Source organism: Phalacrocorax carbo, chromosome Z (genome assembly GCF_963921805.1).
Source record: "Phalacrocorax carbo chromosome Z, bPhaCar2.1, whole genome shotgun sequence".
NCBI lineage: Eukaryota > Metazoa > Chordata > Aves > Suliformes > Phalacrocoracidae > Phalacrocorax > Phalacrocorax carbo.
In genome coordinates, this window is record NC_087548.1 from 397,495 (window position 1) to 519,390 (window position 121,896).

Genomic DNA, 121,896 nt, shown 5'->3' on the forward strand with positions numbered 1-121,896 from the left:
ACTGAGGATGAAACTTTACCCATGGTATTTGGCTACTGTCTTCCCACAATCTTAACACTAGCTATAAAGTTCACTGGTTTCTGTGATGTCTGGTGTCAAATGGTGCAACCCAGAACACCAGCTGATCATCTCTACCACGAGAAGGTTTCAGAACCCAGCTGTGCCAAAAATCAGGTCAGAGAATTACTGTCGTTAATCCTCCTAGCCAGGGTCAACCTGAGTTCCAAAATGATATTCTGGACACTTGATGCCTTCACGACGTAACAACTGTTCTGACGTTACCACAGCGTGTGACAGTGGGTTAACAATGCACTAGGACAGTCACAGGCAGAACTGTAAACTCCTTCCTACTAAACCTACCAACAGTGTCATGGTTTTAGAGCACTATTTAAAGTAACACCTCAAGAGAGACATCTTCTGCCTTACAGGACTCGTACAAAGCGGCAAAGACAGAAAACGAAGTGAACTGGCAGAGAAAGATGCTCGTATAGGACCATACAAATGTCTTACTGCTTATAAAGGTATGGATCTCCTTTGGTGGTTTGCCATGACACAGAAATACAAGGAGGATGCATGCCAGTGGCAGCTGGTGCCATGCTAAGCCCCAGCACTGTCTTCCATAGGTTGGAGAAGAGCACGGCCAGCCCAGTCAGCAAAGGCCAAGGATGTGACATTCAAAATGTCAAACCGAAGACCAAATGAATCGCAAACCATTAATTTAGGAGAGCTCTTTTCTTTATAAGCCTCTCATGCACCTCTATTCTTATCGCTTGCTAGATCACTCTCAGAAGTTTAATGCTGCATTAACAACAGCATTTAAATTACCCAACTCTGGTGGAGTGGGGAGGGAAAATGGAAGAAGTGGACTGGCCTTTCTGAAGCATATGAACTCTTCCTTTGCCAGAGAAGCCTGAGCTTATTTGAATCACCTTAAAAACCTTTCTTCCAAACCTACTGAACATCCAAAACCAAATAACAAGAACATAAGTAACTTAGCCTAGCAGATACTTCAAGCAAAAGAGAAGTATTATCCCTGAACAACTGCACTTCAGGAAAAAAAAACAAAACCACAAAACCCCAAGGCTTCAGTTCAGAAAGGGCATCACAAGCCAAAGAGAGCTTTAACAAATGCCTACGTTTAGTAATGTATTTTAATCCCACTGATTTCACAGGGATTTAAAAGATGACTTAATTTATACATGCTGAACCTTGAAAGTGCTTTACTGGATACGGGCCAAAGGAAAAGGCTGCCTCTCACAGTTTGTCCTTAAGAACCAGAATATTTCATTCGTAACATCAATGATTGAACAGTTAAAGCGGTTCCTAAAGGCGGTGATACAGCAGAAAATGCTTTCCATCACAATTCCCTTTTTAATTAGGGCTCAGAACAATAAAGTTTTCCTCCACAGACCCTACTGCCACAGGTATTTTGTGCAATGAATTGCACAGGTCTCTCTCCAATCTCTACAGTTCTGTGGTGCTCTCTTTACCATGTTCAAATATAGTTACAGGTCAAGCATCTCAGCTATAATCCTCAAAGCTTAATCAGTTCCTACCTGGGTTGACAGAGGCTGTACCATTGGACCACGTACTAAACTTGAGCACTGATCACGGTATGTTAGAGCTCTGTGGCAGCAGGAAATCCATGGAGCGCTGACCAGCTGTCCCACTGTCATGCACCAGCTGACTGCCCACCCTTAGCTTTAAATCACACCAGCAGACAGCTACTGGCACATCATCGCTGCTGCTCCTGGAAGCCCTTCCCATGCCGCAGCGGAGCGCACCTGCAAACAGACCAGCACATACAGTCAGCGAGTTCCCCTGCCTTTCTCTGGACAACTTCTAAGGTTTAATTGGATTCTTTCTCTACCCACATTTCTCACAGAAATCATCCAAATATTACTGAAACTCATCTGGATATCTTTGTGAAGCAATGGAGAAGGATCATTTAGGTTTAGCCGGCAGTACAGTTGGGATTTCAGAAGCTAGAAGTTCATATAAACTTGCAAAAAAACCCAACCAACCAAAACCACCTCTGACTTCTAAGGGCACAGTTTTGAGAAACCTGTACAGGCCCAGAGTATAGATACGTTTAGCTTGAGCTGAAGCTCATGATTCAGATTTCCCCTTCTTTTCTGTTAAGGAAACTATTTTATTATATGCATTGTTTTAATACAGTTTGGGAGTTTTTAAACTGGGAGGAGTAGAAGAATATAGCAACTACATATCCACAGATATATTGTTTTGTAGACAACAGTTTATTACACGGTAAGAAACAGAATAAGCTTTTATACAAACTAAAAACCTGCAACAAAGTATCAGCTAAATGTTACAGTACTAGACCATTTCTCAAAGTATAATTTTTGGTTTCTAAGTCAATTATACTCGATAGTTAATGCACAGGTACATCTCATTCGTCAATAAATATTTCACTATTTAATACTCTCCAAAGGAGAAAGTCATTTGCAAGAAGCTCATTTGCAGATTACTTCAAGCATGGCTGTAATTTTGGAAATAACTACATTAAAATCCACATACAGATATCTACCTTTCAGCACAGATGAATCTGAAGATCAACATATGTAGTTAATGATGCGTTAACGTTCCCATCTGAAACTTGTTATGACCATGTACAGCACCCCCCTCAGTGTCCAGCCCACACACTGCAAGGCTACCAAATCCCACCAGAAGGGTGGATCTCAACTGAAGATTTAAACTGGTTTTCCACCACGTCAATGAGATATTATTTTTTGCTACCTACTTAATGAAAAGCGCCATGATAATTTTTCTGAGGTAAAAAATTTTTTCACAACAGGGATCTTAATTAAAGCAATTGCTTATCGGTATCACCTGGGCAGGAAAGGCTGTTACCCACATCTGAGAATTCCCTTGAACTTTAATTACCTCTCACCCCGATATTCTCATGCTTTCAAAGCATTAAGACTTTCTAAGACCAAGTAAAACATCCGTGTTCTCACACTCATCCCCAGATACAAATAGGCAAGTCACAGATTCTTCAGTATTTTGGAACAAAACCAAACATTTTTTAAAAATGTCTTTTTTTGAACAAACTATTCAACCTGAATATGCAAAACAGTTTGGTGAGCAAAACTGCCCTTTCTCAAACACAGATCAAAACACTTTTGCAACATGTAAAAGGTTTGGCAGCTAACCCAAGCTAGATTTATCTGTTCCCTGAGGTCAATGAAGCAGTAAAGCACCGTATGAAAGTAGCTCATTTGCCTTTCAGTAGAGGATCAACTGTCTTCGGAAGGTACCTATGCCTTCACCTCTAAAGGTGAGATTCTGGGGTTTGGAGGCTAAAGGACCTAGGAGACTAGCTTACTTCTGGCACCTAGTCTATGGATAAACTCTACCTCTGAGCTCCGGAGCAAACGCACACACGTAGGGCTACATACAAAGTGTCAGGTTGTGACATGAAGGAGGTGTCCCTCACCTTGGGACACTTTTACAAGTTTGTGTGCTGGAATCTTTGTCTTAGATTTTCACAGTTTTAGGCTAGAACGTTAGCACATTAATTTGAATGAATATAAATTAGCTTGGCCTGGAAAACAATTGAGTAGGGTTTGTTTGTTTAAATCTCCACAGAAAAGCAATGGCTGGTGTCCAGGAACACCATCCTGGTACTTCAGCCTGAAGAACCCCGAAGTTTTCACTCATCTTGCCTGTTCATTTTTAGCCTTCAGCATGTCTTATTGTGTGCCTAACTATATGATACTTTGCTTGCTATGAACAGGCACTTTTTCCACACATCTCCATTTAGTGTTCTTGCAGAACATGGAAAGACCACCCTTCCAGAAATCAAACCAATAAAAGTCTAAGTCTTTAAGAGAAAGATTATCATAAGAGCAATCCACCACAGTATGAATCTGTGACTTTAATCCCTCCGACAGGGGATCTTGCAATCTAGTTCTCCTAACAAAAAACAGTGGTAATGCTAGTTTACTAGCTCAGTTCAGGCTTTGTTTTCCTTGCGCTGCTCTTTACCCATTCATCACTGGACATCTGACCATGGGAGAGGAGAAAGCAGTCAAAGCTTATCATTAGCTACATCCAAGGAACTGGAATGTCAGTCACTGATCCATACATACAAGGAAGGAAAGAAACTGAGGCTTGAAGGAGACATATTTGTAACACTGGAATATTAAAACATGGTAACTTCACTTCTGTAAAAGCTCCCTCTTGGCTCAGTTCATTTATGTTATGTGTCATCTTATATACTCAACAGGAAACTTACAACATATATGAACACAAACCTTATTTTAATGCAGTATGTAAAAAGAAATCCCTGGATATTGAACAATGGGAACTGAAAAATGGAAGAGAAAGGTATAATTATAATTGTGGGGCCAATGGATTTTTTAAAATCATGTTAAATCATAGAGGATATGGAAATTCATTTTCCGCTTAATTTTCTGAACACTTTTTCCTCTGACAGTGATTCATGTTTTTCTTGTTTTTGTATAGGATGAGCAATTCCTCTCTGAAAACAGAAGATTTAGGAAACATAATTTTAGAGTAAATTTTATAACTCCAGTTGGTGCTGCAGAAGCAGCTGGGAAGATCCAGGGCTTCACTATCTCAAGAGAAGCTTTGTCACCACAGCCAGGCTTTCATCCCCTAACAGAGATAGGCATCTTCCTCCCAGAAATGCAAGACTGCTCTGTTAGCTGCTTGACTGCCAGAGAATGGAATAGGAAACTGAGGAGTTCAGGTTTTCCCCTGTATCAAAGGTCAAATGGTAGGAGAAAAAAATAAAAACCATGCCTTTTTCATTCCTGAATCTATCAGTCCAGTTTCGTCGCTTTGGTTCTGAAATTTTTTCATGACCTTATTTCCAGTAGCACTTCTAGACTTCCAATCCCCTTGGTCCTGAAGCCCCCAAACTCCAGGAGACAGATAAGCAGTGTGGGAGGTCTCCTATTCAAGGGCGATACAGTGGTCTATTCTGAACAAAACACAGCTACTGCTGTTTAGAGAATCTGAGGTTGTCAGAGAGAAGGAATTCCAGTTCAACAGTATCATCAGTGGTCTCTACTGGTACATTACTTTTTTCCACAGGTGGTGGGTAATTCTGTACTTCATGTCTTGAAGCTAATATCCTTGAAGTCCCATTGCAAGAACATGCCTCTGGTTGTCTGATGCTGTCTGAGCAAATACGGTTTGGATGATAAATGCCTGGACAGGAACTTGGTTGGCAATGACCAGGGACGTAGTATTTAGTTGCTGCTGGACTTGACTCTATTTGATTATGAAAATGATTATTAGCCATGCAACAGGTCTGGAGACAATTATTATTTCTGAATCCATGATGAAGGCCTAATTTAGCAATAAGGGGCTTCCCAACATTAACTTCCTTTCTTTCATCCATTGTATCTTCTATTCCCGGATACTCATAGTGCAAGCAAACAGTGAAGATCAAGTGTTCCTGCAAAAGGAGGGGCGGAGGGGCAGGGAGATAAAGAAAAAAGGTTACACTTCCTCCCTAAAATAACAACATAGGAAACACTTAAAGAGGCACAGTCTATAGGAGAAGATGACTAACTTTTTCAGGAGCTAAAGACACTTATTGAGCAAGACTTGTTTACTGAGGACCTCCTTTGGTTAATACTTGCTCACGTGATAATCTTTATTTCTAGAAGCACTTATATTACACCAGCTGCCAAAAGCACTGAAGAAGAGTTACCAAGTGATGTCCTGCAGAGATGTTCATGACACAAAGATACAGAGATAAACTGCATCAATTCCCTGACTTTCATTTTTCTGCTAAGAAACTACAGTTGCTAAATTGTGCTGTTAGCCATTTTTTCCCCCTCCAAAGAACGTTACTTATTATGGAGACAATACAAAGCTACCTCAACAGAACTGCAAAGCAACGTGATTTATCTAAATTATCTGAATAAGCTTGTGAGGAATAATGTATATTAACCCTTAGTTTTTGCAGTGAACTTAGCCTAGTATAGAGGCAGTGTTTGGGAAGGTCCTTTGATACTAAATAGCTTCCGGTTTCCTCAGGAGTTCCTTTATTGGCCTCTTTAGGATCCACATCCAGGTCCTGTTGCAAGAAAAAAACAAGGGGAAAAAAAAGAAAACCTAATTGAAGGTATAGAATTTGTAGATCATAAAATAGCAGTATTTCTTTTTATAAAGTCAGTATTTTCTTAAGAAGAAAGAATACATCAATTTTGGATTACTTGCAAAAGCTGCTGAAGTCACTGTTAGTCACAGGCAAAAGGGGTTACATTCAAGTAGGTTACCCTCTTTTGCTGATGGTTCCTGTCAAACTTGCTGTGCTTGCTTCAGGATTGCTCTTTTTTACCTAACTTCTACTATGAAGTACAGTACTACAACACTAATTCTGTGGGCTAAAAATACATGTATTTATTGTGCACATTAACTTAAATATTTTATTCATAAAGCATCAGAAATGTCCTGTTTGTTCTATCTAAAAAGGTTTTCTGCCCCAAGTCCTCTTCCACAGACATCAGGAAAGAAGGGCTTTTCTCCCCAAGGAGCTTTCTGTTTTACTCATACCCTTCACTTCACTGTGATCAGCTGATTAACATCAATGGAACTGGACAGGATCGCCGTAAAACTGAAGCCTAAGAAATTTTGTCCTGCAAGGTAGATGTGTCCTCAGCTCACATAGGAGCTACTGACATTTAATGTCTTTAACGAAATAGAACCATAGAATCATTAAAGTTGGAAAAGACCTCTAGGATCATCAAGTCCAACAGTCAACCCAACACTACCATGTCTCTTAAACCATGCCCTGAAGTGCCATGTCTACACGTCTTTTAAATACCTCCAGGGGAGGTATTTAATACTTGATATTAGACAATGAAAATCAAAGGAGTCCTTGAAAAAGATAACCCCAGATTAATTTTAATGTATTTTTATATATATGAAAAATATGCATTAAAAAATAAAAGTAAATATGCGTGTCTGTACAAGCACACACATGTAAGCACCTGATCTCAACAGTTTAGACCCATTTTATTACAAAAGATGCAGTCTGACATGGACAGACCAGACAGTTTTCAACTTTGGTGGAGGGAGATCACCAAGACACCAAGAGGAAGCACTTACGAGTGCGAAGTCTGTAACGTAGGCTCTGCAAACTACTATTTCAGGTGGCTTCTTTACTATCCGCGTGTAGATTATCATGACATTGGAAAACTCGGCTGCAAACCCCAACTGAATCTGAACACCACATTTGAATTCAAGATACATACTTTCTGGAAGTTCTGCAAATAAATAACATACCATTACATTCTAAATAAAACTTAGCATATGTATTATTTTTTTTTAATTTTGTTTTTAAATTCAAAAGTTTTAAAAGGCATAGGCCTCTTCTTCCTGCTCTCCCCTCTATCACTTACATATCTACATTGAAGCAAAGCAGGTTAGAAGCTAACCAGGCAGCAACACTCTTTGCTAGTATCCAGCAGACACTGCCAGAGAGAGCTGACTCAACTTCTGCTTCCCAGGTTTCTTTCCAATCTCTGTGCAACTAGCAAGGCAACATTTACTCTAATTAGGATACAGCTTACTGACCCAAGAATTTGTTTACGTATCTGTAATCAAACCAATACGGTTAATATGGTATATATCCGATATAGAGGAGACACAGCTATAGCATTATAAGAACCTTTGAATTTGACAGCTGAACAAGTTTCAGGTTTGTTTTTCTCCTTTCACAGCTTATGCACACATTCACAAAACCTAGCCTGCAGCATTTTTCTTCTTTACATTTTGGATCCTTCTCAGTCCACAGGAATATACCTGAAAGTGCTCAAGGGTCAACGATATCATTCTGTGTCTGTCTCCTTTGTAATGATTTTTCTACTCCCACTGAAAGTGGATTATTTAACATTATCATTGACATACCTTTATACAAATATAAAGGTTTTTCTCTTCCCAAATTCCAAAAACATTCTCTTCTATGCATGGCTTCAAACAAATAAACCATAAGATAACATTATGTCCTTATAATTTTTGTTTTGCATTTAAAATCATTTAACAAAGAAGAATTAAGGGCTTGATTCCACAAATAAAAAGCTACATCTGTGGAAGAGTCTGTCTACATGACTAGTTGTCTTAAAAATGCCACCCCTGACCCTCTGCCCAATCTGTCAAAGCAATTTTAAAATGTACTCCCACATACTTAGGTGAAACAGATAAAAAGGTCTTAAGCCCCACTGCCTTCCTTAAAAGAAGTCTAGAAAACCTGGAACTGATCTCACCTTATTTTAGTTTTCTTAGTTGTGTATGTTGAAAACTCCTTTTCATCGTGCACTTTTACCATACAGTTCACCTGGCTATTTTAGGTGATGACTTTAGAATGAGATTAATGATGTCTTCAAAGTGTTATTGTTGGACACAAACATTACTGGGAGATTATCTCAGGGGGCAAACATCATGTATGTCTCCCCTACAGTGTTTGAGTAGTCTTAAATATACTTACTCAGGATGAAATCTGCATGTCAGATAGTTCATTATTATCTCATGTAAAGGTAAACCCCAACACAAAAATTTCCAAGATCTGAACATACTAATTAAAAAATTCAGACATGAACTTGAATTTCTTCCATTTCCGTTCAATATCACAACCCATAGGCAAGATATTATTAAGAAAGGTCATCCTCTTATTTTTCCCATAGTGCCAGTAGGATCATCTAAAAGTAGACTGTACTATACCATGAGCTTTGGCCCACTGTAGGTTCCGTGCCAGAGACTCTGCAGAAGATACAGTTTGTTGTATGGGATCAGTTAACGCCCTCTTCTCAGACAAACTGCTGCGGATCTCCAAAGCTTGCTTGCCTTTGGTAAGGTGACACTTGCCCATATCTAAAAATAAGACACATATAGTTTCTCTCAAAATCAATGCTGCTGAAATTCTAACTAAATTAAGTACATCACTGCAACGTTGTCCGGTTGCTACGGTTATGCCAGTTTCAGCACTTCCATAAAAACTTGTAGTTTCAGAAGTATTCATTGCTCAGCTATTCATTCACTTAAGGCTAAAACCGCATACCGGATGCCTGCAGAGAACCTTCAGGGTTTCACATGTGTCTTAGTCAACATGCTCACATGTCTTTCAAAGCCAGTTCAAGCAATACCACAGCTCAGATTCAGTAAGGTCCTAATTAAAGTGACTAATTCCAAGTATGTGAATAATACCATTGGAGGGGATTTCTAAAGAATTGGAGGCAAGTGGAGTATTTTAGGGGTCAATAAAGGGGCCAATACTGTTTATTTAACATCATCACTAATGACATAGATGAGAGGACAGAGTTCACTCTCAGCAGGTTTGCAGATGACCAAAAAGTGAGAGGAGTGGCTGATACACCAGAGGGTTGTGCTGCCATTCAGAGGGACCTGTACAGGCTGTAGAATTGGGCAGAGAGGAATCTCATGAAGTTCAACCATGGGAAACACTGAGTCCTCCACCTGGGCAGGAATAACCCCATGCACCAGTACAGAAAGGGGACTGACTTGCTGGAAAGCAGCTCTGCAGAGAAGGACCTTGGGGACCTGGCAGCCACCAAGCTGCCCATGAGCCAGCAATGCATTCTTGTGTCAAAGGCAGCCAACAGGAACAGCATTGCCAGCAGGCCAAGGGAGGTGATCCTTCTTCTCTGGTCAGCACTGGTGAGGCCGCATGTGGAGTGCTGGGCTCACCAGTACAAGAATCACACGTACATACTGGAGGGATTACAGTGAAGGGTCACAGAGATGAGAGGCCTGGAACACCTCTCATATGAGAGAAGTATGAGGGAACTGGAGCATCTTTTGTATGAGATAAGAGAGCTGAGATTGCTTAGGCGGAGAGAACTTGCGTCAGGGGACTTCTCATCGGTATTTATAAATACTTGACAAGGGAAAGTAAATTAGACAGAGCCAGACTCTTCTCAGTGACAGTACAAGAAGCAGATGCAAACTGCAACAGAGAAAATTCCATTTAACCACAAGAAACAACTTTTTACTCTAAGGGTGATCAAACACTGAAACAGGCTGTGCAGGGAGACTGTGGAGTGTCCATCCTTGGAGACATTCAAAGCCCACATGGACAAGGTCCTGAGCAAGCAGCTCTAGCTTACTCTGCTTTGAGCAACAGAGTTGGACCTGACAATTACCAGAGGTCCTTTCCAACTGTAATTGGTCTACCATTCAAACTTACTCCAATTTATCAGGGTCTCCCTATGTTCAGTTCAACTACATTTAAAGGTGACATTTTCAGGTAGTTTTCTACATTCAGAAAGTCACAACCTATGCCCTGCAAAGTGAATTTAAAAAAAACCTGGAAAAAATTCCATTTATGAGTTCATAAGAGAATGAAATAATGAAGGCTAATTACATGGAACACTTTTAACGTGAACACTCCTTTGGAACATTTTCAAGTGCCATCAGTGCACCAGCGTACTCACTAACACCCAATATCTGGCAATACTGACCACAATGGTTGTCACGTCGCCTGACAAATCAATCTTTCTCTCCACTCTGAGTTCAAGAATGACATAAGTAATAGGTCACATGTCAGAACATCTACAGCATGTGACATTAACCTGGCAGTACAGACGAAACAAAATACTACTGACTCTTACAGGACATTTGGGAAAGTGTAGGGAAAATGGGTGCCAGCAGAATTGTGACATGTTCTTCTGGGGAAGCTGCAAAGGTGGGGGGACGAGGAGGGAGAAATCTCAGAGAACAACCACCCACTTAAGAACACACCAAAGCAATGACAAAAAGGATGAGGGACAGAAAAGGGTGCAAATATTTTTTGCATATTTGTTCATTATAAAATTTGTAAACTTCTTATGCAAGTTGAAAGACTGATTGGTCTGTGACCATTGCAGAATGCAAGCAGGTGCCTGTTCCACTTCAGCTTTGAACAGGCTGACAATGGGAAGACATGGGATAAAAACTAAAGACGTAGTATATACATATACTACAGACATCGTATTGATGCTAGGACGAGTGGATTACAGGGTTCTCTCTTCACAAAACAGTAACAGTCAGAATGTCCCACAAGGCAAGAAAGATGAAGAAGGAGAGGGAAGATAATGGGGCCTGCTTCAAAACAAAGAGTTTCAGGAACGATGGCTTAATGAATTTGGCTCTAAACACAGCAGCTGCTGAGCATCCACAGCAGGAGCTCTATCAGAGCTTCTGCCAGGCTTTCAGGAAACACAGCTATAGCTAGCTGCAAATGAGAGGACAGCAAGTCCTCAAATTCCTCCTCTGTATGTAGATAATGGCAAAACTGAGTAGTACTGTAAGCAAATAAAAAGTACAAATGTGAATGCAAAAAGCACTCCGCTTGGCTGCACCTGGGAAAAGAAGAAAAACACATCGTCCCGTGGTGGGGAGGCAGGGGGAATCAACTTCAGACCTAGGCTTTGGAATAATCATTTTAGTTTTGCCATCTACAGATCCTATTTCTTCAGGATAATTCTGACATAATCTGAAATTTTATTTAACTTTTCACAGGAACTTCATGGGAAGTTGAACAGATAAGACAAAATAGAGAATGGTAGGCTTGTTTTATGGGATCTAGTCAAGCAGCACACCAACTATTACCAAAAAGACAGAAAATACGTATGAGAATATGCACCAGACAAACAAGCAAATGGTAGCAAACCATCATCACATTTCGATTTACATCCTGGGGTTATGCTGGATTTTTATTGCCATCAATTTGACATAAACTCCATGCTTATATTTCAGCTAGTCAACCAATGATCTCGTCCCTGTCCTCAATAAAGCACGGACAGAAGCTCTGCCGGTTTAATCTCTGCATTTTGTTTTCAACAGTATGACCTATTGACAGCAGAACTTCACTGCATTTAGGATCCTCTTGGACTTTTTTCTGCTTTTTGGATCCCTGTCGAAAGACAGCCTGGGCAAAATTCTGAGACCTGCAGTTGCACCAAGTACACTGGAAACCACAGCAGAACCTGGCTGATGATGTACATTACCTACAAAACCCAGAATCTTATACAGACAGCTCTTTGTTAATGGCCATATCTATTCTTCTGTTTTGAGCCAATGTTGCACAAAAGCAATACATTTTCCCTCAACAGTTTTCACTTTAGCACTTCTCCCATCAATTACAAAAGGCAATTACTGAACCAGGCATATTAAAACAGTGGATTGCCCTTTATAGTGCAGTCATACCCTTTGATAGAGAGGGAATAATTATCATCACTATAGCACTCTGAGGTAGGTAGGACTCAGTTAATTGTTTAAGTGAACATGGAAATGACAGGACTACCACTAGCAGCTGACACCAAGTGACATAAGAGTAATTCCTGTGGACAAACAATTCAAGGCTCCAGGCAGAAAGACACTCAGAACAAATATGGTTCACTAAAACAGAGAGTATAAAACTGATCACTAAGCTCTCAAATCCCTTCATGATATCATGATCTTTGTTAATGTGCTGCCTTGCTTCTTGATAAAAGCTGCTGTTTTATCAAAATGCAGCAAGAAAGAGCTTAAAGTAGTGTAACGCGTTCACCACGAGAAGAATGAAATCTCTAGTAACACAGGCTGAGTGGACTGTTAATGCAGTAAGCTGGAGTTCACCTTCTGCAACCTCATCAAGCAGTACAGTAATCTTCTTGTCTTCTAACAAACGGTCCTTCAAGAACTTCATGAAGATTCCATTGGCCAACCCTGACTGCTGAATTTCAAAAGCTTCTGCTCCTTGGCACCTATGAGATCACCAACATCAGACAAGGAAAAAAACCAGTGAAACATCTGCATGATTAAGATTAACATGAGGACAAAAGGAGTAAAGGTACGTAGGGAATGGAGGAAAGAAGCCATACAATATGAAAACCAGGTTGTGTCTAAGGCCAGCCTGCTCTTCATGTTCATTTGCAAGCAACTAATTCTGGGAAGATTTGACTTACAGTCAAGCCACAGACCAGAGCTGATGTCAAACTCTTTATACGAGGAGCTTAAATTTCTCATAAAAGACTTCATTAAAGCTCTTGACTACTTCTATTCAACAGCTTTTGCACTTGACTTGAAAACTGATAGAGGTTATTTAGCTTTCTGCTTAAGTAACATCTTCAAATAGTTTCAATTTCAGTTGTAACTTTTTTCTTTACACTTAAAATAAGAAACATGGGCCAATCTATATGCTACTCCTCCAATAATTAATTTATATATCTAACATGTTTTTTTCTAGAAATGTAACCTGCATTAACAGAGGAGACATATGACCGAGGAGGATACAGCATGTAGGTTATAGTTCAACTGCTCCACAGTACCTGACCTTCTTTACAAGCTCACAGTACAGTAAGTCCCATTAGGAACACACAGGACCTAACTCCCCCTTTCCCACTAGCACAAAGAAACAGAACATTATGGGTCTGAGGGTAAAATTTGCTTTTTTTTTCTCCGCTTTTCCATCTCTAATAAATAATACTTAGATGAGTAGAGCATTCCTACAAGTAACCATTAGAAAAAGATCAGGAGCACTGTCCTGCACTTTCTGGTTTGCTGAATGCAGTACTCTCACTGGTGTTACCCTATATCTGAATGGAACATTAAATACTTGGGAGGGGTTGGGAGGAGCTGCTGATACGCCAGCAGGCTGTGCTGCCGCCCAGCGAGCCCTGGCCAGGCTGGAGAGCTGGGCCCAGGGGAGCCTCATGGGATTCAGCCAGAGCCAGTGCCAGGTCCTGCCCCTGGGGAGGAACAGCCCCCCGCACCAGCACAGGCTGGGGGGGACCTGCTGGGGAGCGGCTCTGCTGAGAGGCAGCGAGGTGACCCTGAGCCAGCACCGGGCCCGTGGGGCCAAGGAGGCCAACGGTGTCCTGGGGGGCATGGAAAGGCGTGTGGCCAGCAGGGCGAGGGAGGTTCTCCTCCCCCTCTGCTCTGCCCCAGTGAGGCCACACCTGCAGTGCTGCATCCAGTTCTGGGCCCCCCAGTTCAAGAAGGACAGGGAACTGCTGGAGAGAGTCCAGTGGAGAGCTACGACGACAATCAGGGGACCAGAGCACCTCTCTTAAGAGGAAAGGCTGAGAGACCTGGGTTTGTTCAGCCCGGAGAAGAGAAGCCTGAGGGGGATCTCATCAATGCTTATAAATATCTGAAGGGTGGGTGTCAGGGGGATGGGGCCGGGCTCTTTTCAGCGGTGCCCAACGCCAGGCCAAGGGGCCACGGGCACAAGCTGGAACACGGGAAGTTCCCCCTGAACATGAGGACAAACCCCTTCCCTGTGCGGGTGCCAGAGCAGGGGCACAGGCTGCCCAGAGAGGCTGTGGGGTCCCTTCCCTGGAGACATTCACCCCCCGCCTGGACACAGTCCTGTGCCCCCTGCTCTGGGGGTGCCTGCTCACGCAGGGAGTTGGACGCGACGATCTCCAGAGGGCCCTTCCAACCCTCGCCATTCTGGGATTCTGTGATACCAGTAATCATTACATACGTATTTCCACAGTTAGACTGTTGAATGATTCCAAGAACAAAGTAAAAACAGTAGTATGAGGACAGAAATATGGATATAAATTACTGGTCCTTTAACACCACAGTTAGTATTTTTCTTTAAACAACTAGCTATACAATCTCAGTGGTCACTTATGCCATAGAGGTTTTGAAGCCAGATCAGGGGAAAATTTTCCTTACGTTGCATATCCAAAAACAATGTTGGCCGTAACCTTCAGGGCATCTAAAATAAGAATTGTGTCATCATATTCATTTCTGCAATAAATAGAAACACAAAAAATTAAAATAATAATTTGAAAACTAATAATTTTAACAAACACTACAGTTGTTCAACACCAAAACAGCATAGTTCAGAAACAGTAATTTTTTCTCTTTCCTACAATTCTGTAAGAATCCTGACTGCTGCTGAAAGACAAAAATCATCAACACTCTTCATGAAGACAATGTAAAGACACAGTCAGATATCACACATTACCCAGATGAGGGCATGCTGTATTAACCAATCTAGAGTTCAGCTACAACCTCTTCAAAAATTATTTCTGGTAACTTGCCATTTTAGATTCTAACAAAAACTATACGATTTTCCAAAAAAACCCCATGGTGTCTGCATAGATGTAGCAGTATTTTCTCTTTGGACACCAGATTGTGAAGCTGAATTGGGTCACTGGCATTTCATTAGCAGTGAAGTTTAAAGGCTCTACAGACACTAAAGCACTAGCAATTTTCTATTGCAAAACACTCCTTAGAGACCGAATTTCAGAAGTGCTGACTGAAGAGCTGATTTCAAGTGCAAGCTTAATCGGGCATAGTAGTCTCTTAACATGGAAAGAATATAGTTATTTTGTTTAGGAAAATCCAATAAACCAGCTAATTTTAAGCTCTAAATAAAGATACAACATCACTAGCATAAAAGCAGTCCACAAAATCCATGCCTCTGAAGAGTTCTAAAGTAAGCACTTCACTTGAGCTCTTCTGTCAAATCAACATGTCTTGGATCATATGGATTCTCCTTCCTCCCTGTAGTGACAAAGGTGGCTAATTATGCAAGGGGAAAGGGTCATTATTCTTCCTTAAGATGCGTAATTTAACTTTTATCTAACAAGACTGATGGTTTATAACTTTTTAAACAACAACAAAAGAAGAAATAAATGTCATTCAAAAGAAGAGGCAAGTATCTGCCCATGGAAACAGAAAGGCTAACCATCAGCTTCACATTTCCATCCAACACCAAAGGCAAAATAAGCTTATGAATGAATCCTATTGACTTTAAAAGCACTCAGGTGCAGGCTGTGAATTCTCAGAACGATGAACTTTCAAGTACAGTGAATTCTCAGCCTAGAACAAAGATTTCTTCTCAGTGTGAAGTCCATCTTTCTCTCAGTATCCCCTGCTATTCTCTCAAAGTGGCTGTTCAGTTTTATTTGTTAATTTTTAAAATAGGCTCAGTTTTAATCTGTTGCTGCAGTAAATAAACTGAACTTCACAGTTGGTTCCCAAAGCTAGAGTCATTATCCCCTCTCCCTCTATCTTGAAGCAAAACCATCCCTCAAACATGTAATATCAGTTCTCACTATTCATAAATTATGAGATTATACCTTTTCCGACACATATCCAGTAGGAATACGTTAAGTCCCGTCTCTTTTTCCTGCATTAGTTTGAGGATGTTCTGCACACACAGACAGTTTGCAGATCGGTAGGGATTTGGAGCATCAATAGGAACCATGAAACTGTTTCCATAGTTTTCGTAGCCATGTCCAGCATAGTACAACAAACCTGAGAGGTCAAAATATATGTGACTGAAAACACAGTTCAAGAGTACACTGGAACATTGCTATAAATTTTAGCGTGGTCAAAACCTTCACGCACTATGTGTCTGTGGGAGATTAAGACTGTTCAAGCTACTTCAAGCAGTTTTTTTTATATTGACGTGCCTTTGCTAATACAGGAAGGAAGGGGAGGTGGGGGGAACCACATTAACATCAACTTCATAATACACAGACACCACAAATGAAAAAAAACAAAACAAAAAAAGTCACGCAATACACACAGATATTTGCATCAAACACACAAAGTTACATACTCTTAAAATGCTCTTAGTAGAGTTATGACCTCTAACAGAAATAATCTGATGTGCATGATAGATAACTCACAGATATGAACAAGGAAACATGCCAACTGTAAATACAACATCTCCTCCGTGTGTGTAATTATAAAGCTTTGAGTAGCAGTGAGTCAAGGCAGATTTTATAGATAGAAAAAAATAATGCTGAACAGTTTGCATGGATTTTTTTCTTTTTTTTTTTTTTTTTTTAAATGAGAGATGCTGTCCTCTTTAGGATTATTCTCCTTTAAGGTTGGGGTCTTTTTTTTTTATTTACCATTAATAATTGGCAATTCTTAAAAGTACTTTAACTAGCAAAAAGACCAGAGAAATACCTTGCTTGCACTACGAGAACATTTTTGCAAGTTTTTAGTTTTGCTGTTCCCTCTGTACAGTCAGTTTCTCCATTTGTTTTTGGTTTTTTTTTGGGGGGGGGGCATAAGAAATATTTTTACATTTAGAGGGACAAAAATTATCCCATGACCACGTTTGGGAGGACTCCAGAGCACATTCCCATTACCAAACTACCAACAACTCATTTTTAATTGATTGCATCTACATCTCTCTACAGTTAGACTCATGACTCTCTTGGGTCTACTAAACAAACAAATTATTTGCATGCTTACCTAGACACAGAAGATTATCCTACAATCATCTCCCTTTGTCAATACACAACAGTCTACAATATTATAAGATTTAAAATCTTCAATAAAATATGCAATAGTTTTGTATAAAGAAAACACATCATGAATTAAAAAAGCTTTTCTTAACCCTGAAAAAGAGAGCTGCAACCTAGGGCTTAGAATTTATGTATATTAATAAAAATGTCAAATATTGAAGTCATATCAATCTGTAGTAAGATTAGATGATCTTAGCATTGATAACCTTCACTGCTATAAAATGAAGGTACCAGAAGCTTGCACAATTAAATGAAAATTTCTTATTGTTTGTTCCCAGTGTTAGTTTTGCTTATCTATGGCAAGTTCCATCTTCTAAAAAGTATTTTTATTTATCTATACAAAGTGGTCTACAGGTCAGATCTTCAGTTAGTATATAGTGCGAAAGCTGCAGAAAAGTCAACAGAGATATGACAGTTTATGCTAACTGGAGATAAGTCGTCTTATGCCATTCTTCACAACAATAGCTGTGAAAGTTATGTCACTGCAAAACTTGAATATTCAGAAAAAAACAAAACAAGCCTTACCCTAACATACTAAAATGATCTACATTTAAATCAGCTTGTGTAGGTGGGTACGCTAGATGATTTTACCTTCTCATTACAGAGAGCTACAACAAACGAAAATGTTTCTCTCACACAGTCCTGCACAGTTTGTAAAGGAATACCAAGATATAACTATAGTCCTTCAAACTAAACCTTCAAACTAAGCCTTCGGTTCTCTTTCACTTGTAAGCTCTCAAGTCATTAACAACTATGCCAAGACCTTGCAAACTGCTCCATTCAATCAACAGTGCTCAATTTCTTTTCATGGGAAACATGCATAGTCAAGATAAGCAGCCAGCAAGTGCATACAAGGTAGACTCCAGGACGCAAGGCTTCACTTAAACAAAGAGCCTAATGGTTATTTATCTGCCAGAGTCTTGGAAAGTGGCAACAGCTTTATTCAGTTAGAAGTTAGATTTCTAAAGGCCACAGAATTTTAAAAGTACGATTAAAAACCTGAACAAATAAAGGTACTATTAGGCTATTTATAAGATTCCAGTGGTTACCTGAGACTGGGTAGTTTCAAGAGAGTTAAAAATGAAGTTACGCGCCAAGCGCATGACTCCATGTCAGGTCCTAAGTTAAATGGAAACTTTTAAATTTCATTTCCACAGAGTTTGGATCTGGACCTAAATCAAGGTTATATTTGAGATTATATGTATCTGAGTGTATGTTAGGTAAGTAATTGGACTGACTGAAGGAGACAAGTCTCTAATGTAAAGCACGATTTACCAGAGTATTTCCTCAATGAACAGAAATATTTCAGAAATAACAGCTACATTTCTTTTATATCCTTGGCAGATGACTGTGCTATGCTTATTTGATGAGTACCTGCAACAGTTAACACGTTGAGCTCAAGATCAGAAATACATCTCTGCATACCAGGAATAAGTAAACATGTTTGGAGCGCCTCATTAGACACTTTGACACAACAATTTTAAGTAGGCTCAAGTTCCTCATAGACGTCAGCATTTAAGTGACAGCTACCTCTCTCTCTCTCTTACACTCGCATGTGCATTCTCCCCCTGGCCCTCCCCCTCCAAAACTATTTTTAGCCTTTAAAATATATGGGTCTATGCTTTTACCCTTTGTGGAATACAGTATTAATTGCACCCTACGCTTACAACATCATAAACTAAGACATTAGAGGAGACGATCCTCACCACTTTCTTTAGTATTCCTGCTCATAAGGAACACTATCTGAAATGCCAGTTTCCTGGCAGTAAGCAAGAATTACGCTGTTGTATTAGGCATCACGAGTATGTGTAACAAGGACTAAATCAGAAGTAGCTGCTACGCCTCTTCTATATGGTGCTATGCACACTAAAAATGCAGTAACTCATTATCTATTTGCACAATGACAGCATCTTTTATGTGCTTTAAGCCACTAATAGCCACTATCCAGAAAGAACAAAGTGTCCATTTAAATTGAAGTAGTTATTGCCAGACACTGCTGAAAGAATGCTCTGCTTATCTTTCAGAAATATCAACTTGCTGGAAAAATACAATTGCAAAAATATGCCTTAAAAGATCTTTCACATGGTGTGGGTGAGAAACTCATTAAAGCCTTTCAGTACTTTATTAAATTCACGTCAACAATTACAGAAAAAAATTGAGAAGGTGCAAGAATCTAAAAGCTTACTCAAATGTATAAGCACATCTATTTCCCAGAGAACAAAAAAAAAAAAGAAAACTGGTATCAGAAAGTCTACTAAACTTTACTGCCATAATTAGTCTTCATGTCATGCAAGTTTTGGCTCTGACATAAATGCCCAAATGTCAGATCAGCCAGTTATGCACAGACAGAGCATCAGGTAACACACCATTAAAGAAGTCATACTAAGAAATAATCTGACCTTGTGTTCCAAAGAAGAATCAAATAATGTTTTCTCGGGTGGATGTTACTATAGGACTTTTGCAATTTAAATAGGACAACTGGCAGAACCTTTTGGTTTCTGTTCTAAATAATTTCTGGAGTCAATTTATGCAATCTTAGGTTTTAGAAAAAATGACAAAAACAGTGGCAGCCAGCAGCAAACTCCTCAAAGCCCACAGAAGAACTTTTCCTACACTCCAAGACAAGTCATTCTAGGCCTTTTCCACACAAGACATGAGGTTTTTGCTCTGTGCAATTCTACCATGCCCTCCCCCACCTAGCACAGCCACCAGTTCTGTCTTGTGCTTTGTCCCTCAAAAATCAAGTTTATGCAAGACAATGAATCCCAATATATGAGGAATCATCTAAGAATCAATGCACATCAGTAGTAGCAATGCATACCAGACCCGACTGATTAGACATTATCCCAGCAGAAGGCGCTTCCTGTGCAGTATGTGGAGGAGAGCTTAAAATTACTATCAATATTCTATTACAGGTATCTTATAAGTGGATGTGTGCCTCAAAAAAGATAATTGTGTTAAACATACTTTTAGTATGCATATTTTGTCTAATTTGTTCTCCTATAATTTAAACCAATACTGATAAGATGCTGAAGTGCAATCATTGAAGTAACGCTGCAATTTAGAGGTGAGAGCCTTAGGTTTTTGTGGGGTGTTATTTTCATTTCAAAAGTTTAAGGGAAAAAAAAAAAAGAGCTGCTGCCTGCTTAAGCAGCACAGCCACTATTAGGCCTTCCATCTAATGCGCAAAGACGCATAGGAAGAATAAGTTTTATACTTTATATTCAGCCCTTCGACAGAGCTGTGAAACGAAAATTGTACCTGAGTCCTGCCCAAACAAGAATCTCAGTATTCAACTCAGTGAAAAGTCCTTTATTACTGACAACTGCAGAAGGTCAGAACCTGAAGTCCATAGCTCACCGATTTCCCAGTTAATGCTTTTCCTCATGGAAGGTATACCTTCACGAGAGGTATGCTTTGCTACCATGTCTCACTCTCCTGCCCCCCACCCCCACCACCAACACACCTGGTATCAGAGTGCAGCTCAGTGTCAAGGCAAACAAAATCACCCCTCTTCCTCTGTTCTTTACAGAGCTGGCGAGCGAGGACTAAGAGAGCAGAGCAGCCCCTCCCAGAGCACACCAGAAGGATGGAAATCCAGAAGTAAATAGAATTCTGCAGACATCCAGAAGAAAGACGGGATGAACAGCAAGCCCAGAACACATTCCATGCTGTACTTAGGGCTGCTCCCACCTCCCCAGCAGAAATGCAATCTAGCAGTCTAAGTATGCCAAGGCATTGGCCAGCCCATACCAAATCTTTAACTTGCAGGCATGGGAAGGAAGGAGGACACCGAATAGAAGTTCATAAAGAAAGTGTTTAAGATGTCTCCTAAAAGCAGCAAGGACTGCCGCCCAAGACTACATGATGTCTACTGCAGTTACAGTCTTCAACTACTCCACTACTAGCTTGTTTCTAGAGTACACTAATGCAGATGACACAGACTACTCTTGCTCTTGCTTAAAAGACTACTACAAACTAGTACTAATGACTTCTTAGTACAAATGCGGGTCTTCTCAGAGCATGTTGTCAAATATGCTATACAGATGCAGCAGCTTTTAGCAGACAAACACATCAGTACACACAAACAAAACAGTGCGTTGCAGTTTTAGGTGTGGTTAAAGAAAAATTCCAATCTTTTTATTTGTTCTAAAACAAAGAAACAATAACACTCTAACCGATGTCAAAGGATATGATGGCGAGTGTTTTTAACTTACTTTCCCATTCTACATACATGCTATCTACCATGACGTTTGTTTTGCTATCACATACAGTGAGCTGGCAGGGGTAAATGCCAGGTATCTGTGTACTTGACACATCACAATATTGACCTACTTCAGAAGGGGTATCACATGTTCTTACCATACACTCCTTTGTCCAGGAGAAGTAAAAATTCATCCACTGCATTTCGCATCTCAGACTCAGTAAGATCCAGCAAAGAAACAACTTTGAAATCCAGCTGTCTTAGCAAATTGGTCAATTCATAGACATCTACCATTGGAGCCTTGAGCTGAGGGTGATTCCAGTAGCTCATGTTTCCTATTAAGAGAGCTACCTTGTCTGTTGCTACAAAGACAAAGGAAAACAAAACCACAGCATGTTTATACGTTCCATGGGTTCAATACCTTTACATTTAATTTATTCTACAGTGAAAAGAGTATACAATCTCACTTCAGGCACAATATTCTATATGATTTTAAATGTCATCCCACATCAATAATACATCTCAACTCTTCTCGTCTGAAAAAGAAAAATAAAACAAGACCCAGCCATTTCAGCATGGTCTGACAGTTAACATATTTGAACTGTGATGCACCTTAGGCTGGATAATCTGTCAAGAAGCGAATCACTAAGGCAGTCTCCCATTTCTTTCATTCTTCTGAAAGCACACACTATTACTAAATTCCCCCACGCAAGAAGTTTAATAAACATGAAAATTTTTTATCACAAGTTGCCAAAGCTAAGGCCAGCATGCCTTCACAAAAAACTCAAGTTTACTTAATGCTTCTTAAAAAATAAAACAAAACGCCACCACACACAAAAGACCACTTTCACCTCTCCATCTCCAATGTCCTGCCTCTCTAAAACATGGTACGTTTAGGTGGAAACTTTTACAGGTCAGAAGTAAAAAGTCTATTTTCTGTTTGTTAACATTTCTTTTTACCATTGCTCTGGTTAAAATCAATTATACAGAGATGAGAAATTTACAAAATTCAGAGGGAAGTCTACTGATATTCTCAGTTTGAGATACATTCGCTTTGACTTTATTAAGTCAGAAGTAATTCTGTTGTAAGTAAACAAAGCAGCAATGAAAGGGAAAAAATAATCACATTGGCAGAAATGCTTCAGATACCACTAGCCTGATTTTTATCCTAAATTTGCACACTAAATTACAGAAAGGCACTTACTCAAAGCAAGGCATCTCCTCCCTGGTTTGTTACTTCTCTCCAAAAGCAATTATTGTCCCACAGCCCTGGTGGCAAGTGAGATTATGTGAATGCCCCAAACCTGCTTCACAGTCAGTACCCCTGCAGAGCTAGATCCAGAAGAGAATCTCTGTCCATAGCCTCAATGCCTAACATTTCACCTCCTTCAAACAAGATGTTTTAAACATTTTTGCAGCTGGGAAACCTCCAAGGTCTTGAACAGCGTAAATTATTTTAAAGAGCAGAGACTGCAAGCAACAGGCACACTGTCATTGAAAAACACTTTTAAAAGTACAAGCTTTCTAATTTAGAAAAGATGAACCAGGACTGGGGAGCATTTACACTCCCTCTCACACTGATGAGCCTGAAAGAGTGGTAAAATTTTGACAGAGGCAAGCAGCCTTTCTAACTGGTTTAGCATTGACAAGACAACGTGCCTGACCACAGTCAAGTCTACCATGCGAATTTAAGAATGCGATAAAAAAACCCCAGCAACCATTCTTCATAACACACATATGCTAACCATCTATATTTATACCTCAGCTCAGGATCAAAGCATCCACACACGGTGTATAGGAAGAGCTGAGCTTGCAGGGACAGCATACCCTTAGCAGACAGACTACCAGTCCTTTTTATCACATCATCCTAACAGCACTGCCTCCAACCGTTGAAGTATTCAAAGTAATGGAATAACACACTGCCTAAGGTCATGGACAGAGGAATTTCAAACAGCAAACTGAAACAGATGAGAAGCTGTAGACGCTCCACCGAGTCACTAAAAATACTGGTGCCCTCACCATAGTTTACTACTGAAAGGGCATGCAAGCGTTATAAAGAACTATAAAAATACACAGAAGTTTCCCTCCCCACAGCTATTTACACGCACTACAGTTATTTCACCAGCAGTGGCAGAAGAAGCAATATTCAGAAGAAGCAAAATCTATTTCCTAGATAGGAAATACATTCATTACAGCTACAAAACTACTTACCAACAGGTCTGTGATTTGATTGTTCTTGTAGGTCTGCTTGAAATAGATTAAAAGAGCAGATCGTCAGTAACTACAGTCATAGTCGCCATTGAACTGCATGTTCCATACAGCCACAGACTATTGGTACTGCTTTGCCTAATAAGTTACTAGTTTAACAAAAAAAGGTACTTTTTGTTTGTCTATTTTGGTGGGGTTTAGGGTGCTGTGGTGGTGTTGTTTACCTGATTTCCTTCACCGTCTTCCAGCAAACATAGCCTAATAGGATATGAATAGCTAGTTATATAAATTAAGAAATAATAGATGCTTACAGTATAATTTGGAATTGCACAAACTGCACATCAGCATCTTCAGTAACACCCAGAACAGTTCATCCTCTCCAAATGAAATGCAGACATGCAAGATGGGGGATGCTTAGCAGGGATGCCCATCTGTATATGGAAATTACTTTATTTTGTACTTCACAGAAGGATGGTAGAGCCAATACTCTGCTAAGAGGAACCGGTAAGCCAAAGTGGCATGCCTTGGATAACACACTATGTATCATGACAGTACCACTTCAGTGACTAGAACTAAGTCTTGTCAGAAGTAAACATACGTTTTATGTCTAACCCAGGAAATTATATGGGCTTTGCGATTTGAGATTTGGGAACACCATATAGGGGATAATACCTTATGGAGTACTATTCCAGATCTACATTTCTAGAATAAACATGAAATAGGCTTCAGGTCACATTAGCTCACTCCAACATGTATTTAAGATATATGCCAATTCAACATATCATGGGTGATAGCCAGACACCCTACATCTTTTTCACCTGAATCATCTGAAAAAGCAGCAACATACTAAAACTTAAGAGTCCAAAGAAAACACAGACAAGAAAGCAAAAGATAATTCCTTCTGTATTTGTATAAGTATACATGCGGTATAAAAGAGCAGCTTTGCGTGATTTTACAAAGGTAATAGCAAACCTATGATTCACTATATTCTTCAAGATAATTTATTAGTGCCAGAAAGCTGTGCTGCTCTTAACATATCTGCCCCTATTAAATCCCCAGTTATAAATACATCAAAATAATGTAAACTATATACTGTAACCCAGCTAGGCTTCAGTGATTTGTAACATAAAATGAATATGTGAAATTAAAGTTTTTCAAAACTTATCACTTACCTGATTTTTGAAGATCACTTAGGTCTTCTGTGAAGAAATACAGCAATAAAATTGTAGTTTAGACAAGAAGCAAACCCCACATTTTTATAAAGAAAAATATAAAGTGTCATGCCATTACTAATAGAAGCCGAACGTTAGAAAACAAACTACCTTTCCAAAAGGCATTTCTGTAAATCTAACCTTTCCTATGCTTATTCCACATGCAGAGAAGAGAAAGTTCTAAATCACTACACAAAGTTATACTAGACACAGCATTATAATATAGTAGATATCAAAACAAAGAGAGAAAAACATACTATGCCTCAATCCCACAACATGCAAGCACCTTGAATGAATAAGGAGCAAGATGCCAGAATCACCCATTAGAAAAACAGATGCTTGAAGGACTGCTGGAAAAGCAACATCCTGAGCAAGAAATCTTACTTTGTAAAGCCTTCTGTATTCAGAAAGACTTCAGATACAGTTTTCAAACATTCTAAGCTACTACAGGTTTCACCTAGTTATTCTAGGAGCACTGGAAACCATGGGAAAGAAAAATAATTTATCTGAAGCACCAGAGGTCTCTTAGAGCAGGCCCGCTCCAATCAGTGGAGCCCTAGGCAGACATCTTAAGCCACAAAAGCAGGCTCACATATCCAGGTGGAACACTGTAGTGACCCGAGGTGGTATTACTACTGTAGCTGTTAATGTGGCTTAGTAGCAGAATGACATTGCACCCAAGCAAACTGTAGTTTGGGTGTAGACCCCCCCAGACAATACAGTGGTTATCTTCTGCTTCAAAGGGTAGATGAGTTACAGGTAACTAGACGGCTTCTGCATAGCACTCCATCAGGTCATGCAGACACCTTGAAGCCAGAAAAGATGTGAAGGCTCAAAGCAATGATTGGTCTCAGCAGCTCTGCCATGGAAGTGGCTGACACTGAAATGCATGTCACTTTTATATTCCAGTGAGTGACAGTACACAACCCTGTCACAACGTTTAGCCCTTTTGTTAAAGGTTTAGGGGGAACACTGGCTCTGGTTAAACTTTGAGCAAGAAATGCTGCAGAGCAGTTTAATTCCAAGAAAATTCTATGATTCTATGAAAAAACAGGGTGGAGAGCCATTTATTGTACTCTGGAAATGCATTTTTTTTTTTTCATTGTTGGTAGGTAAGCTGGAGGGGGGGGGAGGTTGCTGCTGCTGTAAGCATTCCCTATGATGTAAATATTACAGTCTTTGAGATGCTCAGTAATCAAGGGATGGTATCAACAGTAAAGGTCACAATACACTTCTTCATCCCCATTGCAGCAAAGCAAAGGAGAACAGAAATCGTCCTAATAAGGCTGCTGGAAACACCTCTTGCAGACACAGAGCAGACAGCATAACTAGCTCTATCCAGCTCTCTAAGGTCACCCAGGTTCCTAAACATCTTCAGCTTTTCCTGCAAGGATGTTGCCTCCTGAGCCCAGCCAAAGAAACCGCAAGACCTTTACATTTCACTAGAAACTGTAAGCACAGAACACAAAATCCATGCAAAAATCAAACAACTCTGAATACTACAGAAGAAAGTAGCTTTGTTTTTGTCCTGCGTGCTCTAGATTGTGGTATTGAGGCAGAGAGAAGCACGTGCAGAAGGAACATTGCATCACACAACAGTGCTTTAAAGTAGACTGAAGTTCTTAACCCACACATGCTCTTCAGAAACATACTCAACAATCTGTCACCCCCATCATCAATTTTTAAAAACTGATTTACAACTAAAGGTTTACTTTACCTTCTGTGCACTCCACTGCCATAGCTTTCTTTCCTTGTGTTTTAAGGGGGAGGCAAATTGGAAGACAATTGCTCTCAGTTATGAGAGTTAGCACGTGAAGGGGAAGTCAAATGTCACTTCCTAGCTTCTCTGCAATCTCACTTATTTTATAGCAGTATAAATCAGCACTGACCACAACACTGTATAGTAATTATTACTAAAACTCAGCAGAACTAAACTAGAATATTTCTTAGGATAGGAAAGAGCTTCTCATAAAAATATGCAATAGTATTCCCAAATAGATCTGGAAGCTCTACAAACAGATATCTCCTCTTTAGTTTACTGCAAATATGTGCACACGCACTAAACCATGTTACATTTGTTTATCTTGCTTGCTATGAATAATCTCACCTCCCTTGATTGCTGAAGAACTCAGTGTAACACAGTTCATACAACCAACAAGGGTTAAACTGTTGTTTGTCAAAAACCATGAAGAAATCAGCTTGCAATCTGCTGACAAGACACGTATGTGCTAGAAATGCCAAAAAGCGGTAGCACTTCTATGCTGTTTACCATAAAAAACCCAAAGCTCTTTATTACTCATAAAGCTCTAAAATTCCTAAGGCATGTGTTTGGTTTAACACTGAACACTTCAAAAATAAATTCTAATAATAGGGAAGAAATTGATAAATCAGCTGACCTATATCAAACATGAAAACTTCTTACCTACAATGACTTCTATCTTCTTGCTGTCTTGATCTTCCCGGTCATTGAATACATGACACCAATATGTCCCTTGATGTTCCACATCCACATAAGTGACCTATGCAAGCATCATCACAGTCATCCCACCAGACCCCAAAAGAATACCTGGATCAGTTTCATTTAAGCCCACATGCAAGAAAGAGTAAAAACTAAAAGCAAAGCCTAAGCAAATCCAAAAGCTGCTGATACCCTCATTCTTCAGTAAGCTGGACAGCGTATGTGTTCTAGAAATCCTTTCAAGAATTGAAGAAAGAATGCAAATCCACCTCACAGGCTTGAGATGCACGAAGCACTGAATGAGTTGTATGAGCTGTTGCAGAGTGCTTTGCAGTGCAAGATAGAAAGAGAAGCTTTCATTTGTATTGATACTTAATCTTTTTTATGTCAGCATGTCACACTAATCCAAAATACCCTACAGCCTTACATCCCATGACTGCTACCTGAAACATGTTCAGGATTAAAATCACACACCCGAGAGCCTCAGAACAGTGTGAGCAAATAACAGAACAGGAGAACAACTTATAGGGAGCACTTCCCCAAGAGGTTTTTCAAGGCTATGAAGAAGTTATTTTTTTCAAGAAAGCTTTATGTGGTAAGTTAAAGGACACATTAGTCCCCCAGGGCTGGTGCTTTGCCATTAACTTACCATGTAGACATTTTTGCTCCCATTTGCCAAGGGAAATCCATTTCTGAACCACCGGTAATGAGGAATTGGGTTTCCAACAGCTCCACATTCCAATACCAAAGCATCCCCCACGGTCAGGTTTTGTGACTGAGGCTGAATACAAATACGCAACTTTTTTTCAGGCAAACTAATTAAGCTCCCTTTAAAAAAAAAAAAAAAGGAAGGAAAGAAAGAAAGAAGAAAAGAAAGGGTGAGACAATGTAACCACATATAGTCTAACAAGAATTGATGACATACGGACCATCTCCCTGTAACCCTGTAACTATAACAAATTTGGTCAAGGAAAAACTAGAGAAGAGATGCCCATAAACTTAATGTTTAATTGCAATGAAATTAAGTTACTTGTCCTTTAGGAGTATGCTAAAAATGAGTAGCAATGGATTCCCAGTTCTTCAGCTGAAAAGTAAAAAGGAATGAAGGAATACACCCCAGAACTGGGGAAGGGGGGGAAGGCAAAGCCCTCTTTGCATTATTTATTCCTGCCTGTAGGATACAAAGGCTCCAGATAAAGGTGTAAGTACAAAGAAGAGTGGCTACTGAAGAACAGGACTGAGGATCCAGCTTGTGTGCAAGTGTGGACACAGGAATAAGAATTTAAAACATAAAATCAGTTTGTTTTAGCATATCCTTATTCATCTCATTCTAAATTGAGCATCAAACCTTATGGTAAGTGTACTAAAAAAGCCAAAAGCTAATAACACTTAAACATCAGCCACTGACACGTGCCTATATAGAAGCGTCTTTGGGAGAGAAGCCTGTTCAGAAAACCCTAAATGCATTAAAGACTTGTCCAGCTGATGCAATGTAAATTTCTATATATGATAAAACTTATTGAAACAAAGTGAAATTCATTTTTAGAACATCCACTACACTCGGAAGAGTGCTCCACTGACAAGGTTTCTGATCTCTGCATACTGAACAGTTCGATTAACTGACACATAGTTCAGCAAGCCCAGACCCACTCGTAAAGGTCACACCAGTGATCTTCTATCTCAGCTTCAAGGCCACTCATCTTTACTTTTAGACTGCACATGTAGACAGCTTTTGTCATCAGAACTGTTCATGACTGACAATTAGGGGGTGATGACATTTTCCTATGCATAGTAAAATAAAGGAAGACAGCGATAGAGATATCTCTGATCTACTAGTGTCTGAGCTTCTTCATGCACTATAAACTTGTATTTCAGAAGTTTTACAAACAGATGTTTCATATTTATGATCAACGTTAACTACAGTTTTTAAAAGAAAGCTGTTTTTCCTAATGCAGACTTGATACTGGTAAAAAGACTGGCAGTTGCACAAGCAAATATTCTGTTCTACGACCACTGCTGTACGGCATTTCAAATACAGAGACTCTGGCTTACCATGTTCTCTATCAGCTGGGGTTTTTTTTTTCTTACAAAGAGCTTTGTTTTCTCTACCTGTTACCATAGGAAAGGTTTTTATATGTCAAAATAAACTTTACTCCCTTTCACTCAGCTTTTTACAGAACCTTCTTTCTCCCTCTCTCTCAATGTCCCAGTTTGGTATCAGGATCTTTCAACAAAATGTAAAGAATTAATTTCCCCTTAGGGCAGAAAGACAGAAATAAGGTAAGATGGAAAGGAACTGCTGATGTAGTCAAATTAAACAGCGTTAGTCTTTAAGACAAGGAACACAAAAGTTACAGACAGTGAAAGAGAACATAAGATTGAAAGATAACATGGTTTCTGTTTCTGGTGTGACTCCTTACCTGCTGTCTCATTTACAGGCTGTCCTTGGTACAGCCTGTTGTTGTATCAGTTACAGAATGCACTAACAAGCCTGTAGCAGTATCTTTCAGAATTGTGTCTGGCTGCCTCACTGACCTCAAGCTCACAAGACAGCTTGTGGAAGACAGCTTTTACAGAATGGAGAATGGTCAAGCTCTCAAACAGAAAGCAATAAAAAGAGAAGAGGAAAGAATATCTGAAAAAAGAAACCAGCCAAGGGAACAGGAAAAGGAAAAGAAAAAGAAGGGGGGGGGGGGGGGGGGGGAAGGCAGTCAGCAGCTGAAATAGAAGATTTCATAGCTAGTCAACATTTGCAGAAATGGTACTGTCAGTGTCATCTAGTTCAACTGGAACACCAGTAATCCCAAGCCAAGCGTTACAGGGAGAAGGCATTCATTCAGTGCAAGCACTGCATAACCCCTTTCAAGTTTCTCTGTACGCACCCTAAGAGGGAAAGCTACAGGAAGAAGCAATCCATCCTGCCCCTTACCCTTTTACCCATCACCAAGACTAAACACACTAAAATTCATTTCCACGGTGGTTCCTGGTTGGCCAAGACTCATGGAACATAAAGCAAGGCACAGGTCTGTGGATACCTGTGGCCCTTTAATCATCAAACTTTTGCCACAAGTGTGAAACAACATACTGCTGTTTTTCTCATATTTTTTCTTAAAGTAGTCATTACAAGCTTATTAATCTCAGTTTCCAGGTGTGATCAGCAAGAACTAAAACCACAGGTTTCTAACTTAACAGAACCTGAAGCAGGCGCAAAGGAAAAGCAGAATAAATAATCGCTTATATAAGGGACCGAGAATACTTCAGAGATTAAGATGTAAAAAGGTCACCTCAAAAGACATTGCAATAGCTTTTGATCTCTTACTGGAAGATAGAGAGAATCTATCTCTTCCTGACATGAATAATTTTTATATGTGGGATGCAAGTGGAAAACACCTTTGACTCGTGACGTAAGACAAAATAAGTACTCTTCAGTCTGAAAACAGTGGTGGATTTAGTGCCTGAGCCAATGCCTATTTAATGCAATTGACTATTCTGTAAAAAAAAACAACAAAAAAACATCCAAACAAAAGAACCCACAAAACCAAACAAAAACAGAAAAACCCAAACCAAAACAAAACACCCTCAACCCCTACACATACCAGAAGACAACACTACTCCAGCTACTTCAGAAACTAGAAATAAACGCACAGTATTAATAGACTAGATCAAAGTAGTAAATTTCCAAGATTTTCTTTACGTTCCACTAACAAATTCCAGTACGAGGTTGATACTGCTGAGTAGACAGCTATTTAATCTTATTTGCTTTCTGCTATTATTCCATTCTCCTCAGTCTTCTTCCACAGTTCCATCATGTATGCTGCAGATGGAGATTAACACATCACTGAAGCAGAGGTACATTCAAGCCAGTGCCATAAATTCATATGGACTTACACCGGTACAGTTGAATTACCATGTCTTTTATTATGCAGGTAACACACATTTGACTGTTAGCTGACCATTTATAAAACCCATGAAGATGCAATTCACACCAAAAAAACTCAATTTAACTCACATGTTTTTTCTTCTCTAAGTTTATTTCAGAAAACTGTTGGTGTGTCTTCACTATTATCTGGGTTAGTTATATGAAGTTGAAAAAGTTGCATTAGCAAACATACATTCTGCAACAGACATACCCATGGAGCCCCAGCCTCTCTCTCTTCTCCCCAGGCGTTCTGGCAAAGAAAAGAACGTGCTGGGTTATCTTTCCTGGCTGGTACACATGTAAGATTGTGATAGCCTATTATGATCTGAAAACGAGACTGGAAGGGAGATCTATCACTTTGCTACCTGCCAAACCTTATTCCAGACCTCAGTCCTGTTTCCTCAGAGTGCAGTTAACACTCTCTTCATTCCACAGTATTTAGGTTTTCTGAAGTGTCCAGGCTTCCAGCACACATGTGCTCTTCTTTAGTTTACTGCTCTGACCTTCTAGGTAAGGTAAGACTTCTTTCTAGGAAGGCAGAGAACTTCATTATATTCTCCCATACCAAAATCCCTTTCTTCTCAGACTGGCAGCACAAAGATGAAGAGGAAACAAACAGTCCCAAGTATTGGGCCAGAGCGCATCGGGCAAACATTCAGAATAGACTGTGTGTCCAGTCACTATCGAGTTACAACAAGAGGTAAACAGGTAAACAACAAGAGAGTTAAAGAATTGCTTCTCTGGTCCAAGAATCCTCTAAGACTTAAAAGGATCTGAGACTGTGTGTTTTCCATCTATCTATTCTTATCCACCACTGTGGAACTTCATTTCTCTTCTGCGTTTGCAACTAGCGCAAGAGCCCAATAACTGGATACTGCATTTTTAACACATCTTTGCAAGACATCTGTGCAATACAGCAATGGGGACCCAAATTACTCTAACAAGTGGGAAGACAGACTTTCAGAAGACAGTTTTTGCCACTCACCATGAGATGTACCCTGGAGATCACAAACTTCAAGTCGTGCCCACCGACTGAACGCAAAGGAAGACTCACTGTTCACTCGACAGATGTAAAAGCCAGAATCATTTACATTCACTGGATTCAAAATGAGCTCTGGAGAATTACCATGGGGAACCTGAATTACAGGTGAAACAAAAAATATATTTAAATTTAGATGGATTTAATCCAAGCCAGGATCTAACATTAGAATATTTATTTCAATGTCCATAACACCAGCCTCAACTCATTCATTTACTTGAAACTTTCCTATGAGATAGTCTTGTTCTAGGTATTCAGTAGCTCAGAGACTATTATGATTTAAAATATCATAAACTTACTGCATTTTTTAAAATAGTACTTAGAATAAAATAACATTAAGAAGAAAAGTGCATTCATCTTGTAGAAAAAAAATCAGGACCAGAAAGACGGGCATAAGTGTTGCCATTCAAATTCCAGTGACACCAGCTCACACACATTCCAGTATTTTATTGAAGAAGTCTGTGGCACCACCGAGTTCAGGCCTTCAACTGTTTGTTCTTAGGAAACCACTTCCCATCTGTCCAAGACCAAGTGTTTTGCATTTGTTCCAGCATGGCAGTTTCTCAGTAGCCTGTGTTAAACTTCTTAGTAGGCTATAGACAACTAAACTTACAGGTTCCTTACTGTCACATTCCAAGACAAGCCTCCAAGGATGAAGTGGTCTGACTATAGGAACCACCTTACTGTTTTAGCACTTTGATAGGTCATTATGCCGCATTTCTTAAACTTCTATTTTTGTTAGTATATATAGCACTCTCCTCTCCTTGAAATAAGAGTAACAGTCTTAAAAAAAAAAAAAAAAAGGCTCATCCAAAACCTATTATTTTCACCACTTTAAAAACCCCTGTATTCTGTATCAACTGTTACCTCTTTTTCCTGTTTGAACCACTGGTAATGCACGAATGGGTGTCCTGTTGCCCAACAGCACAGCTTGACGACCTGACCAGAATGCACGGCTTGAGAGTCTGGCTGTACAACAATCTTTATACCTTTATAAAAGAATTTACACATAGGAAAGTTATTAAGAAATACAATTCCACAATTTAAAATTGCATTTAAATTGTCCTTTGGGCAAAGAAAGTTTCTGTCATTAAATATACTTGAAAATAAATTTTTACTATGTACACATGCAGTTCCAATTAGTTGTATGACTTTAAGACATTCAAAACTGTCTTCCGTTACACAAAATCCATGCTTAAATTGATCAGTACTCTGCAGAGTTTACCAAAGATTTAAAGTAAATCATTCAGACATTTTAATTTGAAGATACTTCAATCCCTCTTGGTCTCTACTTCCAATGGTATTCCAAGTAATACTTCCAATGGCATTATAGATCCCTTCTGGGATAGGTATTCCCAGTTTTGAGAGTTTGCTCACTCCCAACAACTACTTTGATTTGTTAATCTTCAGATTAAGGTTAAGTACAGTCAGTTAATTCAACTACAACATAGTGCGTTTTTCTACTATTCCTCACGCAACCTTATCAGCTGAAACACTGGTTTCAGCTTTATGCCTTTGACTCCTGTAGAACACAGGACTGGGGTTTTCTTTTGCCAGTCTGCAAGGTAGAATCTTCCACTTCAAATTTTAACTGCCAGGAAATAGCTTGAGCAAAATCATGACACCGGTCTGATACGATCCAGTTGTTTTCTTAACCTAGACCATTCCAGAGATCTAGTTACAGCATGACAGCAAACACAGACCCACTCACTGGCGTACCAAGGTCATCAGAAGAGGGGAAGGGTAGGTGGGGAAGAGAGTCAACTGCAGAACAGGAAATGTAACCTCACATTGCTGTCAAAAAAATACATGGACCGAGGACCAAGGTGTTCAGCAATACTGAACTCATAAGCCATCAAAAGTCACTAGTTTAAAGCACTGTTTGCTATGGATGATAAAATGCATTTAACAACCCCAGTGGGACCACAAGCAATACCACACATTAATGACTAGCTGCTACAATACCAGTGTTGTGGGTTCACCCCAGTGGGCAGACAAGCACCACACAGTCCCCCACCCCCAGTGGGATGGGGAAGAAGAAAAGAAAGAACAGAAAGAAGAAAACTTGGGAGATCAAAATAAAATTAAGGAAGGAAATAAAATTGTTTAATAAGTGAAGGATGAGTGGAAGAATAGAGAGGAACACAAAACAAGTGATGCAAGACAACCACTCACCGCCTCCTGTGAGCAGACTGATGCACAGCCAGTTCCCAAGCAGAAAATGGCTAGGCCCTCCAAAACTCCCTCTTTTTCCCTTTTATTGCCGAGCATGATGTTACAGGGTATGGCATAGCTCTTTGGTTAGCTTGGGTCATGTGCCCCATTGTGTCCCTTCCTATTGTGCCCCTTCCCAGCCTATTGTACGCCCCCAATCTATTCACTGGGGAGCAGAGCAAGAAACAGAGAAGATTTTGATGCTGTGCAAACACTGTTCAGCAAAAACTAGAACATTGGTGTGTTACCAGTACTGATTTGGTCAAAAATCTAAAGCACACCACCATACAAGCTGCTGTGAAGAAAAATAACTCTATCCTAGCTAGGCTCTGTACAACTAGTTACAGAAAAAGCACAGAAATAGTGAATGGTACAGATGCACTTTATCACCATTTCATTACTCAGAAAAGAACAATCAGATCCAAAATAGGTATACATACTAAAAATTTCGCCTTTTAGAGTCTCCCTATTTTGGGAGAAAGTAGTTTCTTCTTTATAGTTTAATGAAAACACATTGCATCTGAAAGCGTAGTCCGGTACCGAAGCAGTATTCCATATTGCTGGGGGAATAATGTTACAGAATAGTACAGAGTAAACCAGAAGCTGTGCAAAAAAAAAGAAAAAGTTGCAAAGAGATCACAGACATCCCGGTGCAAGACTCAAGATTACCATTCGCTCCAAGCCTTCTTACTACACTCTGCCAGGAGTTCTCTTTTTGTCTGCTTTGTTTCCCCTCGTGTTTAACAGCTTAGTCACACATCAGAACTTTTTCCTAACGGAGAATGTTTGAGGAAAGAAACCATAACAATTTGATCAATGAGTTGAAACCTGAGCAGAAACCCATGTGGTCAGACTGAAACAGAGATTATATGACATTTGGAAATCATAATCTTTGTCTAGCAGGGAAGTGGGCTGTATTAACTTCCCCCACGCACAATCTTACAGTTGATTACACAGGCAGCTTCTCCAAAGTAGCTATAGGACTTGAAAATTCCCTGCCTTCCTTCCTCTAAAATAACGTCCCTCTGTACCCTAGCCCCAAAGATCGCTACCTCAGTTCCTCATTTAACACTTCCTCCACTGTTTTTCATAAAGGCAGTGCCTTAAGTACAGTTTTTGAGCATCACAATCATCTAACATTAAGCAAGACAAACAGGAATTACATTACTTCAATTTAAAGGACAGAAAAATTAAGGAGACTTGCTCTTTCCAAAGACTTCCACTTTTTTTTTAATCTCTCCTGATTTGCATCACTAACATCTCTTACGAAAGCAGTTAAGAAAAATTAATTCTCTGAAAGATTAGTATTTTGTACTCCCTGGAGTTATTACAAACAAGTTCTGAGAAATCTGAATCATAATTTCTTTGCAGTTTCCTTTATTTTCCTGCAATTCATTCAGCACTATACAGCTAATTCCTGCAAGCATCGCAGAATTTAATGGGTCAAAAAGAGAAACTTCTGGCTTATTTTTCTGAATGATTACAAAGATACACAAAAAACCTTGATTTGCCCTGGAAAATGCAAAGTTCAAGTTTTACCACTGAGGATGGCAAACTGACATTTATGGGGGCCAGACTTTGAAGCATGCAGTGCAAATTAAGTACTCATAATCTTAACTATAATCCAACTGTTGGGTTCTTAACTTACACACTGTTAAACCTTTTCAGTCATTTCTGGAAACCCAGCCTCAATTACTCAATTTGGATTGAAGTGCCTGAACTGCTGCACTAAGAGACCTGCCCTCAGAGGAAAAACACCTCTTTGCTCTTGTTTCAATCCCCACAACTCAGTGAGGCTGCACAAGGACTAGACTGCAATACCACAAGTTGCGTATTAAGCCTTTTTTTCCTTCTTAGACTGGAAGAAAGCTCTTTGCCTTTCATTCATTTCCAGCAAGTTCTCAACATCACAAGATTAAAAAAAAAAAGGAAGAAAAGGCACAGAGAGGTAACCGAAGGAACAAGATGCCTAGACTTTTTTACCACCAAGGAGAAGTTTTAAAGTTATTATCATTACTGTTTTGTGTCTTTATAGGAAGATGATCTATGGAGTTAATGCAATGTGATAGGCAAGCCTCTAAGCTCTGAGAAACAAAAAAGTTCTGGAACTTGGTTCTAGGAGTCTATGATTCTCCAAGAGATCCTTTGTATTGCTGCAAACAAAGTGATGTCCAAGCTTGTAACAATACACCTCTGCCATAAAGGTACTGAGGTAGTATCACTGCCAAAACACACCACGAAGCAGCATCAAAACTGTACACTTATTAACCAGTACACTCATAGGTTCACAAACGTCTTTTTAACTGCAGCAGCTAAGCTTGTAGAAAACACTCTAACAAACCAGTATGACAGCTATACAGGTCTTACATTAAACAATCCCATTCCTAAAGGAATTTGAGCAACACGTATGCTCTTTTTGGTAGATTAGAACAAATGGGCAGTTATGAATTTGTACTTCAACTTCAAGCATCAACCACCCCTGAACATTTAAATAAACCCACCGCAAATATCAAGGCCTACCACTTCTTGTTAAATAGTTTAAAATTCTTTCTGACATGAACTTTCTTCAAATACCCTTTGCTTTGGTCTATCTTGGTTCCAGTTTCTCAGTCTCTATGAAGCTACCCAGTCCTCCTTAGAGGAGGATTAATCCATTCCATCATAGACCATACTGTTCTACAAGGGATTAATTTATAACACCACCACCTCTGCAGTTCCAAGGGGTCTTAACAAAAGTCTACTTATTGGCTTGATATCCTCAATACAAGGATATCTGAGCTATCTATCCAGTTCCCTAACTGATACCACTATATCACAATTCTGCTGTGTAGCAAGTTTCTGTTTTACCCAGGATTTAGTCTTCATTACATATTTCAAAATGTAACTTGACTGACAGCCATACAAAAATCCTCAATTCAATGGTGGTGATACTTGAAATTATCACAGATCAAGCAAGCACAACGTTTTGGCTTTGTGCAGGCACTCTCATAGAAACATGAACCGGGACAATTCTTGTTTTCAGTACTCCCCCAGTAACCACCATATGGAGAACAATAAAAAGGAACAAGCATTAACAGTGCAGGACAGCATGCTACTGCCTATGCCTCCACCTCAGCTCTTGCCTCTATGAGTGCAATCCACTCACACTGATAGAACACCAATTCCCCCCTCCCTGCCAAGTCTACGGTGGTATGCTTCAGCTAGGCTAAGTTGTCATGTAACTCAATCACACCTTGTTCAACACACCATGGTCCTCCTAGTACAGGAAGAAGAAGCAGCCTTAACTAGATGAAACGGCTGCAAAGCATTACTATAATTTACTTGAAAAATTCCAGAGCTGTCTTGACAATGGTTCTCAGCCCATGGCTTCTCTTCTCACACTATCCAAAGAATAGGACAGCTATCACCATGGCAAGGAGCTTGCTAGTCTCATTTCCACTCCCCGCTCTGAAGAGAAGCTTTTGCAACTTCCTAGTAGGCTGAATCTCACCACATCCTGAAGAAGGAGGACATAAAAAAGGGTCCTGGTTTTGTACTATAGCAAGAAGCACTTCGTCTACATGGTCTTACCTGTGCATTCCCTTGTGTTGCCCCACTTCCTAGACTTCTTGTGAATAAGCAAGCTGAATGTGTTAACAGAAAATAATCTAGTTCTATCCTAAGTTAGTCTGTTTTTCTGTCCAATTAACAAGTTGGACTAAATCAAACATGCACCAGAACTGGCACTAATTGGACCCTTCCCCTTCAATTAGGGTAAGCTATGAAATGCAGTTAATGAAACCTGTAGCCCGAACAGATGGCTGGCAACACTACATGTCTTTCTAACTCAACCATTTCAGTTCTATAAGCATCTCCCAAAGGCATAGTTTGATAGAGAACCCAAGTCAGCAGAGAGAATGACAGCTCCTGTCATATCCATGCAGCCAAGTCCAAGTCTACAACAATACTGCATTAAGCTTGCTTATCTACTTGGCTTACGTTTAAGCTCAGAATCACATGAGCCAATTACTACGGTAATCATATGAATGCCAATTACTAGAATTCAAACTCTAAATATGTTTTTACTTCCTGTAGAAAAGAAATACTTCAGTGTTTCCAGTGTAAAACAGTTGCAGTGAAAGCACAAACCAGAACTGACCTGAATGGCTGAGACACTGGAGGGCCTCTGTATGCTCCAGGGCCTGCAAGAACTCCACAAGCTCCACCACAGTGCAACCCCGATCTCCCAGCAGTTTCAGGAGGCTCCAGCTGGGACTTCCTTCTGGCTCCAGCACTTTGAGGGAACACTGCTCTAAATCCAGAGGGCTACAAAATGATAGGAAAAAGTCATGCCATAGACCTTCTTACTACTTTTTCCTCAGAAAGGAGCTGAGTTAGAAATCACTTGCAGACAAACAAAAAGATTAAAAAAGAGATGGGAAATTCCTAGCTGATTTGGACATACTTGCAGTGTTTCCTTCAAGTTTCAGGAGTTCAGAGATTGTACAGTGACACCTCCACAGACAGAAAGTGGTACTAGTGAGCTGAATGCTACAAAACGAGATGCTTGTACCTAACAATTCTGACCAAATGTATTAAGGAATGTTCTAATTTTCACTTTTTAAAGTCTCAGCAGAAGAACAAGTACAGCACCTTTCATTTTCATGTGCCTAATTCAGAAGTGGCAAAGAGTGAGTCAGAATCTAACTTAAAAGTCCAGGAAGACTTAGATTTTTCAGAGCAGTTGCTAAAACTAGTGACTGCTGCAGCTTAACTAATACACACACGTACTGCTACAGTGCAGTTAACTGCTCCCATAAATTCACCTCCAGATATAAACATGAATAGTTTTAAATTCTGGTGTTAAAGTCTTGATGCACTTTCAATCACAGCAGATTAAAAGAACACAGATAATATGGAAATAAATACAGCTATGGAAAGGCAATGCAAGTTGATGTATTGCCACTAAAAAGACTCATCAATGTTTCACTGAATCACAGTGCCATGCAAGGCTGGAGGCAAGATATTTTCACTTATCAAGTAGGCCTTTGTAGCACTTTACTGGATAATACAGAGGAACAAACATAGCCACAGGCTTTACGGACGGGTCATATCGTAGTCCTCAGGTTCTATTTCCCTGTATTTATTTAATACAGTCATAACAGAGAAAGGACACATCCTCACAATGTACATTCAGTGCTGCACTTGAAATGCCTTGGTATTTTGAGATGTGACCCTCTAAAGAAAGATCTTTAAAACCCACAGGAAGTAAAACGATCAGGAAGCAATCTAGAGAATGTGACCTACAAAGAAGGAGTTCAAGAAAATGAATTTGTTTACGCTAATATAGACAAAGGGAGCTACAGGGACCGGTCAACAAACATTTACCATGTTCCCTGCCTAGGGCAAGCAGCTGGCTGCATTCGTGTTGAGGAAAGTCAGGTGAGGTACAAGGGGGATGCTTTCCAAATGCAAAGGCAGCAAAGCAGAAAGCCATACTACGTGCACCCTGCTACTTCTTCGCTGGCAGCCCTCGCGAGGGACTAAGCACACAACTCCCAGAGACGGGCGATGCGTCCTCGACCCCGTCTGCCCCAGCACAGGGGCTTCGGTTAGGGGCTGCTCCCCTCTGTGCAAACGAAGCACGGGCCCACGGGGAGGGACAGCGCTGCCTGCACGGGCCGGCCCACGCCGGGTTCAGGCAGGAGCGGCAAAAAGGCAACTGCAGCGTTCGGCGGCTCTTCGCTGCGGTGCCAAGTTACAAAGGGGCTGGCGAGCAAAGACGAACCCACGCCCGCTTCACCCCCGCCGCCGGCTTCAGGACGGTACCACAGCTCGGCCCCACTGCTCACCCTCCCGTGTGCTTTCGGCAACGGATGCGCCAGAGCGCGGCCTCCGGCGGCAGCCCTCCCGCGATGCTCCCCCGGACGGACCCCTTCCCTCGGCCCCGCGGTGGCCCCTCGCCCTCAGCCGCCGCCCGGCCGCTCCACCCGGGGCTGCGCCACCTGAGCCCGGGCTGCGCCGCCTCAGCCCGCGGCGTCCCCGCCGCCGGGGCCCCTCCCGCAGCCGAGGGCCGCGGGCCGCCCCGCATCCGCCGGAGCCCGCCGCCACAGGCCGCCCTCACCTCAGCCGGACCCTGCCGCGGCTCCCCGCTCGCTGCGCCAGGTCCCGCCAGCCCTTGCCGGGCGCTGCCCGGTCCAGCAGCTCGCTGAGCCTGCGGAGAAGCGGCTCGGCCAGGCGGCTGAGGGGCAGCGACCCCGACGTGCTGCGCACCGGCTCCGACATCGCCCCTCGCCTGCCCCGCCAGCGGCTGCGAGCCACGGCCCGCCCGGGGCGGTGCTCCCGCCCGGAAGGACGCGCCGAGCGCAGCCGCACGGTACAGCGCGGCCGAGCGCGGAACGGCTGGGCCCGGCGCGGCGCCGCTTCCCGCCCGCCCCTGAGGGCACCGGCGCCATGTCCGCGCCTAGAGCGCCTGTCCACCTTCGGGAGGGGAAGGCCTTCCCTCGGCCTGGGAGTGCGCGCTCCGGCGCTGCTGAGAGCGCGAGGGTACCGCTCAGTGTTTCCTTTTATCCATTTTGAAATGGGGAAGTTGAGTGTTTGACTTCGAGGCCGAGGCTTGCTGCCAGCGCAGGCAGCTGGCACTGAGAAGGCCAGACATGGCCGGAGAGCAGGGAGCAGTCCCCTGTGAGAGGGAGAGGAGCTGGGCGGGTGGATAAACCGGGCAAAAATCATACAATGGGGGCAGGGGGCTCGCCTTGAGGAGAAGCTGCAGCCAACACAGCCATGGACCCCTGTCTGTGACACGTCCCCCTCCAGCGTGCTGTCCATTCCCACACAAGTGCCCAGCTTAAGGGGTCGGACGCCTTACCTGCCTTTTGTTGAGAGAGAGGAGGTACTACGCAGAGGGTCTCCCAGGCAGGGATGTTTCCATGACTGCTGTCCATCACCACTAATGGACAGATGAGTGCAGCCATGACCTAACGGGAATACTCATCTCTGGAATTACAACTTGCTCAAAGTGGACTGAAAGTGCCTTGGAAAGTAATTTTGCTAACCCTTTTAATCAGTGATCAAGCATTCAGATGTGGCTGCCTCTATTTCTGCAGTATTCTTTCATGCTACTGCAAGCTTGCCTTGCCTTCGCAGTGAGCAAGCTGGAGGTCAGGTGGCTGCGGTAGCACAGCATTGAGACCAAACCAGCACGCACTGATGTTCGCTAGAGTCCGTTGTCTCATGGGTTGCACTGCTCTAATCAAAACAGGCTGACATCTGCTTGGAAATAACGTGTCTGCCTGCAGAGCGCAGTGTAGCATCTGTCCTGACTTCTGTGGGGTCCAGAATCTCCGAGAAATAAGCCATTTAGTTAGACTTAACTTGAAGAAATTGCATTGAGTGGCTTTTCCCTGCATCATTAACCCATAGTTTTCCTCTTCTAATTTCGGTGCAAAACCAATCTGCATGGCAAAATGGATACAGGTAAGACAGTGAATTTGACTTCCTGAGTGTATGTAGTTATACACAGCTGTGTATAGCTTAGCTGCTAGAAAATCAGGCAGGTGCCTTTCACCCACCTTTGGTTGGTGAAAACTTGGGTTTCAGCCTTTTCTAGATCTTGAGCCCGGAGCAGTTTGTGCAATTTATTCCAGTTCCTCCTGTGTGAGACTTGGCCTCTTGGGTACTGGGAGTGGGAATACTTAATTAGTTCAGGATTCACTTATTTGCCTTTGAGGAACATGAACCATTAGGTGAATTTTTGTGTAGTGGTTGTTAAAAGTTCACTATCCACCTTTGATTTCCTCAACCTACTTGTTAGGAATTGCAGATTTTTGCATGTTCAGCAGAACTTTTGTGTGCTTAACTTCAAGCAAGAAATTCCCAGCCAGCCTAGCAAAGCAGTTAAGCATGCTTAAGCATATGCTTTAAAAAACAACCCGGTACTTTATTATGAAAAGCTAAGGCCAACACTTCCTCCCTCTCAAGGCCATGAGGAAATTCCCGTGGACTTCTATGGAAGTAGGATGTACCCTCTCATCACTGCCAACTCTCTCACTCTGTCTGGCTGAGGTTTTCCCAGGAAGAGCCATCTGCTGCATGTAATGAAATAGTCTCTCTTAAAAGTCAAACTGTTCCGTGATTAGACTCACTATACTAAGGTCACACTAGCAAAACAACACTGAAGCTTTCAGCTAGCTTCTCAGCTCTGAAACAGCATGCATAAAATAAATGTCTTTGTCTTGTAACACAGAGTCAAAACACAGGCCTGGCCCACTGCTAGAACTTAAAGAAGGAGCACTCAAGGGTAAGTGCACATGTACGGTTTGAGAGGTCAAATTGTTTATACTTTTAAAATTACTTGTCTACTTTTTTTTCCTGTGTGCAGATAGAATGCGTATCATAAAAGATAAATGAAGAAAAGCAAGTTACTTTAGTCTTAATGCATGATACGAATATAGTGATTTATATGGTTATTGAACAGGAAATATGAATTGTTATTAGCTTCTGCTAAAGTATAGTAATTTTTGCTTGTCTTAATAGATTTTTTTTTAAAATGTTGCACTTAGAATTCTGCTAAATATGTCTGAAATTACACTCTGATACTATTTCCACTGAGTTTCAGCAAGACAAACAATACTGCAAAAGTCGTCTTCCTTTTCTAAAGAATGTGTAAGTGATGCTAGGTATCCTGGAATATGCATTTTATTCTTTCTAAACATATATTGCACGGCCTAATGCTCACTAGGTAAAAATTTCCTCCATTCCTGAGAAGAAAATCTGGTCACTTGGTAGCATTTAGATGATCATCAGGCTAGATGCATTAATTGCTCATGCTGACAGTGTCAGATGCTTGGTGAATGTTAAAAATAGATTAAGACAGATCAGCGTTAAGAGTTGTGCTGTGATTGCTTATTTTAATTACTCTAGATTAAGGTCTTTGTTAGAGATGTGCAGAGCCAGTCATTTATTCTCCTTACATTTAGCCGACAGATTATACCTGTGGTGCTGTTTACGAGTAGTACACTAATGTTAAAAGTTGTCAAAAAGCCTTGGATGTGGAAGTTGAAGAAACAAAATATATGACGGCATATTTGGGAAGGACATATTTTCCAGATATCTGCCTTTTGAACAGCCAAAACTTCACTGATGTTTTTCTTATCCAAACCTTGTTAATACAATAGATATATGATAATGGGTTTAGATAATACAGTATTTTGCTAGTTTTGATTCTGACATCACGTGCTCTTTGACAAGTATGCTGCTCTAAATGTTTGATTTGATTGCAGTGTCTTGAGGGATTTATAGAAGAATAATATGGTTATAGCTATTGTTTGTGTTCCACCATTAGGATTCCAGACAAGACTGAGTCAGGCAGAACTACTGTACGGTACAGAAACAAACAGAAAATGCAGTCATTGTAAATCTGCATGCATGGGTTCTCACTACTCTTACCCCATCGAATGTTAGACTCTATAGTAAGCAAACTGCAGTATAAATACTTAGTACATCCTTGTTGTGAATGGAGTTCACAAAGTTATGATTGAGTTCTAGAATTCCAGTTTCTGTTGTTGTGAAGGTTTTAACTTTTACAAGGTAACAACATTTAAGAATGTAGGCATGATCACCACACTTTTGGAAAATGTTTTTATGGCTGTTTAGCATAATCGCTTTGGGAAGCTTCTATAGATTAGCAGTGGAGGAAAGCAGATCAGAAATTTCATGTGGAATTTGATTCCAGCAGTACTGATGGATGCATGGAAAAAAAAGATTCACAGAAACATGCCAATGTTGGTGAAACTTTTTTAAAAAAAGCTTTTAATGAAAGATTTGATTTCTGTTAAAGGAAAAGTTTAAAAAGAAAACATGAAAATAAGCATTTGAATATGACAAAACATGCATGGCAACCTTTCTGGGAAACAAGAAGTTGTGCGTTTCCGATTGTAAATATAAATATATTGTGTGTATTTCCAAAAGGGAATATGATACTTCATTTAAGAAATCTAAATTGGTGTGTAATGTCTGAGCTTATTGCATAACAGGAAAAGTCTATGTTTTATTTTGTTTTGGAAGTAGAAAAATACTAAACTTTTGGAATTTGCTGCAAAATAAAAAAATCTCAGTTGAGAAATGCCCTGTATGAGGAATTGAAAAAATGTGTGTATTCCCAAAGGCAAAACAGTTGGCAGGCTGGGAACGGGGAGTGGATGGAATTACAGCTATTGATTTCTTAGAGGAACGTTGCAGCTCTACAAACCACATGCAACCTTTCTGCAAGAAATTTAGACATCTTTAAGAAGTATTTCCAGGGAGAATGGAAAGGGAATTAGCATTACCCTTGGAACATAACTGCCTTACAACAGTAAGATGTCACTGACAACTGCCTGACAGGATGTGTGTTATACATACAGTGCCATAGTTGGTCATTCTGGAAAGGATCTGTAAGATTGAGTGATTAGGTCTATGACGTCTTTGTATCTTTGCAGCCCAAGAGTCAGAGTCATAAAAACGCAAGCAACCCAAGAGTCAGGGTCATAAAACCACAAGCTTTGTTAGCAGTAATATTTCATTTTAAGGTACATTTGCTATGTCAAGTTATTTGCTCTGCAAGCTATTGCAGTAAATGCTATTCTTTCAGTTCTCATATATATATGCTAAGGAATGGCTATGACTTTCTGTCTGTGGTATGTGGCTTTTCATGCCTAATCTTAAACAGTACAGTTGTATTTGTTGACAGAAATGCATATAAAGTCCTGTTTGGCTGAGCATTATAGAAATCAATAATTACATATGCAAGCCTTGTGGCCAGCGCTTCACCCCAAACTTCCCTGTTCATGTCTTGACTAAATCACCTTTGTGTTCCTCAGTACTGCCTCAGTACTCGATCATGCAGAGCGAGGACCTAGCCGGGTTGCAGCAGGACTCCGTCATATCCCGTGTGCTTGTGTTTTCTGTGCCAAATACAGTATAAGAGAAGAATAGTGTGTATGCAGCACTCATTCCAACATGATGCCAGCGTGAGGCAGGGGCATGGATACAGACCCAGGTGATGGGAAGTTCCGCCTAGTCCCACCTTTTAGATACTGCTCCTTTTAGAGCTTCCGTGAGATCATGTGGTTAGTGGAGATTCCTTTCTGCCCTTCTGGTTGTTTCTGTTCTGCTTTTGCTGCTTGCTCTGCCTATAATCAATATAATATTTATATCATCCTGCTGTCCGTACCAGCTCACTTTCTGATTGGATCTGCATAGTATATGACCATTTCCACTCATCCTAAAAAAAGGTTTTCTGGTTATTGGCATTTTGGTTTGGAGATTTTTCATGTTTATCTTAACTGAAGTCTAATTATATCCACCAGCTTTCTTTGTGGTTAAGCTACCTGCCAATATAACACCTCTAAAAAGGGATGTATGAAAATGTATGTAGTATGCCTAGGCAAATGGAGAAGGAGCTATGGTTATATCCAAATTTAGGAGGATAGTCTAGGAGATAATAGTTGTTTTTACAAAGGGCAAACCCAGATCCCGAAGTTTGGCCTATGGAGTGGAGGTGATAGTAGGAAGCTGCTGGCATTTGGAGACTTTCTAAACAAGATCAGTCTGATAGAGAAGTGTTAAAAGAGTGGGTGAGCAGACTGTGTTATGCATGCATCCATATCCTCCTCATGTACACATATGAACGCAGGAGAAAGATTGTGCTTTCGGTATGTTCAAGTCTTTCTCCAAGCTCATTTAAAGTAGTGTAGGTCTGTCTTCTTATCACAGTGATGACATTCAGCTCTCTCTTTCCTACCAAACAAAGCCAGCCAGGCAAAACCAAATATCAGCGATGACAAAGAAATAAAGAACTTCCCAGTAAAGAGCCTGATCCTGATATAAAAGTTCCCTCTGCCCATGGAAACAGCTTCTAGTTCATAACTATTTCCCACTATTTCCCAAGTGCTGGGTTTTGCCCCTGGGACATGGCAGCCCTGGCTGTACAGGCAGCCTGGGGAACGAGAGGCTGGGGAGCAGCTCTGCAGAGGGACCTGGGGGTTCTGTTCAAAGGCAAGTTGAACCCAAGCCACCGGCGTGCCCTGGCAGCCAAGAGGGCCAACCGTGCCCTGGGGGACATTGAGCCCTGCATCGCAGCCGGGCGAGGGGGGGATTGTCCCGCTCTGCTCCGTGCTGGGGCGGCCTCACCCCGAGCGCTGTGGGCAGCGTTGGGCACCCACAGGACATTGAGGGTATAAAGGTACTGGAGAGTGTCCCGAGGAGGCCACGGGGCTGGGGAAGGGTTTAGAGGTGAAACCGTACGAGGAGCGGCTGGAGTCCCTGGGTTTGTTCAGCTGGAGCAGAGGAGGCCGAGGGCAGCCTCATGGCCTCTGCAGCTCCCTCCCGAGGGCAGGAGGAGGGGCAGGGCTGGTCTCTGCTCTCTGGTGCCCAACGCCAGGCCCCGAGGGAACGGCAGGGAGATGTGCCAGGGGAGGGTGAGGCTGGGCATTAGGGAAAGGTCCTTCCCCCCGAGGGTGGTGGGGCCCTGGCACAGGCTCCCCAGGGAGGCATCACGGCACCAGCCTGGTGATATTCGAGGAGCACTTGGACACGGCCCTCAGAGACACGGTGTGAATTTGGGGTGTCCTGTGCAGGGACGGGAGCTGGGCTCGATGGTCCTTGCGAGTCCCTTCCAACTCAGGACATTCCATGATAAATTTTTATTTGATGTAATTATAAATGTAGTTATCTGAATTTAATATAATAACACTTTACTATACCCAAATAAATATAATTATCTAAATAATGCTTCTTCCTAGGTAATATGAGATAAATTATTGAGACATTCACATGCATAATTTTGTTAATTAGTACATGTTCTTTGATAATAAAAGAATAATTTATTTGAAATATTACAGAGCTAAGGTTGGACTCTGCAACAGTTTTGTGCACAGCTTAAATACTTTTTCATGACATACAATTTAAAATCACCTTGCCTGTGAGATTTTATTTAATGTTCATATGTTACTTAATTTTGCATTCAAGTTCATTTCATAAAATTTTAGCAGACACTCTATGAAATTAATTTTTCTGAAAATTGTGACACTCACCAGTTTTTTGTCAATACTATGTGTCCTCAAGACGATGAGAGATTTGTGGGGAGCGGTGTAGAAGTCCTCCTTCGAAAGCTGCACAGGGAGTCTCTAAGATCTCCCAGAATGACTCTGCTCTGAACTGCAGTGCTTGAACTGTTGAATTGCTGGACTAATACTGGTGTGTCTGAGAGAGCTAGCACTTCATCTCTCGTCAAGCAGTGTTCAAAAACCACACCAGGGCTAAAGAAAATAATGAGCTTTGGCTTGAAAATCATGTAGCTTAAAAAAATACAAATAGATAAGCCTCTTCCTATTTTTCTTTCTATTTTAGGACATTTATTTTTCATGTTTTCAAGGTTTTTTCTTTATTGTCGTGGCTGGTGGTTTAGAGTTTTATGTATCTGGAAACCGAAAACAGAGATTTTCATATTCTTACCTGATGCACAAAACCTTCAGAAATACCTCCTCAGGTTTTTTAATTAATGGGGAGTGGACCATTGATTATAATCCTTTTGTAGAAAAAAACAGCAGGAAATACTCAATGATTCAACCACAAATTTTATATTATTCATAGGAATGGACTATAAAAAAACAATATCTGCATTGCAGATGGACGTACATGTTTATGGGTTTGAGCGTAGAAGCTCAGTGACAGTTAGTCCTTGGGATCTGCCAGACTTTGAGTGGCCCTGCAAGAGTGGACAATGGCAGGTGAGTTACTGAAGACAGGGTCTGTGTTATCTAAGGCTGTTACAAGCAAACGTTATTTATGTAGCTATCAATTTTTCTTGTGTTTTCAAGTATCCCAGACCCAGTGTCAACTTGGTATAAAGAAACCAAAATATTAGTTAATGGAAGGATATTTCTTAATATGAAACATAGGAGGATTATCAGTTTCTTCCCTCTTGCGTGTTTAGCTAAGATAACCCTGTGTGCGGGCTAATGCGGGTTCTTTCCCACTCCTTTGCGCTGACGTGGGTGTGAAGCGGGGCATTTGCAGAACACCTACAGCTGTACAGGAGTATTTATGCACTGATGCGGTGCTTTTAACATGCCTAGACAATGCTTTGGTTGTCAAACATGTTTACATGTATTAATTGTCCTGCAGTGCTATAAAAGGTTTAGGCATAGATCAGGTGCCCATTGTGCCAGGCTGCATGTGAATACGCAGAATGGTCCAGGACCTGGAAAGCTGCTGCCTTAATGATAAGGACAGAGACAATACATGGGTATAGACTGAAAGGCCCTGTGAAAGAGGGGGAGGAGCAAGTGCATATGAAAGACGGGAATAAATCCTATTGAATAAGGGTGTGGGCTGAGCAGGACTGTACAGAGAACAGAGATTACGTGATGAATAGATAGCAAATAAGAGAAAAAAACTTCAGCGAGGAAGTAAAGGGAATTTTTTCCACTGAATCTAGAAGAAATGAACCCTACAGAAAGACACAAGTTCCATCCTGGACTTGTAAAATGCATTAGGTTTCCGTAGAAATAAATTCTGTGAGTGTAAAATTGCTTACAAAGGAAGATTTCCATTTTGGTTATAATCAAATAAAGTAGAAAAAAATGTGATGCAAGAGAGGAAAATTAATGGCCACTTTTTAAGTTTAATCAAATCTGTCAGTTAAATTTTTTTCTGCTGACATTAGGATTAAGTCCACAGTTCCTTCTGAAATCATTAGAAGCAGCTTTGGGTCCAAAACCACCTGCAAAATGTCTATTACTAAAATTACACTCATTTAAACATTGTTCCTTCCATGTTAAAGTGTAATTTTTCAAAAATGTTTTGGTCACAACTGGAATAAATGATCAAATATTAAACATCTTTTATTTAAAAAATATGTTTCAAATTGGGAAAAATGGCAAATGTTTGGCATTTGAATGAAAATAAGTTTGAACCATCAAAATTTTTATTTATAATTGGAATTTCAGCCAACTTTTTTGCTATGAATAAGTTTTTCAAAATCAGTATGGAATATGACAAAGCATAAATTTTAAATAAAAAAGCATTTTTTTTCTTAAAATTTTCTTGAATTTGTTGTATTATATATTTTCCTCAGAGAAACGTTGAGTAGTTGTTGCAGCCATTTTGATGCCATTCTTTTGCATAATATTATTTGAAACAGATTGTTTTTCACAAACAGTTTGTTTATTTCTTGCCATAAAAGGATTTTGGTAAGTATCTACAAATGTCTTTACTGCCTGTTGCTGCCTTGTTAATCTGAGCATTCCAGGTTTTCATCAGTTCTATATTTCTCCTAAATCATACCCAACCACAGTTCTCAGTTTACCGTTTTCATGCTGCTGCCAGCTTTGTTTTCCCTTGTTCTTAGTTCCCAGGGCATTAAGTTTAGGCAACATCAGACCCCGGTGGTACGTGTGCAGTTCCCTTTGTGGGAGCGGAGGCAGACCTGAGAGATGGGTACAGGAGGGTGAAAGGGGAAGCCAACACGTCCAGGGATAGTGAAGGGGAAATTCAAACTGTAGCTGCTCAGCAGTGGTAATCTGAGGCTGAGGAACGGTCTGTCATGGAGGGCAAGAAAGCCCAACTGCAGAAGGGGTTAAGCTGGCTGGAAGCAGGGATGCCAGAGACGAACCATTCCCAGTAAGGGAGTGGAGTTTCCCTTGGTGATAAGAAACAGCCAGAGTGTGGTCTGGTATCCATCCTGCAATGTGAGCGCTCAGGGGGCACCTTTGGGCGCAGAGCTGGGTTGGGGGATGGACCCACAGCCGGGCAGAGATGCCCACGCAACCCCTCATGGGCTGGTGCTGGTGCTGGTGCCAGTGCGTGTAAGGAATGGGCTGCTGACGATCTTTGCAGACTCCTTGTAGAACTGCTTATGGCAGTAGGGCTCTGCCCAACACATTGCTCATTAAATATTGTCTGTTTTATTTAAGCACAAACATGTGTTTACCTCACCTCAAGGTGTACCATAAAAATTCCCCAACAATCACCACTGTTCTAATCAGTAGGAGATGGAAAACAGGTTTGCAGATCATTAGATAACCAAAATAGGCATCTTCCTTACCATTACCTGCTAAGACTTGGTGGTGGTAAGTTCTCCTGCATGGCTTTGCTTCACTGGCCTCCTGCCACTAGCTAGTACCCAGTTCAGCAAGTAGCATTGCTGGTTTCCAGAGCAAGCCTTGAGACCAGCAGCCAGAACACCCTTATACATTTAAATGTTCTCTTGTTGTCTTTTTACCAAATGTTCAAAACCCAGTTTGTTTGGAATTGAGTTTATTTTCAGGTTCCTAGTCAATAGCTGGTGGTCAGTTATCATGGTCTCCCATTCTTCTTTCCTCAGTGAATTTTGGTATGCATCTTCTATCACAAGATGTCTTGAGGAGCTGAGAGGGCATTATGGTAAAAGTTCTCTTTCCAATTGCTATCTAAATTCAATACTTGGAATTATGGTTTCATCTAATATCTTACATTTTCTCCCCAATTAAAAAAAAAAAAAGTCTCTATCTTGGGTGGAAAAACAGCATTTATTGCAGTTTTCCTCATGGAACATTATTTTGCTTTAATTTCCATTGTTGGATCTGACAAAATGCCCAGCAATCTAATCTAATTTTCATATCGAGAAACCTGACAGCTCTTTTCCCCTCAATGTCAAAATGCAGCTGAACTAAGATAATCATAACTATATAGTACAATTGCTTTAGTAAGGAGTATTCATGAGTCAATCTGCATTAAAAAGTGTTCCCAAGGCTCTTTTCAGCTGGGAAAATTACCATGCTTTTAAAATAACTTATACCCTCCAAAAAAGAGGGAAGAGGCATCTGGTCTTGTGAAAACAAAGATGAAAGCAGATTTGAAAGAATGCAACAGGGAACATTAGGCACATACATATTTAAGAGGAGATGGGTGAATGCTGGGGGGTAGTTCCCTGGCACTGTGATAAAATGGATGAGGAAAAGATTAATCTCTACTGCTCGATTTTTTTTTTTCTCGTAAATATTCATATTTTTTAGAATTGAAATGGAAAGCAAAATGTGATCAGAGATCTGAAAGGCTGAAGATAATGGGTTCCAATGCCTTTTTTCTCCAGGCTCTTTTTGGGTACATGGTCTAGATTGTAGTTCAAAGGCCTGCATGAAGCAAGTATAGAGTATTGGCCCAGGGCCCATTGACAGGTGTCCAGATTATTTAAAACCACTACAGTATGCACTAATATCCTCTCAATATCCTCTTCTTTTCATCTGCAGCAGGGAAGCCCACATTATGAGGGATTTTGAACTAGGCTGCTTCTCAGGCTCAAAGGTGGAGTCTGAGGAAGGCTGCACACCAGCTTCCTGCCCTGCACCTCCTGTGTGGATAACCCGAAACCTTCTCTATGTCAGCAGCGCTGTATACAGCAGTGCACATTTCCCCCTGTGAGTTTCCTGCTGCAAAGCATCTCTAGCCAAGCCACTGTGACCAGGCTGGCTTGTCCTACTTCAAAGCTGTTTTGTCATCTTTTGTGTCTTGTGGCAACTTCCCGTCTACAACTCTGAGCTGACAGTATACCTTCGTGGCACAGCAGGCTTGCTCTTCAGACCATCCTTTCCTCTTGGCCTCCACTTCCTTGTATGCTGGACCTTTGCCAATTTGCTCCAAGACGAAATTGACAAAATACGTTGCCTTTTTGCTGCCTTTTCACTACCTCCTTGCACTCACAAATCCTGAACTCTCTCTTCTCTTCTCCTCTCTCTGAGCCCTTCATGCACTCCAGAGGCTCTGCACAGACCTGGGTTGCCTGTTAGGAGGTGCCAAAGCCAGCAGCCTCATGGCAAGGCTGCTGCAGCTCCATGCCCATGACTCCAGCCAGTGAGGCTGAGCACGTGTACTCAGAAGGCACATACATGCATGTGTACGACACACGCCTATGTTGTGTGCTGGGAGAGGGTGCTGGTCTGGTTCCAAGTCAGCTGTTGTTCCTCTGCACCCTTTTGTGTGCATGGAATCAAGCTGTTTATCACACAACCTAAGATTGTCCCTTCTAGTATCTCTTCCTGCTTTTTTCCTCCCAGGTAACTGGAAAAGGCGTCTGTGGCAGGGTGTGCCCAAATGAAGTGAAAATTATCGTATCTGCTTCATGCTCTTTCCATGAGGGGCAGATTCGAAGCAAGCCCTTGCTATTTAGCCATTCAGCTCTAATCTAGCTCCCACATATTTTCTTACTGACTTTGATCAGTGTCTGCAGTGGACTGTGACATGAAGCTGGGTGTTGACAGGTCCAATGACTGCTCTGCTTGTGGCCCTGCAGAGAGCAGATGGAGCGCTATAAAGTGCTTGAAAGGGTCTTGGGAAAGGTTGCTGTGCTAGGGTGCCGGGGCTGGTCATCTTGCAGCCGGGAGAGGGACATTAGCTAAAAAGGTCACAATGGGAGAAACAACAGGGAGGAAAAGGAGAATGACTAGAGGTGTCTTTAAATGGCTTCACCAGATGAGCAGGATGGCAAGAAATTTTTTCCTGCTGTTCTTCATGTCATGCCAGTTCTGTGAATAAAAATAGGTCACTATTTTTCAGAGCTTTTAGACTGGCATCCTACATGAGTTCAAACTTACTTGAAGCTCAGCTCTGCTGCGCTACTTTCCCTGACGAGTGGATCCCTGGACTGTGGAAGAGTCCTGCTGTGATTAGTGTGGGTACTCTGTGGTGAAGAATGACTCAGAGTGCCTCAAGTAGTATACAAAAACATCGCAAGTATCTAAAATCCTAAGATTTGGGAATGCTTAGGAAACAGGGTTTTTTTACAAGAAGAGAGAAATGAATCCATATGTCTTTGAATTCAGCGAATGGAAGCCTTTTGGTGTATTTTGCTTTGGTTTTATGTAAATTTTGCATTGCCACACCATTTTGCTACTGCACAGCTGTTCAAAAGTAAGACTCAATACGAACAGGAAATTGAAGCTAACGAGCCTCATTTAATTTTTCTCTCACCACAGAAATTACAAATATCAAGACAAAATACAATAGAAATGCTTTAAACAGAAATAGCCATATAAAATCTAACCAGACTGATTGTTCCAGGTACTTCTACAAACAAATTTTTGGAATTTATGTCCCTATGATGCCAATTCAAGGAATAGACTACTGTTGTGCTAATGTGACTACCAAAATCAGCAGGTACTCAGTATCTGCAAAAATCACGCACATGTGAAAATTTACATTGCCTGCAGATTACTATTTACATTTAGAAATGTCTAAATGACATGTGCTAAAGCCTATTTTGTGCTGCTATGTGTATGTGCAGGCATGCTTAAAAATTGTTTTCCTAGCACAGGTCACTCCAGACAGTTACAGTGTCTTTCCAGTAAGTGTCATTGCATGGATAGCTGGGTTATAGTTACTGCTTTAATGTTTGATCTTGATTTTAAAATAATGATTTCTCTTTTTTGAAAATGCTTACAATTACGTGTCAGTTGACCACCTTTTAGAAAATATGTATATCCATTTTAGAAGTAATTTTAAACTTCAGATCTCTTTTCTTTGCAGATGCACAGAGCAAGATCTACACTTTGTTGAACAGTACCTGGAAACGGTTTGACAGCTAGAATGTCCTGCTGTTCAACTTTGGTTGAAGTGAAATCACATACAAAAACCAAAACTTCCCCAGAATTTGTTGTTGACCTAAATGACAGTGTGAAGAGACTTCAGGGTAAAATATGCAGAACGAGAAACATTTTGCGCATGCAAGAGTTACCCCTATGAGGGTGACCCCATGTTAATTTCACCAGATTCTAACTCTTCAAAAATCAGTGATTTATGGCTTGAGAAGCTCAGAAAAGTGGAAGTATTGTCCCTATTCTAGAAATCCCACAGATGCCTGCCTAACATGGAAGACAACACGGATGTAAAAAGTGTATTTAAAACCCAGGAAAATATTTTCTGCTTGAGGGATTTTTCAGAGAATGGTGATGACCTAATTAATTTTAACAGTACAGTCAGTGTCACTGCTGGAAAAGCAGAGAAATGCTGCATCAGACAGGTGCATTCCTGCCCTTCAAATGTAGTCACTTACCACACAGACAACTGTTGCCTTAACACGGAAGACTCTGTATCTGGTCAGTCTCTGGCAGATGTCCAGGTGTGTAAAAAGGCTGGGCTCAGTAGCAATCTAAACATGAATACCCTGGCCAGTGAGCAGGCAGATACTCCTGTAGTAAATGACAATTATTTTGTAAAAGATAATTCTGAAAATTCTGCCACTATTCTGGAGATTTATGCAGAGGAAATTCCAAGTGTAAGTGGTGACTTTTCTTATGATGACCTAGACTGTTTTGAATGTTCAGATGTGCTGACAGCGCATGAGAATGAAATCTGGAAAAAGAAGTTACAGTTTTTATTAGAAAGTGATGATGAAGATGATTTAAAACTGAGTAAGGATTGTGATGGGTGTGCTTACTTCCTCAGTGAAATGCCTTGTCTGTTCCAAGTGTCAGATAACACTACGCCTATGGATGCCACCATTGGCTTCTGTGGTCATCACTCAAAATTCAAAGGAGTAAATGTAAGGAGAGACCCCTCTATGTACAGCCAGTCAACGTTGCAGGCAGACATGACTCTCACTGTTGGACACCACCGAGATAAAAGTACCAGTCTGAAAGACAAAGAAAAGCGTAAAGTGCCTGTTGCATCTGCAGACGTTGAAAACGACCAACCCAGAACTGAAGAAGAAAATAATGGAAGTGGCTGCTCAGCTGCAGATTTCTCAACTGACAAATCAAAGAACAAGGATAATGTATGTGCCAAGGTGGACTCCTCTACTAGTGGCATAGGTGCTTCTTTGGCAAATCAGGCTTCAGAGACAATGACAGAAAACATTACGGATATTCACTTGCTGGGTGAAAGCTCATTGCTGCTAGAGGAGAGGGGAAGAAATTTGCCGGAGGAAAATGCAAGGCATGGTGTCTGTACCTTGACAGAAAGTCTAAGAAGAAACCTTTTAAAGTTGATAAACCCTAAAGAGCTTTGCAGATATGTAAGTAATATAGGACAGTCTTTTGTGACTGGAGCAGAGGTTAGGGAATCCAGTGCTCTGTTTCCCATTCAGGAAGGTGTCATTTCAACACAAATCCCTGAGGAGACAGAAAGCTTGCAAACGCAGGCTGGTTTGTGTCATACAGACGAGGCAGATAAAGACTGTCATTGGGAGAGGAAAAGGACTTGGGCCCTGTCTGAGCAAAATCAGATGCCAAAAGAAAACATCTCACCCAGGGTAAGTAAAGTGTTTATCATTTAATAGAAAGAGCTGCTCTACTGATTTGAATGCATTTTATTCCTGTTTGTCACCAAATAATGTAAAATTTAAATTACTTGAAAGATACTATTCATGTACTTCTGAATGACAGCTACGGCTGGGAAGGAAATCTGGTTTTGAAAAAGGCCCAAATAAACCATAAGCTGTTCTAATTATAGAGGGAGACTGATAATAGTAAGAGGCACTAATGGGACTCTGGACAGCTGGATAGGGAAATATGATATGTAGGCTATGGCACAGGTCTTATCAAAGTAATGTTTCTTTCAGCCCAGAAAGTTTCTCAACTACCTGTTGTGAGCAGGGAATGTTTTGATTTACTTTCTTTTCTGTTTATACTCAAAGAACAAAATTGTAATCCACTTACCATGCTGGAAATTTGAAACAAATCAACAGGGGCTTGCTCTGAATTTATAACAAGGAGGGGAATTTAATCCAGGGAGTTCATGTTACAGAGGTGAATGGAGCTTTGCTTTTTAAAAACAAAACAATGAAAGAGTCAGACATTCCAGCTGAAATGTAAAAAACAGTATAGTTGTGCAGACTGATATGATGCTCCACCAGTTTTCATAAGTGGGAGAATTGAATCATACTTTTTATTTCACATAGTAAAGACTGAAAATACATAAATATATATATGAGTATTAAATCATGAATAATCCTGTTATCACCAGCTTTACTGATTTGAAGGTGCATAGCTAATTGCACAGAAAAAAAAACATTTATAACAAATAAGCACAAACTTTTTCCAGTTCCACGTGCTTTTTTTTCGTCTATATTATTTAAGCAAAAATGTCTCCCAGTTCTGGGTAGTAGACTGACTTTAATGTCACCACTGGGGTGTCTTAAGCAGTCAAAAATCACTGAATTCTTCTGCCTGAAAAACATCTATTGGTTTCTTTGGTTTTATAGTACATAAAATTCAAATCACATTTTAGCAGCAGATAATGTTCTTTTGATGGGGAATACCCGTCTATTGAAATTAACCTACTGAGAGTTTCTTGACAGTGTGTATTACCATGGTTTGCAGGAGGCATTGTCGTAAACCCCTTGTAAATTGTAAATTTCAGAACCCTCTGAGCGAAGAGCAGCTATAATGTTACTGTAAGTGCCATGGCCAAATTTCAGATCGGCTAGTTAGACTCTTGCTACCTGCAGTCAGTATTCCTTCTGCGTGTGTGTCCGTGACCAAAACTTTACATTAGATAAAAATTAAGTAGGAAAGAAGTATCGGTCTACACAAAAGGGCTAGAGATGAGCACAAAGCAAACCCCTGGTTTTAAATGTGCATGAATGAAGATGAAATTTAGGTGGAAGTTCAAAATTATGTGGTCTTGAAAATGAGCCAAACAAAAGCATCCCACCTGGAAACTGCTCTTGATAGTACAAGGAGAATGTGGACAGCTTCTCACAGCTCCCATATAGTAACTCAGAAACTCCACAGCAATCTGCATGTGTAACCTAAGAAAGGCAAGAAAGAATCAGCCTTTTGATTGATTGACCTCCTATTGCTGTACATAGGTTTATGTAAAAGTGCATGGTGGTATTAGGTGGAGCCCCGCATTTGAGACAGCTCTGCCAGGAGCAAGGTGACCACAGCTGACCGCTTTTGAAGAGCATTGCATTTTCGCTCTCTGTGTGGTGAATCAGGTCTGCTGAGAGGTACATAGCAGCCAGAGAACCACAGCACTAATTACCCAAGGATTTACACTTCCCCTTAGTGCCAGGTTGCCTCTAACTGGAACAACCTTTGCAGTCTGTCTTGTGCAGCAACTGCTGCTCTGGGTGACTTCTCCTTCCATTAGACGGTCAGTGTGGGAGGCTCCTCTCATGGCCTCGTGGTCTAGCCCCAGGTGAAATTCTTTATTTATCTAATATTTCAAAGCTGTTTAATTAATAATAGGTCCTAAAAGCCAACTGTGCCAGCTGTATGATATTACATACTGTACAGAGAGCCAGGAGGCTTCAAGTTCGCAGTGTGTCATTCAAGAGCTGGTCTCTGTTTAGTGTTGAGCCAGCACCCTCCACACAAGGTGCGGGTGTCACTCCTGAATTACAGAGCCCATGTCTATGGCCTGTCAAATGCCAGCGATGTTGGTGAAGTCCTGCTGGAACTGGCAGGTTCAGAGGGATTCCAGGGCATAAGCAAAATACTTAACATTTACATTGACACCCCAGGAAGAATGGCATGTGGTGATTGTATATTTCTAGAACTTTTTTTTCTGCTGATTAGATCTACTGTTCATTCTGCCATTATTTTGTTTTTGCTCATGTCAGAAAAGCCTGTTCTCATAAAATTTGAGATACTTGGTTTGCTTTTCCTGAGTGATGACGGAGTTAAATCCAGTTAAATCCTGAGTGATGAACGGAGGTAAATCCCGTTGGTGGCCAATCATAAGCGGCGTTCCCCAGGGCTCGGTTTTGGGCCAGTCTTGTTTAATATCTTTATCAATGATCTGCATGAGGGGATTGAGTGTACCCTTAGTAAGTTTGCAGATGACACTAAATTTGGTAGGAGTGTAGATCGGCTTGAGGGTAGGAAGGCTCTGCAGAGGGACCTGGACAGGCTGGATCGATGGGCCAAGGCCAATTGTGTGAGGTTTAACAAGGCCGAGTGCCGGGTCCTGCCCTTGGGTCCCACCAACCCCAGGCAACGCCCCAGGCCTGGGGCAGAGGGGCTGGAGAGTGCCCGGCGGAGAAGGCCCTGGGGGTGCTGGCTGACAGCCGGCTGGGCATGAGCCAGCAGTGCCCGGGTGGCCAAGGAGGCCACCAGCCCCCGGGCTTGTGTCAGCACTGGGGTGGCCAGCAGGAGCCGGGCAGGGATGGGGCCCCTGTGCTCGGCCCTGGGGAGGCCCCACCTCGAATGCTGGGCTCAGGTTTGGGCCCCTCGGGACAAGAAGGGCCTGGAGGGGCTGGAGCATGTCCAGAGAAGGGCAATAAAGCTGGTCTTACGAGGAGTGACTGAGGGAACTGGGGTTATTTGGTCTGGAGAAGAGGAGGCTAAGGGGATACCTTACTGCTCTCTGCAACTACCTGAAAGGAAGAGGGTGTTGGTCTCTTCTCCCAAGTAACTAGTGATAGGACAAGAGGAAATGGCTTCAAGCTGCATCAGGGGAGGTTTAGATTGGATATTAGGAAAAAAGTCTTCACTGCAAGAGTGGTCAGGCATTGCCACAGGCTGCCCAGAGAGGTGGGGGAGTCACCATCCCTGTAGGGGTTCAAAAAAATATATAAACGTGGCCCTCTGGGACATGGTTTAGGGGACATGGTATTGCTGGGTTGGTGGTTGGACTTGATGATCTTCGAGATCTTTTCCAACCTTAATGATTCTATGATTCTATAAATTTATGCCACTTCTAGATAATTTTAAATTTTATTGTAGAAAAAGGAGAGAAGCAGAACTGACACAGAACTTCCAAGTAATCAGGTAATCTGGTTGTGCACAGAAAGTATTTCGTCTAGCACATCATTGTTAGATTCCAGGGTAGCCAAAATTGACAGGACTGCATAGGCCAATGGAGCTGTTCATCTCTTGGGCCACTGGCCATGTTCAATATGTTAAGATGCTGTTAACCTGCTGTTGTGTGGGATGTCTTAGAAGCTGCCATGTGTAATGGAGAACTGTGATTTGGAGCGTTTCATTGCTGGGAACTCTGAAGTTTAGAGCTCCCTGCTCTGCAGTTAGTACAGGAATGCAGGTGCTAGTCATGTGCACTGCACTCCAGCACTGTCATGATGGGAGAGGGTGTGTGCTGGGAGCAACATGCAGAAAGATGTCAGAAAAGGGTGGCAAGGTAAGAGAGGAGGAAAGAGTTGGGTTACACAACAAAGGAAGAGCAAAAGGCAACTGTTTGAAAGGGTGTAAGAATAGTTATGATGGGTAAGAACAGTTATGATGGGTTAACTCTGCCCATGAAGAGTTAGATTGAAACCCAGCAAATGCTTTCATGTAGGCCAATAAACAGCTGTTGAATGGGACCTGGTTTAATGGCTGGCTTTGAATACAAAATGGGTGAGGACCTCTGTTCCAAAACAGTAATGAAGAAGAATTACTGGGCATGCCCAATGCATCATTTTCAATCAGCTTATAGTTGTTTCATTTTTCATTCAAATGTTTTTAAAGTACACCTCTGCCTCTTGTTTCATTTGAGTGAATAGTTGCTGGAAAAAAATGAAGGTTGCTTATCTGAGCTCAAAACCTAGTGAATTATAATTTCTCATGAGGCATGTATTCTTGCTCCCCCTTGGTGCAACTTGCCACCACGTACAGTTCTTTTGCTGGAATTTTGAAAAAATGGTTTGCCTAAATCTGATTCCTACAGCAGAGGAACCTGGGATCCAAATCTGCTCCAGCTTGGAATCTTAGCAGAAATTAGGTCTCTCATCTGTCAAAGCTTTTCACTTGATTGGAAAGTTTTGCACTCTGTATGAAATACTTCAGTAGTCCTTGGGTGCAGAATAACTCTCTTTCAAGTGGTTAACATGCTTTGCTTCTGAATACGATATTCATATTATATGCTACAGATCTAAAAGGAGAGTTTGAGAGGCAACACCTCATCCTTTCTAATAGGCTAGAGCGATTGGTACATTTGCTTGAAAAGGTGGTCTTGTCTCAGACTTCTGCTCTGAGTCTGGCTGAGATGAGAGCTGAACGGTCCGAGCCTGAGTAGTGTGCTAAGGGGCAGGAGCTCTGCAGCAGAGCAAAAGGGTCCTAGTCTGAATAACTAGAGCTCACACAGGCTGTGATACCAACCCTGCCGGCAGATAACATCCCATTTTCTCACTTGTATTATAGTTGGCTCCAGTCTTTCCTGGGAGACACACAAAAACCCTGTCTGTCGGAAAATCCTCACCACTTCAGAGCATGAACCCATGACAGCTGTGCATGGTCAGCCTGTTACTCTGTGTTGCCAAAGGCAGAGAACATGCTTTCTGTCCTTTGAAATGCTATAGTTCTTATGTAACTTCCTCTTTTTCTGCCTCTTCAGCAGGAATAGCAGGATGCTAGCAGGGCGCGCCTGTCAGTAAGCATCTGCAGGATAAAATATAGCTCATGTCTTTCTGACATGTTTGACATGTCTTTCTGACGTATCTGAAGCCGTTGAAATAACTACAGGTATTTTAGCTAGTCCAAGGCAGGTGTGCCATTTAATGCAGAGTGTCATTTTATGAAAAAGCAATTTGAGTGGTATTGCACGAAACAGGGAAATAGAAGGAGCCACTAAGCTACTGCTGGAGAACAGTGTAAACTAAAAGCAGTTCCAAATGTGGTGGATTTGGGGGAGCTCTGATCCAGAGGCAGTGATATACTTACTGTCTGTATTCTGGGGATGGTTTGTTACAGTCCATTTGTACAAATAGAGGGATATAAATGTCACATGAAGACTTTATTTACAGTGGAGAATTACCTTCCTAAACTATTTTGTCTTTAAAAACAGTGAGAATCCATGAGGTAAAATTAATCATCTCTTTTCAGAGATGAACTTGCTTTCATTACAGAAATGGTTCAGCTGATCAGGGGAGAGTCTGATGTATAAATTATCCCTACGTTTTGTAGGTGAAAGAGAACCAGATTCGCCTTGACTGATTCCTACTGAGTTTATTTGCATGTGAATGTGACAATTTGTCACTCAGTCCAGAAACAAACTTTTTTGCCATTGGGTGAAGATGGTCCATTTCTCAGGTATGGCAAAGGGAGCAGAGAGTAGCAGCTAACTCAGATTGTACTGCAAAGATTCCTCTGGTGCTCTAGGTGTCTTTAAAAAAATCATGTGGAAAAGGGTCATTTCAGCTCCAGCTTTACTCATACCTTTTTATCACACAGGAGTAAGGTGATTTAGCTGCCTTTCTGTTCTTTGCTCTATCACAATCTAATGTATTGGCCTTTCTTTAGTGTTTTGTCATATTCTGAAGATCCCAGCTTTATATATTTATTTAGGAGATAACAAAATGGACAGGCACATCATAATTATCAAGAAATACCGATAAGTAAAGGTAGTGCCAATATCACTATTGACTCTAGCTAACAATGTAAGAGTTTCTGCAGAACAGAAGTATATTTTTAAAATTTTGCCTTAATTCCAAATCAAAGTACCTGTACTGGTGTTTCTGTTCAGCCTTCAGTCTATCAAAATATTTTGTTTGGAATGATATAATTTATTCTTTTAATAAGTCTCTGAACATTATTTACTGTGACATATGAGATGTCAAGAGGGGAAATTGTAGCTCTGTTACTGTATCATACCACAACCTCCATTGACCTTATTATTACCTGACATATTTAATTTTTTCCCCTCTATTATCTATATGTCTTGGTCAGCAGTGTAGCTTACCCCAATACCTTTCCCCTTGGAGCATATGTATGGTATTCCCAAGTGCATTACTTTGCTTTTTTCAAAATCTAATTTTGTTTTGTTTCCTGCTCAGATTCATATTTTGGGGGGCTTCTCTGTATATATATAAGGCATGTGTGGCTCACCTGTTGAGATGCAGTGGCTCCTCTGGCTTCCTTCTTTGAATGGAAACCCACGCTTTGTCTTGAAATGAGACTGGATTGTGCCTGCAGGGCACACTGGGTCCCAGGAACTGGGAGCTCTCCCAGGCTGCCTGGGTCTGTGTGGTCCTTGAGTTCCTTTATGCTGTTCCAGAAGCTGGCACTTGCAGTTTTCGCAAGCGTGCTTACTCTTTCTTCTTCCAGTTCAGTAATAACATTAAATAAAACAGCTTGCTTGGGCGCTTTATTCCCATGCCTCATACATTGAAAGCTCTCCTTAAGAATTGAGTATTTATTTAATTACACCCTCCTAGATATGGTACTAATTGTATTTTGTTCACGTTCTTGAACTGCCCCAACCTCCTTAGTATCCAATATCACTTGGCCTCTCTGCAGATGGTTTTATTAGATGGCCCGAACAATGACAATGAACAATGATGGAGGTAATTACCTAAACTTTCCCCTGAACACCAACAGTAATCCTTCACAGTCAGGCTTCCTGTGCTGTTTTTCCTGCTTTGTAAATGTGGATCTCTGAGTATCAATTCATCACCTTCCACAGGCTGAAGTATTTTATGTTAAAAATCATAAAACAAGCTAAAAATGAAAAACCACCACACTACAGGCTGCACCAGATCAAAGTTTACTTTTATATCATAAGTAACTGCTGTCTTTGACTTTGGGTCAGTTTCGGCCCAGGCACAAGTCTGGAACCACAGCACGTAGGATTGCGTCCTGTTGATGCACAGCCAGTCTATACAACATTTATTAGAATGCCCCCCAGGTATTTGCTATTGCTTGTTAATTCAGTGATATTTAAAGCCAATCACCGAACAGCCCACAGCTTGCAAGCTTAAGAGCCGGTCAGATCCAGAAATTATCTCTTTTAACTTCAGGGAAGTTGTCATTCCCACCAAAATGGGAACCCATAAAAACAAGACTGAATATGGGATATACCAATGCAAATACCAAAACAAGAGGTAGGGTGCAAGCCAACTAGGAAACATAAATGGATCTCTCTCTGTTGCCACAAGAGAGTCAATGGCTTTCAGAGACAGAGCTTTGTTTTCAGAAAATTATATTTCTGATCTAGTCCAGATTTAAACTTACGCATAGCTTGCATAGTAACTCAGCAATCTACAAATGGCAATAAAAGCATTAAAAGAAGGAGTAAAAAAAGTCATGTGTTGACCACTAAGTTGGATAACATAGTGGATTGAATATATCTCCAGAACTGAAAAGTAAACAGCCCAACTTGGGCTGAAGGGACTGATCAGTTTTGCCATAACATTTGAGGCCACAGATTGGGTGCTGTTCCTCTGTTCCTGGTGGCTTGAAGAGGTGACTTTAAATATGCAAGAGGTGTTTCAAGACTTGACTTGAAACATTCTGGGGGAAGCTCACTTCACCTGTAAAACATTTTGCAGGTCTGTAGGTCATCAGTGTGGTCATCTGTGTCTGCTAGATCTCCACAGAGACTGTCAGATGAAAACGTTCCTGATACCAGATTGCCATGAAGAAGTAGGAGCCGTTTACATTTCTTCTTCTTTTCTCCAGGTTCTCCCCTATTTCCTTCCATAACTCAGTGGTGACAAAAGTGCTCACTTACTCCTAAGGTCCTTCTTTGCTTTTCATTTAATTGTTTCTGTCAGGCTTTGGAACACAATGGGTCTTGTTAGCAGAGCAAAAAAAACAAGGAAAGGTCCTCTTTACATCATGATTTTACAATAGATTAAAAAGAAAGCCCTGGTTTTGAAGTGGCTGATTCCATTTTCCTTTTACGCAGCTATTACGTAACTGACTTACCTCCCTATTCACAGTAACCATGGTTTTATAATGAAGGTACATGGGCTGTATATTTCATGTATGAGTTTAAATACAGAATTGTTATTTCATCTTTCTGTTGTCATGCACCAGCCAGTTTGTTACACAGGCACAAATAAAAATGGCTTGTTCACGTAAGTCAATGCTCTAGTTTATTACCGTTCTTCTGTCACTCCTGAAGTCGAGCAGACTGTCCAGTAATTGGAGCAGTTGTTAAAATATATGGCATTAAAAGGTAGAAATCTTCTGTGAGAACAGGGAACAAAAAACCAAATCAAGATGATTAGTTCTAAGACTGTTTTAGCTGAAATAAATCTAATCTAAGAAAATATCAAAGTTAAAGCCAGCAAGGCTTCCTAAAACATGTTAAAAGGATTGGGATATAAACACTTTCAAATAAAAATAACATGGAGCTGGTTACCACATACCCTAGGAGCACATATGCCTGTTAAATATCAGTAAAAAAAAAATCAATCAATGTCTTCAAATGAGGCTTCAAATTGCATTCTGCTTTCAGACCTACTTTTGTCAAATGCAAGGTAAGGCTGTCCATTACAAGCCCTCTTGTCATTCTGTTTATTTTCCCGCCATCAAAACGTGTCTAGACTCTGCAGTGTTGCCTGTCTGTAAATGCTTGAGACAGACAGGTGCCAATATGGACAGACACACAGATTAGATAGATAAAAGGGTTCTTGAAATCATCAGCCCCCTTTCCAGCAGGTGTGAGAGAGCTGTCTATTTTCAGTTTCTTACCAGCGGCAGGTAGGGACTGGCTGATTGTACATCTAACATACTTAGCAAGAATTCCACAGGTTTTAGTAAAAGCTGTTATTGAGGCTGCTGTGGTTGTAAGGAATAGAAAAATAAACTCTGCTTTCCAGAGGTTTGTGGGGGAAGTGGAAGTGGCAGAAGGAGCACTAGGTTCAGACCAAATGCTCAGAACTGACTGAGAAGAGAACTGGAACTGACTGTGGAGACACGGCCAGGCCCACATCCCCCTTGACTTCAGAGAAGGTGTGCGTCTAAGCTCAGAGACCTAGAGGCCAGCATCTTCTCCTGCAGAGCAGACTTGAGCAGGAGACCACGGCACTGGGAATCCGAGGGGACAGCAGTTGTTGAGCTGAGGTTCCTAGGCTCAGGGTTTCTAGGTAAGTATGCACTGGCCAAGGATTTTTGAAGACAGTGTGGTGGCAACTGCATGGTGCTTGGGGTGGGAACAGCAGTTAAAGTCATTGACAAAAATTTTCTATATCTCTTCCTTCCCCATTGTCCACAGCACGTAGTCAGCTCCACATCCTACTCAAGCTGAATGGAGAAACAGGAAGGATGAAAGGAATTGCAGCTGAAGTGGGTGGCTTTTGCAGCAAAGGAAAGCAATATTTACTACAGCCGGTAATCCTTTTACCATGAACTTATGGAAACTAAGAACCTAGTGTCTGAGCAGCCCCTGCCTCTACCTGAGCACACAGCAACTCATGGGAAATCCTTCATTACATATCCTTCACTAAGTAATAATACGTGCTTCTTTTCAGAATCGCTTTTCTGAATTATGTGTCTGCCAGCACTCATTACGCATTTACAGCTCTGCTGTAACCCAGAGGACTCACCCATTATGTATCACAGTTGTTCATTTCAGCCATCCAGCACATCATTACAAGTTAACAAATAGCTGTGGAGGGAACTGGGACTCATGAGGAAAAAAAAAGTCCCAAAACAGATATGAAGTTGAGTTTGTGGCTGCATCAAAGTTAAAAAATGTAAAATGTCTGCAAATATTGGTGTTTTTTAAATTCAGTCTGATGTTTTTTAGCATTTCTAAATTTCCGTTGGGGGTAGGTGCAAAGCTTCAGAGAAACGCTAGAAAGATACGTGGTCGAATATACAAACTAATTCATGAGGTCTCTGTTGTTATGGCCCGTTAATGGCTATTTGAAAGTAAATTTTTTTTCAAAGGTTGACTGCTAAACTGCTCTCTGCTTTTACAGATTATTCTGGCAAATGAATGGTAACCAAAAGCGTAATTCATTTAGGAAAAAATGCGTTTTTGTCTAGTAAAAAATTGTAGGCTTCTCCATCTTTGGTTTGCTATGGGTGAAACATGCTCACCACCTCTGTGGAATTGATTTAGAGCTGAAGAGGACTAGAGAAACTCTTGGAGAACGAAAGCTTGGCAGGGACTCCGGAACAGGAATTTGAGAGTGAAAGCTCAATTCTGAGGGGAATGGTGAACAGTTTAACAGATTTTGTATGCCAGGCAGATGGCAGCACTTTCTTCATCCCATGCAAGCCCAAACATCAACCAGTTGTTCTCTTTAATAAGGTCTGCACTCCTTGCATAAATTCAGTTCAGTTTGGCTTAGTTTCATTGAGGAGTGAATTGTTTCTATGTAAAGCGAGGATTTGGAATATTTTGATATAGAAGAATAAAGGAGATGCAGGAGGAATATGGAATTTTATTTCCTGCCCCAATTTTTCCCACAGTGTCCATAGGGTTGCAGTGCATGTCTCATTGCTAAAGGAGGGCTGAATATGCCTTATATTGAGCAATTAATTACCAAGATCTGGAATGATCTCTGGCAGTCCCTTCTGAAGCGAGACTTGTCACCTCAAGGGGTCAGAGGTGACCAAAGATGGGTTTTGAAGATGGCTTAAAACTGACCCAGAGAGGTTCAATTCTTGGTAGGAGTCTTGTTCTGAAGTACCTAGCACGGCAGATGTGGGGTGCATTCTCTGAAACTTTTCAAGACTGATAGATATTAAGAAACCATCTTTGTGAAACTTAAGGTAACAATGATCATGATGGAACCAAAGGGGAAGGCAAGCTCCCAAAAAACTAATTGGGTATTTCCAGCAACTCATCAGTTTGGATTATATAATAATTACATAAGTATGGTGGGACACTCTGACTGTTAGCAAAAGACATAGACACGACTATTTTATTTTATTTTATTTATCTTATCTGTTTTAAACTAGCTGGACTGTATCAGCCCTTGGTCTTCATCTCGATTAAATTTTATATTTCTCAGGATTTGGATCCAGATGTGAAACTTACCAGGGTTCAGGGCTGTTATGGCCCAGGAGTTTGATTTCAATTCATTAGGTTGGTAGCTACAAGTCAGAAAATTGACTATTGACAAATAATAATAATAAGTTATGTACCTTTCAAGCCAGGGCTCTAATTCGGGCCTGTGCCAAGCAGCAATTCTAATTTTTAATTACGTTTCTCTTTTTTTTCTTCTTTGTAGAATCAAGGTGCTAATCTTAAAATCTTTACCCAGAATTGTGAGAGACTACGTATGGAGCCTGATATAGAAAAGGAAGGCATCTTCATGACTTGTGAGAGAGCAGGAACCATCCAGCCCGCTTCAGAAATGCTCTGTGCTGAAAAGACATTACAAGCAAAAAATGCAAAGTTACAGACCTATTCTCAACATCATGCTCCTTGTGATAAAAGAGAAGGTTGTCACCAACAAGTCTTCTGTGAACAAGGAATTAATATTATTAGTACTGGCAGCAAATCAAAGAATCATGTTTCACCTTTTCCTTTACGGGATGTGGACTCTGTTCCCGATAAACAAGAATGCTTATGTGCTGTTCTTTCTTCTGCAAAGCTATGTGATGAGCCAAGGGAGGGAGAGGAACGGTATAGTTTTGACTCACATGATAGCAACGACACAGATATTCTGTGCAGTCTGTCATGTGGTGCATCTCTGTTTGAAGCTAATACCAAGTCAGTCCTGGAATCTGGAGAACCTGAGTGCAAAGGAGGTGCTGATATATCTGCAGTGCATGACAAGCTGTGGAAACTTCTTCATGAAGATGACTCAGACTATCAAATCCCACTTGAAAACCGGGGGATCACAAGTTTAGAAATTAGGCCAAGAGATATCAAAGTCACAGAACTGAACTTTGTACAGACCTGTCTTGATCATCCTTTGCCAATAAATTTGATGGAAGAGCAGAAACCTATTACACAGCCAACTAGCAGACAACAAACAGAGAAAGAAGACTGCAATGTTTCTAATAGCCTACTTAAAACAGATGAAGCATGTAACAGTGCATCCATAGGAAACATTTGTCTTGCACAAGTGATAGAAACAGATGGTGTATGTCTAGATTCTAGCACTGGAAATAAAACAGAAATGCCATCCATTTGTGTTTCAGCAAATACTATCACCTTAAACACAGGGGAGTGCTTGGAGGAGAAGCCAAATCAAATGTTAACTGACAGTAATGGATCTACTCAAATGACTGTTGCTTGGGAAGGAAAGCTTACCACTAATAACACTTCCCAAACATGTGATGTAGTTTCTCCTCAAAGACTGAAGAATGCTCAGAGTAGTAATTTAGCATATGACAAAGAAAACCCAGCTTACATGTCAGATAAGTCGCATGGGACAACTGGACAATTACTTCACACCGAGCACAATGTATCCTTGATAAATGAGTCTGTAAGGGGTAAAGGGTGTAATTTTAGAGACTGTTATCCAGCAAGAAAAGAGCTGGCTTATTTCCCCAAAGAGAAAGACAGTGAAAATACCAATCAGTTTACACATGAAGAACACTCTTCTGTTAACACCCTACACAAAAGTTATGAAAAGAATTTACAAGAAAAAGGAAATCCCTCAGACTTGAATGCACAAAATGACACTAATTCTGACAGTTGTCATCTTTCAAAAAGTAATGATTGTCAAGAGTTTCAAGTTGTTTCTAATGCACAGAAATACAGTTACCAAACACAATTGCCTAATTTATTTAAGACTCCCGAAACCATAATATGTAAGACTCTACCCCAAAATATAGACCAACTGACAGAGATAGAAAAACAAGAAGTGGCATTCACTCCCCCTTCTGAGGATCCGTTTTTAAGAGGTTTTTATGTAGAAGTGCTCAGGTATGAACCATGTAAAGCAGGAGAACAGAGAGAGATTTGCATAGGTGATGAACAAAGGGCTGAAACTTCCTGTGACTCAGGAATTAGTCATGTTTCAGATAGACAGATTGCAGTTTCCCCTCATAACACATCAGAACAACATGCGTTTTTTGTTCACAGCACCTTCAAGTCTGATGAAGAGTTTAAAACAGATTCTTCAAAAAATCACACATATGCATCTGGAAGTGTAACATCAGCTAGTACCCCACTGCCTAGAAAGGCTCAAAATGAATACCACAGCATAGCAAATGAGGATTACAGAGGTATCAGTAGTCAGGTAGGTATCCAACAACTGACTGTAAAAGAAACATTGCCATTCATCACACCTGTAGGGCAGTCAGAGGGCCTTCTTACCAGTGTACCAGCAATGGGGTGTCCCAGCACAGGAAGTCAAGGAAGACCTGAATCCAGACAAACTGTAGTCAAAGGAGATGAAAACTGGAGTACGCTGGAAACTTTCTGCAAAGCATTGCAGGATCAGTTCCACAGGGTACCTGAAAAAAACGAGGAAGCAGTCTTGTATGAAAATAAACAAGAGATTCAAAGAGCTACTGAGTATAACCCAGATGAAGCTGAAGCTAAGTCTCGTTTGCACACCCTCATTGGTTCCAAGGCTCAGAGACAGGTTATGAATATTAGCACTAATCAGTCCTGTCCTGACTTGATCTCTTCCAGCAAGCTAACTGAGGTTGGTAATTCAATTAAGTCTACTAGGTATGGTAAAGATGAAGAAGCCGTGACATCAGAGAGCGTAGCAGGTTGTTTAGTTAATTTGCCACCAGTTGATTCAGGGAACAACCAGTATTTTCAAGAGCAACCACCGTGCAGCAGAACTCAGCCATTCTCCTTAGCGTTGACTGCATGTGATCCATTCCCAGTTAACACAGAAAGGCTAAAAAATAAAGAAGGGTCAAAATCCTGCCAATCGTCACCAACTGTTGCTGAGCCTGAGCTCATCAAATGTAAGCAAGACACAGCAAAGAGTGGGCATTTAGCTACTGGAGCTAAGAAGAAATTACCACCAGCAACACTGTCAAAAAAACCCCGACTGGAGGAGAGAGGAAATGTCAGCAAGGATCTTAGCTGTGTTAAAAGGTCTGTGAAGAGTGAGGGAGGCATGATTCATAAAGAAGATAGAAAAGAGCAAAGGAAACTAATTTCGAAAAAGGATAGCAAAGGTAAGAGAAAATTGATTTTCATTTCTGTCCTTTCCCATCATTCTGGCTACAGTATGAAATTCGAATTCGTTAAACACAGTGCAAGCCTCCTTTTGTCTAAGTCATATCAACTGAAGGTGTCCTGCCCTCACTGGCGTTTGTTTCCAGTTCTGTGAGCTTAGTAACTAGTGCTGTGCCTGTGCCACAGAGCTGAACCCTTCCTAATGTCCTTTTCCTAGCTGGCAAATGTCTTACATTGTGAACTTTTTAACCTGTTTGACATAATTACATCTTCATTTGTCTCATTGAGTTCAGGGATGTATAGTGTAACGGCACTACATAACCACACACCATCTAGCAACTGCAAGCCCAGCGCTTGCATGTTGTTATGTTCCCCGCAGGGCTGTGTTCCTAGTTATGCTCCTATGTTGTGGCTCCCAAATGCCATTTCCCTCTCTTGGTTACCAAATAGTTTTATTGCTAGCAAAGTACTGTTGTTGTTAGTAGAGTGCCACTGATAAACATAAGGCTTTGCAGTCCTATCTGATGACTGATGGCTAGTTCTGCATTCCTTTTCACTACTGTTGATCATAAATGACACCAATGAAATTAGCAATATTAAACTGACATAGAAAACATACAGCTGGAATGAGATTCAGGTTGCTTGTCAGAGTCTCTAGGAGGTTGCTAACCAGTAAAGCAAAATGCAGGCAGGAGGAGCAACAGTGTAACAGCTAGACAGGTGAGGTATTTGTGGTTTCTATGGGTACTTTGGAAGGACCAAGGTATTACTTTTCCTCTTGACATTACATTTCATAAAACAATTTAATAGGTCTGAACAGTGACTAAAGGTAAGCTACACAACTAAGAAGCTCTTCAGAGATTCTAATTGCAGTGTGGTCTGGTGAGAGTTCCACTTTTGCAATCACATTTAGAAAAAACCCAAACTTCTCTCTGAAGATGTGTCCTTTGGCAGAGAACCAAATGTGTGGGAGGAGAGACACATTCCTTCAAAGCAAAGCAAGCAAACTGCAGTTACTGAGGAATGCCTGATCTTTTTCCATGTACCTGAGGCTATGCTTGAAAATGTTTTAAACATTCAGGCTTGCATCAGATAAGACTGTATTTTCTCTAAGCTGCTTCTGATCTGCTTTAGTCTAGACTGAAGTGAATGTATGTTTGTACTTTAGAGAATTGTGTGGACGTTTGCCCAGCATTGTGGGAAGGTTGGTATGGTTAGCCTGGTATATACTCAGTGTTCTCTTTTGTCTTGTTTTCAGCTGCAGGAGGGATGATTTTGTAGTTAGGGGCAGGGAATCCGGAGCTGCTAGTTCTATTTACAGTTCTGTCACATACTGTCTGCGTCATTTTACAGCTGATTCAGCAAGATTCTTAGGCCTAAGGACTTAAGTGACTACACGTTAAACATAGCAGTGAATTCCAGGTGTCTGACCGAGTTGGATCCAGCATTCCTTCAACATTAGATGGGGAAAGTTAGACTGCTGGAATGGGATCCCTGAGGGAGATGTGTCATACCAGCTCATTCAGAGTGCAGCAGCTCAGAATTAACACAGTAGTGTTATCCTGAAAAGCAGGTTCGTTCGCCTGTTGTGCAAAACGCCAAACTACACACAGAGCGGAGGTATTTTATTTAATTCACTTTTATTTAATTCATTTTTGCAAAAGTGGTGCTAGGTGGTAACCCCACAAAGCTGACACCCTGCACCGAGAAACTATGAGGCATTTATACAGTTAAATGTGTCACTCACAGCTAATATTTACATGCCTCAACTAATAATTAGTTAATTTCTTTCTCGCTTTGATGTAAAGTTTCAGCTCACTTTTAATTTACCACTCATGCTCAGAGAGTAAGGGACTTATTAGAGGGGGGGAAGTTCCTGGCCTATGGGCCAGATTTTTAGTATTATAATGACATTAGTTTCCCTAATGGGCACTTCGTTTTAGTTCTTATCAACATCCCAATTAGTTGTTCTCCTTGACTATACATTTTATCACCAGTTCTCAGAGTCTTCTGAGGTGGGATGTTTGCTTTGATCAGTCTCTCAGCTCTCCTCAAGGATACAGTCGTAAAACAAGTGCTTCTCTATCTCTCAGTTCCCGTCTTGGGCTGTCTAACTCTGTTTTGCCAAGCTCACATAGTTCATTGTTATGGCTTAGTGGAAAATTCCAAAAATTCCATTTTCTTCAGGGTATCAGTAGGAGACATAACATCTTGCATTTTACATCCCTTACATCTAGCGGGAATATCTCACTTGAGTGCAAGGATGTGTCATGATCCCAAAACCTTTCCCTAAGTATATGTTGATTCCTTTTCCTTTCAAGTATCCTCCATCCTCCCGCTCATGCCATGCCCATGTGCAGAAGACACTGGAGTATTCCTTGAGCCAGAAGACAACTCTTAGCAGAGAACAAAGTTATCAGGACCTTCCCCAGGCTGGGGAGGGTGCTCTTTTTCTGTAATCTGAGTGATCCTTGGATCTGTTCTGCGCACGGTCAGTGTTTAGCAAAAGAACTGTGTCCTACGGCTGGAAAGGCAGGGACTTTCTTTAGAGGTGGGAAATTAATCATTTGAAACTGGAGACAGAAGCGAATGCCACTGACATCACCAAATGCAAATATCTAACGACTAAGTGTGGGTTCCTTCTTCCAGCTGTGTTTTAAAGGAAATGGTGCCATCACTGCATCTTGCAAAGAGTCTCATCCTGGCACTGTGTGTTAGGTATGTTCCAAGAACATCTTGGAGAATGAGCATCTCCTGGGATTTAAAGTCTTTTCTCTCGAAGGCTGTGATCAGTTAAAAAAATCTACTAGTTACAAGTAGTCAGTTAATACAAATTATCATTATATAACCATACAGTATGCTGTACCTTTGTGGTGTCTTTTTTTACTGATAAAACCAGCTGGTCCTTTAGTCAGAGGGAATGAGTTTTGATTAAGAAATTATTTTATGTTGATGCCTTTTCAGGCTAGAACTTCTCTTGGGTCCTCTTCCATAAATTCAAAATGTCTTTGATTGAAAACTTTTCCATTGACTGTGTGGGGCTCTGAATCAGTCTTTTAAAGCCTCTGTATTTTAAAACCTTGGTTTCTGCATCAGAAGAAGTCATAATTATTTACCAGTGTTGCCAGATTCATATTCTTAACACCTGCAAAACATTCTGGGATTCCTTTAAAATGCCAAAACAATATAATTATCTTTTAATCCTAAACTGTGGCTCCTCTGTTTCAAGCTCCCAAGCTGCTGAAGAAAATCCAAGCAGAGTTGTTCCCTGACTGCTCTGGAAATATTAAGCTATGCTGTCAATTTGGTAACATTCATGGTGACTCCACCATTACATGGACTAAAGATTCCAAGTTACTAGCTCGACTGCAGAGAAGGTGAGTGAACGTTTCTGAAGGACTGGTAGTTTCTGAATAGGTTTGGGGAAAATATGGCAATGATTCACTCTAGTGTGCGTTAAGACGATTAATATGGTAGGTGCAAAAAACAAGTTTTAATAGGGTAATTTAGAAGCATATCTTCACACAGTGCATTAATATTGGTCATAGTTTGCATTCCATCACCAGTAATTCCACTCAGCCAGTTCATAACCAGTCTCATCCAACTTTCAAGTACTGTGAAAGATCAAATGAAGTTTGAAACTCAGCACCCAGCCAAACAACATAGACATGCTTGGTTAATATGTGGGAGGCTGTCTGTCCTTGTGTGGTGGAAGTGAATTGCTGAAACAAGTAACATGTCATGTAGAGCTTGGTGTGATTGTTCCGCAGTAGCAATGCAGACTTGGGAATGAATGGATTGAGATCAGCCCTGCAGAGAAGGACGTGGGATACTGGTGGACAAAAATTTGGGTGTGAGCCAGCAACATGCATTTGCAGCCCAGAAAGCCAGTCGTATTCTGGGCTGCATCACAAGAACTGTGGCCAGCAGGTCAAGGGAAGTCATTGTTCTCCTCTACTCTGCTCATACAAGACTCCACCCAGAGCGCTGCACCCAGCTCTGGGTCCCCAGTACAGGAAAGACATGGAGCTTTTAGAGCAGGTCCAGGGGAAGCCACAAGAATAATCCGAGGGCTGGAACACCTCTCCAGTTGTTCAGCCTGGAGAAGAGACGGCTCCAGGGGGACCTTCTTGCATTTTTCCAGTGTTTAAAAGGGGGCTTATAAGAAAGATCAGTGAGACTTTTTACCAGGAACTGTAGTGACAGGATAAGGGACAGTGGTATTTTGTTCCATAGCAGTAATGACATTCTTAACTTATAGCTCTTGGAATCTGTTCATAATGTTTCAAAAATACAAAATTAACATTACCCAAAGCAAAAAAAAGAAAATATTTTTCCACCAGAATGCACAGTTCTGTGAAAATGAGAAAGTTTTGTAGGAAGGCATCTTCTAAGATGTTCTTTTAAGGGGAGAGAAAAAGTTGCATGAATTGGTTAAACTTCCCATGTCATTCTGATTCTTGTTCTTTTAACTGTACTGATTGTGATCATTGTATTACAATAGCCATTACAATATTAGTACATATCCTTATCTGCTACATAATTTTGCAGTATTTTAACAAATAAACAGTGCAGAGATAAAATTTTTCAGTTTTTGCAGTGATAAGTAAAATATGTGATAACGTAAAATATTTTAATTTTATCTTCATAGGATAAATATATTTCAAAATGTTGGAATGAAAGTGAAATATATAACAGAGATTTACAGTAAGAGAGATTCCTAACTGCAATTTTTACTTCAAAAATATTCAGTATAGTTCAGTGGAAATCTCCCTTCCATCACAATCAAAATCCAACTGATTGTTTGGTGTGTACCCAAGCACTGTTTCTTCTTTTGGAAATATACATCAGTCTACAGAAATACATCACCTGGGCTGTTTCGTACATCTTAGCTTTTACTTTCAATAGGGGGCATTTACAGGAAATTAGGCAACAAATCTTTAAATTTTTATTACCTGTCCACAAATGGAAACATGTGTATTGAAAAATACACATAGGTAATAATATTAATATATGCTAAGTAATTTAATTTCAAAACTATTGTTGGATAAATGCGTTCTCCAGTGTGCCAAAGTATCATGAAACTTCATGCTGCCAACAAAACTGCACACCTTAACTAATTCGCTTCACAAAAGCTTTAAAGCACAATAGCGAGGTCTCCATAATCCCTGCATAGGTGTTCTGGTTTGCTCATAAATACACCCAAGGACATCCACTGAGGTACGTGTGGTATATGGATCCACAGGGATCCATCCTGGGGCCGGTGCTCTTTAATTTCTTCATAAATGACTTGGATGCAGGAATGGAAGGAATACTAATTAAGTTTGCTGATGACACAAAATTAGGAGGAGCTGTTGACACTCCTGAGGGCAGAGAGGCCCTGCAGGGAGATCTGGACAAATTAGAGAGCCGGGCAATCACCAACCATACGGAGTTTTAACAAGGGCAAGTGCTGGGTTTTGCCCCTGGGACATGGCAGCCCTGGCTGTACAGGCAGCCTGGGGAATGAGAGGCTGGGGAGCAGCTCTGCAGAGGGACCTGGGGGTTCTGTTCAAAGGCAAGTTGAACCCAAGCCACCGGCGTGCCCTGGCAGCCAAGAGGGCCAACCGTGCCCTGGGGGACATCGAGCCCTGCATCTCAGCCGGGCGAGGGGGGGGATTGTCCCGCTCTGCCCCGCGCTGGGGCGGCCTCACCCCGAGGGCTGTGGGCAGCGTTGGGCGCCACAGGACATTGAGGGTATAAAGCTACTGGAGAGTGTCCCGAGGGGGCCGCGGGGCTGGGGAAGGGTTTAGAGGTGAAACCGTACGAGGAGCGGCTGGAGTCCCTGGGTTTGTTCAGCTGGAGCAGAGGAGGCCGAGGGCAGCCCTCATGGCGCTCTGCAGCTCCCTCCCAAGGGGAGGAGATGGGGCAGGGCTGGTCTCTGCTCTCTGGTGCCCAACGCCAGGCCCCGAGGGAACGGCAGGGAGATGTGCCAGGGGAGGGTTAGGCTGGGCATTAGGGGAAGGTCCTTCCCCCAGAGGGTGGTGGGGCCCTGGCACAGGCTCCCCAGGGAGGCATCACGGCACCAGCCTGGCGATATTCCAGAAGCCCTTGGACACGGCCCTCAGAGACACGGTGTGAATTTGGGGTGTGCTGTGCAGGGACAGGAGCTGGGCTCGATGGTCCTTGCGAGTCCCTTCCAACTCAGGACATTCTGTGCTTCTAAGATTCTATGTGAAAACCTTCATGGTCTAAGATGACTTTTCACTCAGGCATAGCACTGCTTCAGTGTGGTTTTATTGCTGCCAGAGCCAACTTGTGTCTTCAAGTACTCTAACTGCATTCACATGTCATTGCACCCCTGTTAATAAAATCGGCCTTTGATCCAACTGTGAAATTGCGTACACAGACATCAGAGAGTAAATACCCACCTTGAAAAAGGCAAAGCAACAGAGAAGGATGAGTGAGGATTCAGTATTGAGGAACAGCGTACAACATTTTGGGCTTTTGTATATTCGTGCTTTATATAATTGGCCATGATATTGATAGGAGTATTAGAATGCCTTTTGGTGTGATTTAATTCTTTTTAGATTTGATAGAGGTACTTTTCTCTCACAATGTAGTAGGATCATCTACTGTGAAACACATAATAGGCTGAATGCTTCTAAGTAGGGTGGAATAAAATATTTTGTCTGTTTGCGTCCTATTTGAATCAGTCTTTGCAGTGAGGGACAGAAATTCCAGGGGCAGGAGGAGAGATGCTTGAAATAATCAGGAAAGATCTTTTGAAAGTGTTAATGTGGAAAAATTAACATATTCTGTTCCAGTGCCCAGGATGACTCTCCTGTCTCTTTGGCAATAGCTAAAGCCAGTAACAAAGACCATGGAATGTATTATTGCTGCTTGAATAATGTGTATGGAAAGGTGACTGCTGAGTTTAATCTGACTTCTGAAGGTAAATCCCAGTTTATAATTTTAATTAATAATAATGACAATGGCAGTTTCCATTCATATTTTTTTAATGCTACAAAATCTGTTTCTTTGTTTCCTTGTAGTATTGGAACACCTCTCAAGTTTTCAGAACTGTGAAGGTAAGTACACGTATCTGCTTGAATGCGTGCTCAAATCTTTTGTTCCTTCTGATTTCTAACTAGAACAAAGGATGGAAAAATATAACCAGACTGAGACATTTTGACAGTTATCCCATGGGAAACTATGGGAATCCTTTGAAGACATTAAATCAGAACTGTGTTTTTGCTAGCTGTCTTTCCCTTTTTGCACTCACCTTTGCTGTACCATCAAAGATAAAATTCACTTTAATGGGATTTTTGTAGGTGAAATACCCTCATGTAGGATGGAATGGTTTGCGCAGGGTGATGGAGTAACTGCTGTGACAAACCATTGATCTGAACTTGGCTGTGTAACTTCTTGTTAGCTTGATGCACTAGCGCTTCACATTCAGTAAACAGTGAAATAGCATTGTCACCGAAATCGGGAATAAACCCCGTAACACCAGTGTAGTGTTAGAAGGCAGGCATTCTTTATTTGCGGCGCCGGATGCACGGGGGATCGCTCCTCCTAACGTGCATACCGTCAGATCTCTTTGTGCCAATTAAGTACATGCTTCATATACATATTCATTAGCTTTCTGATAAAATATATACATATTCAGACGTTATTTGTGCACGCCTATTGGTGTCTCCGGGTGGTCGTCAGGGGTCTCTGGATGAAGGACATACCCTTCCTCCCGGTGTTTGCTAGTTAACCCTTGTGTTCGCGCAAACTCAGTTCTGAGATTACGCACGTGCTGCCCATGAGGGGTGGTCTGTTCTGGTTTAGTGTTTGCTCTGCAGTTCCTTACCTTTATGGCTCTCTGTGTCTGCTTTTCTTAAGGCCAAATGTCATCGTGACTTTGTTTAGGCACTTCGAATCTTGAGGCCTCTTTGACTCCCTAAAGCAAAAAGGTTTAGTCATCGTGCAGGCTGTTCTTGTTTTGGCTACCTCCTTATCTTGGCTAAGTTTCGGCTCTGTGTCCCAGCCTTAGTTGAGCTACACTAGATTGTATTAGTAACTCCCAACCATTTATACCATGAATTTATATACCTAAAAGTGAGGCTTTAGTTTAATCCTTAAAACAGAGGTTTGGACCCTAAGCACTGGGAGTGAGGGTTTGGGGATCTAAAAACTAGGCTTTGAGCCTGATAGGAGAGGGGTTCTGACAGAAACACATTATCTATTGCATTAATGATTAAAGAATACACCGATTGTCCCCAGACTTAATGTTCAGTTGGATGATAGAGCAGCATCCATGTTTGGTTATCTTCATCACCCTGGTTACAGCATTGCATCGCATCGTACAGAGACACAGATGCACACAGAGTTCTGAAAGCTCTTTTGGCAGAATAACTTGCCACTGGTGTTTGAACACATGCTCTTTGCAAGTCACCTGCTATGTAACTTTACTCCAAGAGAAAGAGGGGCATGAGGATTTGGAATGCTTTCCCCATATGTTAACTTGTGTTTAATCACACTCAGCATATGTCTTGCTGTGCTTCAGCTAAAGATAGTGCATTGCAAATTGATTTATCTTTTCTGAACACACGGTACTAATCAAGTACTTCATTCAATCACTTGATTTTTCTCTCTTTTTCTAGAATAATAAAATTAAACATTTAGTTCCTAGTTAAAATGAAGACAGGGCTTTTCCTGTAACAGCACTGTATAACTTCTGGTCTCAGAGAATGTTAGGTGGAGTTAAGGAGCCTTCTAATTCTTGCTTAATATGTGCACTGTTTCCTCTGTGCTTCAAAGAAAGGCAATAGTGGACAGAGTCTAAACCAGAGATAACTACACAGGGGAGCTGGAAGGACTTCATTGCTGCGTAGTATACACCTTTTGTTCTCCTATTTATCTTTTCATTGATGTCCCTTGAAGTGCGGTGATTAGAGAGACTTGAAGTGCAGTTAGAATTTTTTAGTTTCTCTCTGTGCTTAACCTTAACCACACCTTTTTTCCCCTATATTTTTTCCCATTTGTATTCCAGTGATCATAAAAGGGTGAAATCCATAATCCTGCTTGATCTCAGCTGTAACAAACTTAGGTACACATTCTTATGCTACTGGTACCTTCAAAAACCACAGGTGGGGTCATAAGAGAAATATTATTTCACCAATTTCTCCTTGATATAAAGATGTCGAAAATTGATGTATTTGCTTTTTGATTGAAACTGACATGGTCATTTATAGAAATATGGCTCTTATTCAAAATATGAAGTAAAAGTTATTTCATAAATTTTCATAATGTTGAGATTGACTAATATTGAAATTGAATATTTATTTCATAAATATTCATAAAATATTTTTATGAAATAAAAATCTTGTTATTTCCTTTTACCTTTGCTAATGAACCTGTTTTTAAGCTGGTGTTTGCCAGATTGAAATGAAATAAGCACTTTAACATGCTGGTCTGCAGCACTGGAGCTGGTGTAGTGAATGTGGTTGGTACTAGGAAAGGCATGTTTCCAGCATGGTCATGTTGGATAAGGACTGAGCCCTCTTTCAGCTGAGTGCCTATACGAACATGTCGGCAGAATCTCTCCCTGAAAAAATTACAAGCTGAAAGCTGAAACAAGCTCTGGTTATACCTGCAACTTCTGTCTTTTCTGAAAAGACAGGGTAGCTTCAGAAGAACGTGCTCTGAGCACATTGGGCACAGAACTGTGTTCTGCTTTTAAATTCATATCTACATACACTGCTGCACATTAGCCTTATTACTGTCTCTGTCTTCCCAAAAAAGCAGGGCTGGCAGGATCTCTGTATTCCCTCAGTGCCTCTTTAGTTCTCAGTCAGCTTGACTTCCTTCACATTCATTTGAAGCTCCAGTTTACAACTCCCCGAACAGTTTTAAAAAACAGCTTTTGTGTTCTTTAGAATCCTGGAATCATTAAGGTTGGAAAAGTCCTCTAAGATTATCCAATGATCCATCAACCCAACAATACCATGCCTGCTAAACCATGTCCCAGAGGGCCACTTCTACACATTTTTTGAACACCTGCAGGGATGGTGACTCCCCCACCTCTCTGGGCAGCCTGTTCCAATGCCTGACCACTCTTGCAGTGAAGAAACTCTTCCTAATATCCAACCTAAACCTCCCCTGATGCAGCTTGGCGCCTGTTTTTTGTTTGCTACACTCCATATTCTCTCCTTATGAACCTGAACTGCCACCTTTCTCCATGCTGCTTTAAACGGTCAGGCAACAAGCTACGTTTAGAGGAGCAGGGTCCCAATCAATATTACCACAAGTGAGGTCAGATATTCTGTGTCCATTGAGCATTCTCTTTAATACTGAATGGAGATATGCATTTGTTCTCCCATGTCCACTGCTTTCCATGTGACTGCAGAAGGATGTTGTGCAGAACAAAGTGGCATTGTGTTTTAGGTGTGGAAGAAATTGAATTCATGCAGCTCATGTTCAGAGAAGATTTCATCAGTGACAGCTATTTTGGTGGGAACCTGCATGGAATAATCGCCACAGAAGAGCTTCACTTTGGTGAAGGCATGCACCGGAAAGCCTTCCGAAGTAAAGTGATGCAAGGCCTTGTGCCAGTGTTCAGTCCTGGCCACCCCTGCGTTCTCAAAGTGCACAATGCTATCACATATGGGACCAAGAGCAAGGATGATCTAGTTCAAAAGAACTACAAACTAGCACTGCAGGTAAGCTTCCCTTGTCCTTTGTAAGCAAGAAGTGTGGGGAAGCAGCTGTCTTGCAAATATTCAAACAGATTATCTGTTCAATATTTTGAATAATATTCCATAGGCATATCTGTTTGTAATATAGGAATGCTATGTCCAGAATACTGCAAGGGAGTATGCGAAGATATATGCAGCTGAAGCTGAACCCTTGGAAGGCTTTGGGGAAGTACCAGAGTGAGTATATATGTCTTTTTATATGCATATACATGCATGCTTGTATATATACTGTCCTGTGCAACAGCTGCCCACTGACTGCTAGGAGTAATTACTAAAGAAGAGGAGGAATCCTGAGAAAAGTGTTACAGCTGGAGTCAAGACCTAAATAATGTGGAGTATCAAGGTGGTGAGAGAGATTCCATTCCCATTAGAGAAGGATACTAATGAGTAAAGGCAGTAAATAGCAGGCAAAAGGCATGATTTTTGTATTAAATTAAAGGAAATTATTCATGTTAGTGAAGTAACACCAGTAGGTGATACTACTAGTATCATCTGGTAGCAGCAGTACAGGTAAGTCAGGCCTTCCAACTTTCCATTAAAACAAAAAAGAAATCTTGAGAGAAATCATGATCATTCTGAGGCTGGTATGAAGTCACTCCTTAGGCTAGTTTTCTGTGTAAAGAGAGGCTTAAGCCAGAAAGCTCAACTCTGATGCTAGCTTTTCCCAGAGTGATTTATTTCGTATCAAAAGTTTTCTATTTCCCGAATATGTGTACATCAGACCAATAGGTTGATATGGATTCACCTCGACCTCTGAGGCTGGGAGGTGGCACCTTGAAGATTTGGTAATAGATCTATTCACAGGATTTGCTGTTCCAGTGTCAGGCTGCTGTGTAGAGTTGAGTTTGCAATGGATGGTTGAAATTCCATCTGTCTTGTTTCAAGGACAAGATCTACATGCTTGATAGAAAGCTAAACCTCCATTTCTGTTTAAATGACACAAGATCTGCTCAGCAGCACTGATTCCCCGAAAAAAGGACCACTTAAGACACAGCCTCTGGAATGATTCCTTAACGCAACCTTTTCAGGATTAGAAATAGCGATGGAGATGGCAGTGAAATCTTTTAGGGAAAATATTTGTGCAAGTCAGTTTCTTTTCTGGAAGTATATTGCTTTTGGTGAAATTTGTGTTTGAGAGATTTCTCTAGGCACAGGATACAACCTCTAGTTTTGAAGAGAGAGAGAGCGAGCATGTATGCTATGAAAACTAGAAGTCTGGTGCAAATAGCAGGCACACAGAAGGTTCAGATCTGGTGCTTTATTCTAAACAATTGGCTGGAAGAGAGCAGCTAGGAGCAAAAAGAGATGATGTGCATATGCTTTTGGTTTGCTTTTTACTTTCAAAATTTTAAGGCTAGATTCTTTTCTTCTAGCCAGCCCTTGTCAGACCAAATTTGTATTTAAAAGAGGGTGTATTTCTTGCAACATTTTATAAAAGAAGTAGAGCAAGAGAAAAGTTGTCCATGTTTTCCAGAGTTAGCTTTAAAGCTACAGCTGTAGCCTATCTGTGCATGTTTGACTGTGAGAGAAAGCTGGGGAAAGGATAGGGAAAGCACTGCCCTATAACAGTCAGTGGCCTGGCAGCTAGACATTTGTAAAAGGGCAGGACGGGGAGAGGGAGAGATATTCTGTGGTCTTGCCGTTACTTATGATACTTCCTCAACGGAGTAGTACTAACATTTCTGTCAACCAGTGACCCATTTATTTTACTTTCAGTGTGCATTAATATGAAACTATGGAGCCTGACATACTAATAAAAGTTGTTCACTGCAATGATACTGCTAGAGTTAAGCTGATATCATACCTTGAATGAGCAGTTTAGAACTAAAAAAGTGCCTACAGCGATTGGTCTTTCGAAAAAGAATAACTACTGGTATAAAGGCCTTTGTACCAGTTTAACTGCATGTGCTATATTAACGGTAAAATATCACAACAACAAATAAATCGATGGTGTCAATAAAGCTTTATTGTGGACCAGGATTGGAAGACTTATACAGAAGTGCTCTGGTTATATGTGGTTCTCTGTCCCATGGCTGATTATTCTAGACCTCCTTTCAGTGTATATAGAGCACATATGTTCTTTCATGATTCTGCCATTTCCAGAATCCAGTACAAGCATGTCTGGAGCAACTATACCACTTCTTTGGCAGTGTTGCTCTAAGAGATAAGTCTGTTTGCAAGAAATCAAGTAACTAGAAACCTGTTTTGCAGTGACAGTCATTTCCCCCATTTGTTCTGAGATACTGCTAGGAGTTCTTGTGAGCTAACTGATAAAATACATTATGTTCTGTTACCAGCTCCAGCCGAATGGCTTTCCAGAATGACCTTATCTCTGAGCAGTATTAAATTCCACTCTAGTATACACTGATGTAACTTTTTGCTTAGTCTAAGGTTTTAATTTTGGATATTTATACTGTAGTATCAGAGTGCTGCCAAACAAGATTTCTGAGTTTTTCCAGCATAAGTACAAACAGAAGATGACTATCTGTGAGGTAGAACACTGCTTTCCAGACAGCAGGAGCTTTGGTAACCAATAAGTTCATGCTGCCAGCGAGACAGATGCTTCCTTCCAGACTATTGTCATTATCACTTCACATTCAGTCTTTCTGGGAAGACCATGAAACCCCAAGGAAAATTTTATTCGATATTGGATGTGAGTTTCTGGCATGGTGCATCTTTAGACATAAATAAACTTAGTCTGTACTCCTACAAACCTTTGTAAGTCTTTCTGGCTAAACTAGCTCAATTTCTAAATGAATAAAATGAGACAAATTTTGTCAAGTTTGCAATTTCCTGAAAACTTCATACAGAACTAGCTGAAGTTTTCTGACATGGATCTAAACTTTACCAAAGCCCAAGAATCTTCAGAGTCTAGATTTTCACTTGGGCCAGCTTGTCTTGAGAATCTGATCATCTTTCCAGAGGCTTGTTTCCTTTTACTTTTTTGATAAAGTGGCTGCTATTCTCATTATAGAAAGTGTTTGCCTATTTTGGATATTTGTCATGGTTTCAGCTGGGATAGAGTTAATTTTCTTCACTCTAGCTGGTATAGTGCTGTGCTTTGAAATTAGCATGGAAAAAAACCCCGTTGAGATAACACACAGATGTTTAGGCTGTTGCTGGGTAGCGCTTATACTAGTCAAGGACATGTCTGGCCTCCCATGCTCTGCTGGGTGCACAAGAAGCTGGGAGGGGAGGGGGCACAGCTAAGAGAGCTGATTCAAACTGACCAAAGGAATATTCCATATCATGTAACGTCATGCCCAGTGTGCGACCTGGGAGGGGCTGGCCGGGGGAGGGAGGTGGCAATCGCGGCTCGGGGACGGGCAGCGTCGGTCGGCGGGTGGTGAGCGGGTGTATCGTTCGTGTTTCTGTGGTTTTTTTTCCCTGTTTTCCCTTTCCTTCCTTTTCCCTTTTATTATATTAACATTATTGTCATTATTATCATAATCATTTATCATTATCATTTTATTGTAATCATTAAACTGTGCTTATCTCAACCCACAAGTTCTTTTGCTCGTCCGATTCTCTTCCCCATCCCACAGGGGTGGGGGTGGGGTGAGCGAGCGGCTGCGGGGTGTTCAGTTGCCAGCTGAGGCTGAACCACGACAATATTCCAGGTTTAGAAGTCTAGTTTGAGAAATCTTCCACTTACACTGGTCTTGGACAAAGCACTTTTCTGGAGTGGATCAAATCTGCAGGTGCTTAACACCTCAGAAAGATTGAATCACATATCAGTCAAAAAAAGCAGCAAAAGCAGTGATACTCCAAAATAAACAAGCGCCCTTTATTGTGCAGAGTTTAGGTTTTGGGACATAGTGGGACAACATTATAAAGTATGCTTTGAAAAAGCTTACTTTATGAGTAAATCATACAAAGAAATAAGTGCATAGAGGATAATGTGATTATTTCTAGAGCTACCTGGAAATCTGAATCTTATCCAGATGTCTCCTGGCTTGGTTTAGACTCAGTAGCTGTTCATTCACTCTCTGAGATCACTGGCCACTTTGTTTCCTACTCCTTCATTGACAGAACTCTCTGGATTTCATTATTTTTTATCCCTTGATTTCAGAATCATTCCTGTTTTTCTTGTTCATCGCCCTGCTAATAATATCCCCTATGCGACAGTGGAGGAGGAGCTGGTTGGGGAATTTGTTAAATACTCCGTCAGGGATGGCAAGGAAGTAAATTTCCTGAGAAGAGACTCAGAGGCTGGACAGAAGTGTTGCACTTTCCAGCACTGGGTGTATGAGAAGACCAGTGGGAGCTTGCTTGTCACTGACCTGCAAGGTGAGTTGTCTGAGTGGGGCAATGAAATGGCTTCCCCATCATACAGGCTGGTGACCTCTCACAGTCAATCCCCGTAAGTGCAGAACTTCCAGTGACTTATTTCTGAGTGAGGTTGTTCTTGGCTTTCAGCGTCCTGTTAGCAATGCTGAATGTGCTCCTTCCACAACTTTGTAATGGGCAGAGTCTTCAACAGATGCGTCAGACAGTACCCTGGCCCTGTGCCTCTTTTATACAGCATCTCATGCAGATCAGAATACACGATAGGAGAGAGAGAAAGGATATTTTATTTTCCATCACTTTTAAGTGCACTGTGTTTATTTGTATGGGTGTTACCCTAGGGAACAGGAAGACATTAGTTAATTGCCTACTGTGGTAGCAGGCACAAACATGTACTAACCTATACAGTATTAAAATGTTTATCTAATCAGCAGAGAAGAATTTTTACCTAGCTTATGTTCTTGTAAGAAAACAGTTTGGAAAAGAAAAAAATCTTGCACTCTTAACAGGAAAGTTGTTCTTCCACGTGTCCCCTTAGTAAATCAGGACACTCAGTATCATAGAATCATAGAATCATTAAGGTTGGAAAGACCTCTAAGATCATCCAGTCCAACCACCAACCCAACACCCCCAGGCCTCCTAAACCATGTCCCAAAGGGACACATCTACACGTTTTTGAACCCCTGCAGGGATGGTGACTCCCCCACCTCTCTGGGCAGCCTGTGGCAATGCCTGACCAGTCTGTCAGTGAAGACATTTTCCCTAATATCCAATCTAAACCTCCCCTGATGCAGCTTGAGGCCATTTCCTCTTGTCCTATTGCTTGTAACTTGGGAGAAGAGACCAACACCCACCTCACTACAGCCTCCTTTCAGGTAGTTGTAGAGGAGTCTGAGGATGAGAGGATATGAGTCAAGTCTGGCTTACTGTCTCACCTCCCAGAGGTTAATGAAATATCTTGTGAATTAAAAGAGTTAAATTGTTAATAACATCCTAGTGCCTCACTTTTTCTTGTATTTGAATACTTACCAACAGTCTCTGAACAGTGGAGTGCTCCACATTCGGGTCCTGGCTAGGTTTGAAGAAACATGTTTCTTCAAAAAAGAAGAATGGTGAAGAAATGCCTTCCTTGCAGTTGCTAAATGCTGTCCTTAAGCCTTATGCATGTGACTCCTTCTAACTGCTGAAATGCTGGGCCTGTACCCAATACAGTATGCATAGATGTATTTGAAACAAGGAAAGACAGACCCTTGTTAGAGAAAGCCAAAAAAAGGTGGAATCTTAGAAAATATCCCATATTCTTTAACAACAGAAGGCAGGGAAATTAGCAATGAGACATCTAAACAAGACCTCTGAAGTAATTTAAAGGGAGAAGAAAGAACAAAATCCTAGCCTGAGGGAGGCACAACAGCAGAAATGGTATCTGAGCCTCCGTATCAATTGCTGCCACGAAGGACAATATACCTGCTGCTGTTGAAGAGAAACATCCTTCCTCTCTGATAATCTTCTCATTTGGGTATCTAGGCTGCATTTTTCAGGCATACCAGTTGAGGTTTCTGAGGGCATTCTCCAAGCAAAATGGAGACCATAATTTTCCTGTACAGAAAAAATTGCACACTACAGAACTGGATTTTGCCTATGAACAAGTTGAAAAAGGGACAGGTTAAAAACCCCAAGTTTTTTGAAATACTGAATAAGAAAGGGATTTTGGATCTCTCACCCAAAAAGTAAAAGCAAGGTTGATTGACCTAGTGCTGTTTGATTAGCAAAACAAATATGCAGTTCTTACTGATAAACATTGTAGTCCAAGTTTGCAAAACATCAAAACCACAAAACCAGTAAATAAATATACACATCTCAGGGCAGGTGCATAAGCAAAGATTTTGTATGTTTCTTAAAATGCAGTCATCAAAGTGTAACCTCTCCTTCTCCCCCATTGTCTGTCTAGCACAGGAAACAAGTTATGCTCTATTTGTCATCTTGCTCTCTATCTGTAAACTACTGGTATGAGGCTGACTTTTAGAAATTGCTAGTGATATGGAGCACAAACATCCTATTTTTAACTGGGGTACTTAATTATTTGAAAAAATGGTGACAAATAATTAAAATTAAGAACATGAATCAATAAAAAAATATTTAATGCCTCTATATATGGTGCTCTTGAATCTGAAGGTATTCCTAGAAATTCTAGTGTAACATAAGCTTTCTGTTTCCTTGATGCCTTGTAGGTGTCGGAATGAAGTTAACCGACGTTGGCATAGCAACATTGGCCAAAGGGTGAGTGAAAAATTATTTCTCAACAGCGTGGTTTTGTTTTACATATCAATCTCTTCACAGTGTAAATATGTTGGGGGAGGATACACTGGAAATCTATTCTTGCTTTAGCTTTGGAAGCAAACAAACCTCATCTGACTCTTTTAACTTTTTCATATTTATGGGAACCTGCCCATAGGAAAACACATATATTTTGTTCTAAAAGGATGGGGCTACACTGTAGATTGGTCTTTGCTTTTCCTTCATGCTTCCTTTAAAATAGGCTTATTCAAAGGGTAGTTCAAGAGTGAAATCAAGGTCTCTGGTGACTTACAAGCAAATAAGGCACTTTGTGGTACATCAGCTGGAAGAAGGTAGGGCTGAAAATGCAGGGCCAATACTGACTCCAGCCTGGAGTACAAGGAAAGACCTGGTGTTTGTGCTGTCCAGAGCTTCTGACCATGGAGGAAGTATCTCGAACCCCAGCATGCTGTTGGAACCAGAGCTCCAGCTGGGCTTACACTCATTAGCACCTGCCCCAGCAAATGCAAATACAAGTGCATACCTGTCTAGCCCTATTACTAGATCCTGCTGCCAGTAGCCAAGGTGACCCTTCTCCACTCCTACTCTTCCACTGGAAGAAGAGAGGCTATCTACCACAGTACTGTGGGAACTAGCGAAGGAGATGTCCTGAAAGGGGCCAAAGTTTGTATTGCCCTTTTTGCAAGGAATTCACAGGGACTGCATAAGGGAACACAGCTGAAATCCCTCTTGCAGCTGGCAAAGTGCCAAAGCTTCAGAATATGTCTTCATGACACAAGCTTTAATAAAGACTCTTTGCTCAGTTTAAAACTCTATGAGTTAGTTTTTCTTCCTATAGCAGGCAGTGACCGTAAGCTTTTTGTGAGACCATGTTCTTGTCAGCTGCATGGGTGGAGGGAAGATGCCTGTTTATCTTTGTATAGGCTGCTTATCTGATAAAAAAGAAAATGTGTTAGGGGATTTGACGGTATCGCTTTCCCTTCTCTCTCAAAAGCAGTAACTCTGAGCTATATCAAAATATCTGTTTATAATATTCAGAGAGGCCTATTTCCTAGTAGTTTTGCAATAGCTTCAGGTGTTTTGGGGATGTATGTAAAGATATAGGCCTTTAATGTTCTAACTTTCTTCCACTTCTCTTAAGTGTCTGTAATTTAAAGCTTCTAGTTACCCCACAAGCCCAAAGAGCCATTGACAGAAATAGGCAGTGCAGGCACTCATTCAAATCAGCTGGCTGCTGGAAAGGGAAAGGGGATGGGGGTAAATACCTATAACCAATGCTTTAAATTCATATTCTTTTTTGAGAAACTGATATTAAAAAGCAAATCTAAACACATGTATTCAGTCTTTATGCTAAACTGGATCTTGTCTATGCACCCATGGTACAGAAAAAAAACCACCTCACTATGTCTTTTAAATTATTAAAAATTTGACCCCAGAATATTCTGGGAAAATCCTTAACATTTGCAAGCTGGCATCCTTTCAAAACTTATATTGATTTACTCTTCCAGCTGTGGATCCAAAGTGAAATCTGTTGAAATGAAGTTGCACTGTCCTGTTATAAGACAAAGAAGTCATAAAAACTTTATTGAGGCAACTCTGTTCTCCGGAATCAGAGTATTTATAGAAATGCTTTAATGGATGTTGTTGTCCAGCTCACTATGGGAATTTACTCCTATAAAAACACGTGTTGGACCTGGGAAGAGGAAGGTGAAGTGAGAAAATGAATATGCAGTGCAAGCTGTACTGAGGATGACCTCAGTCATATATAAGGGAATTTAATTTCTCTTCATGAACAACCTCTTAAAAATGTTCAGTATCATTTTGTTTGTCATTTAGCTAATGATATTGCTACAAGACACAGATTTTTCCTGGTCCTGTATTTTTCTTTCATGCTCCTTTCCCAGAAAGGGCACCTCTGCATTAATATCTGAAGTTCGATTTTTAATTCCACAAGCCTGGAAGTGGAAAACAAACAACTACACAGAATTTATCTGTATTACCGGCTGTTGCTGTTTTGGTAGTGTACAGCCATTCCAAAGAAAAATTGTCTGTCTACATGTTGGGGAGAACATATGTAGTCCTACTTCACTAAAAAAATACAGTATGATGCTGTTATGATTTTAACTCTATTGTTAGAGAAGATACAAAGCTGTTTTTTTGGTGTAATTGCCTGTAGAAATTCCCATAGTTTCAACCACCCCTTGCAGAGGTAGTGACCTCACTGGTCACAGGCAGGTCTTCTGCCTTCAATTCTTCTAAGCCTGGGCTAGTCACATCAAGGCAAACCAAAAATATCCTTGGGAAATGCTTCTGTGATCCTTGATGAATGGGAAAACATTAATATTATTCCTGGTTGGAATGTAAATCAAATACAATTCTAATTTCAATCTAAGATTAAACTTCTGATTAAGGGGAAAAAAAAGAAAAACAACTGAAAAAAAAGCCCATCTCCCCAACCCCCTGCCCCCATGGTCATAGTGTAATGAAGCTTTCAGACAGTCTCATGTCATAGTACAAGCTGTTATTGATGAATTTGCAAAAGCCAATATGGCAACTATCATGAATTATTCATGGCCATTATTTATCCCCCCAGTGCTTCTTGTCAACCAAGCACAATGATCAGCATATATTAAAATCTTGTACTTACATTCAGCATTGCTCATTGCTGTTAATGATTTTTGGGGGGTCCAGACTCATATTCCAGGTCTGAACAAACATTTCTGGGTAAGCATTCATGTACCCTTTGTCTTTAACTTTCCCCTCCTTCCTATGGAGGCTATGGAGAGATTGATGTTTTAAACAATTAGCACTCTCCAAAGTAGTTCTGATCTTTTATCCCTTCTATGTCTGTTTGCCCGTGAATTGGAAACCGAACGAACCCGAAGCTGACGTAGCTGCAATACTGTTTCTGTCAGTAGAGGGCGAAGCCCAACTAGAAACCGAAGAGCCTGGAAAGTATTTCTAATTTAGCCACTGGGGCGCACCAGAGTCAGGCAATCGATCCCTTAAATAAGCTGCTTAGTAGATTCTTTGGCATACGTATACAAAAATAATACAGCACGGTGACTGGCTTCTAAGTGCAAACAGTGAGCCGGTTTCGAAGCTGTGCACAAGCGCCCAGCTATTTATCCAAGAACGGTAAATACAAAGATGAAGGAATCAGGAGCACAGTGACCCACAGTCATGATTAATGGGAGTGCCGTGTGCCAAAGGTGGATCTGAAAGTCTGTCTGGTTTCAGGGCACTGACAAATTTAGTTTTACTCAACGTGGCAGCAAGAGGCATTGGGATGTTTAAGCCTGGGGACAAATCCAACATTCCCCCTTCAGATTTAAGGAAGATTTGGTTTGGGCCAACCCCCAACTGTCAAGTGTGGGAGATGGAATTCTGTCCGGGTTTTATTTGCCAGTCATGTAGTCAGTGAATTAACAGTGCATGCTGTGCAAAATAGCAGCTTCATATTTTTCAAGGCTTGGAATGGTCGATAGTTTGGTGTTACTGAACACAAAACATATGAGCGCAACACGGACTGTACAACTTAGAAGCCCTTCACTAATGGAGACCATCCCCCAGTTACACATACCACAAGCTATAACGGCACAGAATGGTTTGAATTAAGCCCGCAAGTCCTGCCAAATTACAACAGAGCTATGGTCATTAGGTCTGACCAGAACAAATGATGCAGTCTGGAAGCACACAAGGGGGGCTCTGTGAAAGAAGTGACTAACAAACAGCAAACAGCTGGGAGAACTCAGATGCAAAACTTTGGTCTTACATCTGTAGATTGGTTTTCCTATGGCTGGCTATAAGACCTGGGGCTGTATGCACACTGCAGAGCCAAACTAGGCTCATTCATGCCTCTCAACTTCCAAAATCGACAAGGAACATTACCTTGGCCACATCTGTGGCCACAAAATCAAATGCAAACCTATTATTTTAGGAGAAGGGAAATGAGGATGGCTTGATTTAGGAGCAAAGCTAGTAAAACAAAACTTATAATGTGTTTTTAATATAAATGTTCCGTGTCTTCTTCATAAGATATTTATGTTGTTACTTTTACTGCAAATGTTTCTGGTGTTTGTTGAATTCTAAGGTTAAAGTTAATTAGCAGAGCATTCAGTTGTTCATTTAAAGTGTCTCTTACTCGTAGTATCGTCTGAGCAAATGCTGCTGGTTTTGGTCTTTGTTTAGATGTTCCTTCAAAGACATACTGGAAGTGACAAATACCAAATACAGATAGGAAAGCCATTGAGACAGTCTTCTACTAATTCATTTAAAAAGTGGATTTTTTTAAGCTCAGCTTTTTCTTTCTGATATTATTTCCAGAAAGAAATGAGTATTATCACAATTTTATAGTATGAGAAAACCACATGAAGACATTTTCTTTAGCTGCAACAAAATGGCTACCTAGATAAAAAAGGGAGAGCAAGAGAAAGAATGCACGTCATTTTGCAGCCACAAATTAAAATAGCTAACATTCAGTGCAGCGAAACTTCTCACCTAATTGATAGCCCTGGAGGTTACACCTACACAAAGTGCAGGAAAGATGAAGCCTTGCAATCAGTCTTGCAGCAGAAATGGAGACTTTCAGATATCAGAGTAAGCAGATGCTACCCAAAGGCTGTCTGCACAAAGCCTCATTACCTCCACAGACATTGGCAGCTGCATCTGTTACACACGCTGCTGCAGCATCCCGCAGTGACACACCATGACAGTGGAAGGTGCTCTAACGGCTGTTATTGCCACTGGCACTCACTGGAAAGACCCAATGGTTAATGGAATATTCACAATAAATTAATCCAAATATTTCGGTCTAAGTTATTGCTCTTTGCTGGCAGTGCGTTGCTCTGCTTTAACTAGTTTCTTCAGGATCAGTGCTTGATATAAAGAGGTTTTCTTGCTGAGCGCAGGCATGTTTGCCTGTGGAACTTATGTTCTGCTGATGTGTCCGGAGTGTACGCCTGATGGCTCTAGTAAAGGAGCTCAAGTATAAAGTCTCAAGTCTATAATTTCTCCAAAGGAGCAAGAGAACAGTTCATTCTCTTGCTGAGCTCCAGGGTACAGTCCTGAAATATCAATGGCACTCCTCTTAAACTTCCTTTACATAAACAAGCACAAAGCTTACTTGGAGAGGAAAGGAAAAAAAAGATTAGTAACCTTTTGAGGTTCATCTGGCTGTTTATAGCAAGCTAACTGAGTGCCTCTAGAGCGGGCAGGCTTACTACCTCTTTAACTTCAAGGATAACCTTGTCTGATACGAACAGCTTCACGTGACAAGTAATAGTAAAATACATTTGGAGCTCTATTTCATTAAAATATATATTTAACATTCAAAACCTCTGACTTCAAAGAAGAATATGAAAATAAAATATTGGTATGAGAAGAGAAAAAAGGACTCCTAAATATTACATTGAGAAAGTTGAACTCCAAAATAGTTTTTCTTACTGAAGGTAACCACCAGCAATAATTTAATTCCTTAGAAGATCATGGTCTGCTGTTCACCTTATAATTATCTGCACAGTCTTCATCGTCATGGCTGCAATAGCTTGTCTGAAATTATTTGGTATCCATCCTCCATGGCTAGCCAATTGTGACAGTGTTTAAAAGCAGCAGCAAAATGTATGGATGACTTTTTTTGGCTGTAAGGGGGACTGCCAATATACATATTACCATTCTAGTATGTGCCTGAATAAGCAAGAAATGTTAGCTTTTAGATATACTAGAGAAACTTTCAGATTTGCATTATCCACCAACAAGACTTCTTCCTTCCGAGTGGAATTACTGATGCTAGGAAAGCAGTCAGCCAAAGGTTTCAACTTTTCTATTTCTTTTCTGTAGAGGAACACTGGAGATGCAAAACAGGTCAGTTAGATATAAATGGAGGCAAATATCATCTCCTTTTGTTGCAAGGTATTTTATTATATTTTCACCACTGGCACCATGCTTTTGTAGAAGGAAATTTGGCAAACTATGTTGCAATAAAGATGCTTATCTGTCAGAAAGAGTTTGACCTTCTCAGAGCAACAGTGTTTTCTTTAGCACTGAGCGATCTGCATGAGAAAAGAAGTTCTCTGGAATGCTGTGCAGTGAGCAAGTTGAGCTAATTTCAGTGCTAAATCTTGTTTGGGTTTTGTGCAGTGATAACTCACAGTTCACATCTGAGGACATTGTATGTCCAGTCAACCAAGAGAACAGAGTAGGACATATATTTATTAAGGTTGCCAGAAAAGGAGAGGAGCACCTTGGCCTTTCTTCTCCCTTCTCTGTCCTGGTAATTTCACCAAAAATTACTCCTTTAAAAACCAGTTGCATCTTCTAAAAAAAGCTGATAGAGCTTAAAGAGCAGACACTAGAAGGAATGTCAGAAACCAGTGGCAGGGTGAGGAGAAGAGGGATGTACATGCTCTGCCTACTCCGTGGCTTTGCTAGCCCACTGAAGAAGGAGAGGTAGCTGTGGGAGATGTGGTGGCTTGGGAGCTCTGAAGGCCGGATGAGACTGCCTTCCACAGGAACGCTCCTTACATCCTTCTTCCCCAGGAGGCTTGGCTTCTTGACATCTTGTAGTCAAGCCTGGGTGAGGGAGGAGCGTAGCAGAGAAGCTATGTACATGTTTGGATGAAAACAGCTTCTGGTTCTGACAACACCTCATGTGGCAACCTTTCCTCTTCATGGTAATCAAAAGAACTGTTTATAGAGAATGACGCTGAATGTGGATTTCATTTATATATTACTGAGACAAAGTTAACCAGTAGACAATTATATTCCCAACTAAATAAAATTAAAAACAGTAGCCAGGACACAGACAGCAGAACCATGCCTCCCTAACCCTTTTCCCTCTTCTGTCACTACTTATTGCCTGGTTTCCTTCACCTCTCAATGGCTCAGCTTGACTTCTGTGACAGAATTAGTGTGTCTCAAAACAGCATGGGTGGAAGAGACTTGCTTAATGTTTTCAGGTTGCTTATGAGTCAACAGTCATGCTCTGCCTCCCTGTGCTGAAAATGAATCTTGAAATCCCATTTGGCTTTTTTTTTTCTTTGTTGCTACAGATACAAAGGTTTTAAAGGCAACTGCTCAATTTCCTTCATTGAGCAGTTCAGAGCCCTCCACCAGTGCAATAAGTACTGTGAGATGCTGGGGCTGAAAGCTCTCCGAACCACTCATCAAAAACAGAGGAAAGCAACATCTGTGAAAAGCAAAAGTCTACCAAACTCATCGGCTATAAATAAAACACTGCCCAAGAAAGCAAGAGAACCTAGAGACTTCATTTCTTCAGAGCGCTGAGTTGCACTGTCCCATCTTGTGAAAACTCCTCTTGTGGATATGTAGTACTGATAGGCACCAATGACCTGGTGGGGGCATAACTTTATAAGGTTATGCATAACCTTACGACATTATTTTGGAGTCATCCTGATGCTGATGCCAGCAACAAAGAAAGGAGCTGATTCTATGGTCTCGGTACCCAAGATATAACACCAAGGCAAGGTTTTGAAGACAAACTAAACCATCTGCCTGGATTATTTTACAACCCTTCTACGAATTGGTATCTGCACATTTTGGGTCTTGGACACTGAGTGCACCACAGGTCACTGGAGAATATCTTCCCTTCTATGTGTCTGTGCCTGTGACCCTGTGGGTTCAGCTGCTACATAAACGTCAATATATTTAAGATGCCACTTAGTACAAGTTTTGCACAGTATTGATGCTCAGGCTGCTATAAAAAAATTGTTTCCTCTCCCAGATTTTTGCATATAGTAATCCTACTATAATCCTATTCTTGTAGTTTTTTCTCCCACTTACATGTCTTTTCATGTAAGACAAAGCCATTCATGGTCGGACATATCTGTCTTCTGCCCCCTACAAAATTAGCTAGCATCTTTAAGGTCCTCACAAAGTGATGTCATCAGCTAAAAGATGAGAAACTTGTGTGATTCTCCATAGAATTCCTTGCTTTCCATGCAAGCTTCCTGGAATCTACAGTGAACCCCATGGCACAGTACTGTTGTGCTTGCACTGACCCTATTGTAGGGTAGAGGTTTGGAGTCTGCATGTTGCCAAACAGCCATGATCTGAAATAAACGGTTACATGTGGAGGGTATTTCAGTACCTTGCAGCATTTTCAACTAGAAAAAGTACAAGGACTTTTCTGCGTAGCATAAAGTTGTTCTTTGAAGGAACATGACAGGTGCCCTGGGCCAGTACCTGTCTGCTAAAGAGTCATGATTTATCCAAAATGCCTAGGTAGAGCCAGAACTGAAAAAAGATACTGTGCTCCATTAAACTTAAACTTAAGTGTAGCTTATGTGGGGATTTGCAGCCAGAGGAGGGAACTATGCATGCCAGAGGACTGCAACAAGTTTACGGGAGGTGGTAGTTGAAAACCCAACCTGCAGTGCCTAGCACAGAATACAAACACTGAATGTCAGATCTCTTATCCCTGTGTGATTACTAAATAACAGGTGGTGCCAGAAACCAATACCTGTGTGTAAGAGTCCCATCAGTGCTGAGGAAGATAAAAGCGATTTTAGACTAGGTTCTGCTTTGTACTGATAAGCAGCAGGTGCCAAATAAGAGATAAACAGTTGAGGACAAGCTGACACTAGAGACAGAAACTCATCTGACTGCAATGTAGACATAACATCTAGGCTAGTCATCCTGGGCTCCCTTTACAGTTAATGGAGGTCTTCTCAATGGAATTTAGAGCAAAGTGCAGGTCATCTGAAAAACAAACATTTGAAATAGGTTAGATTTACTGTGCTAAAATAGTGCCTGTGTCTCTCCACTGAGGGAGAAGGAAGCGAACTGTCAGACAGGCATCTGCATTTTAAATTCCTACTGTTAGATGGGATGAAGTTCTCCAGAGGTGTTCTGAAGCATTTGAGTTTTTAATAGTTTCCTGCTAATTTAGGTGGAGGAGACCAACTGTGAAATGGTATTGCAGAAATTAGGATGGTATTTCAGTCCACATAAAATTAAATGTATGAAAGGCTATTTGAAAGATGAGTTTTTAAATAGAAGATGCTGAAGACAGGTGAAAACTTTGAGTGTGTCTGAAAGCTGGGTCAAAACATTGAGAATGAAACCTTGACAAAACAATTACAATGTATTGAGGCTGAGAAGCCATTTATTTCAAGGTAAAAGTGAATGACGATGCTGTGCTACTGCAGAGAACGTGAAGTGTCACAAGAGAAGGGAGGTAGAAAAGTAAACAGAGCAGAGGTTTTGAAGGAATTATCAAACACAGCAGGCAGAGGGAGTTGTGGCACAGATGAGGCAGATGGTCTTACTGACACTTGCTCAGTACTCTTGTCTGTCTGTCATGTAGGAGCTGAACAGAGGTTCCCTAGCTTTCTAAAGTAGGTGGTTTCTGGTTGTTCAAGAAACACCAAGTATGATAGAGGCATGTAGCATCTTTGGGAAGGAAATTTGCTCCTGTTTCCCATTTTAAGTGTTCAGCTTCCTGATATTTCTGATCTCTAAGAGACAGAGTTTGGGAAACTAACACTCTCCCACCCCCACAACTTCAGAGAATTAGTTTCGTTGATATTTCCTGGTTGTGTAAAAACATCACCTTATTGCATTTACCTGGTGTGTTCAATACTGATGATGGCACAGAGACAATGAGTATTATCCTTGTCTGGAAAGGTGGAGGTCTCAATCCTGCAAGTGTCTAAGCTTAGATGGATTCTCAGAGCACACATCCGTGACCATAGTTCTATCCCTGCAGTTGTTTGCTGACTGAGTCATAACTTTCTTCCTTGTCCATTAGTCAACAACTTGGAGAAGGTGTTGTTTACACCTGTTGGCAAAAATAAGCACAGCAGAAACCATAGATCTGAACAAGGATGTTTGTGCTCCACATGTCCATGATATGGAACATGATACAATGGAAGGCTCTGTGCTCTGTGTTGCCTTCTAAGGAAAGATGATGACATTCTTGCCCCTGGCAGTGAGTATGAGTGAACCTTTTAGAATGTTTTCTTCTGTGGGGAACTGTCCTCCAAGCCCACTGATGGAGCATTAAGGACTCAGGCCACATTCTGGTTATATTTCTCTTTTGATGGATTTGATGTTTTAAATTTATCTTTCTGTCATGGTTTTAGCTGGGATAGAGTTACTATAGATATAGATATAGATATAGATATAGCACTATACCAGCTAGAATGAAGAAAATTAACCTTATCCCAGCTAAAACCATGACACTTTCAACTAGACTTGACAGCTGTACTCAAAAGCTAATTTTCATTTTCTTACTGTTGATCTCACAGAGTAAATGTGTACATGGAGCATTATATAATAACAAGCCGTCATATTTGGATTAAATAGACATACACCCAGCTAAAATAGATGCTTTTCCACTGCTCAGGAGTTTATTGAACACGTTTTGTTTGTTAATAGACATACTACATTGCTGATGTATTACAACATTCTGTGAGTCACAGTTCCTGAATTTCTGTCAGGGGAAAGTCTAACTGATGATAATAGGAAAACCTGCAGTACACTGGTTTAAAGCAGTCATTTTTCTGTAACAGAACAAAAGCTTCAGTTAAAATAATGTCACATGATCCAGTTAAAATTCTGTCATTGCCCCTGAGTTCAGCTACATGTGCAATTACATTGAAATAATTATGCATTAATAGCTACCTAAAATAGAAAATGCTTGACTGATCACCTCAGGTTAAAGACATCTTGACAAGTTTTAGAACCTTGCTCTGTCATGGTACTCAAATGATTGCTCTTTGGCATATCTAAGGGAAGTAGAGAATTGAGTCTTTGCCTTTTATTTGTTTCCTTGTTGCCCCACCCTCTTTCACACCTGCTGAGCTGTCTGTTCTGCCTTCCTTTCTGTCTTGTTTGGCAGGTAGGAACACTGTGGTGGGAATACCTTGTCCGTGCAGGCCCCTCTCAAAAACATCCTCGATTCTTTACTGACATTTCTGGGTCACGGTATAAAGAGTTTAAAATATAGATAGTCTGACAGTGATGGAGAGAGAGCTCCAGTGTGCGCTTCAAAGACTGACGGGAAGTTATGATTAACAGACTGTCTGCCCATGTCTCAAATTTCATGTCAGATTTAAAAAAAAAAAGACTGTGCTAATAATTGCTGTTCTTTGTAGACCGATAACTCACCACTCTACCCACCTTAGTCTTGCTGTTACAGAAAATACATGTGTACCCTGTATCAGGAAGTATTTCCTGGCTATCTGAAAAAGAATGAAAGCTGAGTACATGTAAACTGAACTTCATACATAGGTCTAGACCATGAAATCAGACTGGGAAAAGGAAGTTTTGTCCTATTTATGTTGGCTGACTTCATTGGTAGAACAAAGATTCACCTAGTAGAACTGTGGTTTTACCCTGGTGTACCTGTGTTACCAGCAAGCATCAGGTGGATGTCTGCCAAATTGTAAGGAGTGAAATAATAATTATCAGTAGAGTAAACAGTATTCTTGTTGGGCTCTAGATTTAATGGCCCACTGAGATGAGTGGGAGAAACAGCTACCTGTTTTACAGACTGTTTTAATCTGAGCCAAAGTTTGCTTTTTGCCTTAATTTACATAAGGCAACCAAAGCATGGGTTTTGTGAGCAAGTCAAATAAATACGTACTCTAATCCCAGCAGAGACATCAGCAAAGCAGAAACTGGAATCCATTTGTTAAAGGATCACTTAGAGGCTAATTCTTCCTGCTAGCAGTTGCATTATTATATTAATAAATATTCTTAAGCACACACAGAATGAATGAATTGCACTGCATCCTGATAGCAATTTTAAAATGTTATGCTTTTCACAGGACACCACTGTAGTTTAGGCTGAAGCATTAATGCTTTGTGATTTTAATTCTATTACACTGACTAACAATGATAAAACACTCAAGAATGGAGTCAATAAAGCTTCTACTGGATGTTTCTTGTTGTTCAAAAGTAATTAATCACATGAATGGCCTACAGGCATTGAGTTTTTAGATGTATGTGTCCCTGTAGATAAACTGATAATTCTACCTGCTCTTTTGCAGTTTTTAAGTGCTTTAAAAAACATGTGAGCTCCAGTGGTAATGTTCTTCAAAAACATCTAAGGGATTTCAGTGTACAGGTTCCTGTCCACAAAATACTGGGCACATAACTCTTAAGTTGGTCTTTTTTCCAAAAAGTGTCTGTGTCCCTGAGAACTTTATTGCTCAGTGGAACTGGCCTCCTCAGTCCCTTTCAAAATAGAACCTTGAGTACGTTTGAAAATGCCACCTGAATGTTCAGAAGAGTTCAGTGGTAGCAATGAATGAATCAGAGCACATCAGCCCTCCACAGATTCAGGAAGACAGCTTGCACTTCTGAAGGCCAGTGCACAGTTGCTGGGAATCAGCTGCGGACTCTCATTCCAGCTTTAGATCTTAAATAACAATCTCACCCACAAAGAGAAAGTCAGCGGGTGTAGAAAACAGTCAGCCTGGCCCTGAAATCTGGGGAGATATATCTGGAGTGCAGAATTATTTTCTCTGAAACTGAAAAATTGCTTGGCCCCAGAGGATGCAACTTCAGAAGGCAGCTGATGTAGTTTGAATGCCTTGAGTATTTATCCACTTCAGGGAGATGTAAGATGGAGGACCCCGTTAGAAAACAGGCAGTATGTTTCCCAATCCATTCCCTATACCACACAGCAAGAGAAATTTGTATCCAGTTCTTATTGGAGGAACTTCTCAGTAAAACTCCCGCAGCTTAACCTCACATAACCTAACAGTGAACAGCAGGGATGCAGCCCCATTACACCTTAATTTCTTTTTTTTCTCTTCAGGAAACTTCAGTCTATCTAATACTTGTGTGGGTGTTGTAAAGATCATGTTGCTCTACAAGCCGCAGTGAATAACTTTTTGAGTTTTAAGAGAATACCGGTAAGAAAGTAATAGGGAGAGAGAATTAATCTACGCTGCTGTCCTGCCACAGAGTACCAGGGGAAGGTTCGGAACTGTTTGCCCTCCTGGATGTTTCACTGAATATTTTACATGGGTTTCCTTCAATAACATTACAAGTAGAATCCGGGGGGCTTGTACTGCCATTCCACCAGTGGAGTACCAGCAGTGGTGGTTCATGTTTCGCACCTCTAACAGAATGAATGACATGGAATAATCTGTGATGACATTGCGAATTGTAGGGCAAGTCCAAAATAACAGACCTAATCTCCGGCTTTTTCTGTTGATATGATAGGGATATTGTGCTTAGGCAAGCAGCACATGAGGCTTACTGAGTGGGAGGAGAGAAACATCATAAGATGTTCTTCAAATACGAAAAATCGCAGGGCAAGTAATCAGGAGAAGGGCAAGTGGGACTGGTACAGGCTCCCTAGAAAGCACTGTGGGTGTGGTAAGGGAGGGAAGGCTCATCATTTCTCTCTCAATCAAAGTTTGAGAAGAAAAGCAGCTGCTGCTAAACCATTACACAAAGGGCCTTGCAGACAAGGTCACTTCTGCTTTCCTCCTGCAAAGCCAGAGAAAAGAGAAAGGAGTTTAGGCTGTCTTGCCCAGCCCAGCCCCCAACTTACCTGCACAAAGATTCCCTCAGCTAGAAGCTCGTTCTCACCAAAGACCTTTTGAAGAATAAGCCGTAATTATCTGCAGCTTTGCTGACATCACTGTGAGTCTGCCATAAAATATTGTGGGTGTATTGTGAGTATTGTGAAGTTACTGTGATTTACTGAGTCTTGGACAGCAGGAGAATACTGGCTTTGGGAGCCTTTCTGTTGCTGGATTCTGGCTGTGTTTATGGATGACTGAGGTTGATTCTTTTGCAGCGGTGGCAGGACAATGTCCCTTGTTAGTGTTAACTCCTAGTGGTCTTATAGATGCCCAGTCTGAGCCAGATGTTTTGGATCTGGCCCACTACATCAGTCATTCCAATTCATCACCTGCTCCTTTCAGACAAAATATAGGTCCTAGCCTTATGCTATGGGGCAGCCCAGCCCTCGCCTTTCTCTTTCTACCCTTTTCACAAAGGACCTGCAGCATTTTTCTTTTTATACAACTAAAAGCTCACTTATGCCATAAGCCATGCTCATGTTGCCCCAAACACACAGTAGATATGCATTTGCTCTTGTGACACATGGGATCAGGTGATGAGAGCTGCTTGTTTGCTGTGGCTAGATTTGAGCCATGTACATGGCAGCTGCAGTTTGGTGATGTGACAGGTCCATATCAAGTGACATAACAGGGACGGACTCATCATCAGGACCCAGCAGAAAGCCTTCGTGACACACACCGAAAGGCTGGTACTGCTGCTACAGAAATGTGTTTGAATGAGCTTCCTGTGTATTGTGGGAAACATGAGAAAGGAGGAATAACATCAGGGTATTTCTGTCCATCCATTCATGCTTTATCTGGTAGTCAAGATTAACATTTATTGTTCCTGAAAGCGAAACCAGACCAGGGAAGAGGGGGCCAACGGGTGCAATATATAGCAGAAGGATGATGTCAGGGAAGAGGGACAGCAGTGGAGAAGCATCTGGCACAAGTCTCTCAAAAGACACTTTATGTCCGTTGGAATTATGTTAAAGGGATTGGGAGCGCAGGTGGTGTTCTCCTCTATCCTCCCGGTGGGAGAAGGGTGTTCAAGAAGAAGGAGACGAATTGAGCAGGTGAATGACTGGCTGCATCGCTGGCACCATGCTCAAGGTCTTGGCTTCCCATGCCACTTTGTCTCTGTGCTCACATGTCCCCTGTTGCACTCCCACCTCTCCTCCACCTCCTGGGTCACTTGCGTGCTTTACAATGGGAATCTGGAATGCACGTAGCAGAGTATGTATTTCCCACATATTATGGTGGGTTTGCTTATAAAAGAAAGAGCATAGTGATCCTGACATACATGAATAAAAGGTTATTTTATTCCTCAGCACAGTGGGACAACATATTGCTGCAGTTCACGTACTTTTCTGAATTGATGTCTTGTCTATCAGTAGCTATTTAGTGTGATAATGGCGTTTGATAGACTGGACACAAACACCATTGTCACACTCCACAGCTCTGGTAGTAGGAGATCATTAGTCCATGGAAGAAGTAATATGCACACATTGCAGACTTCAGCATGGGGGCTTCAAAGATCTGCAAAACACAGAAAAAGACCATGTTTATGCATATTTATACGTGGTACATCAGGGTTCTCACCAAGGAAGTGCGAGACAGGGCTCAGAATTTCTTTGAGGTGAATATTTTTTCCTAGCTAGCTGTAGTGATCTAAAAGCTAAGTAGCTTTAAGCATGCCTGTACAGGCAAAGGAGATGGACGGACACCTTGAGAAAGTAATCGATCCTGTCCTAAGAGCCTAATTTATGAAGGGGGGGATGAATCATTCTCTGCAAGGACCTATGTCTTATTGATGGAGGCAGCTCAGAATAAGCATCTGACTTTCACAGAGCTATGTTAGATCTGAGGAATCATGATGCTAAAGATTACATTTGTTTTCCATATACTTGCTTTCACCAGCATTTTGGAGCTGGCCCACTTACAAGACAGCAAGTTGGTCTGTACTCCTATTCTCACTTCACCCGTTTTGTTCAGTGCAAGTTCTTCTATGACACGCCAACACCTATGCAATGGTGAATTAAGCAGTGTAACTAACATACACATGACTGTGCTGTTTAATTTCTTCCCAGGCCAGTTTTTTCAGTTTAATAGGACAGACTGTGCTTCTGTGTTTGTTTAGCCTGCAGGTCTAATAACATTTCTGCACATCCTCAGTGAGTATAGTAAAATCCCATAAAAGATCCTGTTCATCAGGAGCGGACTAAGAGCACACAAACAGTCACTGTGGGTCACACGATGCACAGTGATTTGTAAAGCCATGGAAATTCGGTTATGTGTCATCATCACATGTGAGTGCTACAGAGAAGCAGAGAAAACAGAGAAGGGAGCACAGGGATGGGAGGAGATTAGAAACCAGCGTTTGGGTGAATAGCAGTACCCTTTGTATCTTACTGTTCCATGTATCCACTTTTTCCTCAGTCTATAAAGACTGTCAATTAGTGTGATCATCCATCATATTGGATATTAACTGGAAGAAACACTGACCTGTGTAGATAGAATGTAGCTTTGTGAAAGTGCAAGCCAGCTAGTGAATATTCATTAATAGGAATAACAGTATTGGTAACCAATTGATAACTGTAATGAAGTTGGCTAACTTAAAGGAAGGGGAAAAAAAAGAAGAGACAGACCACAGAGTGGAATTCCTTTATTCCCCTGGAACTGGTGAAAGTCTTTCAAGCAGAGCAGATTACATTAAACATTAATGTTCCATTTTGTGTGAATTTGTGTAGGTTTTGTATATGCTGAGTATTGGAATGTTTTTTGTAGCTGCTTGAGCTTCCTGACTCAAAAAAGAATGCTGTATGGGCTGGTTAGAAGCACTATGAGAAGGATGGAGTTGTCCTTTTGCGCCAAGAGATGAGGACAGAACATCTTGCTATACTGCTTTTAAACTATCCTTGTCATGGTTTTTTAAGCTCAGTAAATGCATTCCCATTTTTACATATTCGGGAGCATTTGCTACTCATATGTAATAAGGCTAGACTTTCCAATTGTCTTCTGGATCTGGTTGCATTTTATCAAAAGATTGTTAAGCAAGTTAAAGCATTCAAAAGGCAGACTCTCAGGTCCCCAGAGGACTCTTCCTAAGGGCTTAGCCTTCCTGTCAATCTCATTTTTTATCTTTCCTAATTCACTGCCCTGGTGATGTGTCACTCCCACGCATTAATAGCCTTAGTGCCCCTGCGTTATTCTCAGTCTGCTGTCAGCACTCGCATCGTGCATTCCAGCTGAGAAACAAGAGAGAGGGGCACAAATCTCTATCATCAGCTGTTTGTGAAATGTAAACGTTTGAGGTATGTATGCTGAATGTGGTGCAGCTGTGGAGCAAGGTCACATTTCTGTACTTGTTGAGACCAAGTGGTCTCTGTTTCAAATGTCAGCTTTTGTAAGGAGAGGCAGTCCCTAGCTTGAATCAGGGCACGCTGCTATTTGTAAGAAGTACAGGTCTGCATGCCCCAGAATAAGAGATTGTGTGTGAGCAACTACCACTAGGTCAGCTGAAGCACTGGAGCTTGTGGGGAGGAAAACATGGGTCTCTGAAGGAAATGATGCAGAAAATAATCTGCTCTCCAGACAAGATGCAGGTTGAGGGCTACGGCAGAAACGGCAGCCCTGGTTTGAGTGGAAGGAGCTGTGACAGGAAGTAATTAAGGATGAGGTCACAGGGTTCCCAAATACAGGTGTTTATATGCAGATTGTCAGGTAAGGAAATTTAGCTCACTCGATTCTACAGCATTAAAAGTTGAGGTGCCAGCAGAGAGGAGACACTAACACACAAACTACCTGGCTGCCTACATAAACTGGATACACCTCAACCACCGGTACACTCTGCACAGTGTAAAAGTTATTTCCTCTGCAATCCTTACCTTTTGATCCAACTTTGTGTCTTTTTTTTTTTTAAATCTAATCTAGTTCAACCAGTGTTGATCAGTCAATGCAGACTCACTGGGGCTCTGGTCCATTTTAACTACTGATTTGCAAGTACGTATCATCAAACCTCAGTGAAAGCCTGAACTGGCAGTATGAGCTGAGTTCTGAGTGGCCCTTGGCTGGTACGTAGCAGAGAAATGAACCTTCGCTGGCTGGTTACCAGGTCAGACAATTTTGTTTCTCAAATGTGTTTATTACAGCTGCTCTATCGTTTCCATCCTTCTCAAGGAAGCAAGCCTATAAATGCTTGGGCAGGGCTGAGACTCTTCCAAGTGCTTTTCATCTTTCAGTGATTTTGTCTGTGTTTTGAGTCTGTACATGCTGTAGTGGGAAGGAGTTGTGCATTTGAACACATACACAGAACTGTCAGGCAGATTTGCAGATCCACAGGTCAGGCCACTGTGGAACCATAGCTACGAAGGAGACACCTCTAAAAGAAAGAAAGGAGCTGCAGCACACCCTGTGCATCAAAACAGCCAGGAGTTTTTTGAATTAATGATGGCAAATGCACAGGCACACCCAGAACATACTGTCTAGTAAGGATGCAGTTTGCAGTTGTAGACCTGAGGTCCACGAGGCTGTTTCTAACAAACATCCCCATGTTCTGGTTGGTGATAATGCGAAACGAATGCCAAAGGAACATAAGTACTGTGCATTGCTTTTGAATTCATCACAACATTAGTGTTTTTCCTCCTTACCTTTCCTCATACACATTTGACTCAGCTTTCTCTCTCCAGCAGAGAAGAAAGGTCAGGCAAGATCCTACTCTAATTAAGCTCTCTGAGGAAAAGTCCAACAATCACTGGCAGATACAGTGCAAAGAGCAGTGGAACCCTGGCAGAAGTGCCTCTGATCCATACTGTGAAATGTGTGTGACAGCAGATAGCCAGGCAAACGATGCAGCTGCCAGCAGGCAGTTCTACAGTCCCACAACTATATGGAAGTTTCCAGCAATTCAACAGGAATATTTCCAAGGCAAAAGGTATGAAAGAAAGAAAAATGGCCACTAGTTTTTAGTATTGCAGTGGAGCGAAAACCCTGAAACAACGGGGAAGCTACTGGACAGTACAGGGTGAAAGCAAAGTATAAACATCAGAGGGGAAAAAAAAAAATCTACTTTTTGCTTCTCTTCTGCTAGACATTTGTATAAAGAAAATTACTAGCATGTTCCAGTTGAGAAGATCTGAAGAACAAGAGGGTTTTCCCAGAAGTATCTGAATATGGGCCATAGACCCTGTCGTTTTTGTATATCTGGACTCGAAAGCATTCCTGTTACCCTGGTTAGTCCAACCATGCTTACTGTCAGCTTCCCTGCCTCCCCTTTTTTTTAACAATCAACATTTAAGGCTTGCCAGCTGACATTGATAAAAGCCTAATCTCTTTAATAGAGCAGGCAGACATCACTAAAAAAAAGACATTAAATCCTGTTAAATTAACACAGATGGGCCACAGGCATTTGCAGTTACTTTGGTATGCTGAAGTGCTTAGTATTCAAAGTTCACTTCTACTGTTATTATTTTTGTTAGTACATTTTAGCATTTCCTTTTCCTCACACAAATCAAGCACAGGAAGGTACTTACCATCTGACACAACTGCCGAATGATCCTCTGGTGTGTCATTGGGTTTGTCAGATTCTCTTGCGTGACATTTTGCTGAATATCACTGTGTTCAGATCTTTGGAGGCCTTGGTTTTCTTTTATGAGTTCCCAGCAATGGTCAGCTGTTGAAAGCCTCAGTTTCCACTGGACACCTTCCTCTCGCCCTTTATGGGATCCTGAGGTTTTAAAGTAAACAATTCATTCTCTTTCTGATAAGTCATATTAAAATATTGATCTGGGGGAGGGAGGTGGCCCTCATTGCACGGAGCCAGAGTCACCTTTAGTCAAACAGGCTAAAGAATGGAAAAAAGCTCTGAAATCTCAATTTTCTCTCTCCCTTCAGAAGGAGCATATGTGGGTAGGGAAAAATGCAAAATATAGGGTTTTTTCAGCTGCCTGTTTTGCTTAAGCCTGAGATGAAGAGTGTTTACTCTGTCTTCATATTAATTGCTTGCTTCATCCAGCAAGACTGATTTCATCAATTACTGAGATCACAATGCTAATCTTACTGTTCGCTGCTGGGTCTTACCGATCTTTTTTTCATTTTTTAATTTTGATTTACTGTCTTTTATGCATAGGAATTTTCAGAACTCTCAAAGAGCCTGTCACATTTTTAATAGATTTTACTTTCTAGCACACCTACGAGATGGGGGAAAGAGTCTGGCTTCAGTTGAGCCTACCTGAACACCAGTGGCAAAACCAGGAATTAAATTCATGTTTCAGGACTTAATCCAGATAATCAACAACTAGACCATTGCATAAAGCCCCAAATTTAGGGCATGATAAATTTCACATTTTTTGTGAAGGCTAATATGGGATTTGAACCTGAGATTTCTCTAAGCATAAATTAAAGTCACACCTTTAGTACAATAACCTCCCTGATAGTTAACTAATTAGTATTTCATTGCTTGCTTCCATTACCATGCTTCTATTATGTTAGAACATAAGTATTTTGTAACAGTCTTAATGAAAAGTAATATTTAAAAAAAACCCAACAAAAACAAAACAACCCAAGTTTTCAATATAATACATCACAGAACTGGGGAACCAGGTCAGTTTACTGGTTTTGGCTGGTTGTGTTCATCCAGCAGCAGAAAACCATTGCGAAATCAAATCTGGAAAATTCTGTGTCTTGCACTCTCTTTGCTTTCCAGCTTTAGTATAACTAGACCTTTGGTAGAACACAGATAAAACTTCTGTCCTTGTTAAGATACCTTCCCTCACCACTGCCAGGATGGGATGAAGGAGGCCAGTATATATGAGCTCTAAGAGTCAGAGCTCTGCTTTTGTGAGAAGGGTCCTGCATGTAATCAATTCAAACACACGATACTGTGTAATGGAGAAAAACCTGAACTACAAAGCCAGTGGAACACCCTCATCTTTACCAATTTATAGCATGCCTTTTCTCCTTTAGGTTGCCTTGCATTTGGACTGCAAATTTGTCATGGCAAGAACAATCTCCTACTGTTTCCTAAATTGCTGTTTCCTAAAATGCTGTTTTCTAATCACAGTGCAGCTCCACTCTCAGATACACCACTAATACAAATAATAATGTCAGCAGTCATGAATAAAAGAAGGCATTGAACTGTGCTTTCGATGCAATAATGAAGCTATATTTATAGGTTATAGCAGTCTTATCACTGAATATACAGTTCAAGAATCTTTTTTTCCCCTTATGAAAAACTCCAGGATTTATAATTCTCAGGGATTTAATGGCTCATTTTTGTAACCTTAGTTGTAAAAGCAATGTTAGTTGCCTAATGTAGATGATCCAACTGCGTCACTGTACTCCTTTACAGTTCTATTAAAGATTTTTATTAGCGCAAAGCACAAATTAATAATGCTAACAGGTGACATTGAGTAGGGAAGGAGAGAATTAAATGAGAGAGGAAAACTAAAAGAGCACCTGCCTGAGTTTTAGCTTTCATATTCTGTGCTCTGTGACAGGGTATTGGAGAAACATAGTGAAATGAAGAGTTTTGTAACAACACAGTGCTAGTCACTTGCTTTTAGGTTAAAAGTGCCAGTAATCATCTGTGCTACCTAACTTCAGGTGCTGTACAAGAAGGGAGGCCATGGCTACGCATCAGTCTCAGCTGGCTATGCAGCCCCTTGGATGCACTGGTATTGTCTCACTTTTTATCCTTATTAAGACATTAACAGGAAGATGGCTGGGGAAATTCTGGAGTGAATCACCATCTGGCTGATCACTAAATGTCAGACAAAACCAGGATTGACTGAAGCCCAAAGAAACATTTCCACTAACTTCTGAAAGATCAGTCTAGCATCTACAGCATTACACGAATGTATATTCTTTGTGTATGCAGAGACTTCTTGTGCGGTGGGGCCTGGCTGTGCCATGACTGTTACTACTCATAGACTTCCTGTAATAGTAGGGAAAATATTCCCCAGTTTCGCCTGTTTTCTTTGTTTAGAGCCCCAGTGGTTAGGGCTTTTCCATGGTGCTCTCAACCTTTGTGTTCCCTTCTGCTCTTGGTCTATTTAGAAAGCCCTCCTGAAGCAGGGACTGCTTTTCATTTGGTCTTGATGCTGCCTGGTTTTTGGTGAAAAGGCTCCCATTTGGGATTTGTACATGCACATGGTGTAAAGATGGCAGTATTACTAGTAATAGTAATAGTAGTAGTACTAGTTGTTAGGGTACTCATAATAGTAGAACAAGGTTTGTGGGAAATATTTACTTAAAAATTACCTGTACAAGTATATCAGAATCCTGTGTGCAAACACTATATGCCACTCTGGAAATGTGGATGTGCATTTTAAATCTACAGAAGGTATCTGACAATTTTCTTAGTCATAAAAAGAGGGCAAAAGACCTCAAATTAAAAAAAAAAAGCCAAACAAAAAACCACAAACAGAATGCGACATGTTGTCCAAAAACAGCAGAGGAACTAAAATGTGTTGCTTTTACTCACAGAGGAAACACCACTTACTTGGTATTTCTGGGGTTGTGATTTTGGAAAAAAAACTCTTCCTCAAAATGGCGATATGCACTTGTAAGTGCAGTGCTGCCCACTACACACAGAGCCACTGGTGAGAGTCTGAAACAGCATTGCAACATTCATTACTGCTGCAGACTGGTTTGGGTCCAATTCTTTGAAACTAAATGCCAAATTATTTGGAAATTCTTGAAAAAAAAAAGGAACTGGTTTGTTTAAATGTTAGTAAAGGTGACACAAGGACGAATAATGCAATACACATTGCACATTCATCTGAGGGCCAAATTCTTCCCTTGAAAATATGTAGATATGACCCCAAGCAAAATTATCTAACTTTGAAGTTCAATCTAACTTTGAAGTTGGCACTGCTCAGAGCAGAGGACTGTCCTGTGACCTCCAAAGGTCCCTTCCCACCTAAATTATTCTGTAATTCTGTGATTCCATTTTATGTGCATAGCTCCTCTTGACTAAGTCTCACTATACAAAGGATGAAATTTGATCCATGCAAGAGTTCTTTCCTACCATTTTTCTTATATAAAATGGGGAGGATCCGAAGAGTGAAATAGAAATCTGAGGAATGGTCTTTTTTATGTAAAAACAGTGAAAGACCAACGCAAAACTGAAGCAATAATAATTTACACACAGGGGCAAAAACAGGGTTATGTTAGGAAGTTTTTCACACTGGGAAGATACATCAAACAGTAAGAAGCTACAGTTTGGCTCTGCAATACCTTAATTCTGTGATTCTGTAATTAAGAACAACAATTTTGGCAAGAAAAAGGGTTAAATATTCTGTGCATGAAGTGTATTAGGAGAGCTGATTTATTCTGTTTCTAAATTATATGGGCCTACATGTGTTTGTGAGTGGTATAAACCCCTTTGGCAGAATAAACCTTCTTTGCAGCTGGTTAATTTTGATCATAAATACGTGTTCAACAAAGCTCATTTAGAAAGCCTGTTTGAAAGGGCTTAAAAGCACAATTACTGTGTTTATTAGAGTAGATTTCAAAAACCAGTTTCACCACTCAGTTCAAACTGAAGACTTTCAAACCAGGGTTCATTTACATGACCTGAAAAAGGATCACCTGAATTGGTTCTCATTCTTTTTTTTTTCTCTACACTTAAAATCATAATAGTATGAAGTTCATATGAAAAGAAAAATAACGCAGAGAAGGATCATGGTGTGCATGTAGAGTAAGTGGGGGGAAGCGAGTGGAGTGGGAAAAGCTTTCTCTTCCTCATTTGGGTGGCCTAAGACCTCATGTTATCCAGCTATTTTATTACAAACCTCAGGTTGAAGTCAGCTGCAGCTTTGAGAGAGATGGGAACCTAGACCCTCAGTTGAGGAGGGAGTTAGAGCAAAAGATTCTGATCTGAAAAATCTGATGCTATAAGGTACAGAGGTTTAAAAAGGAACTACTGAGGCACCAGTCCAGGGAGACCCCAGATCTGCAATCCTCTGTAACCCTGATATTTAATGATTTTCCTTCCCTAGATTCCAGCTGCAGACCTGTTGCACTAATGGACATTCATGTATCAGAACTTGAGTTGATCTTTATGGCTCTACTCCAGCTCTATCTTTCACAAGCATATAATCAATACTCTTAAACTGATTTGGGGGTTGGCTATTTCATCTATGGAAAAATCCTGTCGCAGTCCACCAGCTGTGGGCATGGCTTACTGTGTTTAAAACTTTCAAGCAAATCTGGGTCAAAGATTTAGGCCGCATCCTTTTATGGAGAAAACAGACACATCCAACGATGTTAACTGAATTTATGCCTTTGCTTTGACCTATTAATTTCAATGCATCTATGCTGACTTACATATCTTCAGGATATGACCATACAATTTTTGAGAGGAAATTGCTACAGGAATTCTTGGGCTTAGAGTGGGAAAAGCTGGGTTTTTTCTTTTTATCCCAGATAAGTACAGTATTCAAGGGGTATCAACCTTCACAAACATTGAGGGAAGCACTTTTAGCAGCAATAATACCATGATATAGTAGACTAAGATGAGGCATGTGCAGTGCTAGGACAACTTAGATCACAGAAGGGAAAATGTTGTGACCCTTGTAAGTCAATGGCTAGTGGTTAAAGATTACCTCTTCTGGTCATTCTGACTACTAGATAGAGAAAGATTAACTTAGAGCAGTATAAAGTAGAGCAAAGGTATTTAACCTGGAAACCATGATCTCTTCTGATTTCTACTGGGGCTCAGTAAACGAAATTGATTTAAGTTTCCCAATCATCAAACTCATTACATCAGTTCTAGATCATCCTGGCATTCCCCATAACGATTCACCATCTGATACATCCAGCACAAAGAATTCAGGTTGAGGATTATCTTCAGAATAAGGGTGTAAAGTCTGACTAACAATGTACCATCCATGAAACTTCTGTTTCCCCAGCAAAACAGCTGTGGATAGAATTTAAGCAATTTTGATGTAAGTAGATGGCTAACAGATAAAACTTATGTTTATTTACCTGTCCCTAGGGGGGAACTGGCCACCCCCCAAGAAAACTACTCCCTCTGCAAACACTGTTATCTGGCTCCTTAGCTCTAAGTCTTTTGCCCAGGTCAGCTATACCGCTTCCATTAGCCTGAGAAATTAACTGTCCATCAGCGGTTATCAAAGGCACAGAACTTCCTTTTTCCTGTCAACCACTGCTGCAGCCTACACATTTCAGGCAAAGCATTAATCCTGTAAATCACAAACCACAGCAAAATAAACTACTTAGTAATGGACATTTACAAAGAACCCAAGATTTTGTATCTTCCCTTCCTTCCTTCGTTTTACCAGGAGGCCGACAGGCCTCCTTCTCCATGTACAGCCGGTGCGAGCACTGAGTGGCATGGCCATCAACCTGCCCTGCCCCCACATCAGGTACTGTATTTTTCTGAATTTGGGCCAGAGAATAGCCATTCACTATGTCAGCACGCGTGTCCAGAGCTTTGCCTGCAGGATCTACCACACAGAGCAGCCATGGTGCAAGCAATGCGCCACAGTGGGTTTGAGATGAGCCTCTGCTACCTTTGCTTTGATGCCATGTGAGCCGCATGTAAAACAGGGTGAGCAAAGCACAACAGAAAGGTCTTTGATGCAGCTGAGGATAAGCAACTTTATTAATTTCTTATATTTGCAAGCAGAAAAACCTGTTTAAATCCTCTTCTCAGAACTTAAGAGACTTTAGCAGCCTGAAATCTGTTAATTACCAGTCTAATCACCTCAAAAAGGACCCAGGGAGCCACATACTCCTAGAGCAGAGCCCCCACACTTTGGTCCATGAAGAGTAGCATTGCCAGCCAACTAAGCCCTCTGTCCCACCTCTGGCTTTTGAAGGGGAATGGCACTGCCTGGGTGGGGTGGGGTGGGGTAGGCTGTGGGCGGGACCTTCCAGAAGGGGTGGGGCACAGGCATAGGCAGCAGAACCTTCTGGAAGGGGCGCAGGGCTCTGCTGAGGAGTTGCAGGCTGTCTGTGGGCGGCAGAACCTTCTGGAAGGGGCGCAGGGCTCTGCTGAGGAGTTGCAGGCTGTCCGTGGGCAGCAGAACCTTCTGGAAGGGGTAGGGCTTGGGCCTCACTGAGGAGACGCACGCTCTGTTTGCCTGGGGCTGTCTCCCTGCAGGCGGTTTGGGCCATGGTGCCCGCTTGCTGTGCGTGCTAGGTGCTGCCGGAGGCTGCAGAGCTGTCCTTGCCAGCCTGGCCCAAGCACCCGAAACCAAAGTGCCCCTTGCCAGAAGGAAAAGGTCAGGCCGTCTGTGGGGACGAAGCGCTGCACAGGTGAATTCAGCTCTGGTGGCCATCACCGAAGCAGTTAGTGAAAAGACTGTGGTAGAAGGCATTAGAAGTAGGGTGGAAAGGGTGGTTGGTACCTTTTGCTTGCTGTACCCATCTATAATTAATCAGTATTTATTTAAGCTTCTCAGTCATTGGTGAAGTTCATTCTAGATGTGAATAGTCACAATGAGCTTTTCCCCCACCTCCTCTTGTGTTTCAAGTGAAACCTTTCAGCTTATACCATTAAAAATTACCCAGTATAGACTTTCACACACTTTTTGTTGTTTTTGATCTTTTGATAAAAATTGCAGGCTTAAAAATTGGTTTGGTGTCCTGAGAAAATCATTAAAACAATGTTTTTATAACTCCATGTTGAACCGTTAACCTCTTCTTCCTCTGCCAGTTTGCCCTGACTCAGCCAAATAGTGACTGGAAAAAGAGCTCCCTACAGCTGGCCTGTGTACTAGAAGTGCATAAAGGAAAAGCCAAGAAGTAACCAAGATAAGGCTACTTAAACACAGTTCGGTAGGGTCGGGTTTTCTTTCTTTCTTTTCTATATTTTTCTGCACCTATCCCCCCAGTTAAACAGAAAAATAATGCGGCTATATCAGTGTTTTGGAGACAAAGCATATGGTGACAAAATAAATAAAAATTAGTCATCAAGTGTTTTATGTGACATTGCAGACACTTTCCTTGCTAAATGTAAGCTTTACACAGATATCATATTTAGTCTAATCAGATAATTTACTAACTCATTTACTATCCTGTGCAGCATGAAATTGAATTTCACATGGTTATTCCAGACCTGGATGCCATAGGTCTGCTGAACTGAAGTATTTTTCACAAAACCATTATTTCAAGACCTCAGAGAAAATTAATCTGCTGTTTCTTTTTCTAGTCTGTCTCTACAGGTAATCACTGTTTGTATCAAAAGAATGTGTCTGTAGGGCAGGGTATAGGCTTCTCGGGTGCAGCTAGTCTTTATTTGCTCAGATTAATGTAGGTGCTGAGTATCAGGCATCATAAGTTCTTTTTATGGGTTAAAAGAGAGTTCTACAGTAAAAAGAGAAGGACTAAAGCAGGGAGAAAAGGAAGACAGCTGGTCCTGTAAAAGAGTTGAAGAACTCTCTCCCTCTTTCAGCAAGAAACGTCTATTTGTTAATGTTATGGAAAGGATTACCTTTCAGTAAGCAGAAGCCTGCTTTCAGCTGGAAGCTTGAAAGGCTATAACATTTGCTAACTGGCCACCAATAACTACAAGAGAAACAGGGTTGGGAGTTACACAGGTGTTTAGACAAATAGGAAATTAGTAAGTCTTCACGAAGAGCAGGTGTGAGGGATGCTCAGGGACCTTTCTAGAGACTTTTGAGCCTGTAAAGTGATACTTGGTGTGGCTAGGTCTTCAGAATAGTCTCTGTTAAATGGGAGAATCTTACCTGCTACACTGGGTGTTAATTTACTGGATAGTAACAGCTCTGGAGTTCTTGAGACTGCTCATCTGGACTGACTCAGCTAGAGTAAGCTTACAACTGATGAGTAAGTAGACCTCTGATCTTTGGTTGTAATGGGGTGACTCTGAGGTTCCAGTACTCAGCAATTAAAATGGGAAGTGTCTTTCCCTTGGCATGTATTAGATTTGATGTCCTTTATAGAATGCACATCTGTGGGAAATGAGCTGGATCAGAAGTAAAGCATCATAAAACTTGCTCCTCCCACCTTCATGCTACCTCTGAGGGCAGAATAAAAAAAGGGGTGTGGTTAATGGAATCAGAGGTGGCCTTGTGTTTTGGCCTGGGCAAGTGTGATAGTGTCTGGGTCCCTGCCATTCCTGTGGTTTTTGTGTTCTTAGTGGGAGGGAGGCTTTCTGGGCGAGGTTGTTCAGGACGGAATAACAGGGCCTTTTCAAATTCAGCTCTTGGAAATTGGTGGGTTTGCAGTCTATTAAGCAGTGTGGCACAGACCTATTTTGCTGAGGTGTAATATCAAAGACAGTGTTGATGGACTAGGGTAAAACATTCATGTCCCATCAATTTAGAAGGTCAAGGCCTTACTAAATACGCATTTGATGTTCACACTAGCACCTGCAGCATATGCACTGAACCTAACTGTACGTGAAACGGGAATGTTAACCCTGGCGTCCCGGTAGCTGAGACCAAGGGGCCATCTTTTCCTTTGTTTGTGAGTCCTCCTTGACTGGAGACCTTTTATTGAAAGCTTGGAGGATAGCTGCAGAATGCTAGATCTCACGCAGGCGTCAAGGGCTCCACAGTCAAAATGTGGTCTGGTGTGTGGTGAAGCTGAGGAAGAGGCTATGTTCAGCTGAGTTTTGCTGAGGAGCTATTACAGGCCATACAGTGTTTTGAAGACTAGTGTTTGGTGGTTGAGCATCACTACAACTGGGGTAGCGCAGATTCATAAGAAATGGCAGGGCCCACCCGGAGTCCTGGGGTATGTTGTGCCGCCCTGTGGATCACGAGGCTTGTCTAGGAGGGCACCGTTAATGGTGTAACGGTTAACCTAATGGGCTTGCCACCCTGCCCACCAGGCAATGGGCGGTAGCATATGTAAATGCTTTTTTTGGTGTAGTGCCCTACGACTCTGGAATTTAATTTTTTTTTTCTTTTAAATATTCTCAAGAAAGCTTCAGGGCATGCTTTTGCTGGTGTTTGAGAATACAGACCATACTATTCTCTACCTCACCGTGAAATATCTGCCACGAAAACAAAAACACTCAATAACATGGTTGTTCCTTGTGCATATTCTTATAATACGCCATTATACGTGACTGCAAATGTGGGCTTGCTTTCAAAAGAAAGAGCTTGAGCTCAGTGTTAAAGGAAAGAGTTTCTCATTGTGGGGGGGGAGGGGAGTTAAGTGGTTGAATGCATGAGCTCTTTAAGAAAAACACCCAGCTTCTTTTAAGCTGTTAGATGTTGGATGCAAATAATAGGGAACAGCTGCCTATGTAATCACATACCCATTCAGATCACCAGAGCTTTAAATCTATTGCCACGATCTCACAAGTTTTCCAGGTTATACAATGTTGTGCTCAGAACAGCTAAAAGAAAAAGGAATTTGAGACTTCCTTTTTTTCTGTGCTTTACTTCTTAATATCTCATTGCATTGGTATTAGTGTTTGAAGGAAGAACTAGTTTGCTGGTCAAGCTTTTTCCTTTTTTTTTTTTTTAATAGAGAAATGAAGATCCACTTGTGAAAGGGGTGGGCTTTCTTTAAAGCAAAAAACAAAAAAAAGGGGGGGAGGAAAATTCTGTTTGGTTTTCAACAAATGCCTACTTTAAATATCTGTGTCTTGAAAACATTTTTATTTAGAGATACTTCTGAGATGTTTCAGTAATTTTGTTTTTTTGGTCTAAGGTATCTGCTGTATTAGTCTATAATAGTCCCTATAGGGATTATACGTTATAGCCACAGTACAGTCCCCATAATGCAATACAACACCCCTCTTTTGCTGAATCATTCATATAATCTTGCCGTTGTTTCTCAGAACACAACATATATATCTACGCTACAATTTTCTCTATGTCACGTGAACTTTTTGAAATATGTGTTTAGTCTCAGAGGAGTTGTCTTCAGCTGAAGAAGCCTAAATTTTCTGGGTGTTTTTATTTTAAAAGCTAAAACTTTCTATTGGCACTGAAATATAACAACATTTTCCAACCTCTTTTTATTTTTCTGTTGTATTGGAAATCAATTCAACACATGCAATTCTTGTTTTAGTAATCTCAGTGAATTAACTTTATTTTTATTAAATAGAAGACAGGCTTGAATTTGTATAAAGATCAAGTAAAAATTAGTTATTTTCATGTCCAAGTGAAGACTCTTAAACTATGCAATTTGCAGTCATTTCAACATCATTTACTTTCAAGGCTTATTCAGGATTGGGAGATTATTCTCTCTGCTTACAGAGTTTAAAAAAAGTCTTTAATTTTATGCTTTCAGGCTAAATTCTTTATGAAATGAAATTTAGAACTCACCTGCTGTTCCCAGAATACTCCTGAAAACTTGTTTTTCTTCTGAGGAAGTTTATTATGACTGGAAAAAACAGAACACCACATATACACATCTTAATCTTTATCCCCAGTGGAAGGTGGGTTATTTCCTCCAGGTATTAGCTGATGTTTTTCCAACTCACATTAGAACGCTATCCTACTGTCTGTGTTGTGCAGCTGCCTTTAACACTGTGTGGTAGGAATGGCACCGTACAAAGGTGGCAGTTGTATCTGCTGTGCCAAAGCCACAGACTGCATGTGCTGCTCTGGGGTCAGAACGGACCCTCTCCGTGGAGCTTGGCCTTGTTAAAGATTACTCAGTCTGAAACGTATCAAGTGCAAGCCTTCTTTGAGATTTGGTTATTACTGCGTGTGTTGTTTCTCTAGGACTTGTCAGTCTGGACTGTTGTTTACCCTTGTGACAGGGCTTCGTTTCTCCAGGTGGCATTTGGCAAGGTCCATCCTCTAGAAAAATTCATTGCAGTTTCAACACCTGTCAACAGGTTCGGTCAGTAGGAGCCTGTTCTGTTACAGCTGTTAGGTTTCACGCGCACAGCGCTGTGCTTTGGTGCTCTGGGATAAACGAGGTGACTGCGATACTCTGACTCTCTCAGCAGACTGACAGTGTGCTAAACCAAGGCATGCTCTAATACTGCGCAGTCGCTGATGCAGAAAGGGATGTACATTTTAACGTCGGGAAACGTGCCTTCTGGTGAGGAAAATGCACGTGCATTTTCTGTGTGACTGGTGAATTAAGGTATGATATTCTCATGGATAGCTTGTTGGAGCTATGTCACATACGTGAACTTGAGAATGTTAAATATTAATCATTCTTATCTGCCCTCTGTAAGCAGTAAGCCAGTGCTCTGTTTTAACTTCAGGTAAATGAACAAATGCTCTGGGGCGATTCGTGAAACTAAGTGGTTGTGTAGCAAGATTCCATCTGTTTCACAATTCTTAAATGGTAGTGGAACATAAAGTCCCACTTCAATTTAGGATCGGTGGGTAGCTCAACCAAACACAAGTACCATGCTGCTGTGACAAGCAAGTCTGGGAAATTCCTGAAGTTTGCAGAAATTAACTTTTTGTCACAAGTAGTCAGTGAGCCAACTGGGAAAGATGCCCTCCTAGAACTGACTTGTGAATAGAGGAGGACTCGTGGGAGGTGTGATGGTAGGTGGCTGTATTGGCCACAGTGATCATGAAATGGTAGAGTTTAAAATTTTTGGTGTAATGAGAAAAAAGGTCAGCATAGTTGTTACCCTGGATTTCAAGAGAGCAAACTTAAAGCTACCCAGGGTGCTAGTTAGCAATGTCCCCTGAGAAACTGCTTTTGAGGGCTTAGGGGTCCATGAGTGTTGGTCAGCTTTTAGGAATGACATTTTTGTATGTTTTGGGTGTGTGTTTGTGTGTTGGTTTTTGGTGTGGTGGGGTGTGTGGTTGTAGGTTGGTTTGAATAAGAACCTTGCACAGGAGCAGGCAATCCCACTGAATCAAAAGTCAAATGAGTGGGGCAGGCTTAGCTTGGCTGACCAGGGAACTCCTCTGGATGATCTCTGGAAGCTAGGTCAGGCTTTGCAGGAAGATTACAGTGCTGTGGTTTGCTAGTGGTGTTCCTCAGAGCTCAATTCTAGGGCCAGTTTTATCAATGATGTGGATGCAGGAGTTGAATGCACCATTAGAATTTTGCCGATGACACTAAACTGGGAGCTGTGGTTCAAGGGACAAGAGACCTTGCGGAGGGATCTAGATAGATTGGAGCACTGGGCAGTCATCCGTGGCATGAAACTGAACAAGTCCAAGTGCTGGATTCTGCACCGGGGATGGAGTATAAACTGGGAGAGGGGTGGCCTGGGAGCAGCCCTGCAGAAAGGGATCTGGGGGTGCTGGTTGGCAGCAGGCTCAACAGGAGCCAGCCGTGTGCCCTGGCAGCCCAGAAGGCAAACAGCACCTTGGGGTGCATCGAATGCAGCAGAGCCAGCTGGTCAAGAGAGGCAATTATCCCACTGTATTCAGCGTTGGTGCGGCCTCACCTGCAGCGCTGTGTGCAGTTCTGGGCCTCACGGTTTAAAAAGGTTGTTAAGGTCCTTGAATGTGTGCAGACGACACACGTCTGAGGACTCTGGGTCTATCTTTTTTGGAGAAAAGGCGGCTGAGAGGCAGCCTCATCGCTCTCTGCTGCTTCCTGAGGAGGGGACATGGGGAGGGTGGGGCTGAGCTCTTCTCCCTGGCACCCAGGGACAGGACGCCTGGGAATGGATCAAAGCTGAGCCAGGGGCGGCTCAGGCTGGACATGAGGAAGCATTTCATTACTGAGAGGGTGATCAAACCCTGGAACAGGTTTCCTGGAGAGGTGGTCGGTGCCCCAAGCCCATCAGGGTTTAAGGGACATTTGGACAATGCCCTTGATAACATGCTCTCAACTTCTGGTCAGCCCTGAAGCGGTCAGGCAGCTGGACTAGATGGTCGTTGTAGGTGCCTTCCAGCTGAAATATTCCTTCTAAAAGGTTTGTGCACAAGCTACCTTGGTATTGTAATGTGCACTAAGTGAAAGTAAGAAAAAATGGGACGGTCTTCTGTTGAATTTGTGTGATAGTGTGATCTTGAGAAAACAAGCTGTGCCCAGAATGGCACTGAAAAAATCCAAGCAGGATTAGTTATTTCTCTTCTTACCATGTCTGATTTCTTTCTATTGAAGCAATGAGAAAATAGCATCGCTCTGTCAGCTGGTCGGACTACTGAGCACTAGCTGCACAGTAAGATCATATGATCGTGGGATTATTTGGGTTGGAAGGGCTGTTGGGAAGTCTCTAGTCCAACCTCCTGTTCAAAACAGAATTAGCTGTAGGGTCAAACTAAGCTGGTCAGGGCTTTATCTAGCTGGATATTGAAATCCACCCCAGATGGAGGCTGCACAGCCTCTCCGAGTCACACGTTCCCAGCTTAAACATCCTGTAGATGAGCTGTGTAACTACCAGATATTGAACAAAAGAACATCAGATAAAACAACTGCTCTTTGATGTGAAATATGCCCTAGGAACTTGGTGATGCAGTTGCCTGTTTTTGGACCTATATCAGTTCTTTCAACTTTCATATGTCACACCATTTCAGGTGACCTGCATTGTCAAAGGGCAACCTAGTCAAATCAAGGGATGCTTGCTACAGAATGTAGCAGGTGCAGAGGCATTCCTCTGGAAGTCTGCAAGAAGTAATGGGCAACGGCAAAAGGCCTGGGTGACCAGGAATTGCATGCTTTGTTCCACAAGCTTGTCAGCTTTGTGGGCAGGTCACACTGGCCAATACATTCTTCTGTTTGTTGGTTGAACAAAAGCAGAATGTCTGAAGTGCCTGCAGTGGAAATGATGGCTTCTTCCATCTTTTACAGTCTCAGTAAAAGATGAATGATAACTTGATGAAGAAGCACAAGGAAACAATGTGAATTTGCATTCTTTTAAAAACACTGGCAGCCTACCTGCCATGGTGTGTTGTGGTTTGTGGTGTTTGGGTGTTTTGCCTTCCCTGCCCCTGTTGGATAGGTAGCATGTTTATTTTTGTTGCTTCTTGAAGAAAGAGACAATGAAGAGGGTTTTGAAGGCTGCTAATACATCAGTACTCAAAAAGCAAGTATCCATTCTCTCAGGTGTGAAAGAATGAAAGCACTTCATTAAAATTGAATGAGCAGCTGCTAGTTGCCTTGCCAAATGGTAGGCAGAGCTGACACTTCAGTGTTGAACGAGAGTGGGTAGCTAGGGTGAGGCTAGGCCATAGAGGCTTGGAGAAGAGGAAGAGCATACTTGGACTTGAGAAGATTTTCAAAGAGCAAGATGATGTCTTCAAAGCAGCAGCAGGTGAGAAATAGTTGAAACAACATTCAGCAGCAGTTTTTCCTTGATTTTACATCTTAAGCCTGCTGTTTAGGAGGTTCCTTGGCACTACTGCAATAAGGGTGGTGATACTGCTTTTTAGGGGCCATAAAGGGGAAATGTCAAATAACATAATTGTTAGTGAAAACTGATTAAAAGGAAGATCAGAGGTAGTAATTAGCATATCACGCACTCCATTTTCTGAAGTTACTTTGAGGCTTATTTCAAAATCTGATGAATATTGACTGAGAAGCTAATTATTTGTATTTTTACAGTTGATGTCTTAAAAGACATTAAGAGGGGGGGAAAATTCTACTCTTATAACTTTTCTCAGATCTATCTCAGACTATGTTACATGCCCACAACAGCAAAATAGTCCAGAGGACAGCATATCTCCTTTCCAGGACAGACTGCAGGGACTTTCAAAGTTGCATGATTTGTTGTTTATAAAATTTGAAGGCCAGGGGGGAATGTCTTGGGCTTTCCAGGCCTTTTTCTCAAACTGATCTGCACTGCCATAGTTTACAGTGATTCTTTGAGAGTAACAGATTTAACAAAGTACTAGGTACTGCAGAAGCGCTCCAGAAATGTAACGGGGAAGCACCAGGGACTCTGACGGACTGACCAGAGGCTCCTTGTCGGGACCTGGCTGCGCCACA

General features: G+C 41.2%; 2 protein-coding genes and 1 long non-coding RNA gene across 9 annotated transcripts; 1 reads left to right on the top strand and 2 right to left on the bottom strand.

Moving 5' to 3' along the window:
• Positions 1 to 2,237: 2,237 nt before the first annotated feature.
• On the bottom strand, positions 2,238 to 40,937 carry MALT1 (MALT1 paracaspase). Of its 4 annotated transcripts, none has more exons than XM_064438349.1 (17): positions 40,621 to 40,937; positions 38,656 to 38,822; positions 33,171 to 33,292; positions 32,250 to 32,400; positions 27,995 to 28,173; positions 27,310 to 27,406; positions 26,605 to 26,637; positions 24,849 to 24,875; positions 23,680 to 23,712; positions 21,627 to 21,830; positions 16,080 to 16,257; positions 14,665 to 14,739; positions 12,616 to 12,743; positions 8,722 to 8,871; positions 7,111 to 7,268; positions 5,951 to 6,076; positions 2,238 to 5,449 (listed from the first exon to the last, which is right to left on the bottom strand). In XM_064438349.1, exons 1-17 carry the CDS (start codon positions 40,779 to 40,781, stop codon positions 4,985 to 4,987), a joined length of 2,454 nt encoding a protein of 817 aa, XP_064294419.1. In that variant the 5' UTR covers positions 40,782 to 40,937; the 3' UTR covers positions 2,238 to 4,984. The 4 variants fall into 4 exon arrangements, with proteins under 4 accessions (XP_064294419.1, XP_064294418.1, XP_064294421.1 ...); XM_064438348.1 differs by having other exon boundaries at positions 23,680 to 23,715; XM_064438351.1 differs by lacking the exon at positions 26,605 to 26,637.
• ALPK2 (alpha kinase 2) lies at positions 40,722 to 102,302 on the top strand. The gene is made up of 11 exons (XM_064438347.1): positions 40,722 to 42,795; positions 54,039 to 55,761; positions 67,363 to 70,228; positions 73,459 to 73,606; positions 77,036 to 77,163; positions 77,264 to 77,299; positions 80,646 to 80,920; positions 81,045 to 81,133; positions 85,029 to 85,246; positions 87,472 to 87,520; positions 94,588 to 102,302. Exons 2-11 carry the CDS (start codon positions 54,379 to 54,381, stop codon positions 94,820 to 94,822), a joined length of 5,427 nt encoding a protein of 1,808 aa, XP_064294417.1. The 5' UTR covers positions 40,722 to 42,795; positions 54,039 to 54,378; the 3' UTR covers positions 94,823 to 102,302.
• LOC135310508 (uncharacterized) lies at positions 96,242 to 118,109 on the bottom strand. Of its 4 annotated transcripts, none has more exons than XR_010370591.1 (6): positions 117,518 to 118,084; positions 117,360 to 117,417; positions 112,072 to 112,289; positions 106,614 to 106,807; positions 97,124 to 102,621; positions 96,242 to 96,256 (listed from the first exon to the last, which is right to left on the bottom strand). It is a non-coding gene; the product is annotated as an uncharacterized LOC135310508 (long non-coding RNA). The 4 variants fall into 4 exon arrangements; XR_010370592.1 differs by lacking the exon at positions 96,242 to 96,256 and having other exon boundaries at positions 97,323 to 97,337; positions 101,070 to 102,621; positions 117,518 to 117,769; XR_010370590.1 differs by lacking the exon at positions 96,242 to 96,256 and having other exon boundaries at positions 101,896 to 102,621; positions 117,518 to 118,109.
• Between the last annotated feature and the right edge of the window lie 3,787 nt (positions 118,110 to 121,896).

Coding starts and splice junctions, on each gene's coding strand:
- ALPK2 (XM_064438347.1), top strand. CDS start 54,379: ATGGAAGACAACACGGATGTAAAAAGTGTATTTAAAACCCAGGAAAAT. Junction 70,229..73,458: donor TTCGAAAAAGGATAGCAAAG/GTAAGAGAAAAT, acceptor CTCTGTTTCAAG/CTCCCAAGCTGCTGAAGAAA. Junction 85,247..87,471: donor GCTTGTCACTGACCTGCAAG/GTGAGTTGTCTG, acceptor GATGCCTTGTAG/GTGTCGGAATGAAGTTAACC.
- MALT1 (XM_064438348.1), bottom strand. CDS start 40,781: ATGTCGGAGCCGGTGCGCAGCACGTCGGGGTCGCTGCCCCTCAGCCGC. Junction 14,740..16,079: donor CTGGATATGTGTCGGAAAAG/GTATAATCTCAT, acceptor TATTTATTGCAG/AAATGAATATGATGACACAA. Junction 8,872..12,615: donor GCTTGATGAGGTTGCAGAAG/GTGAACTCCAGC, acceptor TCTTATTTTTAG/ATATGGGCAAGTGTCACCTT.